Below are 144,179 nucleotides of genomic sequence, written 5' to 3'. Positions count from 1 at the left end.
CAAGCAGCAACCATAATAATTGTCAGGGTAAAGTCACAAGCAAACCCCAGATTAATCTCGGCTGAACCTTTGGTAGCTTGGCACAGAGCAGTCAGGTTAACATAGAAACAATGATATAAGTATTTATGAAGCACTTCAAACAGTAATAAAGTGAAACACAACACAAGAAAAATCGGGCGCCAATTTTGAAAAATGGAATCAAATTTATTAAATAACTAAAAACCAAAATGACAAAAATCCTATCAGTGCAACCAGAGATATGCAATTTTAACGATTTAAGTGAAAACAGTGCCAAAAAGCACAAATCACCAATTGTGGTTAGCTGGTTGTGCTAGGACGGCACAAAGTCACAATTTGGTTGGTTTGGCCTGTATCTTGGGTCACTTGACTAGGCGTAGCTGGCAGTTGGCCTTTGTGTATCACTCCCAGACAGTAAGACAAAGGGGGAAAACAGTGTTGGCAGGATGGGCCATCAATATCTTGATAGGGGGAAAGTGCTGTCACCTATCACGCTTGCCCATCACAAAGACTCTGCCTCAGCACACTCACAAAGGGTTTTACACCAGTCTTTTGTACCCCCAGACAAGCTGGGGCAAGGGTAGGGAGGCAGGAATTTCCAGAGCTTCTGTAGGAAGAGGGCTCTGGAAGCTTATCCTACTTCAAAGTGGGAACCAGGTATAAATAGTGGACCCTCAGTCCAAACTCTTCAGTACATTTCTGGAACTATGGAAGACTCAGAAGAATGCCTGCTGTGCCGCTTTGGTGTAAGAAGGACCAATTTTATCCTCTACTACTCTGCTGCCTTGATGCCTTGCTGCTTCAGTGAGAAAGTCTGGATCTGCAGCTCGAACTTAGGACCACCAGAGTGACTCCAAGGGCTAGTTGGCTTGTCCACTGCTCAGAGCCTCAGGGACAGAAAAGGCTCAAACCATCTTGAACCCTGTATCTGGACTCTGCCTCATGTAAGACCTAACCTCCAAGTGGTGCCCTTTCAGTCCTGGACACTTAGAAATAGGCCTAAAGGTGCTGTGCTAGCCCAGCGGTGGTCTCATCAAAACTGACTTAGCGCAACGCAAACCTGACACAGCTATTTGCAGCAGCACAGAGCAACGCAGCTTGATGCAAACCCCCATCACCTCCTACCTAGCCCATCGGAACCACTGACGTGCGATGCATCCTCGACACAGAACCTTTCGTCAGATCTAATGCTGTGTGACGCAGTCTTAATGCAAGCCCACATCACAGCTTATCGGAACTGCTACAGTGCTAAGCAAACTTGATGCAAGCCCACAACACAGCCCTCACAGCTCATCGGAACCACTCTTGCATAATGCATCTTCAATGGGAACCTGGCATCACTTTACAGGAGGGCCTCTGTGCAGCACAATATTTCACAACCAGGATTTAAAGTACATTTCTCAGAAGGACTAACTTTGCCTCTGTATTTTTCGTATGCTCCATTGCAATCGGCCTGAACTTGTGACTTTGCCCCAGTCTGGCACTACCAGATAACTGCAGTTGACACTTTGTGCTTTTAGGCACTATTTTTACCTAAATCTTTAAAATGCATTCCTCCAGTTCTACTAACTGAATTGTTATCATTTTGGTGTCAAATAATCTAGTAAAATTTTTTATGTCCTCATTTGCCTTGTATACTTCCATGATGATCTCCAAGATCTTTTACTGTTGGTGTAAGGACGACCCCAAGAAGATCAAGGTTCTCAAAATAGGAAGCCCAGAAGGAAGCAAGATGAAAAAAACAGGAGGTCTCACCCGTCACCATGTCTTGATCCCATATGGCTCTAATTATCGTACAGTTAGCCTCACTGCAACTGTGTTAGAGACGTCTCCCGCCTTTCTCTCCAATCACTTTATACAGGGGGTCCACATCATCCTGACCTTTTTTGCATCGTTTAGGTTAGAGTCCATCTTGCGTACGTAGGCTACTGCATTCAACCATTCGGTCTTGATGGGGGCCTTTAAGAATGTCCATTGCTTAGAGATTTCCCTTCTACCCAGTAGCATCAGTTTTAGTTTATATCCATATAAGCTGCCTAATTTAGGTGGCCACCCAAAAATAACCAACTCCGGTCCTACATCTGTCTGCAAGTGAAAAATCTCCTTTACCACACTACTGACCTCTAGCGAAAAACCTGGATATGGGGGACACAGAAAGAACAAATGCAAGTCTTCGGCTGTACTTAAATCAGATTTTCTGCAGCCCGAACTTTCTGCTTTTCTTAATTTTTCTAGTTTCTTGAGAGTACAGTAGGCCCTATAGAGGGTAAAGAGGTGGTTTCTTCTTAGGTGCGCTGGTTTTGCCACTTGACCTAGAAGACACCATGATGTCAGCCATAATTGGGTAATGTCTTCGTTTGGGAAAACATCCCCCCAAATAGAAACTGAAAAGTGATGGTCCTGGTCTAGAGCGTCTAAAAAAAAGCTGTAATAGACCGCCACTTATTTCTTACGAGTTGGACCTTTAACCAACGCCTCCTCCAGTTTATTTGTATCCATTCACTCCTCTCGTAAGGATCAGGCCCAGCTCTGCAGTTGGTAGTATTTACATTTTGATAGGGCCCCATGGGCTTTAACCGCAGGTTCCTCCCAAGAGGGGATTTTCCCATTTTGCAGCAGCTGCCCCCACTCTCCAATGCCTGATTCCCTCAAGGTGAGTGGTAGGCTATCTTTAAGACACTCTTGTGTTCTTGGGGAATGCTACACAGAGGCATACTTACTACAGTATGTTCAGTTTGTTTCTTTCCGTATCTGGGCCCATAGCTGAGCGGCTGCTTGCAGAATTTTTAATCTCACTCTTTTATAGAATCTGGGGTGACTGAATTTATACATTAGTTTCGATCCACCTTCAGCATAGTTTCCCTTAACAGATTTCCACCTGTCCCAGATAGCAAATACTCTGTGTTCTTCAACTGAAGGGCCCAGGCGTATAGTTGAATATCTGGATATGCAATTCCCCCCTTATCATATTTCTTTCTCAGCTTCCTACTTGTAATTCTAACTCCGTTAGATGCCCAAATAAAGGAGTCTATTTTCCCTTGCAACTTTTGTATCCAAGCCTTCTTGAAGTGCAAGGGAATGATGTTGAAGAGAAAAGTGAGTTTAGGAAGAATGGACATTTTTATTAGATTGGTTCTTCTGTACAAAGATAGCAGAAGATGGGCCCAACTTAGAAGTATCCTGTTACCCTCTTTCGTGACGCTATTGAAATTTGCCTCAGTGGTGTCTTCCAGGGTTTTGCAGATACTAATGCCCAGATATATTAATTCTTTTTTAATTAAATTATGCACTTCCTCAATATTCCAGGTCATGATCTCCGTTTTATACATATTGACTGCATATCCCGAGACCTTCCCAAAAAGCGCTCTAAACTTTCCAAAGTGGGACGCAGGTTACTTATATAAACCATGATGTCATCAGCATATAATTATATTTTCTTTTCCCAACCTGCATGGAAAAAAGGCGTAATAGACAGGACCCTCCTGATTTTCTCTGCAAGCGTCTTGTTATAAAGATTAAACAATAATGGGGAAAGTGGGCAGCCCTGTCTGGTCTCCCTGGTGATCTTGAAAGCAGTAGTTAAATTCCAATTTAACAGTATTCTAGCCAAAGGGATTTTTATAAATGTCCTTAAGGACCCTAAAAAAGTTTTCACCCAAGTTGTAGTGCTTCAAGATACAATTTAAGTAATCACAGTTAACACTGTCAAAGGCCTTAGTGGCATCCAGAGTGATTATAGCAAGAGGGATTTTATTAGCAGTTGCCAGGTCTATAGATCCGATTAGTTCATGAGATAGGTTGTGCGTGTATCTCCCATTTAGAAAAACCTTCTGATCTTCCACAATCTGTTTCCTTGCCACACTGCTCAACCTTTTTGACAGGATATGTGAGAATAGCTTGTAATCATTGTTTAACAGAGAGATTGGCCTGTACAATTCGCACATCAATGGATCTTTATCTGGTTTTAATATCAAGGTAATCACAGCCTCATCCCATGATTTTGGAAGAGGGATATCTCCTCTGAAAATACCATTGAATAATTGTGTTAGAACAGGCTTAATTACATCTTAAACACATTGATACAACTAATTTGGCAACAAGTCTGGTCCTGCCGCCTTGCCCTTTTTGACCTAGCTAATAGCCTGCAATACCTCTTCCAATGTTATTATGTCCTCTAGCTCTTCCTTCTCCCACTCTGTGAGTTTTTAACCTGCAACCCTTTCACCATTCAGATCCTTGAGGTTCTGTTATTGCTTGGTCTTCAGAGTATAATGACCCAAACAAATCTAGGAAGGCCTGCTGTACCTCTGTGGTCTCCTTCAATTTTTTACCAGTAGTGTTACATCTCACATCCCTTACCTCATTTCTAATCAGGTCTGTCTTGATTTTCCATGCCAAGAGTTTCCCTGCACTTTCACTATACTCAAAGGGGGTCATTCTGACCCTGGCGGCCGGTGACCGGCAGGGTCACCGACCACGGGAGCACCGCCAACAGGCTGGCGGTGCTCCCGAGGGCATTCTGACCGCGGCGGTTCAGCCGCGGTCAGAAAGGGTAAACCGGCGGTCTCCCGCCGGTTTACCGCTGCCCCATTGAATCCTCCATGGCGGCGGAGCGCGCTCCGCCGCCATGGGGATTCAGACACCCCCTACCGCCATCCTGTTCATGGCGGGGATACCCGCCATGAACAGGATGGCGGTAGGGGGTGCCGCGGGGCCCCTGGGGGCCCCTGCAGTGCCCATGCCAATGGCATGGGCACTGCAGGGGCCCCCGTAAGAGGGCCCCGCAAAGTATTTCAGTGTCTGCCTTGCAGACACTGAAATACGCGACGGGTGCAACTGCACCCGTCGCACCCCTGCAACTACGCCGGCTCAATTCTGAGCCGGCGTCCTCGTTGCAGGGGCATTTCTGCTGGGCCGGCGGGCGCTCTTTTGGAGAGCGCCCGCCGGCCCAGCGGAAATGTCTGAATGGCCGCCGCGGTCTTTTGACCGCGGTGCGGTCATTCGGCGGCGGAACCTTGGCGGACGGCCTCCGCCGTCCGCCAAGGTCTGAATCAGGCCCAAAGTGTTCTAATTTGGTTGCCTCCCATCTGGCCTTGACCCTTGCTTCTACACCGGCAGCTAAAGTGACTTTTTGCGCTGTGATCTCTTCCAGCAGGGCTTGTCTCTCCTGAGTTTGTAATTCTGCTAACTTCCTCCCTAAAGAGGAGATGGCTTGATCTAAGGGCCAGATGTAGCAAAATAACATTTTGCGACTTGCAAATAGCGAGTCATTGCGACTCGCTGTTTGCAAGTCGCAAAATGTTATGCAGAACGGTGTCTCAGACACCGTCTGCAAGTCGGTATGGGGTCGCAATGACCCACCTCATGAATATTCATGAGGTGGGTCGCAAATTGTGGCCCCATACCGACTATGGGCACTCGCAAACATGGAGGCCTGCTGTAGTCAGCAGACCTCCGTGTTCGTGACTGCTTTAAATAAAGCAGTTTTTCTTTTTTTTAAGTGTAGCCCGTTTTCCTTAAAGGAAAACGAGCTGCACTTAAAAAGAAAACCGAAACCTTTAGTTTCGGTATTTTTTCAGGGCAGGGAGTGGTCCCTTGGACCACTCCCTGCCCTGAAAAAATGTTTTTGGGTCCAGTCACAAACTGGAAGGGGTCCCATGGGGACCCCTTCCAATTTGCGAGTGGGTTACCATCCACTTGAAGTGGATGGTAACTGCAACACCATTTGCGACCGCATATGCGGTCGCAAATGGTATTGCATACCACTAGGAATCGCAAATAGGAAGGGAACACCCCTTCCTATTTGCGATTCTGAAATGCATTTTGCGAGTCGGTCCGACTCGCAGAATGCATTTCTGCATAGGAAAATGTGATTTGCAACTCGCAAACGGCAGTTTTTGCCGTTTGCGAGTTGCAATTCCTTTCCTACATCTGGCCCTAATTTCTGTAACGTCTTCCTGTACTCTCTGTTCTTTTGAGCTGAAAGATTAATCAGAATGTCCCTTATAAAGGTTTGAAAGAATCCCAGACCACATGGGGTGCCGCAGAATTGATCTTAATCTCAAAGAACTCACTAGTCTTCGCCTTTAACGCTTCTATCACTTCTTCATCTTTCAGGAGTGAATGATCTAAAGTCCACTTCCTTGTTTGGTTACCAGGGTTACATTTCAACTTCAGGACAACTGCTGCATGGTCAGATAGATGGGCGGCTATGTGCCGAATGCCTATTACTTCTGCTTTTAGTGACCTACTTAGCAAAAGTAATCTATTCTTGATTGATGTTTATACTTTTTGTTATGAAACGTGCAACCTTGAACTAGGCCATAACTCTCTCTCCAAATATCCAAAACCGCAAAATGTTTCATTATAGATCTATCATATGTCTGTGATTTTGGGCAGCTTTCAGCTCTACTTTTGTTTGATTTATCCAGAGATTTGTCTAGAAGTACATTGAAATCGCCTACAATTATTATTGTGTGTGGGGTATCCAGTAATTCACGACACATGTCTTGCAGGGGCTGTGTATCATCTACGTTGGAGCCACAGTATCCCGCTAGTGTATAAACCCTCTTGTAAATTTTAATGTTTGCTATGACCCACCTGCCTTTCTTGTCTGATTTATAGTTCACTATGGTGGCGTTTAGCTCATTTTTAATCAAGATCAGAACCCCCTTGAGTGGCTGGTGTGATCAATGCAGGCCATCTGCTTCACCCATCTCTGGGATTTAAAAATATCAGAATATTCCTTACTTGTGAGGTGTGTCTCGTGTAGTACTATTATCTGGGCTGAGATATCACTTAGATATTGAAGGATGTTATCTCTCCTGGGCCTTACTTGAAGACCATTCGTGTTCCAGGATAGGACCTAAAACTGTCTCCTAATATGCATCATTTTTATTTCCCTGGTTTTCTGTAAATTTTGCATATTGTTTCCTACACCAAATACAACTATAGTTTCCTGTGGATCCCAAAATATTCCAAGGCACACCATTTTCCCCCCTTTTTCTCCTAATGCTCCTCACCCAGTGCTCCCCTCCACCCCCCTTTACCCAAAAATCCCACTTTCCCTGGAGAACTCTACCCTGCTCCAGCTTGACTTTAATAACCATTTGGGTGCTATTGGGCTTTCTAAACACGAAAAAGAAGACAAGTGAGAAATAACATGAAATGCTTGGTCACATGTTATTTCCTATAGGCTGGAGAGCCTAAGCCGCACTTCCATGCTGAAAACTACTGATGGCTTTTTCTTAATGTCTCTAGCAAGTTGTCAGCCTCCTCTCTGTCCTTTATGTTATACATTTTGTTATTTATCATTACTTTTAAAGTAGCTGGGAATTTCAGTTGTGCTATGCCGCCTAGTTTCCAGAACTCATCCAGCCTCTTTCCTAACTCCCACTGTTTGGTTAGGGTGATATGGGAGATATCCGACCTTACTTCAAAGGTACATTCTATCCCACTTAGCGATCCCTGCTTTAAAACCTTAGTCTGTATCTTCTCTTTGATGGAATATGTGACAAAGTTCACTAGAATCCTTCAGGGTTTATTCTTGTTTACAGACTTTTGAAATGGGTCTTGTTGCACTCTCTGAATGTCTTTAACCAACATGTCCTCCTGTCTTAATGTGCTCTCCTTATTCCCTTCCGGAACATTCATCAATCTGATGTTATTTTTTTTCACATTCATTAGGGATTCAAGCCTGTCCAGGTTCTTTTTGTATGTTGCCTTCAATTTGTCTACCTCCTGCCTGTCCATGGAGGTGGTTTCTTTTAGTTCTTCGTCTGAGACCTTCAGGGCCCATGTTATTTGAGGCAACACATCTAGCGTGTCCCCTAGCCTTTTAAACACTTCCTGTATCTCTTTCTGATCAGTCTGGGATACGGTGAAGCCTTTTTTGACCTCCTTTGCTAGGGACTGCAATAACTGTTCCAGAAAATAGGCCTGTGGGCCCCATGGACCATCATCCCCATGTGCATACATTGAGAATTTGAGGATTTCTGGGGGTTCCAGTCTCCTTTTCCTTCTCCACATGGAGGCTTCTAAAAGCATGCTGCCCCATAGGCATGGAACACCTGTGCCCCTGTCATGCTTGTCCTAGTTGAATTCTCATCATCACATTCCCCTCCTCCTATTTCCACCAGACGTTGATGTGGATTTGGGGCTAGTAGCATTGGGCCCATTTTCAACTTGCTATTATCATCCTCCATGATCCTGACTGGGATCTTCCTGAGATGTAAGACGGGTGGAGGAGTGATAGAGCTCTTGGATAGGCCCCCATGTGCTTTAAAAAAAGACCTAGGGGATAGGGTAATTTTCAGTTGTTTCTTGCCGTGTGCCAAGGTTACTTTTTTTCCCTTGTGCCACTACCTGTTCTCGGGGTCATTTTTGATTAGGGTCAGCTCTCACTTTTTTAGTGATTTCCCCTACCTGGTCACCCTGGCAAACTTGCCCCCAAGGTTTTTCAAGACATCCTCTTGCCCTGAATGAATCCCTTAATGAGTACTTTTCCAGCCTCCCCACCTTTATTCTCTGAGAGTCCGCCACACCCCATCCTCCCGAGCCTTTGTACCACTTCTCATCCTCAGTTGCCATCTTTGTCTCCTCCAGGGCCTTCTTTTGACCCTTCGGGGGCACCACCGCCAAGCCAAGAACAGGCTGTTCGCGAGGAGACACCAATGTTTCCTCGCTGATGTTGCCTCTACCTTCACTGCTCCCACTATTCCCCTTCAGAGTGACCCTGGAATTGAGCCTATGCACCTTCCTCACTTTCAGGGCGGCCCAGCTCTGTCGCGTAGGTTCTCATTAGGATAATGAGGCTACTGGATTTGGGTGGTAGGATTGCCTAGGTTGTGGGTACTGAGTACAATTCCACACCAGGTCACACCTGTTGGCCTAATCCGGGGTATCCGGCTAACTAGCAGCACCCCATCACTGACCGAGATGACTGTGGCAACCAAGCTCATTGTAACAAAAACTCCCCAGAGAATCGTGGTATATCAGATTGTATCCTGTTCTCTCAGTTACGAAGATCTCACTCAAGCAAAGACAACAGAGGCAGAATATATTTAAATAAGCATTTGTTAGAATATCTGCATCTTAGATAAAAGCATATGCATAGCAATGCTGAGAATAATGAAAGACAATAGGAGCAGCCATGTGACTAAAAATGTAAAACACAAAAAAAGTCCTACCATGCTGTCTAAACAGGGGAGTGGGTCTATAGCCCCTCACCTACGCTAAGTATGAGCACAGCATACTAAGCCTAACCTGCCCTTCGGGTTTCCCCCTTGGAGAACATCATCCCTCATACCTGGAGGAAAGGCCTGAGGTCTAAAGAGACACCGTCCCCATCTGGATCAGGGCTTGGTTGTCTAGGTGAGTAGCTGTAGTGAAGCTTGCAGCAATCAGCATACAGTTGTGGTCATCTGACTGGAATCTCCCTCTAATGTGTCTGGGACTAAGGGGTGTTTTATAATAAAACAGCTGACATTCTAAGAAATGGTCCCCACATATGAGTGTGAGGTTTTCTGTGAATGCTGAAGACACAGCATACCATGTTTGTCGCCAAGCCCTATCTGACCGTGGCCTTGGAGAAAGCACAAAGTGAACTATGGGGGTTATTCTAACTTTGGAGGAGGTGTTAATCCGTCCCAAAAGTGACGGAAAAGTGACGGATTTAACACCAGCCGTATTACGAGTCCATTATATCCTATGGAACTCGTAATACGGCTGGTGGTATATCTGTCACTTTACCGTCACTTTTGGGACGGATTAACACTCCTCCAAAGTTAGAATAACCCCCTATATGTCCTACTAAGAACACAATGCTGCCCTAGGTAAAAGGACAATAATATAGAGGGAAATAAAACAGCACCGAAAATGAAGCTATTGCTAGAAAAAACAAGCAATGCTGAATATAAAATGTAAACCAGTTAAAGTGCACAGCTACAGGCCTAGTTAGCTAAAACAACGAGCTCAGAACATGCCTAAAACAGCTACACAACAGCTCCAGCGTGCTCCCCGTCTCGTGCTCCTCCCTCTGGCGTTGCCACGTGGTGGTCTCCCGCAGCACGGCTTACCCATGGCCCGCTGCAACTAATGTGGGGGGAAAATCGATCCGGTAAGGAGGAGTTTCCATCCCTTTGCTGCCCTACCCTGCACTGAACCACTATTCTGCATTAGTGTCCTTCCCTTATTTGAGCCGCTCTTCTGCCATATGAAAAGAAAACAAAGTCTCGGCTCGCCCGAGCCGTGCCGCGATCAGTCACTAACTGACTGTCATATTCTACCTCTGTTGAGTATGATTTTAATCCAATCTAGTACATTTTACTCTATTATTCTAAATTGGTGTTATGTTTTCACTTTATTGCTGTTTGTGTGCTGTATAAATACTTTACACATGCCTGTAAGTTAAACTTCCCAGCTTGTTCAATTTCCTGTTACAACTTACACTTTCGCCCAAACCTCTAACCCGATTTCTCACTCTAGCTCTCCAGTTGTGGTAAGCATTTATCAAACACCATTTTACCTGTTATTACTTGTTACTAAACAATTATAAAACACCCATAGATTGTGCAATCATGACAGTATTATGTTTATGCCAACATTTAATGATGTGGAAGAAGACCTACTCTCATTTTTATTTGAATATGTGGCAAACCCTTCTGTCATATCTTGGCTAATTAGTAAATATAATTACTAATTGGTATTTTCAGTAATTCTAGGTTAAACTTTGACATGAAATTACTGATAACTATAAAATTACACCTACATTAATGAGTAATCTGGGGGGAACCTTGCACAGAAAACCACACATTTAGCTGTTGGTCAATCTGTTTTGCATTTAGCATTAATTTCATACATCCTCTCGTCCAGTTTAGACTCGAGAGTGCATTTGGCTCTCAGAAATTAGTGCTAAATGCCAGGAGTAATTTGAGGGAAAATCCTACCCCAAGAGCACATTTAGTGAGAGTGAGTGTTGTCTGCTTGTATTGTGATTCATGCTCTGTTGTATTTAGTGCTCTTTCTTAGCGCAAAATGCACCCCATGTCAATTTTGGACACAAGGGGGCATTTTGTGATAAGGAAATAGCACTTAATGCAAAATCACTTCTCTTGCATAACTCTGCATAATCTTGCCGAATTTTCAGGCAATTGCGCTCCACAAAATGGAATAATGTGAGTTCTTCCAACTCCTATTCATATGTACGAGACACATCAGATCTCTTATTAAAGATCCCTTATTAACAGCTCAAGGAAGGGTAGATATATATATTATGTATATATTATGGCTACTCTTCATGTAGTTTCCTTGTGCACATCCATTCAACATGAGGAAGGGATTGAGCCATTAAAACATTTCCTAAGAGCCACAAATATCAGCTATTTGCAGCACAAAAATTTGGTTTTTATAATGCGGGAATATTGTTTAACACCCAATGCCCTCATTATGTAATTGGCGGTAAGTGCCGCTTTCCGGCATGCTGTCTGCCGCCAACATCCCGTTACCGCGGCAGTATACTGCTACAAGTATTATGACCAACACATAGAAATCTGACACTATACAGACACAAACACAAGTCCGCCACACCAAACGTCAGTGATAAACTGGCGGTACCAAAACCCACACCGTAATGCCAACAGAAATACGGCCACAGCATTATGACCCACAAATCACCACGGCAGACATTCAACCGTGGTAAACCATTGGCGGAACATACCGCCACGCTCAAAATACACACACACTGACAAAACAACACCACATTGGACAATTCAAACTATACACACCTGACATACATACACACACCACACTCACACACCACTATAAAACACACACACACATTACCCACAACCCTTTACCACTACAATTTACAACTGAGAGAGAGACATGCCAGGATCACCCACAGAACCAGAGCCACAGAACTCCATCACCCATACACCATCCACACACCTCACAGCACACACCCCAACACATCACCCCACACACACTCACACACACCACTCACACTACACCCATGGCACCACAAGGGCACCCCAGGTTCTCAGAGGAGGAGCTAAGGGTCATGGTGGAGGAAATCATCCGGGTAGAGCCACAGCTATTCGGATCACAGGTGCAGCAGACATCCATTGCAAGGAAGATGGAGCTATGGTGTGGAGTCCTGGACAGGGTCAACGCCGTGGGACAGCACCCCGAACAAGGTATGACATCAGGAAGAGGTGGAACGACCTATGGGGGAAGGTGCGTTCCGTAGTTGCAAGACACTTGATAGCTGTACAGAGGACTGGCGGTGGACCCCCACCTCCTCCCCCACAACTAACAACATGGGAAGAGCAAGTCTTGGCAATCATGTATCCTGAGGGCCTGGCCGGAGTAGGAGGAGGACTGGACTCTGGAAAGTCAACTCTTTCCTACTATCACCCCCCTACCTGCATGCCATCACCTACCCATACCCCTACCCTCACCCCATCACCCAGCCACCTCACATACAGCCCACCATCACAACCCACCCATCCCAGTAATCAGCACTGCATGCACCACCAATGCATGGACACCACCCACAGCCCTGCATGGACACCCATCACCACAGCATGCGCACTAGTGATGATCAATTAGCCAACCAAATCATAACTCACACAAGCCAAAGCTGCCTTGGTAATAACAACCATAGGGGGAAACATACCCATGCACACGATGTCACACGCAGTAACAATAACACTGCATTGACATCCCAACAGGACCTCCACACAACGTCACAGGAGAGGAGGTGCCAGCAACATCCAGTCCCCGCCGAAGAGGCCAACAGTGATGACAGCAGCTCTGCACACCTGGATCAGGATGACCAACCTGGCCCATCAGGGACCTCTGGACAGTCAGTGACCCAGGCACAGTCCCATACCACCACAGAGCCTCCCCCCTCAGAAATCACCAGCACAGCACCCACCCAGCGGGCCCATCCATCTGTCCCCAGGACACGTCAGTCAGCAGTGTATCCACCACTACAGGGACCCCAGGCAACCCCACAACCACAGGATGATCAGGGACCTGGGGTCAGTGGCAGTGGGCACTCGGTTCAGGGGACAGAGACCCAGGACAACAGGGAAGCTGGGAGGACGGCTGTGTGACAGGGAGAGGAGAGGTCCAGGGAACCGACTCTCCACGAGGCACTCACCAACATCCTGGGAGCATACCACCATTCCCACCATTCCCAGGAGACGATGGGCCAGATACTGGCTGAGTTGCAGGAGACTCAGCGGCTGCAGGAGGAACAGTACCTGGGGATCAGGGAGGACCTGCGGGACATCCACACCACTCTGGCCACCATTGCAGGGGTGCTGGCAGACATGGCCAACACCATGAGGGAGGCAGTAGCACACCAATGGGCCCCTGACACAGCCACACCGATGAACAGCCCTCCACCACCGCTGACGCTAGTGGACAGGAGGCACCCTCCAAAGGAACAACAGGCCACCAGCACCCCTCCCCCTGCATAAGGAGAACCACCACGCAAAAGGTCCCTGCGATCCAGGCAGAAGCCAGAGAACATTGCCAAGACCCCCACCAGGAAATAAGACTCCCCTGAATGTCACCCTTGTGTCCCACTCTGTCACCCTGTCCACCTTGAACTACCACTGCCCCACTCCCTATGCCCCCTTTGACAATGCACCTGTGATACCAATAGACTGGACTCTATCCTGGACTTTCCTCAATCATCAACACAGCCCATTGCAATACCCCATACACTTATTATCACATAAATAAACACCCTTGGAACTAATACAAGTATGGAGTCTGTCAATTGATTGAAATATGTATTAGTTTAACAAGCTGTAAACATTACAATTCAAATGTACAGTTATATATACATAGATATTATCTGTAGTGGGCAGCAGTAAACACACCAAGAGCCAGAGTGGGGCACAGATATCTGAAAATAGAGATGCCAAAGGGTACAGTAAGTGGCCATAGAATTTGGAAAATCAGGCTGCCATGTACAATGTCCAACACAAAACAGCAATGGAAGGTGAAGTTACAGTGTCTTACCTGTGTGTCACTGGAAGTACTGTTGAATTATAGTTGTTCTGTTGTCCACATCCTCTTCCTCTGCCTCCTCTTCGTCACTGTCCACAGGCTTCACCGCTGTCACATGACCATCTCCAGCCTCATCTGCCTGAAGAAAAGGCACCTGGCGTCTCAAGGTCAGGTTGCAACATGCAACGATGATCTGGCACACCTTCTTGGGTGAGGATCCACCTGTCAGATGGAGGCACCAGAATCTGGCCATCAGGAGGCCAAAGGTGCGCTCAATGATCCTCCTTGTTCGCCCATGTGCCTCATTGTAACGTTCCTCTGCCCTTGTCCTGGCATTCCTCACTGGGGTCAGTAGCAATGAGTGGTTGGGGTAACCAGAGTCACCTGTAAATATCGAGGGATACCTGTTAGCCAGACACTCACCCTTAGGGCCAAACCCATACCTATACACCAACATATACTGGGTGGGGACCATGGGCTCACCTATTAGCCACACCCTGTGCCTCTGGAGTTGAGACATCACATATGGAATGCTACTATTCCTCAAACTAAAGGCATCATGCACAGACCCAGGATACTTTGCATTGACATAGGAGATGTGCTGGTCCGCCAGGCACACTATCTGCACATTCAGAGAGTGAAAGCTCTTTCGATTTCTTAACACCTGTTCATTTCTCTGGGGTGGGGCAAAGGCAATAAGTGTACCATCAATAGCACCAATGATGTTGGGGATATGTCCCATTGCATAGAAGTCAGCCTTCACTGTGGCCAAATCCTCCACCTGGGGGAATACGATGTAGATGCGCAAGTGTTTTATCAGGGCAGACAACACTCTGGTCAGCACGTTTGAGAACATAGGCTGTGACATCCCTGCTGCCATGGCCACTGTTGCTTGGAAGGACCCACTTACCAAGAAATTGAGCACTGACAGGACCTGCACAAGAGGGGGGATACCAGTGGGGTGGCGGATTGCTGGGATCAGGTCTGGCTCCAATTGTGCTCACAGCTCATAGATTGTGGCCCTATCAAGTATGTAGGTTAGGAAAATGTGCCTGTCATCCATTGTCGCCAGGTCCAACAGGGGTCTGTACACAGGGGTATGTCTCCATCTCCTGTTCATCCGTACTGGTTGAACTCTAGGGTGATAAACGGTAAGCAGATGGTCCTATTCAAAGATATCCTCAGATGAATATGTCTTGCATTTTTTTACAGAAACAGTATGGGAACGTGTAGGTCAGTTGATGTGCATCGGTCTGCTGTGACGCAGTTAGGTGCCATGGCCTGTTCCCCCCCTGAAATGGCGGTCGCCTGACCTGTGAGGAGGGACAAGTGGAAATGAGGTAATTCCGCTGACGTTGTGTGCCGTTGCGGGAGGCGGTCGACAACCGCCGCGCAACACATCATTGGTTATCATTGGGGCCTAAGGGTTCCAGGAGCCAATGGTGATGTACGCCGGCGGTGACGGTACGCACCACCGCAGACGTGACCGCCATTTTCTATCTGTTCACTCACTTGCTACCTGACCTTCAACAGAAGAGGACCTACACTGCAAGTGCTTCTGTGACCTGTGTCTGGAACCGACCATGGCTCGAGTGTCTGGGGTAAGGGCCCCTGCCTTCACTTCGAAGGAGTTGGAGAGACCAGTGGATGGTGTCCTACCCCAGGACCCTTTACTTTATGGCCCTCCAGACAAACAGGTGAATACACTGTGAGCACGATGCGTGGGGCATGAATGTATGGAGTGCTGTGTGTGTAAGCCTCGTGTGGGGGGCTGAGGGGTCCTGGGCAGAGTGCTACATGTTTGGTGGGGAATGTCTGTGCGTAAGGGGATGGCAGGGATATGGTGGGCCATGAGTGTAACAGTCCGGACAGTATGACTAATACATTTTCTTATGTATCTTTTTCTGCAGGTCAGCACCCATCAAAAAAAGGGTGTTTGGCATGCCATCGCCAAGCAGGTGCGGACCCTGGGGGTCTTTGACAGGCGGAGCACCCACTGTCACAAACGGGTAGAGGACCTGCACTGCTGGGCAAGGAAGACGGTGGAGTCCCAGCTGGGGGAGGCCTCCCAACGAGGAAGGGGTGCCCATCGTACCCTGACCCCCCTGATGTTCCGCATCCTGGCGGTGGCCTGTCCAGAGTTGGATGGGTGCTTGAAGGCATCACAGCAGCCACAAGGCGGTGAGTACAGTTTCAGAATCATGAAGCTGCGCGCGTTGAGGTGTTACCTGGGTGGGGAATGTGGGTTTGTGGGTGCCCCTAGGCCAGGACAAACATGGCAGGGTAGGTTCCATGATGGGCAGGCTCAGATGCACTCCAACCCCAATAATGCTAGTGGGCATCTACTACTGGACAGGGTCCTGTGGGTTTCAGGTGTGCTGGTAATGGCGTTAGGCATTGTACCCCATGGCCTGGTGACTAGCATTGTAAGTGGTATTGCATGGCTTAGTGCATAGGGCTGCTCCCTGTGAGTTGTGTACGCCAACGGTGGTGTTGTTGCTGGCATTGACCAAGTATATCCTCTGTCTCTTCCCCTCCTTTTTTTTGTTACCCTGTACTTGTGTGCATTAGCATCATCTGGCGAAGGAGCAGAGGCACCGGCGACGGAGGGAGCTGCATCCCACATGGGCCTGAAGGCGGAATCCACCAACGGTGAGGGCACCAGTGGGATGGAGGGTGAGGGGAGCAACGTGGCGGAGACTGGAGGGGACAGTTCTGACAGCTACACCTCCTCCGATGGAAGCTCCCTGGCGGTGGAGGACACCTCTGAGGCCACCCCAACTACAGGTACAGCTGCCACCCCCGTACCAGCACTGCCCTCCCAGCAGCCCCTCAGCGAGTTCCCCGTGCCCGCTCACCCAGGAGGGTGGGCATCTCCTTCGCCCCAGGCACCTCAGGCCCTGCCCCAGTCAGCCCTGCTGCCCTCAGTGAGGAAGCTATTACCTCCTGAGATCCCTCTCTGTTGGGCAGTCAACTATACTGAATGCCATCCAGGGTCTAGCAGGGCATTTGAAACAAACAAATGCATTCCTGGAGGGCATTCACTCTGGCGTGGCGGCCAAACAGAGAACATTCCAGGCTCTGGCCAACTCACTGATGGCAGCCATTGTCCCTGTCTCTAGCCTTCCACCTCCAACTTCCTCTACCCAGTCCCATTCCCTTCAAACCCAGCCTACCCCAAGCACACCTTCAGACCAGCATCCAACCAAATCAACACACAGACGTGGCTCAGTCAAACACAAGCACCACACTTCATCCCACAGGCACTAACACAAGCACCATCCAGATGCAGACACACCAACATCCACTGCCTACACGGTGTCCCCCTCCTCCTTGTCCTCCACCTACCTCCAAATAGCGTCTCCACTCACACCTGCATGCACTACATCCTCATCCACTACCTCCATCACTAGCACACCTATCACTACATCCCCCTCACTGGCAGTCACCACCCCCACATCCATGCACACGTCCCCTTTGTCCTCTCCCACTCTGTCTGTGCCCCCTCCTCCCAAAGTACACACACGCAAGCACTCAGACACCCAACAGCCATCCACCTCACAACAGCACCCAGCCCATTCACCTGCACCCAAACACAGCAGACAGACACCTCCTACAGCCACTCCCTTTTCCTCCACTCCCAAACCTTCCCCCTCTTCCAGCCCCAGTGTCCCTAAAAAGCTTTTCCTCTCCACCCTTGACCTATTCCCTGCCCCTCCCCCGTCCTTCACTTTGGGCCTGGGTGGGCAGAACCCAGGCCAGCACCTCAGCCACGCAGTCCACGGCCACTGTAGTTTCTGCAGCTTCGGCATGTGTGAGAGGCTCCAAGGAGGCACCCGTCAGTGCTGCCAGTGTGCCTGCACCAGCTGCCAAGGGCAAGAAGGGGCCGCCAGCTAACAAGGGCAGGAAGGGAACACCAGCCAGCAAGGGCAAGGAGGCACCACCAGCTAGCAAGGGCGAGGAGGCACCACCAGCTAGCAAAGGCAAGGAGACACCAACAGCTAGCAAGAGCAAGGAGACACCACCAGCTAGCAAGGGCAAGGAGGCACCACCAGCTGACAGAAGCAAGGAGGCACCACCAGCTGCCAAGGGCAGGAAGGGAGCAACAGCTGCCAAGGCCAATGTAAAAGGAACAGACGCCTCAGGCAGGATGGATCTGGTGCCTGGGACTGGAGAAGCTTCTGGGCAAACAACACCAGCCATGGCACTTCAGCCCTCCGAGGCTGCAGGGGAAGGGCTGGAGCCTCCCCCACCACTGGCAGCACCGCCACCTGCACCGCCTCCTGCACCACTGCCAGCTGCAGCAGCCCCAGTGGACAGCCGCCTGAGGCTGCAGGGGAAGGGCTGGAGCCTCCCCCACCACTGACAGCACTGCCACCAGCCCCGCAACTGCCACCACTGAGCAGCCGTCACCGCTGGCGAGCAGTGTATAGTTGTGACTACATGGGCTGTAGTGCGTCCTGGCCCCTGCAAGAACTGTAGGCCTGACACCCAGGTGAGAGACTGTGACCTTGCACCATTCAGGATCTGCATCACAGGGCACAAAGCCCCCTCCAGAACCAGTGGAAGAAGGAATCCACTCATCCCCTCCTTGCCAGGATGAAGCACACTGGGCACAAGGCCCCCTCCAGAACCAGTGGAAGAAAGAATTCACTCACACCCTTCTTGCCAGGATAAAGCACACTGGGCACAAGGCCCCCTCTAGAACCAGTAGAAGAAGGCATCCACTTGAGAGACTGTGGCTTTGCACTCCCCAGGATTGAACAGTGGGCAAACCACCCACTGGAGAGACTTGTGAGACTGTGGCTTTGCTGGATAACAGTCTCCACTGGTTCTGGAGGGGGCATTGTGCCCAGAGTGCTTCATCCTGCTAAGGACAGAGGCAGTGGATGGATCTCTCCACTGGTTCTGGAGGGGGCATGGTGCCCAGAGTGCTTCATTCTGCCCGTGACTGACTCAGTAGCGTCAGTGCCCTTGGCGCTCATGGGCCAGCGGTGCTTGAGACGGCGGTGCCCTGTTCAGCGGTGCTTGAGACAGCGGTGCCTTGTTCAGCGGTGCTTGAGACGGCGGTGCCCTGCTCAGCGGTGCATGACACGGCGGTGCCCTGTTCAGCGGTGCTTGAGCCGGCGGTGCCCTGTTCAGCAGTGCGTGAGACGGCGGTGCCCTGTTCAGCGGTGCTTGAGACGGCGGTGCCCTGTTCAGCATTGCTTGAGACGGCGGTGCCCTGTTCAGCGGTACATGAGATGGCGGTGCCCTGTTCAGCGGTGCTTGAGATGGCGGTGCCCTGTTCAGCGGTGCTTGGAGCGGCGGGCTCCTTTGCAGTGACTCAGCTGCTGGTGGTCCTTTATGGCCCAGCAGGGCTTGTGCTGGCGGTCCTCTCTGTCCCCGCGGGGCTTGTGCTGGCGGTCCTCTCTTGCCCAGTGGGGCTTGTGCTGGCGGTCCTCTCTAGCGCAGTGGGGCTTGTGCTAGCGGTCCTCTCTAGCCCAGTGGGGCTTGTGCTGGCGGTCCTCTCTGTCCCAGCGGGGCTTGTGCTGGAGGTCCTCTCTAGCCCAGCGGGGCTTGTGCTGGCGGTCCTCTCTGTGTCAGCGGGGATGACGGCTGTGGCCTCCTGGTCAGCGGGGATGACGGCTGTGGCCTCCTGGTCAGCGGGGATGACGGCTATGGCCCCCTGGGCAGCGGGGATGACGGCAGTGGCCTCTTGGGTAGCAGGATGATGGCTGTGGCCTCCTGGGCAGCTGGGATGATGGTGGTCTCCTCCGCCGTGCTGCTCTTCCCAGACTTTCCTGGTTTCTTGTGGCCCTTCCCCACCTTGGAAGGTGTCACAGCTGACTCCACACTCCCACCGGGACCCCTGGGAACGGCTTTGGTGGCTGGAGTCTTCCCCCTCTCCCGCTGGCCACTGGACAACTTCTGATGCTTCACAGGTGGGGGACTGTCTGTGCTGTGGCTCCGTGCCACACTGGCTCCCCTGGTGGCCGGTGCACTCCAGATTCCGGTGACTACAGGCACCACTGGTCCCGGAGATGTTGTGGCTGAGGTGCTAGTTCGGGACCTAGGAGACGGACGGGGTGGGGGAGGTGTGGGAAAGAGGTCAAGGTTGGACAGGAAAAGTTTTTTGGAGACACTGGGACGGGCAGCTGGAGGGGGTTTGGGAGTGGAGGAAGAGATTGTGGTTGTAGGAGGTGTTCGTTTGTTGACTTTGGGTGAAGGTGCATGCGCTGGAGGCTGTTGTGAGGTGGATGGCTGTTGGGTGGGTGTGTGCCTGCGTTTGTGTATCTTGGGAGGGGGCGTCACAGACACACTGGGAGAGGACACAGGGGACGTGTGAATGGTAGTGGGGGTGGTGACTGCACGTGAGCGGGGTGTGGTGGTGGGTGTGCTGGTGATGGTAGTAGTGGCTGTAGAGGTAGTGCATGCAGGTGTGAGTGTAGAAGAGACTGGGAGGGAGGAGGGAGACGAGGAGGAGGGGGACACAATGGAGGCAGTTGATGTTGGTGTGTCTGCATGTGTCTGATGCTTGCGTGAGTGCCTGTGGGATGTGTGGTGCTTATGTTTGCCTGAGCTTCCCTTGTGTGTTGACGTGTGTGCATGCTTGTTTAGAGGTGTGCTTGCGAGAGGCTGGGGTACAGGGGATTGGGTCTGGGTGGAGGAAGTTGGAGGGGGGAGGCTGGACACAGGGACAATGGGTGCCATCAGTGCTGAGGCCAGAGTCTGAAAAGCTTGCTGAAGGGCCGTCTGACCAGAATGAATGCCCTCCAGGAATGCATTTGTTTGTTGCAACTGCCTTTCTACACCCTGGATGGCATTCAAAATGGTAGACTGCCCAACAGTGAGGGACCTGAGGAGGTCAATGGCCTCCTCACTGAGGGCAGCAGGGGTGACAGGGGCAGGGCCTGAGGTGCCTGGGGCAAGGTGATGCCCACCCTCCCGGGTGAGCGGGCACGGGGCAAAGGCTGAGGGGCTGCTGGGAGGGTGGTCCTGGAAGGGGGGTAGCGGCTGTACCTGTAGATGGGGGGGGCACAGATGTTGCCGCCACCACAAGGGAGCTCCCATCAGAGGACGAGTCCGTGTCGCTGGGCTCAGCTCCTGTCCCCGCCGTGGAGTCCCCTCGCCCTCCGTCCCACTGGTGAAGTTCGATTCTGTAGTGTGGCCCTCCATGGCCATGTGGGATGCAGGCCCCCTCGTGCTCCGGTGCCACTGCGCCTCCGCCTGATGATGCTAATGCACACAAGAACAGGGAGACCACAAAAAGGGGGGGGGGACAACAGAAGAAAGACATGTTGAGTGCATGCATTACCGCTACCGTTGGCGGACACGACAGACGCACAAGCCCCCTGCACTACGCCGCGCTCTTGTGCTCCACTGTTCAATTCCTGGGAAATGGCCTCCTATGCTATGGACGACATCTGCACACATGGATGACACAGGGGCATGACTCACTCTACAGAGGTGCGGTGGGGTGCCACATGGCCTGCCTTACGGAGGGACCTTGCCTACGGAACTCGCCCTGGCCTAGGGAAACCCACAGCCCACCTCCCCCACCAACACACCTCCACTGCGCGCACAATCAGCAGAATGAGAGTGTACTCACCCCCTTGTGGCTGCTGTGATGCCCTCAAGCGCCCATCCAACTCCCGGTACGCCACCTCCATGATCCTGAACATCAGGGGGGCCATGGTGCGACGGGCACCCCTCCCACGTTGGGACGCCATCCCCAGCTGAGCCTCCTCCATCTTCTTGCTCCAGCGGCGAATGTCCTCCCATCTTTTCTGGCAGTGGGTGTCCGTCTGTGGTAGACCCCCCAGGGTCCTGACATCCTTGGCGATGGCACGCCAAATATATTTTTTCTGGTGGGCGCTGACCTACATGATTTGTACAGGGGGAAGAGAAACTTATTACCAACTACACCGTCACAGTCATTGGCCCCCATCCCTACCCTTGTCATGTGGCACATGCACTCACCGTCGTTTCATGCATTCCGCACTCTCCCCCCTTCCTTCTTTCATCCACACAGGCATAGCCCATACAGTATGCTCCCAGTGTACTTACCTGTTTGTCTGGAGGACCGTAGAGTAGCGTGTACTGGGGGAGGACCCCATCCACGAGTTTCTCCAACTCCTCCGATGTAAAGGCAGGGGCCCTTTCCCCAGACACTCGAGCCATTGTCTCTTCCAGACCGAGGTCACAGCAGCACTTACAGTGTAGGTCCTCTCCTGTCGAAGATCAGGTATCGAGTGACTGAACAGATAGAAAATGGCGGTCACGTCCGCGGCGGTCCGTACCGTCACCGCCGGCGTACATCATCATTGGCTCCTGGGACCCATAGGGTCCAATGTTAACCAATGCAGCATTGCGCTGCGGTCTTCGACCGCCTACCGCGACGGTGTACAACGCCAGCGCAGTTACCTCACATCCCATTGTCCCACTTTAGAGGTCAGGCATCCGCCATTTCAGGGGCCCACATGGCTTCATTTTCAACTGCGTCACACATACCTAGGCCTAGACTCAACACACATACAGGCCACTTTTTAGATTATGATTTGTGTTCTCGCTGTTGTCCTTCATAGGCACCGTCCGCTGGGACATGTGAGGAGATGGCGGCATCCTCCGGTGTACTGACCGTTGGTGGACCTGTCCACAATGGAGGAAAGACATGTGATCATCACATACAGGCTTGACCGTGCCACAATCCAGGAACTGTGTACCCAATTGGAGCCAGACCTGATGTCAGCTTTCCGCCATCCCACAGGAATCCCCCCTCAAGTGCAGGTGCTGTCAGTGCTCCATTTCCTAGCAAGTGGGTCATTTCAAACAACAGTGGCCATAGCATCAGGGATGTCCCAGCCTATGTTTTCCAACGTGTTGTCCAGAGTGTTGTCTGCCCTGCTGAAACACATGCGGAGCTACATCGTTTTCCCTCAGGTGGAGGATTTGCCTACAGTGAAAGGTGATTTCTATGCCCTGGGACATATCCCCAACATCATAGGTGCCATTGATGGGACACATGTGGCTTTGGTTCCCCCCCCACAGGAGTGAACAGGTGTACTGAAACCGGAAGAGTTATAATTCTATGAATGTACAGATGGTATGCTTGGTAAACCAGTACATCTCCCATGTGAATGCCAAGTTCCCTGGCTCAGTGCATGACGCCTACATCCTGCGCAATAGCAGCATCCCTTATGTGATGGGTCAACTCCAGAGGCACTGTGTGTGGCTATTAGGTGAGCACCTGGAAGCAAGTCAGTGGGAATGGTTGTGTGGGTCTGGGGATATCCCTACAGGTTAGTGTGTGTCTAACAGTTGTCCCTCGCCATTTGCAGGTGACTCTGGTTACCCCAACCTGTCATGGCTACTGACCTGAGTGAGAAATCCCAGGACAAGGGCAGAGGAAAGCTACAATGAGGCCCATGGGTGAACTAGGAGGGTGATCGAGTGGACCTTCGGCCTCCTGAAGGCCAGGTTCAGGTGCCTCCATATGACAGGTGGATCCCTATTCTACTCACCAAAGAAGGTGTGCCAGATCATCATGGCCTGCTGTATGCTTCACAACTTGGCTTTGCGACGACAGGTGCATTTTCTGCAGGAGGATGGTCCAGATGGCGGTGTTGTTGCAGCTGTGGAGCCTGTGGACAGTGAAGACGAGGAAGCAGAAAAAGACATGGACAACAGGGACTCAGTGATCCAGCAATATTTCCAGTGAAACACAGGTAAGGATACAAACCTGCCTACTACATGTACTTAAACAATACTACCTCTCTACTGTCTGTCGTTTTCACCCAGTGTATGGTCACTAAGTTGTCACTTTCCCTTACGATTTCACAGATGTGGGTCCCACAGTGTGACATTTGCTTTGATTCCTCATGGACTAGAGCTGTGTGACATAGGTATGTTGACATTACAAATGAAAGAGCTTTTTGCCACAGTGACTGCTAATACAGTATTCCGAAATCACAGACTGACTCCAGATTGTTTTGTGCTTTAAGGGTGTTTATTTAAGTGCTCAACATTGGAGAGGGTTGCAAAATGGTGAGGGTTGATGGTGGAGAAATGTCCATGGCAGAGTCCAGTCTATTAGTCACACAGGTGCATTGCCCTAATGGGCATAGGAAGTGGAGCTGGGGCAGTGTAAGGATGGACAGGGTGACAAAGTGGGACAGTAGGATGACAAATCAGGGTGGTCTCATTTCTTGGCGGGGGTCTTGGCATTGTTCTCTGTCTTTGTTCTGGATCTCAGGGACCATTTGTGAGGTGGTTCTCCCTCTGCAGGGGGTGGGGTGCTGGTGTGGTGGTCCTGTGGCGATGCCTCCTGTCCACTAGCGCCGTTGGAAGTGGTGGGCAGTTCATCGTCCATGCTAGTGTCAGGGGCCCCTTTTAGTGCCACAGTGTCCCTCCTGGTGTTGAGTACTTCCTTCAGCACCCCTACGATGGTGCCCAGGGTGGAACTGATGGCTCTGAGTTCCTCCCTGAAGCCCGAATACTGTTCCTCCTTCAGGCGCTAGGTCTCCTGAAACTTGGCCAGTACTGTTGCCATCGTCTCCTGGGAGTGGTGGTAGGCTCCCATGATGTTGGAGAGGGCCTCGTGGAGAGTGGGTTCCCTGGGCCTGTCCGCCCCCTATCGCACAGCAGCCCTCCCAGTTCCCCTGTGTTCCTGGGCCTCCCTCCCCTGGACCGTGTGCCCACTACCACTGCCCCCAGGTCCCTGTTGTTGTTGGGGTGGTGGGTTAGCCTGGGTTCACTGTAGTGGTGGACACACAGCTGATTGATATGTCCTGGGGACGGAGGTATGGGCCAGCTGGGTGGGTGCTGTGCTGGTATTTCCAGAGGGGGGAAGGTCTGTTGTGGCCTGTGACTGGGTGAGGGGAACCGACTGTCCAGAGGTCCCCGATGGGCCGGGCTGGTCATCTAGATCCAGTTGGACAGAGGTGCTGTCATCACTGTGGGTCTCTTCTGTTGATGGTGTGGACATGTGTGGACCCTCCGGTCCGGTGACGTTGGGTAGGGGTCCTGCAGGGGTATAAAAGGATGTTTATTACATCTGTGTGTGACATGGTGTGCAATGGGTGGGTGACCGGTACCCCAGTGCTTGCATTCCTGTGTGGGACCTTGTGTGATGGTGGTTTAGGGGGGTGTATGGGTATCTGTAGTGGACATGCTTTGGTGATGGGTGTCCATGCTTTGTTGTTGCATGCAGGGCTTGGTGTTAGGATGTGTGGTTTGTGATGTTGGGACATTTGTGAGGAGTTAGAGTGATGGGGTGAGGGTGAGGGTGGGGGTATGTGCTGGCATGCAGGTAGGGTGGGGGATGTAATAGTTAAGATTTGACTTACCAGAGTCCATTCCTCCACCTACTCCTGCGAGGCCCTCAGGATGCAGAATCGCCAAGACCTGCTAACCCCATGTTGTTAATTGTGGGGGAGGAGGTGGGGGTCCGCCACCAGTCCGCTGAACCGCCAGGTGGTGTCTTGAGACCACGGAACGCACCTTCCCCCGTAGGTCATTCCACCTCTTCCTGATGTCCTCCCGATTTCTTGGGTGCTGTCCCACTGCGTTCACCCTGTCCACTATTCTTCGCCATAGCTCCACCTTCCTAGCTATGGAGGTGTGCTGCATCTGTGCTCCGAATAGCTGTGGCTCTACCAGGACGATATTCTCCACCATGACCCTGAGCTCGTCCTCCGAGAACCTGGGGTGTCTTTGCCATGCCATGGGGTGGTGTAGGTGTTGTGTGGGGTGTGGGGTGATAAGTGTGCTGATATGTAGTGGTGTGTAGTGTGAGGTGCGTAGAAGTTATGTGGGTGATGGTGTTGTGTGCCTGTAGATGCTAGTATTGTTGATGGTGGTGTCTCTCTCTGGCCTTCTCTCAGTAATTGTTGTCGTAGGGGTTTGTGGGTGATGTGGGTGTGTTTTATATTGTATTGAGTGTGTGGGAGTGATGTGTGTATGTGTATCAGGTGTGTGTGTTTCAAATTGTCCAATGTGGTAGGTTTTTGTATATGTGTGTGTATTTTGAGCGCGGCGGTGTGTACCACCAATGGAATACCGCAGTTGAAAGCCCGCCGCGTGGTTTCGTGGGTCGTGATAGTGTGGGCGTATTCCTGTTGGTGTGACGGTGTCCGTTTTGTTTTCGTCAGTTTATCACTGACCTTTGGTTTGGCGGACTTCTGTGGGTGTCTAGATTTTGGCGGATTCCGAGCTGTGGGTCGTAATAGCTGTGGCAGAATTCCGCGTCGGTGTGTTGGCGCTCTTCTGCACGGCGGAAAGCGGCATTTACCTCCAGTGTTGTAATGACCCCCTTAGTCTCTAACGGTAACTGGCATTTGAACCCAGTTTGAATCTCAAAACTTTCAACTAGGTGCCAGGGTGTGGAGAATTACAATCATCAAGAAGAGAAACCCCCTTCATTCTCACAGTCCAAGCCCATTGTAAGTACCGGGAGACTGCGAGCACTAACTTTTCACTTGTATCACTTCACACTGGTGAATTGGTTCCATGACCAAAAGATACTTATGCTGATGGACAATGTGCGTGGTATGTTTATTTTTGTGACATGAGTTCACTTTTTAAAAATAACCAATCTGTACCAAATTATTTAAAATGAAATGGGACTAATGATGGTAATTTACAAAGCTAGGAGCAAATGGGTCCATAATATGTTCCCTAAAGGCAAAGGGGTAATGTTAAAATATACCTGCGTTTTCGAGTTGTGAAGCAGGTGAACATTTGAAATTAGGAAATGTTTTGTTCTAGTTCCCAAAAGCCATTGATGATTGCATTCAGGCAGAGATCCCTAGCAAAAATAGCCTCTGTACTGACCACAGCCCCCCCAACTAGCCCAACCTTGTGCCCATTCGCTGGCCCCTTCCTCATCCCAAATCCCACTCCCACCCTAATCTCAAGCACACTCACTTCCTTGCATGCACTCACTCCAACAGACAAAAGCAGCACTCCTACATCCACACATAAACATAAACAGACCAAGTAAGAAAAAACATCCACTCATCCAAAAGACACACACTACTGATACTACACCCACTACCACACTCACAAGCAGCACTACCACAACCACATGTACTACAACCACCACAACCACATTCACAACCACCATCACACCCACAAGCACCTCAACCACAACATCCACCTCAACTACACACTCATCCACACATGCACAGTCACACACACACCCCTACAGCAAAACAACACACGCTCATAATCACCATAGTACAAAACACCTACAAAACCATACACATCCAAACATGCACCAGACCCACATGCATCTATAGCATATACAGACACACCCACCACAACCACACCAACCACCTCAACAGCACACTCATCTATACAAAAACACTCACAGAAAAGCACACACACACCAACATCCACCAAATGCAAACGCACACACTCACACGAACACTGCACACCTTAAAAGAAACATACACCCAAACGTACACCACATACACCAGACCCACATGCACCTGCAAAAAAGACACACACAACACTCACTCCAGCTACCTCTACCTTCCAAACCCCACTCTCTCACACACATTCTTCCCCTTCTCCACCACCCACTTTTACTGCCTACCTGCCCCTGACCTCTAAGAAACCTAAACCCACCCCACCCAAAAAAGATCATTGAGGTGCCTGCTCTGCCCACTAGATGGCCCTTACTGAGGAGGTTGTCCTTGGCAGTTTCATTAGCAGGCAAGTTCTGGGCCAGAAGCCCAAATTGTGTACCCTCATTTTTGATGGACACGGACAATACTAATAATTATTTTTTGTTACTTCAGTGATTATGAGAGACGTATCTCATTTATTGAATAAATTATCATTTATTTTCACAAACTTTATCCTGATATTTTTTTTAGATTAATAGTAATTGATTGATGATAATAATATTAATACGAATGTGAGTAACAAACTTAATTTCATTTGTGACAGACACAGATTTATTTTTGACATATTTTTATAGTGCATACATTAGCAATGGCATGTTCATTTTGGTGCAAGCATTCATCATGATAATGGACACTTACACTAAAATTAAACATATTTATATTTTTGTAACTTGTGAATACATGTATGTTTATTTGAAAATGATAAGTGTTAATAATAAACATATGCATTACACATGAAAAAACGCTTGAGATCAATGAAATCTAATGATTAAGGAAAAATGCACTACACACGTGGAAATGTGCGTTATTACATGTTAGAAATGGGTTATTTGGTTGGCAGTCAGGTTACCGCTGTCCAAGCAAGGGCCCTCAATCTAGTCAGGATAAGTCACACACAATCCAAATTATCCTGTGCCCACCCTCTGGTAGCTTTGCACTGAGCAGTCAGGCTTAATTTAGAAGGCAATATGTAAAGTATTTGTGCTATAAATCATGTAATAACACAGTATTGCACTACAAAAAATACACCACACAGAGTTTAGATAAATATATATTATTTATCTGATAAGATGCAAGTCAAATCGATTAAAATGCAATAAGTATATGTTGAGATATCACTGCAAAAGTTCAAAATCTCTGCAAGGGACCGCAGAGGAGGCGATGCGTGGAAAACAGAGAGGTGTGCATCGTTTTCGCCCCTTCGCATACAGACTTGAGTCATTATTTATCATGCAGGGGAAGACTTAGGCCCTCATTACGAGCCTGGCGGTCTGTGACCGCCAGGCTCGCGGTTGGCGGGAGCACCGCCGACAGCCTGGCGGTGCCCCTTAGGGCATTCTGACCGCGGCGCTTTGGCCGCGGTCAGTGCAGGAAAACTGGCGGTCTCCCGCCGGTTTTCCGCTGCCCGTCAGAATCCTCCAAGGCGGCGCAGCATGCTGCGCCGCCTTGGGGATTCTGACACCCCCTACCGCCATCCTGTTCCTGGCGGTTCGCCCGCCAGGAACAGGATGGCGGTAGGGGGTGTCGCGGGGCCCCTGGGGGCCCCTGCAGTGCCCATGCCAATGGCATGGGCACTGCAGGGGCCCCCGAAGAGGGCCCCGCTTGTATTTCACTGTCTGCATAGCAGACAGTGAAATACGCGACGGGTGCAGTAGCACCCGTCGCACCTTCCCACTCCGCCGGCTCGATTCCGAGCCGGCGTCCTCGTGGGAAGGTTGTTTCCCGCTGGGCTGGCGGGCGGCCTTAAGGCGGCCGCCCGCCTGCCCAGCGGGAAACTCAGAATGCCGGCCGCGGTCTTCAGACCGCGGTGCGGTATTCCTGCGGCGCAACTTTGGCGGGCGGCCTCCGCCGCCCGTCAAAGTTGTAATGAGGGCCTTAGTGTCGATTTCTGCTGCTTGGTTGTGGATTCTCTTCGGGTTGCAGGGTTTTTGGACACCCCGGGGACGATGCATGTAATCCTGGGCTTGCGGAGCGAAGTCACAGGCGCTGTGTCGATTCGGTGGCCGTTCAGTGGAAATTTCTCCCGCACGGCAGGCGCTGCGTCGATTCCTAGTCGGGCTGCTTTGTTCCGGGTCAGCTGTGTGTCGATCCAGTGGGCTGTGCGTCGAAGTTCTGGTCGCTACACTGTCTCTGCATTTATCTTCTTGTTGCGAAGTCGGGCTGTGTCGTTCCGGTTTGGCGTGCGGTGACTTTTTCACTGCGATGCAGGCTGTGTGTCATTTTTAGCAGGCTGTGCGTCTAATTTTCACCGCACAAACAGTCCAGTTGCAGGAGTGAAGTTCGTTTTAGTCCTGAAACTTCAGGGAACAGGAGGCAATCTCTATCCAAGCCCTTGGAGGGCACTTCTCAGCACAGCCAGAGTGCAGCAGGGCAGTAGGGCAACAGCAAGGCAGAAGTCTTTCCCAGAAAGCAGTCAGGTGAGTCCTTTGGGCAGCCAGGCAGCTCTTCTTGGCAGGTTGCAGGTTCTGGCTCAGGTTCTCTTCTCCAGGAAGTGTCTGTGAGGTAGAGTGTCTACCTCAAGAAGTGTCTAAAGTCTGTGATTTTGGGTGCTCTTCTTATACCCATTTTGGCCTTTGAAGTAGGCTTACTTGTTTGTGAAATCCTGCCTTTCCCAGGTAGGGCCTCAGACACACACCAGGAGGTTGGAGACAGCATTGTGTGAGGGCAGACACAGCCCTTTCAGGTGTGAGTCCCCACTCCTCCTCTCCCTCCTAGCACAGATGGCTCATCAGGATATGCAGGCTACACCCCAGCCCCTGTTGTGTCACTGTCTAGAGAGAGGTGGCAATAGCCCAACTGTCAAACTAATCCAGACAGGGAATCCACAAACAGGCAGAGTCACAGAATGGTTTAAACAAGAAAATGCCCACCTTCTAAAAGTGGCATTTTCAAACACACAATCTTAAAACCAACTTTGCTAAAAGATGTATTTTAACATTGTGAGTTTAGAGATCCCAAACTCCACATGTCTATCTGCTCCCAAAGGGAATCTACGCTTTAATTATGTTTAAAGGCAGCCCCCCTCTTACCCTATGAGAGAGATAGGCCTTGCAACAGTGAAAACTGAATTTGGCAGTATTTCACTGTCAGGACATATGAAACACATTAGTATATGTCCTACCTTAACCATACACTGTACCCTGCCCATGGGGCTACCTAGGGCCTACCTAGGGGTGTCTTACATGTAGGAAAAGGAAAGGGTTAGGCCTGGAAAGTGGGTACACTTGCCAAGTCGAATTTACAGTTTAGAACTGCACACAAAGACACTGCAGTGGCAGGTCTGTGACATGATTACAGGGCTACTTATGTGGGTGGCACAACCAGTGCTGCACGCCCACTAGTAGCATTTGATTTACAGGCCCTGGGTACCTGTAGTGCACTTTACTAGGGACTTACTAGTAAATCAAATATGCCATCCATGGATAAACCAATTAGTAGTACGATTTACAGAGAGAACATATGCACTTTAGCATTGGTTAGCGGTGGTAAAGTACCAGAGTCCTAAAGCCAACAAAAAGAAATCTGGAAAAATAGGAGGAAGGAGGCAAAAAGTTTGGGGATGACCCTGCAAAAAGGGCCAGGTCCAACATAACCCCCCACCAGCCTAAAGCCAGGGGAGAACAATCAATACCTTGATGTACTTCCCTGATTGGGGCGATAGAACAAGGACCCAGGCCCACAACAGCAGGGGCATGTTCCAGTCCTACGCCTTCCTGACTCCAGTTGGATCCCTCTGGCCATACTCTCAGGGCCCACTAAGCTAACCCATGGGGAACCATTCTCCTCTCCTGCAGATACCATCTGTGCAGCACCAAACCTAACTTTGCTCACAGATGTATCCCAGGGGCCAGATAGTACCACCAGGGACAATACAGTGGTGTTGCCCATTCCACACACGGCGTGTGACTCTTGTCCCCCCCCCAGGGGCAACTCTGTCCACCAGGACAGCAAGCCACAGTGGCCACTGACAGCTATCAGGGATGAGAGCCAGGCCCTAGGCCTCTTAAGGCCCTAAAACCACTGTGACTATGGAGAGTGTGGGCACTCTTTGACCATTCCCCCTTCCTCCAGGTCAGGGATGATAGCCTGACCCTGGTCATCCCCTCTGGGGCTCTGTACCCTCCCTCTAGGAGCGGCACCCCCAGAGTCCAGAACTGTCAGGGTGCTTGTAGAAGCAATCCTGCACAATTCTCCCATCAGTGCAGGGATTTTAACCTGCAACTGATCTTCCAACCTGGGGTCTGTACCTTCAGGTTGGACCAGGGCCAGGAGCGAGGCTTCCCTCTCCCTGCCCTTTCTTCTGGGGTCCTGCACCCCACAATTAGGAGGGCCCCCCTCAGAATACAACATGGTAGGGGCACTGTTAGCAGTAGCCCCTCCTTCCAGGTCAGAGGAGACACCCCAAACCTGGCCTTCCAATCCTGGGTCTGTACTCTCGGACTGGACCACTGCCTGGCAACCCAGGACTTCCCGGGGGCACACCTACCACCCACCAGGTCAGAGTTTAACCCCTGAACCTGGTCATCCAACCCAGAGTCACCACCCTGCAGTTGAACCATTGCCTGGCCCACCAGGACTTCCTGGGGGGCACTCTTACCCCCCCCCCCACAAGGGACACACCATCCCCAAGGGCCACACAAGAGTCTGGCTGGTGCAGGACTCCTGACCCCTGCCCATCTGGCAGAGTCTGGATTCCCCCCAACCCAGAAATGGTCTCACCAAGGTCATTCCTGGGGGCCTATGCTCTTTCAGAGCTGACCCTCCAGGTTCTCCACTGGGGTCTATAACGCCCTCTCAACCCTGTGTCTGGACTTCTGCACCCCCTCACTAGGAGTGTTACTGACAGACACCAGAATTTGTGGGACGCTGGCTACAGCCACCCCTCCCCAAGTTCTCCTGACACTATGGGGTAACCCTCAGGAGATGGCCCTATGGTGCAGGCTAGGCTCCCCTCCTGGTGTTCCCTCATGGAACTCTCCAGGACCTGGGACTGGATCTTGGGCACTTTGGGCTTCAGCCCATCCCCATTCCTTCTCTTCTGAAACTGGACATGGGGTCCCCCAGCCATCCCACTACACTTGGACCTACCTGGGACACTGCAATCCTTTGTTACCTCACCTGGGTGGGAAATACCTAGACCACTTCCCTCAGGAGCACCCCCAAGTGCCTCTTCAGACTCTCTGGTACTCACCCAGAGGTCTGCCTCCAGTGTAAGTTCTCTGGGGTCAGAGAACTCACACTCCACCTGGTGTTGGCGTAGCTCTGGAAAATAAGGACTAGACATATGCTCGCCAACAATTACATCACTCAGCCCCTCACGTGAATTAACCAAACTACCCTTCACCCAACCATTGAGTGACTCAGCCTTGAAAAAGTACCCCACATCACCCTCCTGAGACTGGTGAGACAGTACCTGACTGTCCCTGACACTCAACCCACACTCTTCTGGGATGACTTCGCACTCCATAATCAGGACTTCTACCTGGGGGAACCCCTCTCCCTGTCACTGTCACTTAGAGTCAGTAGAGAGTCCCTCCCACCAGTAGGAATATGACTCCCCATGTCAGTTCCCCAATCCACCTCAGGGACCCTGTGCATCACGGGAGCTACCTCATACCCCTGAACCTCCTGGTGTCTGTTCACTCCCCCCTTCAAGTTGGGCACAACATCTCTGGGCATCTGCACTTCTTCAGCAGTACTGGATACAAGATTTTTGCTGCCACCTTCTGAACTGGACTCAGCCCTCATGGCTTCCAACGTCAGCTCCTCATAGCTCCGCTCTTGAGTTGCAATCCTTTCTTTTTCTCGGGCTAAGGCTCTCTCCTCCTTAGCCCTCTCAATCTCTGCATCTAGCTCTTCCAGCCTCTGGATTTGAGCTAGGAGCCATTCATCTCTTTCTCTTCTCCTCTCAGGGCCACTGCCTTCCTACTCAGAATATTCCTCCTCCTCAGAGTAGTCCTCCTTCTCAGACTCATCTGGTGGTGTTGCCTGATAGCGTTTCAACTCCCACTGAAACAGGGCTGACTCAAGATCCTCCCTTCTGGACTTCTTATTTACAGCCAGTCCCCTTTCCTTGTAGAATGCTTTTAGCTCCTTCTTTTTCATAGATGAATAGGTGCCAGAAGTTGACTTCCATTCTGCGAAGGCCTCACAGGTGCAACCCAAAACCAGAGTCCAAAAATATCAACAATATATCCAGGAAGACACCAGAGAACAAAAAAAAAAAAGATGAAAAATCAAGTTGATCTTCAACTGTGGATAGGTAGTGAACACTTATCTATTGTATGTCACTGCACAAATAAAAGTCCTATCCTCACCGCTGATCACCAATGGTAGAAATGGGGTCTTTGGTTGGCAGTCAGGTTACCCCCTCTCCAAGCAAGGACCCTCACTCTAGTCAGGGTAAGTCACACACAATCCAAATTATCCTGTGCCCACCCTCTGGTAGCTTGGCACTGAGCAGTCAGGCTTAACGTAGAAGGCAATGTGTAAAGTATTTGTGCAATAAATTATGCAATAACACAGTATAGCACCACAAAAAATACATCACACAGTGTTTAGAAAAATATATAATATTTATCTGATAAGATGCAGGTCAAAACGATTAAAATGCAATAAGTATATATTGAGATATCACTTTAAAAGTGATATAAAGTGTCTTTAGTCTTTAAAAAGCAATAAATGTCTCTTTCAAGCACAAAGTACCTGGTTCGCGTTCTAAAACTCCACAAGGGACCGCAGAGGAGATGATGTGTGGAAAACGAAGGAGGTGTGTGTCGGTTTCGCCCCTTCGCACACAGACTTGCATTGTTATTTTTCACGAAGGGGAAGACTTTCCATCGTTTTCTGGCGCTCGGTCGTGGATCCTCTTCGGGTTGTGGGTTTTCGAACGCCCCGGGGATGATGCGTGGAATCCTGGGCTTGCGGAGTGAAGTCACAGGCACTGCATCGATTCAGTGGGCGTTGCGTGGAAATTTCTCCCGCAAGGCAGGCGCTGCACCGATTCCTCTCTGGAAGTCGGGCTGCATCGTTCTGGGAAGTCTTTTTGGTCCTGAGACTTCAGGGAACAGGAGGCAATCTCTATCCAAGCCCTTCGAGAGAACTTCTCAGCACAGCCAGAGAGCAGCAAGCAGCAGGGCAACAGCAAGGCAGCAGTCCTTCACAGAAAGCAGTCAGGTGAGTCCTTTGGGCAGCCAGGAAGCTTTTCTTGGCAGGTTGCAGCTTCTGGTTCAGGTTCTCTTCTCCAGGAAGTGTCTGTGAGGTAGAGTGTGTACCCCAAGAAGTGTCTAAAGTCTGTGGTTTTGGGTGCTCTTCTTATACCCATTTTGGCCTTTGAAGTAGGCTTACTTCAATGGAAAGTCTCACTTGTTTGTAAAATCTGCCTTGCCCAGGCAAGGCCTCAGACACACCCCAAGGGGTTGGAGACTGCATTGTGTGAGGGAAGACACGGCCCTTTCAGGTGTGAGTGACCACTCCTACCCTCCCTCCTAGCAAAGATGGCTCATCAGGATATGCAGGCTACACCCCAGCCCCCTTTGTATCACTGTCTAGAATGAGGTGCCAACAACCCACGGGTCAAACTAACCCAGACAGGGAATCTACAAACAGGCAGAGTCACAGAATGGTTTAAGCAAGAACATGCTCACTTTCTAAAAGTGGCATTTTCAAACACACAGGGGCTCATTCCGACCCCCGGCGGTCCTTGGGATGCGGGAGCACCGCCAACAGGCTGGCAGTGCCCCGCAGGGCATTCTGACCGCGGCGGTTTGGCCGCGGTCAGACCAGGAAAACCGGCGGTCTCCCGCCGGTTTTCCGCTGCCCTGGGAATCCCCCATGGCGGCGCAGCTTGCTGCGCCGCCATGGGGGATTCCGACCCCCTCACCGCCATCCTGTTCCTGGCGGTTCCGACCACCAGGAACAGGATGGCGGTGAGGGGTGTCGTGGGGCCCCTGGGGACCCTGCAGTGCCCATGCCAATGGCATGGGCACTGCAGGGGCCCCCGTAAGAGGGCCCCACTTTGAATTCCAGTGTCTGCTCAGCAGACACTGGAATTCGCGACGGGTGCAACTGCACCCGTCGCACCTTCCCACTCCGCCGGCTCCATTCGGAGCCGGCTTCCTCGTGGGAAGGGGTTTCCCGCTGGGCTGGCGGGCGGCCTGCTGGCGGTCACCCGCCAGCCCAGCGGGAAAGCCAGAATGGCCTCCGCATGGCGGTTCCCTCCAGGCGGGCGGCTCCCGCGGCCCGCCGGGGTCTGAATGACCCCCACAATCTTAAAACCAACTTTACTAAAAGATGTATTTTTAAATTGTGAGTTTAGAGATCCCAAACTCCACATGTCTATCTGCTCCCAAAGGGAATCTACACTTTAATTATGTTTAAAGGCAGCCCCCATCTTAACCTATGAGAGAGATATGCCTTGCAACAGTGAAAACCGAATTTGGCAGCATTTCACTGTCAGGACATATAAAACACATTAGTATATGTCCTACCTTAAACATACACTGCACCCTGTCCATGGGGCTACCTAGGGCCTACCTTAGGGGTGTCTTACATGTAGGAAAAGGGAAGGGTTAGGCCTGGCGAGTGGGTACACTTGCCAAGTCGAATTTACAGTTTAAAACTGCTCACACAGACACTGCAGTGGCAGGTCTGAGACATGATTACAGGGATACTTATGTGGTTGGCACAACCAGTGCTGCAGGCCAACTAGTAGCAATTGATTTACAGCCCCTGGGCACTTCTAGTGCACTTTACTAGGGACTTACTAGTAAATCAAATATGCCAATCATGGATAAACCAATCAACAGTACAATTTACACAAAGAACATATGCACTGTAGCACTGATTAGTAGTGATAAGGTGCCCAGAGTCCTAAAGCCAACAACAACAGGTTATGAACAATAGGAGGAAGGAGGCAAAAAGTTTGGGGATGACCCTGCATAAAGGGCCAGGTCCAACAATACTTATGTTAAATGTTTTAAGTTTAGAGGTGACAGAACATGCATTTCTTGATAACCCACTTGTTGCTTTGTGTAGTGCAATTACAACATTTCATTAGATTTATGCCGTTACAATAATGTGTAATGCATATGTATCTTATTTAGTAGTTTAAGGAAAATTATTAAACACACCTGTATGGACACATTTTGAATTTGGGAATAATTTGACTTTGTGTGTAGGTGTCCGTTAGCATGAAGGCAGTTTGGGCCAAAGTGGTAAATGTAAAATAAAATATAGAGATGTGTTTCTTTAAATGTCTTAAACTACCACACCACACACATATGCATTGGCCATTATTGTACTATTGCTTGCAAGTATTTTTTTTAAATGCAAGCATCCGGAGCTAATGTACACAGACAATTTTGATGCTAACAGGTAAAACATCACCTACCTTTGGTTTGGGAGATGATGGGGTTGATTTTCATTGTGGTCCAATAGCAGCAGCAAAGGTAGGACTTGTACGATCAGGTTCATGGTGGCAAGGAAAGTGAAAAGTCAAAAAAAGGTAAGATTATCCAAAGCAAACCAGGATTTGTATGGGAGTTGCGCTATATGTTATTTTGCACTACTTTGCTTCAAGGGGGCATTTCCATGCTATCACCGATAGGTTTTGACACAAATCCCTACCTACTAACATTTATGGACAAGGATTTCAACCAAAATTTTATGATTCTAAAGGCAGGCATAAAGAGGAGAAATGTTTTCATTTTCTTATTATTTTTCCAACTCGCTTGAGTGCTGAGGGTGTTTGGGCAAAATATTTGGTCCAAAATGTCATATGTACAAAATATTGGCCCTCATTACAACCCTGGCAGGAAATCCCGCTTACAGCCGTGCTGGAGACCGCCGACATACCGTTGCAGCAGCGGAATTCCGCTTCAGGTATTACGACCCACATCTCAGAATCCGCCACAATACAGATACCCACACAAGTCAGCCACACCAAAGGTCAGTGATAAACTGGCGATACATAACCTACACCGTCACACCAACAAAAATACATCCACACTATCACGCCCCACGAATCAACGCAGCGGTCTTTCAATCGCGGTAATCCATGGCGGTACACACAGCTGTGCTCAAAATACACACACATTTACAAAACACAACCACATTGGACAATTCAAAATACACACACCTGATACACATACACACCACACACCCACAACACTATAAAACACACACCCACATTACCCACAAACCCTTACAACAAACAAATTTGGAAGAAGCCCAAAAAGAGAGATTAGCAAACACAACACCAGCATCCACAGACACACAACACCATCACCCATACAACATCCACGCACCTCTAACAACACACACAAACACATCCCCCCACTCATCACAACAGACAGCCCCTCACACATCACCCACACCATATCATGGCACCTCAAAGAGACACCAGGTTTTCTGAGGAGGAGCTCAGGGTCATGGTGGAGGAAATCATCCGGGTAGAGCCACAGCTTTTTGGATCACAGGCGCAGCACACCTCCACTGCGAGGAATATGGATCTATGGCAGAGAATTGTTAACAGGGTCAACGCAGTGGGACAGCATCCAAGAACACGGGATGACATCAGGAAGAGGTGGAACGACCTACGGGGTAAGGTGCGTTCTGTGGTTTCAAGACACCAGATTACTGTACAGAGGACTGGCGGTGGACCCCGACCTCCTCCCCCACAACTAACATCATGGGAGGAGCAAGTCTTGGCAATACTGCATCCTGAGGGCCTCACAGGAGTAGCAGGAGGACTGGACTCTGGTAAGTCATATCTTTACTACCATATCCCCCACATACCACCACCCTTACCCTCACTCCCATCACTCCATCATCTCACATATGTCCCACTATCACAATCCACACATCTCAATACCAAGGCCCTGCATGCAACACCTATGCATGGACCACCGTCACCAAAGCATGTCCAGTACAGATTCCCACGCAGACCCCAAACCAACTACCACAAAAGGGCAAACACAATTATGTAAGCACAGGAGAAGAGGGCACCTCACCCAATGCACAAGATGGCACACACAGATATTAACACTATGCATTTACACCCCAACAGGACCCCTACCCAACGTCACTGGACAGGAGTTGCCAGACATATCCAGTCCCCCCCAGAAGAGGCCCACGGTGATGACAGCAGCTCTGCACGCCTGGATCAAGATGACCAGCCCGACCCATCAGGGACCTCTGGACAGTCGGTTCCCCTGCCACTGTCACTAGCCACCACAGAGCCTCCCCCCTCAGGAAACACCAGCACAGCACCCACCCAGCGGGTCCATTCCTCCGTCCCCAGGACACGTCAATCAGCAGTGTGTCCACCACTACAGGGAACCCAGGCAAACCCACCAACCCAAGAAAATCAGGGACCTGGGGTCAGTGGCAGTGGGCATACGGTTCAGGGGACAGAGGTACAGGATAACAGGGAAGCTGGGAGGACTGCTGTGCGACAGGGGGAGGACAGGCCCAGGGAACAGACACTCCATGAGGCACTCTCCAACATCATGGGAGCTAACCACCATTCCCAGGAGACCATGAGCACGTTACTGGCCAAGTTTCAGGAGACCCAGCGGCTGCAGGAGGAACACTACCTGGGGATCAGGGAGGACTTGAAGTCCATTAACACCACCCTGGTCACCATTGCAGGGGTGCTGGCAGACCTTGTCAGCACCATGAGGGACACAGTGACGGGACCCTGACACTACCCTGGATGATGAACAGCCTCCACCTCCGACGGCGCTGGTGGACAGGAGGCACCGCCACAGGACCAACAGGCCACCAGCACCCCACCCACTGCAGAAGGAGAACCACCACAAAACGGTCCCTGAGATCCAGGAGCAACACAGAGAACATTGCCAAGACCCCGCCAGGAAATGAGACCCTCCTGAATGTCACCCTTCCGTCCCACTTTGTCACCCTGTCCACCTTAAACTGCCATTGCTCGGCTCCCTCTGCCCCATTGGACAATGCACCTGTGAGACCAAGAGACTGGACTCTGCCATGGACATTCCTCCACCATCACCCCAGCCCATTGCACATCCCCCTCCACTTATTAGCACAGAAATAATCACCCTTGAAATCAATCTGGAGTCAGTCTGTGCTTTCACAAATGTGTAATTGCAAAATCTATGAAATATAGCAATGTCAATGTATTTGTTCACATACCAATATTACACAGCTGTAGGCCAGGAGTAAACATAGCAGAGGGCACAAATTGGGACCCAGATCTGTGAAATGGAAAGCCAAAGTGACAAGTCAGGGTCCATACACAGAGTTAAAAAGGCAGACTTATGGTAGGTCCTGCAATAGTATGAGATGTGGGAAGCAGTTCCATCCTCTTACCTGTGTCTCACTGGAAGTATTGCATGATGATGTTGTTTCACTTGTCTACATCTTCTTCTTCTGCCTCCTCTTCTTCACTGTCCACATGCTCCACAGCTGCCACAAGACCAACATCAGGCTCATCCTCCTGCAGAAAAGGCACCTGCCGTCGCAAAGCCAGGTTGTGCAACATAGAGCAGGCCACAATGTTATGGCACACCTTCTTTGGTGAGTAGTATAGGGATCAACCTGTCATATGGAGGCACTGGAATCTAGCCTTCAGGAGGACGAAGGTGTGCTCTATTATGCTCCTAGTTCGCCCATGTGCCTCATTGTAGCGTTCCTCTGCTCTTGTCCTGGGTTTCCTCACTGGGGTCAGTAACCATGACAGGTTGGGGTAACCAGAGTCACCTGAAAATATTGAGGGACAACTGTTAGACATCCTCCAAACATTAGGGAATCTCCCATACCCAGACAGCAAATGAAACTGTGTGGGGACTTTAGGCTCACCTATTAGCCACACACGGTGCCTCTGGAGTTGCCCCATTACATAAGAGATGCTGCTATTCCTTAAAATGTAAGCGTCATGCACTGAGCCAGGATGCTTGGGATTCACATGGGAGATGTACTGGTCTGCCAAACACACCATCTGCACATTCATAGAATGATAGCTTTTCCGGTTTCTGTACACCTGTTCATTCCTGCGGGGGGGGACAAATGCCTCATGTGTAACATCAATGGCACCAATGATGTTGGGGCTATGTCCCAGTGCATAAAAGTCACCTTTCACTGTGGGCAAATCCTCCACCTGAGGGAAAACGATGTAGCAGCGCATGTGTTTCAGCAGGGCAGATTACACTCTGGACAACACATTAGAGAACATTGGCTGGGACATCCCTAATGCCATGGCAACTGTTGTTTGAAAAGACCCACTGGCCAGAAAATGGAGTACAGACAGGACCTGCACTAGAGGGGGATTCCTGTGGGATGGAGGATAGATGACATCAGGTCAGGCTCTAACTGGGCACACAGTTCCTGGATTGTTGCACGATCAAGTCTGTAAGTGATAATAATGTGTCTCTCTTCAATTTTTGACAGGTCCACCAGGGGTCTGTACACTGCTGGAGGATGCCGCCATCTCATCACCTGCCCCAGCGGACGTGCCCTATGGAGGAGAACGGTGAGCAGAGGGTCATACAACACTTAGGTTTCACAAGGCTGTTTAGCACAAACTTTAAATTGTCTCTATGTGCCTTTGTCTGTCCGTATTCCTGGCCTAAATAGGTGTGAAGCAGTTATTTGGCCTACCATGTGACCCCCTGAAATGGCGGCTACCTGACCTGTAAGGTGGGACAAGGGGAAATGAGGTAACTGCGCTGATGTTGTACACTGTCGCGGTAGGCGGTCGAAGACCGTGGTGCAATTCAGCATTGGTTATCATTGGGCCCTATTTGTTCCAGGAGCCAATGACGATGTACGCCGGCAGTGACGGTACACACCGCCACGGATGTGACCGCCATTTTCTATCAGTTCCCTCACTTAATACCTGACCTTCTACAGGAGAGGACCTACACTGCAAGTGCTGCTGTGACCTGTGTCTGGAAGCGACAATTGCTACAGTGTCTGGGGAAAGGGCCCCTGCCTTCACAGCAGAGGAGTTGGAGAAACTGGCGGATGGAGTCCTCCCCCAGTACACGCAACTGTATGGTCCTCCAGACAAACAGGTGAGTCAACTGTGTGCATTGTGGATGGCACATGATTGTATGGAGTGTCGTGGATGGAAGTGAGAGGGAGGACAGGCCAGCATGTAAGGATGGTGTGTGTATGTATGTCTGGGCCAGGGTGGGGGTTTGTGGGCAATGTGTGAGAAGAACTGTACGGGAGAGTAACATCCATTATAACTTCACTTTTCCTCTGGGTCAGCGCCCACCAGAAGAAGGGTATTTGGCGAGCCATCGCCAAGGGAGTGCGGACTCTCGGGGGGTATACCATAGACGGAGCACCCACTGCCGTAAAAGATGGGAGGACCTGCGCTGCAGGAGCAAGAAGACGGGGGAGGCCCAGCTGGGGATGTCCTCCCAACGTGGAAGGGGTGCCCGTCGCACCATGACTCCCCTGATGTACCGGATCCTGGCGGTGGCATATCCTGAGTTGGATGGGCGCATGAGGGCATCACAGCAGCCACAAGTGGGTAAGTATACTCTCATTTAGCTGACTCTGCACGCTTGACGAGGTGTCTTAGTGGGGGAGGTTGGCTGTGGGTTCCCCTAGGCCAGGGCAGATGCGCAAAGGTAGATCAATTGATTTGCAGGCTCATTCCCACTCCAACCCCAAAGGTGGTATTTGCCCTCTACACCTAGTCAGGCTCCTATGGGTTCTTGCTGTGCATGAAATGGGTCTAGACAGAGTCCCCCTTGGGCATGTGCTTTTCACCTGCCCTGTCAGTGCATGGCTTAGTGCATAGGGCTGCTCTCTGTGTGTTGTGTCAATCAACGGTAGTGGGGTTGCATGCATTGACCATGTCTTCCCTCTGTCCTCCCCCCCTTTTGTTTTGTCACCCTGTCCTTGCATGCATTAGCATCATCTGGCAGAGGAGCAGTGGCACCAGAGCAGGAGGGACCTGCATCCCACATGGCCCTGGAGGGTTCAGTAACTGAGTCAGAAGGCACCAGTGGGACGGAGGGTGAGGGGAGCTCAACGACGGGGACAGGAGCAGACACCAGCGACAGCGCCTCCTCCTCTGATGGGAGCTCCCTTGCGGCCTCTCTGTGCCCACTGCATCAACAGGCACAGCCGCCACCCCCGAACAGCACCGCCCTCCCAGCAGCCCCTCATCGAGTTTCCCGTGCCCGCTCACCTAGGAGGGTGGGCGTCTCCTTCGCCCCAGGCACCTCAGGCCCTGCCCAAGTCAGCCCCACTGCCCTCAGTGAGGAGGCTATTGACCTCCTGAGATCCCTGACTGTTGGGCAATCTACCATTTTCAATGCCATCCAGGGTGTTGAGAGGCATTTGCAGCAAACAAATGCATACCTGGGGGGCATTCATTCTGGCCAGGCGGCCCAACAGAGAGCATTATCAGGCTCTGGCCTCAGCACTGATGGCAGCCAAGGTCCCTGTGTCCAGCCTGACCCCTCCAACTTCCACTACCCAGACCCAATCCCCTGTACCTCAGCCTATCCCAAGCACATCATCAGACCAGCATGCACTCATCAACACACAAGAGTGGACATGGCAAACATAAGCACCACACATCCAACCGGCACTCACACAAGCACCATCCCCATGCAGACACTCCAGAATCCACTGCCTCCACTGTGTCCCCCTCCTTCACGTCCTCCTCCTCCATCCCTGTCTCGTCTCCACTCAGACCTGCATGCACTACATACTCAGCCACTACCTCCATCACCAGCACTCCCATCACCACACACTGCTCATGTGCAATCACCACCACCACTACCATTCACACATCGCCTGTGTCCCCTCCCAGTGTGTCTGTGAGCACTCCTCCCAAACTACATAAACGCAGGCACACACCCACCCAACAGCCATCCACCTCACAACAGCCTCCGGCCCATGCACCTTCCCCCAAATTCAGCAAACGTACACCTCTTACAACCACTACCTCTTCATCCACTCCCAAACCCCCTCCTTCTTCTCGTCCAGTTTGTCTAAGAAACTCTTCCTTGCTAACTTTGACCTCTTCCCTACACCTCCCCCACATCCTTCCCCTAGGGCCAGGCTGTCCAGGTCCCAGCCCAGCACCTCAGCCACCAAATCCTCCAGCACAGTGGTCCCAGCAACTCCGGTCTCAACGCGGGAGCCACCCATCAAGGCTGCCAGTGTGCCACCTAGCGAGGCCAAGGAGCAGGCCATTCCGCCACTTGCCAAGGTGAAGAAGGTGCCCAGATGCCGGAGGGAGAAGCCACACCTGCCAGCAAGCAAGGGCTCCTCCAAGCCAAAAGGGGACAGTGCCAAGGCACCAGCAGCAACATCAAAGGTGGGGAAGGCACACAAGTCGAAGAGCAGGTCAGGACAGGGCACGGGGGCTCCAGATGAGGGACCAGAGTCACCCCTTCTGTCAACCACAACATCAACCTGTACGGCAGTGGACACCGCCATCTGTACCGCCACCTGCACCACCACCAGCACCAGCACCACCACCAGCACCGCCACCTGCACGTCTGCTGCCTCAGCAACAGTCCCCAGCATCATCCCCAGTGGGCAGCCGCCCGAGGCTGCAGGAGACGTCCTGCTGTGTCCCTCAACAGGTGCAGACACATGCACCACCGCCAGCACCTCCGCCACAGACACCGCCGCAAGCCCTGCCACCAGCCCCGCGACGAGCTCACACAGGGCCACCACAGCTGACATGGCAATCATCCCCAGTGGGCAGCAGTCCGAGGCTGCAGGAGACGTCCTGGACCCTGCCCAGCGTACATTAGGCGTGACTCCCAGCACTGTTTGTACCTGCAGGTGGCAGGCGAAGTCGCAGCAGGGTGGAGTGTGTCTCTGCCTCCATGGAGTATCATGCTACCTGTTCCCAGGCAATCTCGTGGCACAGACACCCAGGTGAGGGAATGGGACCTGCCACACTGCATGTGAAGCACTCTGGGCACAAAGCCCCCTCCAGAACGAGTGGAGAATCACATCCACTACCTCAGTCCTTGGCAGGATGAAGCACTCTGGGCACAAAGCCCCCTCCAGGACGAGTGGAGAATCACATCCACTACCTCAGTCCTTGGCAGGATGAAGCACTCTGGGCACAATGCCCCCTCCAGAACCAGTGGAGACTGTTATCCACTTGAGAGACTGCGGCTTTGCACTCCCCAGGATACAGCAGTTGGCAAACCACCCACTGGAAATACTTGTGAGACTGTGGCTTTGCACTCCCCAAGATACAGCAGCGGGCAAACCACCCACTGGAGAGACTTGTGAGACTGTGGCTTTGCACTCCCCAGGATACAGCAGTGGGCAAACCACCCACTGGAGAGACTTGTGAGACTGTGGCTTTGCACTCCCCAGGATACAGCAGTGGGCATGGAGCCCCCTCGTCGAGCAGTGGCGTCGTCCGTTCATCCGGCTGAGGTGCCCCCCTCTCACTGCCCCTGAGGTGTCTGTTTATTTTCCATTTGATGCCCCTGCAGTGTTCTCTCTGTTTTGAGTCCGGTATCTTGTGTGGGCTTCGCCCATATATTTTGGGACACTGATCTAAGGACACTGATTTAATTTATATACGTACTTGTGCAGTTGGTGTACATATTTGTATATATACTAATTTTTGTTTCTACTGCCGTGGCGGTCTGAGTGTTAAAGTGGGTATTTATGTTGGCGGTTTCCGCCATGGTCGTGATTCCATTTTTTTATCCGCCGGCCTGTTGGCGGTATTACCGCTGCTTTAACACCGACCGCCTGGGTTGTAATGAGGGCCATTGTGTCAAGAATATCAAGGCACAAGAATATCGTGAAGGTCGGTTTCTATGAGAAAGCAATGTTTTTCTTTTTTTATTTCCACATATATGTACCTTGACAAAATATATAAAAAAAGCTTCAAAGTATTTAGTTGTGGAGCTAAGAATAGAAAATCTATACTTACCTATTTTCCCTTGCCCTCTCGATATTTAGATCCTCAATATTTTTGGCACTATATTCTGTCAACACAATATGTGTTCCCTCAATATTCTCTCAGTGATTCAGTGCTGCATTATCCAGCACAAACACAGAGTAGGGAAAGTCTCAAAGCATAGTTTTTCTACAGGAAACGTCCCCTTACAGTACAACACATATGCTTTATTGACCACACAGATGCTTGCACTTTGGCACAAGGGTCTGTGCATTGGTGCATGGCAGCCTAAAGTGTGCACAGTGAAAGAAAAAATGTGCCATATCTTAGTAGATAGGGTACATTTGTTCTCATTTATTATGACTCAAAGCAGGTCAGCAACACTGATTGCTGCACAGATTTGGTCAAATATAAGTAAATCCGTGCCAAAACCGTCAGCAGCAGGAGAGAGGCACAGGTTTAGGCTGTCTGTGCCACTGCATGGTGGTCGGGCAGGTTCAGCTGACAACCATACGTCCAGAGCCTAATGCTCGCTACAGAACTCCCCTGATTCGATTGAAAGCAACAGCTCAGCGCACTCAGATTGAAAGAGTGGTACAGGGCTCTAAGGGCCAGATTTACAAGGCCCTAGCACCTCTTAGTGCCACACTAGCGTCTTTTTTTACTCTAACGTGGCATTAAGCAGGCCATTCTCCTTTGCCATGTTTCCAAAGTGGGGTAATGCAAGCATTGCGCCCCTTCGGCACCGTTGTGCCACATTTTGCCTTTGTCAGGCATAATGTATGCAAGGGGGGGGGGGGCACTCCTCCTCTGTGAGGCCCGTAAAAATGGTGCAGTGAAATTTACAACATTTCACTGTGCAATTTTTAGTGCCATTTTTAATGCCTGCTCAAGCAGGCGTTACAATGACATGCCTATTACTTGCATTGGGCCTCCCATTACTTTGCAGGATTGGTGCCACAATTTCTGGTGCTAATCCTGAAAAGTACCACAATAGCGTCATAAATTTTGACACTATGGTCCTAATGTGCGGCATGGTGCATTGCATTGTAAATACAGGGGGCGGAAGAAAAGTGGCGCATCAGAGCTGATGTGCCACTTTCTTGTAAATCTAGCTCTAAGTCATTGTTTGCCTTGTCTTGATCCACTTTCATACACACAGTGCTCCACCAAAATGATGCTCAGCACCATATTTATTTTCCTTACATCAATGGAATTCGAATCAATGTATATACAAGGGCGCCTCTTGTCTTATCTGACCTCTCCTTAAACGTTGTGCGAGTCTTATTCCTTCCTCCCGTGACATCATAGCCCAGTTCTGCTGCTGATTCGAGGGTATTATCCATGGGTATCAAGTACAACATAAATATGAGTATATAACAAACCCAGCATCAGCATGCCCTCGGCTAGATCCAGTCTGGTGGCCCACCGAAGCAGTGACCATGGCAAGGAATAAAAGCATAAAGCCCAGCCAAGTCACAACACCATCAATCTCCAGAGCATTTCTGGGAAAGGGAGAGGACTTTCAGGCAGTATTTTTTGCAACTGGTTGATTCAGAGATTTAGACATTTGCCCAACCTTATCTAGTTGACCCTTGGCCTACTTTTGTACTGATGCAAGTAAGCCCGGCAACAGACAAGAAGTAAAAGCACCATCCATGGGTCACTTCACTGCAGTGCCAGCAGAACACAGTGGAACATAACAGAGAACAACAGTGCAAACCCTGAAGAGTTTTCATTGGCTGCACGCTGGAGGCTCGACCGAAAGGTGTTTGTTCACCTTGGCAGGTTCCACGTACATGGGATAAAGTACAGTTTGCAGGCGGGCAGGACCAAAAGAAAAGAGAAAGGTGGTCGCTCAGCAAAAGCGCTACCCAGCAGTCATCAAATTGATGAAGATTGGCAATTGGGTCATGACAGTGCATTTCGAAAGAATTGTCCTATATTTAAGCAGCATGGTACTAGGCAAGTGAATGAAGTGTAGATCCATATGTATAACATTAATCCACTTTGTTTGTTCAAATACACTGAGATATGTTTAATTAACGTCCTGGGCGGAAAACACTCATATAACTGAAAATATATAACTCATATAGTTTCAATAGGTTTTTATTCGGCTTTTACTACATAAAGATGAGCATTATCAACAGCTAAGTAATGGAGAACACACAAACTTAAATAAACCAACTTTAACTCCCTTCTCCACCGGCCAATTCCAGTAAGAATTTAACAAACGACGTTTGGACTTGTTATTAACTGTAACTCAAAAATGAACACCCTCTATAGTGTAATTATGGCAGTATTATGCTCCTTCCAACCTTTAACAATATGGACGAAGACTTGCTTGAGGAACGACGTGACCATACCATACAATGCTCCAACAAACTGAAAAGAAAAATGGACATACCAACCGAATAAAAGAAGTCTTTAATGAATTGGAAATATTAAAGGATCAAGAAGATGTGAAAAAAGCATTACAGTAAATTAAGTTAAACCTCTAGAGACATGGGGAGGAAACCCGAGAAATTAAAGCATGTCAATTTGACAAAAATAAGCTGGATTATTAATGTGAGGCGTATATACTTTTCGAAGTAGGAATGAAACTCTGAGAGCAGATTGATAAAATATTCCTAAAGAATAAAAGAGGAGCTGAGCTATAAGAAAGCTGAGAGGCTGATTATTCAGTGGATGAGATTCCAGGCAATAAGCTTAAGTTTTTTAAAAAGAAATTAGACTCTTCCGTATGACAACGAGACAGCGATCTAAAAGGAACCCCACAGGCAGAGGTAGAGGAAATGCAAAACAAGGTCGAGAAATAGAAAACAAAGAGCCAGTGTGCATACAGAACACAACAAAGCGTATTCTCCAACAGATATGTAAGGAAAAGATAAGTCCCAAAACCAACAGTGATAAATGTAACTAAACAAATTATCTTAGACACACAGGAGAAAGTGTTAGAAAAGAGACTCACATGTTGCCAACATGCTAAACCAGACTGTGCCACTCTTAGAATTGTCCTTTACAGATTCACAAGAAAACTGCAATCCCTCAAAGTTTATGCCATACAAACCAGAAAGTTAGAACATTACAAGAAGCAAACCATCTCCAGTTTCAAAGGTACCGGTCTTGCTATTTTACTGACAGTGGAAGCTATAATGGGAGAAAATGAGGGAACATTAAAATAAATCTTTGACAGTTAAAAAATCCAGATATGTGAAAGGATAGGTCTAACGTGCCTGTGCAAGTGATTGAAAGCCTAAAAGCAGATTTTTCAACAATTGCCACCGAGAACTAAGGTAGAAATATTACATGAGATAATGGTGGTAGGAACCACAGATCTGAAGAGCGAATCCAAGACCAAAGCCTCATGTAGGCTGATTGGAGAGAGCTCAAATCATTGGAAATAGGAAATCCTTATTTCTCAAGGCCTCAGACAAATGAGGGAATGTTGTCATAATGGAGTGAGTGGCATACATAAAGGAGGCTAACAGACAATTTTAAATTAAAGACCACTATCTGAAATGTGCAAAGATCCCACAGGTGGCATCTGGCAGAATTCCACTCCATGATACAAAATTTGAGAACTGCAACAGCAAGGTGATGGATGGTATGCTTGAATTAATCTCAGCCACTGGCAGTCGCTTGGGCATTGTCCCAATCCAATGTTTTTTGCCATCCTGCCACTTCCATTTGGACCCAGCCATATGCAAATCAGTTTTCACTCTGCTCCATTGGAAACAATCCAGCCTAAATTACCAGCCAGGCCCTCCCTGAACAAAAATACATGAAACCTAGGAGTGGTTTCACCCTCATAAGGGCTCATCAACCTCGTATAGCTTGATTCCAGTCATTTCCAAATCAGTTTTTGCCTGGCTCCAGCAGGAACAGTCCAGCTTGAACTGTCAAGCAGGGTCCTCCCTGGACCAGAATTCAAGTGTGGGAGCCAGGCCACAATACTCTCCTGAATACCAATATCGAATAACCCCCCAAATTTACACTGGACCTTCTCATTGATTGAGTGGCAAGATACTATCCTTCTCATTAATACCCAAACTTATCAGAGTAAAATCATATTGAGTAACTCCGACCACTCAAAAACTGAGTTCTAGATAAAAATTAAGTACAAAAAGAAAAGGTTAAAACAGAATCATCAAAACAAGCACTACAAAGAAATTTGCATATTCTACCTTGATGGCTCAGATACAGAACCATGAATCATAACAGAAGCCCTAGTTGGTAAATCTAAATTTTAAGTGCTTAACTTGTAAGGTGTACTGACAGCATCCTAAGTAAAGAACTTCTGAAAATAATCTGACAGAGTTTCAGGAGGAAAAATGAAAGTCACCCTCGATTCTTCAAAACTAGGGTTTTTTATACACACTGTATGCATATAAATAATACAACTGAATACTCAGGATGGCATTAGCAAATCAAAAACATTTTTGTAAGTTTGTAAAAATCTTAACACTAACCCATTTCTGAAGGTAGGAGAAATCTTCCACTTGTTTCCTCAGCAATTTCTCTCTGGAGGTGCACACCTCAATATGAAACATTTTATTAACAATAGCTCATAGAATTAGGTTCCTCATACATGCCTACAATGTAACTAACAGCGGAAATCTTTGAAATGATAAATTAGATACACAAAGAAAAGTTTAATTTACCATACATGCCAACACTACAGTACACTGATGCCATTGCTTCTAATATTCTGCTGAAACTGTAGGGAAAGGAAACTTGTAGCAGGTAACTGTTTGGCCGGGGGGAATAAGCAGGAGCAAGAGGAGCAAAACACCACAAGCTGCATCCATTTTGAAAATGCTGTTATTTCCTGAGTAAATATGGCACAAGTTATTACATAACTAGCAGGGCCACTGGAATTATGAGATTGTGTTGCTGCAGCATTTTTTGCATATTTATGGATCTAACACATTTGTTACATAATCCATTGTCTCCTGCATAATCTGCAATTTTCAACAATAAAATATTTGTTTCTAGCTCAATGGTTCAAAAATTACTAAAATCACAGCAATACATGTTGCTGCGCAGTGGAAGGACCTTTTGCAAGGTTGACTGGTCAGCTTTCTGTTGCTTATTGCTGTGTCTGAGCGTTAAACTGAGAGGCAACCTATACCCAGATAGTTAGCACGTGTAGATATGACAAAATAATGAAGTAATAACAATCAGAAAATGTGACTCATTATACTGCATAGTTTGCATTTTCTTGCTGCATAATTTAGTCAACCCTGGGGTATCTACAGGAAGTCTGAATACCACTGTAGACAAATGCCTAATTTTTGATCATTAATGGTTACATTGGAGAAAATGAGCCTAAAATATCAAAAATCATTTGCCCAAAACTTAGTTTGACTCTTTTCGTGCCTTGTTTTTTCGTTAACTCCAATACATGATAATTTCTTTGAAAAACTAAAGCCAAATGACATGCCCCTTCCCATTTCCTGACATGTTAAAATAATCAGTCTTACGACACAGAAAATAGATTTCTCTCATAATAGGTGCCCTTACAAAAAAACAAAAGAATCTACTGACCTCATAACATGTGAAACAGACTTCTACCTAAGAATTCTACTTTCTCCTTTTTCATAGAACCACACCTTATCATGCACATCTCACCTGTTCTTTTCTGATCCACTTTTAACCTAGGATGCAAATATGAACATCTAAATTCTTCTTCTTCTTGTATTCCATCCAAGGCAATCCTCTGCTCTTCAAAAGGTCTTACTAAATTATTCCTCTCTCATTATATTCTTTAACACAATTATGCTCTTAATTACTCAATGAACATAAATAATCTCTAATCAGATTAGTATCATGTTGGACTTGGCTCTTCCTGCTGGGTCATCCACAAACAGAAGAGAGAAGAGCTGGTGCAGAAAAAGCCTTAGCAGAGGAGAAAAAGGCAGAGGTGGAGAGAGTCTTGGAGGAGAAAAAAATTTTGTTGGCTTGTGAACTCAGTCTAAAGGAGCTGGACTTGAAGGCCAAACAGCTGTAAAGGTGAAATGGTTTCAGAGATAGCGCAGTGTCCAAACAGAGATTAGGGAGACAACCTAGTGCCCAGGTTTGAGGTGGGGGAGGATATTGATAGGTGGTTTGCAGTCTATGAGGTAGACCTTAGAATGCACAGCGTCCCAAAAGAGTTTCTTGGGGGGGGGGGCAGTCTTTGGGGGACATGGCGCTGCAGGGAGGGATACCCTGTTTGCTTTAGAGGTGGCTGACCAGATGTTCTACACCACCATGAAAGCAACTCTTATCACTAAGTTTAGTCTCATCTCAGAGGGCAACCGTTTATGGTTCAGGGACAGTCACAGAATGACTGGCCAGTCTTAGGTAAATTTTCTGGACGTCTTCAGTAGTGAGTAGTTATGAAGACTGTATGATCTAATTTTGAGAGAACACATGCTCAGTAATTATCCTATAGAATCGCACCAACATTAGGTTGACTGAAAGCTTACTGACCCCAGGGATCCCGCAAAGGCTGCATATCTATGAGTTAGTACCAGAGTATGTGGGAATGTATCTGGAAGTGATCCTGAGGACGGTGGTCTAGGTACCCCCAAAGAAAGTGAGGGGGAGATACACAGTGACCCAGACAGGTCCCAGTACAGTGTGGGATGAAAGGATTGAATACCCCTTCTAAGAATAGGAGGGGAAGTTCTGGTGGGTGGAGGCCTAGTGATCTCCATTTCCAACCCTGGCCCTTTGATTTCTCCCAGTTGGGGCACAAGCAGGGGGACCTTATCTGTATCAAGGGACCATCCACAGGTGGGAGCTACACAGTGTCAGGAAAGCTGGCAGGGCTGACTGCACAAGCACCCTTAAAGGTCTGGTTTCTGGGGGTACTGCGCTCACTAGGAGAGTAGAGAGGCCCAGATGGAGGGGCAAGAGGTGGAGACAGTCAACAGTGGGAGGACCAGTAGATCGGGGTTGCCAGCGCTGAGACCAGAGAACCCCAGGATTGACCCTGGTGAGGCCACTTCTGACTTTGAGAAGCTCCTTGCACTGTCACAGAAACAGAGGGCTGTAGAACTGGACTAGGCAGACTGCTGAATGACATTGACAGAGTGTCACTCGTATTTGAAGCCTGCCCAATGTCCCTGCTTAGAGCTTCCACCTGGCAGTGGATGGTTCCGGTCTCTAGGTCATGATACTGACAGCTGTCTGTAGCCTCTGTTGGTTGCAGTCCTTATGGGCAGAGTTTTCCTTGGGTTGGAGACAGAAGCCTAATCCAAGGGGTGGAATGGGCCCCATCACGTTTTTGGCCATGGTGGTATTGTCTGCCTAATGAGATGCATCTGTGAGCAAGTTAAGGGAAGGTGCGACACAGGTAGGGTCCACAAGTGGGGAGAATGATCCCCATGGGTCATTCCAGTGGCTCAAAAGAGTGCAGACAGGGGGATCCAACATACTTCAGTAGGGAAAAGAACTGAGAAGTGTCCCAGCATAACAGGATCATTGTCCCTGTTCTATTGCCTAAGCAGTGAGGCACATCAAGGTATTGATTAGTCTACCCAGCTTTTGGCTGGAGGAAAGTTGTGTTGGACTTGGTCCTTTCTGCAGGGTCATCCACAAACATTTTGTCTTAACCCTCCTGTTTTTTAACCCGATTGTGTTGGCTTTTAGGACATTGAGCACTTTACCACTGCTAACTAGCGCTAAAGTGCTTGTAATCAGTCCCTAAGAGCATGGTAACATTGGCTCTTCAGAATTTGCACATTTAATATACATGGCCGTAACTAGGAAAGTGATACTACATGTACCCAAGGCCTGTAAATTGAATGCTTCTGGTGTACTTGCAGCACTGATTGTGCCACTCACTTAAGTAGGCATTTCAAATATGTCTCAGGTCTGCCATTGTAGCTTGTGTGTGCAGTATTAAACTGCAGTTTCACCCTGGCAAAATAAGCCTTTTTGCCAGGCCTAAACCTTCCTTTTTAATACATATAAGCCACACCTACGGTAGACCCTAAACAGCCTATAGGGCAGAGTGCAGTTTTTTAAAAACGTTGGACATGTATTTTTAACTTTTATATGTCCTGGAAGGGAAACTCTTAAATCCTTTTTGCACTACTGCAAGGCCTCCCTCTCCCATCAGATAATATTGGGCAACCTTACTACATTGGGAGCAGGTAGGAATGTCGAGTCTGTGTCTAAGGAAGTGTAATTAAAAAACCTTTTAATTGTAAAGTCTTATTTTAAGTCATGATTTTGAAAATGCCACTTTTAGAAAGTTGGCCTTTTCTTTTCCCAACCATTTGGTGCCTGCAGCCTGTATCCTGAGTCACATGACTAGGTATACCTGGAATTTTAGCTTAGTGTATTGCTCAGAGAGACAATGGGGGAATAGGTGTTGGCAGGATGGGCCATGTCTGACTTGATAGAGGAGGAAGCTGTTACCTACCATACTTGCACGTCACAAGCATTCTCAGAAAGTGTTTGACACTAGTCTTTTGTGCCCCAAGAGAAGCTGTGGCCAGGGCAGGTAGGCAAGACTATTCCAAACACCTATGGGGTTGGAAGCCTCCATAATCTTCTACTTCTTCAAAGCTGGCACCAAGTATAAATATTGGACCATCAGTCCCAACTCTTCAGTACACCTCTGATCCTCTGGAGGACTCAGAATGACTGTTGTGCTGCTCTGCTGGAAAAAAACAACTTCTCTGCTGTCTTGCTACTCTGCTGCCCTGCTGCCTGAGTGAAAAGGACTTACCTGCATCTTGAACCCAGAACCACCAGAGTGGCTGTAAGGGCTACGTGGCCTTTCTGATCAAAGCCTCAGAGACAAAAAAAGACTCCAACCACCTTGAACCCAGCACCTGGACTCTGTTTGCCGTGAGACCTACCCCGTAAGTGGTGCCACCCCAACCCTGGACCCTTGGAAGTGGGCCTGAAAGTACTCAGCCAGCCCAGCTGTGGTCCAAGCAGAATCAATTCAATGTGGTGCATTGCCTCGCAGCTCAACAATGGAACCGCTGCTGTGCGATACATCCCTGATGCAGAATCCCACAGCTTTTCCAAACCACTGCTGTGGGACGCATCCTTGATGCAGGACCTTGCATTACAGCCCCACAACTCCTCGGAACTGCTGCTGTGTTACACATCATAAATGCAGGACCTCGCAGCCCATCAGAAGTGCCATCCTCCATTGGGGATCTTGCAACACTCCTCAACCCGGTTTTAAGTTACTTTGCTCAGTGGGCCTAACTTGGTCCCTGTATCTGGCCCACGCTCCTTTGTGGTTGTCCTGAACTTGTGACTTTGTCATGGTCTGGTGGGACCAGATAAGCACTGTTGGTTCTTTGTGTTTCTAGGCACTATTTTTTACCTAAACATTTAAAATTGTATATCTTTACTAATTCGATTTTTGTTGTTTTGGTGTCAAGTAATTTATTAAAATTTACACTATTTGTCTAAATTAGTGTGGGATTTTTCATGTCTTGTGTTTTCACTTTATTACTATTTGTGTGCTACATACATGCTTTACACATTACCTCTAACTTCACCCTGACTGCCTTTGAGCCAAGCTACAAGAGGTTAAGTAAAGGCTGATTAAGTGACGTTTCTGTTTCACAATGACGGGGATTGTAGCTATTGCTTGAGCATGACTAACATCCCTCTCAACCAACAACCCAATTTCTCACATATCATTTCTGCTTTGTGCAATCATCCGCAAATACTTACCATATTTTAATACTTTGTCATTCTCGTTAATGAACATAATATCCAAGGACTCATTAAAATCAGTTAAGTAATGAGATAGGAACTCCCAGTGATGAAAAATAGCTAGAAAAATGTTGGAAGACATCGAATAAAACATCTCTAAATGTACATATATTGAGTCTTCCCCAACTGATGTGAGAAGATAGGGGCAAAGTTTACACCTGCTAATATTCATTACGTTAGTGTATTCCTCAATCTTTTTACCATGCACATTATCTTAAAACCACTAGCTAAATGAATTTCATTAGTTGGTAATATTAGTTCAAATTCTTCATGATTAGTTTCAATTTCATCATTACTATTCATACACCTTGAAACATTTCCCACAGTAATCAGTAAGCACACCAACAAGACAACTAATACTAATAAAGTTACAAATAACAGAATTATCGCAACAGCATCTGCTGTTTCCCATATTCTCATTTGAGCCCAGAAAAAACTAAATTTTCTGCGGCAAAAATCAAAATTTAAACCACAATATTCTTTAAAAACAAAAACAACATTTTCTGTGGCAAAAATTCAACCAAAATTTTCTTTAAAACAATAATGTGCTTCTTGTTTCTCTTCTAATTTCTTTAATCCTTTGGGTGGGTCAGATGGCCGGGAGCCATCCAACGCTACAGTGCTCATGTGCGTTGGTAGCTCCCAGCCGTCTGAGCAAATGGCACTTGCAATTCCTCTGGTATGGGCACCAGAGAGATTTCTTTTACAAAGAAACAGCCTCTGGAGCTTCCCCGTCTCTGGAGGCTGTTTCGTTGTTTTCATCGAAATGATGATCAGTGCGCACAGTGCACTGATGTCATTTCAATGAAAATGAAAGTGAAATGAGCCGATTAGCTCATTTCACTTTCCCTGTCTTGGTGCTCAGCAGGCTATCCCAGTCCCCTCAAGCACCGAGACAGGCAGGAGAGGTATCATTAGAAAGGGGAGAATCTCCTCCTTCCAATAGTACCTTTTGCAAGTGGATCCCTGCTTGGGAACCGACCAAGGAGGGTGATCCTGAAGCAGGGATCCACCCACTAGACACTAGGGAGAGGTAGCAGCCCCTTGGGCAAGGCCTCTTTCCCCCCCAATATTTTTGGGGAATAATTCAGTCTTTTTGCCCCCTGGTGTCAGATAGGGTCAAAAGCCCTTGATCTACACCCCCCAGGGACAGAAAGTACACTAGGCAGCAGGGACTATATTTATTTACAGTGTATGGGGGGACTTCCCAAAATGGGCATGAAATGCCCCGCACCCCCCAAGATACGTAAACAGTCTTTCTGTCCTCTCTGGTGGCAAATGTGGCAGAAAGCCCACGAGGCACCAAGGAGTATTTTTTTCCAAACTTTAGAGTGGGGGGGCTGCCCAAAATGGGTTAGCCAATGTCGCCACCAACCCCAAACAAAGCCCACCAGACACCAGCGAATATTTTGTTTTAGCCCTCCTGGCTAAAGGGAATTACAAAACAATAGTGGAGTGGGGCTGCCCACCTCCATGGGCATGGTTATGCCCCCTCCCCACTGAAGGGGTAACAGTCTTTTTGCCCTCCAATCCCTACATAGACTAAAGCATCTCATCCCAATGGCAAGCAAGAGGACACTTGACTCTTTTGGGTTTTCATTTTACATATGGGCCAAGAGAGCTTGGCTGACTCCCAATATTGTCTCACTTGCAATGGTGGGCGGCTGCCGTTTTTGGACTTGGGTGCAAAGCCACATGGAAAAACCTACCAGACCCAGACACTTCTGGAAACTAAACATCTGGGGGAAGTCCAGGGTGATGTGCACATGCATGCCACACCATTTTCCTATCCACAGAATCACTAATTTTCTGGACATTTCTGTGATGGAATCTTCTGGAATCCGCAGGAAACAACAATATTCCTACCACCCAGCATTGTCCCATTTGTACCAATACAGAATTCTGCTTCACTTGTGTGGGGGCCCAAAGTAGAGTCACCTTAAAATTGTATGAAAAAACCTGCCCTTTTTTACCTGCTTTGGTTACCCCTCAATTTCTACATGTTTTTGACCCTTCCTTGTCACAGGTACTTCGCCCACCTACACAAGTGAGGTATAATTTTTTCGGGAGAGCGAGGGAAATGCTGGTTGATAGAAATTTTGTGCTGGTGTGGTGATACCACACAGAAATGTGATTTTTTTTTAGCTAAACTTGAGGTTTGCAGGGGATTCTGGGTAAGAAAACACTGGGGGATCAACGCACACCACACCTGCCTGGACTCCCACAGGTGTTTAGTTTTCAGATATGTCTGGGTTTAGTAGGTTTCCCTAGATGGCTGCCGGGCCCAGGACCAAAAACCCAGGTGCCCCTCTTGCAAAAACAGGCCATTTTATGATAAATAATTTTGGTGTCATCACAATACGTTTTGAGTCCTTTCCTGTTGCTAGCACTAGGCCTATCCACACAAGTGAGATATCAGTTTTATTAGGAGACTTGGAGGAATGCTGGGTGGTTTGGAAGTATGTGGCTCCCCTCAGATTCTAGAACTTTCTATCACAAACAAATTTGAAGAAAATGTGTTTTTAGACAAATTTGGAGGTTTGCAAGTGATTCTGGGTAACAGAACCTGGTGAGAGCCACACAGATACCCCCATCTGGGATTCCCCTGGGTGTCTAATTTTCAAAAATGTAAAGGTTTGCTAAGTTTCTCCTAGGTGCCGGCTGAGCTAGAGCCCAAAATCCACAACTAGGCACATGGCAAAAAAAGGTTCATATTTGGATGGAAAAAATGTGAGGGAGCCATGTTGTGTTTTTGGCCATTGTGGGTCCCGGGCATTAAACCTACCCACACGAGTGAGGTTACATTTTTATCGGAAGACTTGGGGAGTGCTGGGTGGAAGAACGTTTGTCACTCCCCTCAGATTCTAGAACTTTCCATCACAGAACTGTGAGGAAAATGTCGTTTTTTAGACAAATGTTGACGATTGCAGGAGTTTCTGGATAACAGAACCTGGTGAAAGGCACACAAGTCAATCCATCCTGTTTTCCCCTGGGTGTCTAGTTTTAAAAAATGTACGGGTTTGCTATGTTTTCCTAGGTGCCAGCTGAGCTAGGGCCCAAAATCCACAGCTAGGCACAGCGCAAAAAAGGGTCAGTTTTAGATAAAAAAAAATTGATGGGTCCACATTGCATTTTTAGTTGTTTCATGTCATGGGCATTAGGCCTCCCCACACAAGTGAGGTACTGTTTTTATTGGGAGACTTGGAGGAACGCAGAAAAGAAGAACTAGAAGAACAAGTGTTATTGCCAATTATCTTTCTCTGTATTTGCGCCTTCTACATGTAAGACAGTATGCTAGAAAGAAGTACTTCCTAGTATGGGTACCCCCAAATTCAGATATGTACAAATAACCACTGCTTCTAAATTGCATATCTTGTGCCCATATCCGAAATACATAGGTTTCCTTAAAACCTATTTTCATTCTTGATATTATAGCAAATTAATTGCTGTTTACCCGGTACACAATGAAAACAAAGTACAAGATGCAGCTCAATTATTGGCTCTGGGTATCTTGTCTTCTTGGAGAACATACAAGCGCTATATATCCCTGCAACCAGAAGGGTCCAGTGGATATAAGAGTATATTGATTTTGAACATCTGCCATCATTTGGAAAAAAGTTACAGATCAAAACTTGGACACAAATGGCTGTTTTTTCAGCTAAATTTTCATATTTTTCATTTGCTATAGGTAACCTTGAAGGAGCCACACAAATTACCCCTTGCTGAATTCAGTATTGTGTGTACTTTTCAGAAATGTATAGCTTTCTAGGATCCACCATAGGTTTTACACCCATTTCTGTCACTAAGTGGAAGGAGGTTGGAAGCACAAAAAGAAGGAAAAATGGAGTGTGTCCAAGTAAAATGCCAAACCTGTGTTGAAAATTTAGATTTTCTTATTCTAGTCTGTCTGTTCCTGAAAGCTGGGAAGATGGGGACCTTAGCATTGCAAACTATTTGTTGATGACTCATATTTTGCCCCTAAACACACCTATAACACACCTCTCGGGTCAGGGTACCTTCATCCTGACACCTTATGCCACTTTCAATTAGAATTTTCACCCCCGGGGACTCTGTCCCATGAAATAAATTGGCTGCCACAAATTGCTAGTCAGGTTGAAATCAGCCAATTACAGCTCTTCTTTTTGCCAAAATTTGAAAATGTTCACGATATATTCGCGAACCCAGAGATACAAATTTGGATTTTCTTAAATTTTTTGTAAACTAATGAAGGGATTTACACCAAATAAGCAAAAGCGTAATCTGCATACCAAAAGCTAGCTTTCTGCCAAATTTGGTGTAATTCCGTCCAATGGTTTGGGCAGTAGTGTCTAAAGGTCCTATGGGAATTAACATGGGAAAATCAACTTTTTTGACCCTTCCGTTTTCTTGGCCCCTGCTTGATGGGTCACCCCGAAATTTCCTGTGCACAACAAGAATCCCCAAGGCACTTCTTTTAGGAAAATTTCATGAAGATTCATCAAACTGCGCCAAAGATATAGGCAAGTCAAAAAATGCTTTTTTAATGGAAATATGGTCCTAACTATAGCTACCTAGTGGTGACGGCCACTAGATAATATGTATATCTATATCTATATCTATCTATCTATCTATCTATCTATCTATCTATCTATATATATATATATATATATATATATTTATATCATGGCTACGCTTGATATAGTTTCCTTATACGTCTATTGAACATGAGCAATGGATAGAGGCATTTAAACGTTTCTTAAGGTCAAAATCTGTCACCTATTTGAGGCGCAAAATATGTTTTTAACTGTCGCCAACCACTGACCTGATTCCCCAGGTTGTTCCTATGGGGTGAGTAATGCCCCAACTCCCTCTAGGGCCTGGTCGCAATTGCAGTGATTCTTTTAGCTAAGCACTGCACCTGGCGAGGCCCCAAAGGGGATGGAGGTTTGGAGAACAAAGGAGAGAAAAACTGAACCACTCAGGTCTCAGCACTCCTTCTTATTGAGGCAGGGATGGGTGGACAGGATGAGTGTAACGGACATTGGATCCCCTTGGTTAGCAGGACTCCAACTTAGGAGCAAGTCTGTAAAAAGAGGCACAATTAGTTTACTAGCATATAGGATCTTCTGAACAAAGCTTTGATTTAATGCCCCAAAACATAACATGTCAAAGGACAAACAGGTTAGAGTACCTATCATCTTAGCAGGGGCTTTTATTGCATAAAATGACCTTTGTCCCATATAGAACATAGAGCGAACAAGACAAGGTTCTCAAAGACAAAATACTTTAGTCTGTCACCACATCTGGGCTCCTGTTTCTTCACAGCAGCCAAGAAGGTCTTGGTTAACAATAGTGATCAATTATTTTTTTTAACATATCAAATCAGGAACTGTTCAAAAGTCAATTGTTTGCACACAACACAAAAACGTAAATTGAAGCAATCTAGGTTTCTGGTACTACTCAGGCTTTCTTGCCAGAACTTCTCCAAAAGATTTTTGTCTGTCACACAGTCAATAGTTTTTTTCTAGAAAGGCTCAAATAAGCTATACCTTGCACAATGTGAGTCCATGCATTTTGTTACAACCAAGTTGTTGTCCCCTTTCCTTTTTCCTGCAGATCATGAGGAGTAGAGTTGAGGCTGCATGGGGGATGGTTTCTGGGAGACGCATCGCCCAGGGAGCTGATGCTGAAGAGGAACACTGGTCGAGTAAGAATCTGTTGCCAGGGTACAGGAGGTTGGAGATTCAGGTGAGGAGTAGAGAGGAGGCCAAGCACAGGCACAATGAAACGCTTAGCTTAAATAGTCTGGTTGGGGGTGTGAGTCACCGTTTGTTGTTTTCCTTGTATCATGGCTTAATTGCTTGTGTACCAAGGGGTGAGTCATTCTTTTGTTGCAATATGTGCATAACAGGTGGTGGTGATTAGTCAAGCATGAGTCCTCATGATTTTGAAATATGTACATAACACGTGGTGGTTTTTTAATCAAAGATGAGTCATGTCACTTGGTCTACCAAGGGATGAGTCATCATGCCATATGCTCATATTACTTGGTGACTAATTAGAAAACAAAATAATGTTCTTTCACATAATTTGGTTACTCCAGAAAAAAGAGACTTCCTTGATGTGACAATATACCTAAATAATGGAGAGCAATGCAGCACAATACACAGGAAACCAACTGCCAGCAACATCATCCTGCCTGCAAATAGTGGTCTACAGAAAGAACTCAAAAGGAGCATGTCATATGGAGAACTGTTGAGAGCATGTAGGTTTTGCTCCACAGACCAGGATTTCTTCCAGGAAGCCACATGCATGGAGAAGAGGTTTCAAGAAAGAGCAAACCAAAAACAGTGCTTCAAGATGTGTTGAGCCAAGTAAAATAAAAAAGAGAGACAACAAAGACACTACCCTGAACATATAAATGAATGTAGATTCATCATGGATTTCAGTGTAGAACACTAACAAATAATGAAGATGATGCAAAAGAAAATATGGAGCTTATTACACATGGATGAACACCTTAAACAATACATATCTATCAGATGTTGATTTTTTGAGTGGAATACATATGCTCTTCTTTGTTCTTATATCAGGGTAGGGCTTGCGGCTCTTTTAGTTAGAAGATTGCCTAGAATCCAGAGATACACAATTAGACTTAGTTCAGTTTAGGGAGAGAAGACAGGAAAAATCTAATTCTCCAAGGAAAAACAGTACAGAGCAGTAAAGATGAACAAAAATCTCTGAAGGCAGACAATAAACATGCAAGGTAAAGAGAAAGGATAACTGGGTGAAAATAACAGCTCAGACAGATCCGGAACAAGCAGCAAACAAATACTGTTGTGAGCCCTGAGCCTATGTTAGAGTCTGCTGATAGAGCTAGCTTTCCCCTTTGACCTAGAATTCCCTTGAGGCCATCTTGGATTGGAATGTTACTTAAAAACATTTAAGATACCAAAGACAAAAAAGTATGCAATGTAACAATAACCAAATGAAAATGAAAGAAATGATCCAGACTTAATGCCAGCAATTGAATTCCAGCAGGGCATTAAAAACTGTTCTGTCAGAAAGCTCCAAACATAGGTATTGCTGACAATTCTCAAGGAGAAAAATACTGCAACTAGGACTCATTTAACCATGGTGGGTGGTGGTAAGAAGTAAGGCAGATGTCAGCACCAAAGCACAGAAACTCCCCAATGGTGCAATACAAATCAAGATGTTTGCAATCTCAAAAGTAACAAAAATATGTTTGCGCTTAGTATTGATTTAAAGCTACTTGGAACTGGACAAGAAAAACTGACAGCAATCTAGATTCTAGTGTCCCTTAGGAGAAGGCGGAGTAAAGATTCTGTCTTTCCAAAAATTCCCTCAGGCATGCGGTAAGGGGTGTTTTGGAGTGCATATAGTATCCTGAGCACTGTCATCATCTTGAATAATGCCACCCTGCCCAGCAGGGAGAGCAGCAATTTTATCCAATGTTGTACCTCTGATGCAAAGCGATCTAGCGTAGGGTTTTTTTAGTAGAAGAGGTGTGGGTGACATAAATCCTCAGATATTTAAAGCCCTCACTGGACATGGGCATCAAGGTATCTTTGGGCAGGGTGGGTGCAGGACCTGTAACCAGATGCAGGAGGGGCTTTTCCCAGTTGATAGTGTAACCTGAGTGTTGCCCTAATATCCAGAAAAACGGTGTCAGCCTGGAGACTGTAATGGGGAAATCACTAACATAAAATAGGATGTAATCTGCTCATAGAGAAATAGGCTCTTTCCAGGACTCCACCCATTGTATTCCCAGTACCAAGGGAACCTGCAATACCTGCCATATCCAGGCAACCAGGGGCTTCAAGGCCAAGGCAAATATTAATGGGGAAAGCGGGTATCCCTGCCTCATTCCCCTGTACAGAATAAAATTGTGGAGTAGCGTCCCATTCACCTTAACCTGTGTCACAGGATCACCATACAAAAGACACAGCAAGCGCAAGAAGTTAGGTCCAAATCCCATATTTTTAAGCACCCCAAACAGATAGTTCCACTTTAAGGTGTCAAAAGCCATAGAGGTATCCGTGGACAGCATTATTGGGGATACTGTCTCGTCCCTGATCCCCACCAGAACCCCAAACTGTCATCAGAGATTAAGCCTTGTCCCTCTGTTTGACATGAAGCTGGAATGGTCCATGAGGTACAAGGGAGGTTATCACCAGACAGAGGCGATTGGCTAGTGGCTTGGCTAGGACTTTTATCTCTACGCTAAGGAAGGAGATAAGCTGGTATGAATGACATTTATCTGGGGGCTTCCTGCGTTATGGAGCACCATTATTGTGGCTAGTGATTGGCCCCTGGGACGTTGCCCTCAGATTTAGCTTCCAGCCGCATTTTAGTATACTGGGTTCTAACATGCTGGTGAGAAGCTTGTAAAGCTGGATGAGGAGGCTGTTCGGGCCAATCACCTTACGGGAGTCGAGGATGTGCTATGCTAGGCCTATCTTGTGTGGGTGTATGTCGGTTTCGAGGAGCTGTTGATGTTCCTTTATGAGGGGGGAGAGTGTTATGTCATTGAGAAAGGTGTCAACTTCAGAGGGAGTACAGTGTTTTAATGGATTATACGTTTTTCCTAATAATCAGCAAATGTCTCGGCTTTCCATCTGGGTGTGATATTGTCTCCCACCTCTCGTGATGAGTTGCGAGACCCAACTATGGGCTCTGTCTTATTTTTTCCCCACCAAGCCAACAGTTTGCCTGCTTTATTACCTATCATCATGTAGGCGTCTTTGAGTCAGCATGTGCTACGCTTTAACACTGTCTTCGGCTAAGTCTCTGTATTTTTTCTTCTTGAGCATGAGGAGTGTGATCTCTCTTCACCCTCCCGCTTCTGGGGCCATGCTCTCCACCCCTAGTGCCTCGAGCTGCTCTGGTTGCTCCCCCCCCACAATCAAGGAGTATGCTTGACTCCTGAACACTGTTTTGTAGGCTTCACAAAGTCTTAGTTGCGTGGTGACTGATCCCTCATTTGTCTCAAAATAGGACATAGCTGCCTATTCAAGTTTGCTCATGAGTGTTTTGTCTGTGAGGTGCCAGGCACTAATGGGTCTTGGTCCACTATGTTTGATGGATTGTCCTGATGGCTCTAGCCACACTGGCGACTGGTCCAAAATTCCCCTAGCTAAGTGGCAGACATCTGAAACTCAAGTCATGTTGATGGTTTGGGTGAAAATTAGGCCTGGGCGGAGTTCGCGGAGTTCTGCTACGTGGAACTCTGCGAAGTGACGAAAAAACTCTGCTGCGCTATGCGGAGTTCCGCAAGCGGTGGAGTTTGAGTAAGGTGTGCTGTCCGCACTGATTGGCAGTGCGGGAGTTTCTCCCACGCTGTAAAATCAGCACAAATGGCATCATGCGGAGTGCCAGAGTGCACTAACTTCTTTTTGATGCTCAAGTAGATTTTTTATTTGAGTGGCAGCTTCCTCAATGCACGTGGCAGCTTTCTCATTGCGAGCGGCCACTGCCTATGGCATTCTAGCATGTGGCAGAGTCATCAAATGTGAGCCAGTCCCAGTGCAGCGATAAAGGAGGCCAGAGTGGGATCCCAAAGGGCGGATTGAGCCAGAGAATGCTTGTCCATGTCTTCTGACATCATGACATTGAAGTCCCCACCCATGAGTAAGATGCTGTCAGGTAATCTTAGTAAGAGGTCACCCAAACCCAGGAAATTAAGGCGCTGGTGGGAAGGTGGGACATAGAATGAGCACAGGTTGATGGGGAGCATCTCCCACATACCTGACTGAGTCTCGTATTTACTCTGGGGGTCGATCAAAGTGTCTTGTGGGATAAATGAGACTGTGCTTTTGAGTAGGATTCCCACACCTCTAGAGTTGTAGTGTAGCCAGTGTATGCAGTCATCATGTATCCACATCTTGAAATGGTATTGAGGCACCAATCCCCGCTTGATTCTATCGTCCAGCCCACTTACATTCTATGACAGACCTTTAAGTCAGGTATGAGGATCATGTGTCATGGTGGTGTTATGCATGTTGATTCCTGACATATGTCTTTTGAAATGGGTCTCTGATTCCATGAATCATAGCTGTCATAGAAGCTGTCACTGTTCTGTAACTTGAAATTAAACATCCCAACATCAATAACAAATCTCCCCTCCCTGCCACCCTGCCTGGCAGGTTTCAAACTACCCACCTGCCCCTAAATAGCCAGGCACTTGTCACTCCTGAAAACATTGTAGCAAACTTAGAACTGGGAGTGAAACTTGGCAACTAGGCCCCGTGCCTAGTCCCATCCTATACAGGTTGAATGTCTTGTCACCACTGCTTTAGGCGTGTAATTACGGTGTAGTTTAGGAGAGCCAGGCTGCAAAGTGACCCTGTCATGGAGGTGTCTCTCTGACCATGGGATTAGATCTAGAAGCAGAAAGAAGGAGAAAGACAGAAGGAAGACGGGACGGGAGAAAAGAAAGGTCAGGTTTCAGTCGATTGCGTCAATTGTACGCTGCATTTGCTCAGTTTAGGTGAACCTCCACTTTTGGTTGACACTGGTTTGTCCTTGGCTGCCTCGCTGCCTGCGTTCCCTCCTGTCTGACAAGGGGCACCCCTCCGCCTGCCAATGGGCACCAGGTGCCACCCCCTCCAGCCATTCCCAGGATGCCTGGGGGGTTTCGAGTTGCCAGGTGTTCCCTTTGGCAAGCACTGGCAGTTTGACCAGGAAGAGTATCATGTACTTGAGCTCTTTGTTCTGCAGTGCCTTTTAAACTTCAGTGTAGCTGTGCCACTGTTGCTGGAATCTGAGGGTGAAGTCCAAATACATGCTGACTGAGGTGTTCTTAAATTTCAGGTCGGGTTTGCGTTGTGTCGCAAGTATGGCACCCCGGGCCCAATGATTGACTATTCTCGCTATGATAGCGGGAAGTGTTGCTCCCGTCTTGGGAGCTCTCACAGCCAACTTGTGGGCCCATTCCACAGAGAAAAAATGTAAGAGCCTTTTACAGTACATTTAGAATAAAGTCTTCGACAAAGAGGTCTGCGCTCGGTTCCTCCCCATGTCCTGGGCACCCCTAACAAGCAGTGTTTGTTGTGCCTGGACCTTCCCCTCATGTCCTCCAGTCTTGCTTGTATGGCAGCATTATCTTTGTGTAGGCAGTCCATTTGCTTTTGGAGCAGGCCACCTACTTTCCTGTGTCTTGGAGGTGGTCCTTCACTTTATTGATGTTAGCCCGCAGGAAGGACATTTCTACCACCACAGAGTCAATTTTTGGTTCTAGGGTACCCATTACACTGTGAATTGTGGCCTTTCTCTCTCATAGAGTAGGTTCTGGTGCTTCTTCACATAGGCTGGACTAGGGATCAGGCGTCGGAGATTCACCCTCTGTGCATTCGTGGGGATCGTGTATTTATCCATCTTGTTTTGTTGTGTGCTTTTTATGCCTTTTCCGCACACCATTGTGAGATGTTGCCTCAGGGTTACCAACCTGACTTCCTGGTGACCCCTTCCACATAAAGAGAGACAGAATGCCACTTGCGGATGCCTCTCAGGGTATGAGGAGAGGGGACACTGACGCAAGCCCCCAAGGAATAGGTCCCAAGCCTGCGGCCTTGCGAGTCGCAGATGGTGTCAGGAACACCATCCTGCATACTGAATTGCGACTCGCAAATTGCGAATCTCTCTGACTCGCAATTTGCGAGTCGCAATTCAGTTATTACGTACATCTGGCCCTTAGTCTATTTAAGGCATGTGTGTCTCCCTCCTGTCAAGGTCCATTGTCAATGCCACCCCGCAAACTGGGAACAAATCAGGTAGGTAAGCAGGCTTTGTTTTGGCCACTAGGTCTCCTTGTTCGCAGTCGCTGGCAGTTTCGGATCAACTGAGCCCCCTGCCCATGCGCTCAGGATCTCCTCGGGTGCAGTAGGGCTAGAGGCCACAAAGTCTGTCTCAAAGCACCCCATTGAGTTTTAAAGATGAGGGAGGGCAGCGAAGGCCAACTGCATCAAAGACCGACGTGAACCTCTCCTTCTGGTCCATATTCAGTCCGGTTCTGCCCTCTCCCGTGGCTTGCACCAGGGTCAATCCTCTTGGTAGTGGGGATTGCTACGAGTCTCTCACTTGCCTGAGGTGGGCGTGCGGGCAATGCAGTCAGGTTTACCACCACCTGGCCATTTACCTTGGGAAATGGTGCTCCCCAGCCTCAGGAAACTGATGGGGACAAACTACTCACAGCTGCCCTGCCCAGTCAGGGGGTGTTGAAGCTCACAGGCCCTTAATCGGTGGCAGGGAAGCTGAGTGAAGGAGGAGCTCCTACGTTGACTTGTGGCAGTAGCAAGCCCCCTCTCACAGGACTATCTCTAAGCCGGGACCCATCACCTGTCAGTGTGCTCAATATGGCAGTCTCTTCAGGCCATTCGCTCTGCAGTTGGATCTCTGGCACCTCCCCCCGCCTATTCACCGCCTGTCATAGTCCCTGTCCTCTGGACTGCTGATTTCAGTGCCACCTGCCCGTTCCGGTGTCAGTGCTGCTTTCGGCAGCGGGCACCGTAGGACCTTGCGGTGCAGCCCAGCTCCAACGCTCCAACGAGATCTGGCTGTTGTCTTCGGTGCCCCACACTCAATCGATGCCATGCTCCCTGCTCTGTCTATGGGGAAGAAGGGTAAGTGGGGGCTTGGGAGGGTACTGGACGGATGAGAGGAGGAGGTGGTGCTTTTCCAGGAGCCGCGCTAAACTGTGACAGCCATGTTGGGCTGCTGGCCATGCCCTGCTTCTCATAATTTCATGCAGCATATTTCATTCAAAAGTATGAACCATGATTATTTGAGGACATTTGTTCTTGAAATTTGGAGGCCCAAGCAATATGTCAATATGTTTATGGGTATGGCAGTGTACTGTCACAGTTTTTTCCTAAGATGTTGATATGTTCCATTGTTAACAGTAATATTTTCCAAGTTCATGATTTTAAGAGTATGCAGGTAATTATCATTCCTTTCCTTCATACATACAATAAAAATTGGGCTTAGGACATTAAGCAGAATAAATACAAATAAGAAGTATGTTCATTTTGACTATACTGCAGTGATCCACAAAGTAAACAGGTAATCATTTCCAATTATGCATTTTGATAAGGCTTTAAATGAGAAGGGGTTAACATTTGAAGTTGATGATTTTTTCAACAATGCTACACATCTTTATCAGTAAATAAGTCATCTTGGAACAATATGGCTATCAGACTCATTCTTTTTATTGTTTAAAATTATTTGTGTTTTAGCTGAATTAAATTGATAGTGCAGTACATTCTCACAACACTCAGAGGCAGATTTATCAAGATTTCATGGTACACAGCAAAGCACCATGCTGCGTGGCATGACACAGAGAGGGCGGGAAAGTGCCATATTGAGCATTCCTGTCTTCTTCTTGTGCGGGTGCACATTTGGTTGCCTAGAGCCAAAGGAGGTACCGTTGTGTCAAGATGCATGGGTGCCTGTATTGCAAATAGGACTGTTTTGTGCAGGAAGGAGTACCTTCATGCACAAAAACAATAATTAGAGGCTTTTTTCTGTTTCTCCGTGTGCCACTGAATACAGCACACATACAAAGAGAACAAAAATTAGAAGAAATAAAGGTATTTCTCCTTATTACACCTCCCCTGGGAAGGAGTAGCATTTTAACGCATTCTCAGGTCTACCACTCATGATAAATCAGGGAAGGAGTCAAAACCCATGGATGGATGTGTAGGAACGCCCACTTTTGGTATATAAAGCCTGCACCCATCGAAGGAACAGTTCCCTAAGCCCATCTTTTCCATAGCACTCCAAAGAAATCGTCAAGACTCCCTATCAAAGGCCGTTCTCATTATTGAGAAGGATAATCTTGTTTATTCAGCTTTCTGGTAAAATCTATTAGTGAGATGGCAGTGTATAAATAAGCTCTACAAGAAACTGATGCATTTGCCCTGATGCGTCAGATTTCTTGCGCTGCCTTATTATTCCCCAATGACCCAAGTGATGCGCTGTATTTGCTATACAGAGCTCCGTGGTGCACGTTTCCACAGACGCATCATAAATTCTGATGAATCTGTGGCATGTCATTGCTGGACATGCATAAAAAAAATAACGCTACTCCAGCAATGAGTGGAAGGCTCCCATAGGAAAAAGCCCTGCATCAGTTTAACGTCTGCTCTGAGCAGGCGTTAAATGTTTGACGCAGTGAAGTCGCAGAATGACGCAATGAAATGTTGTAAACTTCACTGCCTCAGTTCTACATGACTTTTTGCCTCGGAACATCCTCTTTTCATACATTATACCTGGCGCAGGTATAATGTGACGCAAGGCTTTACAAACTGACACATTGGGCCCAATGCGTCAGTTTGTAAATATTGAGAAATGTAAAGCACTGTTTGGCGCCACACCTGCGTCAAAAATAATTATGCAATGGTGGAGCAAAGGCCTTGTAAATGAGGCCCATAATGTACAGGCCATACTGCTGTGAGCATACCAGGAATTAAATTATCTTGAACAGTGGCAGGGGTAACATTTTACAGTATATTTTGACACTGTCTCAAAGAACTAGGCTACTTTCATTGGTTTAGTACCTAGTTTAGGCACATTAACTTGGACAAGGTAAGAATATTTCTAGTGAAGAGGAATATGTGTCTTCAGTGTATAATTGCAGATAAGCTTCTATTGTCTTAGAATTTCCCCCAAATGAGTGATAGGATTACAGTTATCGTCCTTTATATTTATATTCATGACAGCATTTTGTCTTTTTCTGAACTGTAGACCAATGTTTGCCCAAGGGCTCCTCCATATTCATAGACCTCTCCGTCCTGGGACATAGATGCAGTTACAAACTCTTCTCCTCTAAGCTACTTACTTAGCTGAGCGTGACAAGTTAACATTTGGAGATATATTTCACCCTCATTTTGCTTAGTGAGGTGAATAGAAATGGCAAGTTCTATTTCAAGCGATTGAAATACTTTATGTTCTTCTACATCGGTTATCCTGCGCTTCTTATTTCTTTCAGCCACATCGGTATAGCCCGTATATAAACTTCTTTATACTTTAAAAGCACCCCATAGAATATTAATTGGTGTTGTTCCCAAGTTACATAAAAATAACTCATTAAGAGGTGGCTCCATATTGTTACAAAACTCCAAGTCGTTACGTAGGAAATGCTCAAATGGCCACATCTTGACCAGACCTGATTGGGTTGTTAATAATAAGATGTCACGACCGGAAACAACCTGGACATACTTCCATACATATTTGCTGCAGGCTTGTGTGTGAAACAAAGGCGATATCAATATAGGAGCAGTGTCCATGCACAGGAGAAGAATAGCTACATACTGGCCTATTGCTTTTCAGTAGCCTCTATGCACTACTAAGCCAATGTAGTAAAATTCACTTAAGTATAGCACTTATGACATGCTGCATAATTGGGGTTGGCCAGTGATGTATGGAACCTAGATTGTAATCCATAACAGAATGGAAATCACCAACCAAAAAAGACATCAACTTAGTCAACGGTTTAACTCAAAGGGCAGAATTTCAGATGTCCACGCATCACGAGTATTGGGGTCATACATGGCACATGAAACTTGGAACTTGTGCTTTAGAAGAATCCCAGCAATTGTTCATCTCCCTTGGCCCTAGGCAGTTTATTTAAGCACTATACGGACCATTTGTTGGCCAAGATGGAGACATCTCTAATTGATGCTTGCTGTGAGATTCACATAATCAGATCAAACCCCAATAGTCCAAATAATGCACATTCTTCAAAAGCATTATGAGTTTGTAATATTCAGATAATGCTATCTTTAATTATTGAAAGCACAACCTTACCCAATCCTCCCTTACTGGGGTGTTGAAGCCACTGACACTTCAGCTAACAAAATTTCATTAGTGATCAAAACTTTGATTAGTTGTACTTGAGCCCTGTTGACAACAATCATTTGATCATCATCAATCATCATATTTAGCCATCATCATATTTTAGCCATATAATGTTTCTTCATCTTTTTTTCTTCTTCCTACTTTTGATACAAAGCACAAACCCTCAAACCTCTGAAATGCTCTGAAGCACAGGTATCCTACGAATTTTGCCCCATCCCCACTTGGGCAACCCCATCCCCTCTCAGGCAACATGCAAGCTGCTGAATGGAGTGACAGTAATGGAGGACCATCATAGACACTCTCTACCACTTCTAAAGAAAGACTGAGTGTAAAGGAAAAACATGGGGCCCGATTCACGAAGGTAAACTTAGACCAAAATACTAAGGACCTGATTACGACTTTGGTGGAGGGCAGTACTCTGTCCCAAATGTGACGGATATCCTGCCCGCCGATATTACGAGTTCCATAGGATATAGTGGACTTGTAATTCGGCAGGTGGAATATCCGTCACATTTGGGACAGAGTAATCCCCTCTGCCGAAGTCGTAATCAGGCAGACCTAAAGTCTAACTTTCCTCGTAGTAAAGTTAGACTTTTGGTCTAAGTTTAGACCAAACATCTAAACTTAGATCAAAAGTCTAACTTTACTATGAGTAGACTAAGTTTAGACTGTGTTACTGTAATTAAGAGTTGCACATATACTTCACTCATTGCCTCAAGTCAAGCATGACTGCTCTGTGCCGAGTACCAGAGGTTGAGCTCAGGTTAATTTAGGGTGTTTTTCTGATTTACCCTGTCTAAGATTGTGTGCCCTGCTTGGGCAGGGTGCATATCCCTGCCAATTAGAGAGCCCATTTCTAACAGAAATTAAGGCCCTCATTATGAACACGGCGGTAAACACCGTACCGCCAAATAATGAACCAACTAAAACACATGCATCCTGAAAACCACACACCGCCAGCAGAGGAGTGCTGACAACGACGACCAAGCCCACCCACAGGCCAACGGAAAGGCCCTACCCGCCCATCAATTAATGAAGCACTAGACGGCCATCAGTTGCTGGGCAGGAACCACCACCACGCAAAGCCAGGCGGAAACGAACCAAAAATAAGGAAACACTCACCGGAGGCTCACGCAACACGCCGAAGCAGACACGGATAGAGAACTGCAGATCATGCTCCTTGCCATATACCTCCACGACCGAGACCGCCGACGAAGACGACGACGGAAAGTACCGCAACCTACTAAACAAGGGAAGAAAGGGCACAGTTACATACCCACCCACTCCACCCACCCTGCAACGCTCCCACACCCTTCACAGCAGCACAAGCCATACATCCCACAGCAAGTGGTACTTACCTGACACAAGGCAAATCCAACCTGCCCAAAGTACCTACATGTGCCCCGCACCCACAAACAATGAAACGAGAGACCACGGCTCCAAAGTGTGCCTCCAGCAACACAGGCCACACATTAACCTTTATTATGCTCACTGAGCAACCGAAGTGCATTTAAGGCCAATGGCCAGTCCTTCTGAAAACAAGTCCGATGGGCCACAATGGCCCCAACTTGACTCCCACAAGTGCTCCGGTACTCCACCTCATAGGGGCAACAATGGGGCATCCAGGCACCTCAGGGAACACGGGCAAGGGGTAGTGGGGATTTATGACAGGGTGGGGCTTAGATTTTCGTTTGGAAGGTGGTGGGGGTTTGGATTTGACCTTGGAAGGTGGGGGAGTGTGCTTGGACCAGGTGGTGGCAGATGGAACAGGTTCAGCACAGGGCTTCTTCCTCTCTGGGGAAGGGGCATGGGAATGGGAAGGACGGACAGGGGTGGGCTGTGTGACGTGGAAGGAGTGGACAGGGCAAGGAGGTAAGCACGTTTAGGGATGGGCCAGTGGGTTGGAATAGGTCAACACGGGAGAGGACAAGTTTCTTATGTGCCATTGGGGTGGACCTGGAGGAAGGTGTGGGAGTGGAGGTAGAGGGAATGTTCGTAAGTGGTGTAGGTGTGCGTGATGTGGGTGCAGATGACTGGACAGTATGCTGAGGTGTGGTGGATGTGTGATGGGTGTGTGTTTTGGTGAGGTTGAGTGTCTTGGGAGGAGGGGGGTGGACGCAGTGGGACAAGACAGGCTGTCAGTGTAAACGGATGTTGTCTGGGTGTCTGCAAGTCTGGTGAGTGTGCTGCATGTGTCAACTAAAGTAGTTGTTGTGAGTGCAGGTGTGGTGTCTGGGGTGCATGAATGGATGTGTGCTATTGTGGTGACTGCAGGAATAGGGTCAGCAACAGTGAATGAGGGTGCAGTGGCTGGGGGTGTGCATGTACTGGGGACAGACAGGGAGGTGGAAGAGGTGGACATACCGGGGTAAGTGGAAGTTGTTGTGCGTGCATGTGTATGTTGGCTGTGTGTATGCTTGTGGTGGGAGGTGTGGTGCTTGTGTTTTGAAGTGTGCTTCTTGTGTGTTGAGGTGTGTGCCTGCGTGTCAGAATGTGTGCTTTGGATGGGTGAAGGGAGCGGGGTATTGGAAGGGGTAGAGGAGGTTGGAGGGGGGACGGAATGACCAGAGACACTGGCTGCTGTCCAAGAGGAGGCCAGAGACTGTAAAGATCTCTGTAGGCCAGACACAGCACTGTGAATGCCATCCAGATAGGCAATGATCTCCTGCCTCTCTGTTGCTAGCCCCTGGATGGCATTGACGATGGTTGTCTGCCCTACAGAGATGGTTCTCAGAAGGTCATTAGCCTCCTCCGTGAGGGCAGCAGGGCTGACTGAGGCAGGGGAAGAGGTGCCTGGGGCAAAGGAGATGCCCACCCTTCTGGGTGAGCGGGCATGGGCAACTCGGTGGGGAGCAACGGGGAGGGTGGTGATGGTATGGGGGTGGTGGAAGATGACACAGTAGGGGTGGGCCCACTAGGGTCCGCCACCACCAGGGTGCTCCCATCGGAGGAGGTATTGGATTCACTACCTCCAGTGGTAGTTGCCTCCCCCGTGGTACTCCCCTCGCCCTCCAACCCACTGGTCCCCTTGGCATTGGACGACTCTGCCTCCGAGGATCCGTGGGCTGCTGCATCCCCACTCGCCGGTGCCTCAGCTCCCTCGCAAGATGGTGCTGATGTGCCCAGACAACAGGGATGGGGGACAAAACAGTAGAGAATTTGTAAATAGCTGAATGGAGGTACAATAGTGGTTCACACATACGCCCACCCAGAAAACCCTCAAACAGGCAGCACCTACAGCTATACCCATGGCTATGCCACTGACTAGTGGGCAGAACCCTGCTCTACAGCCATTCCCCAAATAACGTAAGGACCTGACATGTAGTAGACCTGACCAAAACACTCCTACTCCCCACAGGGGCCATAATGTAAATGGACATCAGTCATAGTCCCTGCAACTAGGCAGCATGAAACCGAATGTACACACACACATCCATCAAGGGTAAAAAATATAGTATGTGTACTCACCCCCTTGTGACTGCTGTGCAGCCTTCAAGTGCCATCCAGGTCCTGGTATGCCACTGCCAGGATGCGTTGCATAAGGGGGGTCAGTGCCCAACTGGCACCACTTCCCCGTTGGGAGGACTTCCCCAGCTGGGCCTCGCAGATCTTTCGCACCCAGCGCCGCAGGTCCTCCCACCTCTTCCTGCGGTGGGTGCTCTGCCGGTTGTACACCCAGAGGGTCCGCACCTCCTTGGTGATGGCATGCAAAAGTCCCCTCTTCTGGTGGGCGCTTACCTATAAGGGACACACAGAAATGTAACACAGAGGTCAGACACTGGGGAATCACGTACAGCTGGCTATACATCCACTATGGGACAGACAGTTCAAACCGACCAACAGCACACACACACACACACACACACACAGTATGTCAGGAACCCTGGACCATACAGTATCAGAGGTGCACACATGTATGCAGCCAACACCAACTACTACACACATCCAGGACCCCCAATCCTCCTACTCATCTGTAGAGCTTGGCTTACAGGTGCATGACCCCCTCCTCCACAAGCCTCTCCAATTCCTCTTGGGTGAAGGCCGGGGCCCTTTCCCGTGCAACACGTGCCATTTCGATGACCAGAGGCAGGACACAGCAGTACACTCAGTGGAGTACCTGCTTGCACAAGATCAGGGAGTCAAGTGAAGCTGGGGTGACGAGTTTGCGTACGCACCGCCGCTGTGTGCACCGTCACCGCCGGCGGCGATCATGATAAGCTGGGATTCCCCATTAACATCCAGGTTAACCAATGAATTTGCGCACGCCGGTAAACACCGCCTTACTCTGTTCAACCACTAGCGGTATGAGGTTACTTCCAGAACGACAGTTCTGGATTACAGGGGGCAGACATTTTGACCAAAACTACGCAGTTGCAAAACTCTCCTCTGCACAACGCAGGCACTATTGTTCCCCAAAAACCCATAGGCATGTGACAATTAACATTACCTCACCTGACCAGCCCTGATCTATTATTGTGGTCATGTTGCTGTTATGTCACACACACTATGCATTAGTGTCAACGACAATCATGCCAGCAGTGCTGAATGAATAACAATGTGTGCAGATGTATGTGTATTCCTCACATGTGTTTTTAACTCCTCCTAGATACAGACCCCTGTGACAAGGAAGGGGCCCATCGGTGTACAGACCACTTGTTGATTTGCGGACCGTGGTGGAGCGTCACCAATCAATCCAGACTCACTCGTGCAACTATTCTTAAACTTTGTGCATTACTGGATCCTGCACTGATACTGGAAAATTGTAATCAGCATGCCATCCCTACAGAAGGGCAGGTGCTCTCTGCACTCAATTTCCTGGCCACGGGCTCATTTCAAGTGGCAGTGGGCATGGGTGCAGGTTTTTCACAGCCAATGTTTAGCATTATACTGTCAAGATTCCTGAATGCATTTGTACGACACTGCAGTCCTATGTGAGGTTTCCCCAAAGTGCTGAACTCCCTGCCATCAAGTTGGACTTCTATGCCTTTGTCAACATACCCCATGTGATAGGTGCCATCGATGGCACCCACATAGCTGTCATCCCCCCAAGAGTCAGTGAACAGGTGTACAGAAACAGGAAGAACTTTAATTCCATGAACATTCAATTGGTGTTTACTGCAGACCAGTACATCACACATGTGAATGCCATGTTCCCTGGTTCAGTCCACGATTCCTTTGTGCTGAGGAACAGTAGTGTGTCACACAAGATGGAACAACTACAAGAGGACAGAGGATGGATCATAGGTAGGTGTTTCTGTCACTTATTGACACATAGCAGACAGCCAGGCTGTCTGCCTCTGAGGCTTGTCAATGAAAGTTCTGTTTTGCACCTTTTTGTAAGTGATTCTGGCTATCCCAATTTGCATTGGCTCCTGACACCAGTGAGGAATCCTGAAACAGATGCAGAGAGGAATTACAATGAGGCCCATGGACGTACTAGGAGGGTGATAAAGCACACAATAGGTCTCCTGAAGGCTAGATTTCGTTGTCTACATATCTCTGGTGGTTCCCTGGCCTATGGGCCTGAAAAGGTGTGTAGAATAGTGGTGGCCTGCTGCATGCTGCACAACGTGGCTGTGAGAAATTCTATCCCTCTCTTGGAGGAGGAGGGTGCTGTATATCCAGGCCAGCTTCCTCAGAGAGGGGATGAGAGTGATGGTGATGATGAGGAAGGGGAAGATGTCAATTCCAGGACCCAACTGATACAACTCTACTTCCAGTATCTATGTGAGAAAATTGGATGAGATTTGTGTTGGTGCATCATATTGTCAGTGTGCCTTGTCATCTAGGAGGGTGTTGGGTCATTACTAATTGCCACTGTGACCAGGTCTGCATAGGACAGATTATAATTTGGTCTAATATTTCAACACATATGTAGACACAACAACATGTAAGGCGTGTGGTGCTTTTCATGCTACTCAGATACCAATGAAGGAGTTATCAACCAGTTGCATCCATACTTCACTTTGTTCAAACTTAATGACAGGGGACATTGTAACAGGTGAAAAGGTGTTTTATTTGGTGCACAGATTAAATCGTGCAGATTACAGTGATGGGAATGGGTTAATGGCGGTAGTCCAATATGGCAACATGGTTGCAGCTTTGTTGGCAGTAGTGGTAGGTCCATCCATGCTTACATGAGTTTGTAGTATTTGTAGCACTGTTTGGTGGTTGATCAAGTGGGATACTTGGAGGACAGTTTTTGGCAGTCTCACTTCTTAGAAGGGGCCTTGTTCTTGGCAGGTGTTCCTGTGCCATATCTTGGCCTGAGGGTCCGTTTGGGCGCCTGTTGTTGACCTGTAGGGGTTGAGATGGATGTTCCCTGTGTGTCCTCAGAGAGTGGGACATGTGAAGTTGCTGCTGATGCTCTTGTTGTCCGATCTGTATCCTGTGGTGTAGTAGGGGCTTCCTGTTCTGTGTGGGCCTCAGGCTGTGTTGGGACAAGGCGCAGCAGCGTTCCTACTATGCTGGCCATTGTGCTGTTTTCACTGCTCCATGGCCTCTTAGTGGTGTGCTTGCTGCATCCTCTGACTCTGCTCCAGGGTGGATACTATCTGGGCCAATCTGTCCTGGGTATGGTGATATGCTCCCAGGACCTCCGAAATCACATCATGGGATGCAGCACCCATCCTGTGGCCTCCCCCCTGGACCACTGATGCCCTCCCACTGGGACTAGCCCCCTGTGCCTGTGTCCCCTGCACAGGTCTGGCGGTACCACTTGTAGGGGGCCATCGTCTTCCTGCCTGTTAATAGGGGTGACTGTGGCCTCTGTACTTGTGTTCCACCAGTCTGTGGCCTGGATACACAGGTGTGTGGATGGTTGCCCTGGACAGATGTTATTGGCTGGGTGGTAGGGGTGTCAGTGGTATCCTGGGTGGGGCTGCTGGATGGTGACAGTCCAGGACTTTGTGAAGGGCCAGACTGATCGTCCGTGTCCAGGGTTCCATCCCCAGTGTCCTGGGAGGTGCTTCTGTCTCCCTGTGGGGCACAGCCACTTCTTGTCCTGTCTGTCAGGGTGGCATGAATGGTGGTGCCTGTTGGGAGGAATGGACATGTCTGTTACATTAGCATGGTCGGATGGGGTGCACAGGCCTGGGCGGGTTTGTGCAGGTTACACACTCTGGGGCCATGCAGGATGCTTTGGTGAGGTTAGCATTGCTTTTAGCTTAGGATGTGGAGGTGCATTGTGGGTGCTGTAGGCCATTGTGTTTCCTTGCAGGGGTGGATGGCTGTGCACAGGGGGAGGGATGTGGGCCTATTAGTAGGTTTGTGGGCATGCAGGGGGACTGTATTAAGTGCTTGTGGGCTGGGTGGGGTAGTGGTCCTGGTGGCTTTTGGAGGGGTGGGGTGGTGCATGCATTACAGATGTGATGCCCTATGGGTGCAGGATGGTCAGAACCTTTTCCTCCCAGTCAGTGTAGTCGGGTGGTGTTGGTGGAGGTCCTCCCCCAGTCTTCTGGACTGCAATGTGGTGCCTAGATGCCATGGACCTGACCTTCCCCTGCAGGTCGTTCCACCTCTAGCGGATGTCGTCCCTGGTGCATGGATGGTGTCCCACTGCATTGACCTTGTTGACTATTGTCTGCCATAGCTCCATCTTCCAGGCGACCTGTGCCCCGAATAGTTGTGACTCGACCTTCAGGATCTCGTCCACCATGGTCCTTAGCTCCCTTTCTGTGAAGCGTGGGTGTTTGGGGGGTGCCATGGTGAGTGTTGTGAATGGTGTTTTGTGTGGATCTAGGTGAGGGTGGTCTTGTGTGGTTGGGTGTAAGTATTGTAGATTGTGGCGTTCGGTGTCTGCTTCTGGTGTCCTCTGTCTTAGTAGGCCTACTTTCGTTGCAAAGGATTGTGGGGTGTGTCTGTGAGTGTTTTATAGTGTTGTGGTTGTATGTCAGGTGTATGAGTTTCTAACTTATCCAATGTGTGCACTTCTTAATGTTGGGTCCAATTGCCGCCCATGGCGGTCTGCACTGCCAATGGTCGTTCGGCTTCCACTGACCACCGCAGTGATTTGTGCTTCATTATTTGATGGGTGGGGTGTTGGTGTGTTCGGCAGCGGCGGGGTGGGAGGTCCAGCATTTCCGCTGACAAGGTCCTGGCGGTGACTGGTGGCAGGGTGATTTTTGTCGGATTCAGATTTTTGACTCATTCTATGGCGGCTGTCTGTTCACCGCCAACGGCGGTCTTCTGTTCGCCGTCACCACAGCGGTCAGCGGTGTTTACCGCCAAGTTCAGAATGAGGGCCTGAGTCTTGATCCTCATCAGCTGTAGTTGTTTAACCCCTCGGGTGCCTGGTACGAGCTGGTGTCGTCCTCGGCCCGATTGCTGTGTGCTAAGGAAGAGACCAGCTCGTCCTGCACCCAGCCACCTTTCCCCAACAGGTCCACGCCTGGTCCCCTCCCCGTCAATCTGACGACATCAGTTATTATATTTGTGTTTCGGCTGCCCTGAGAGCTAAATTGGCTTTTTTTTGGCCGATCTGCCACCCCGGGGGGGGGTGTCCAAATCCACTGGTAACCAGGGATTATGTTTACTATAATGTTTTAGGGCAGCGACCCCTTAGGTAAGGGTCTCTGCTCTGGGGGCAAGTCTTTTGTATGTTTCGGCCCCCCGGGGCTAGATCGGCCATTCTCGAACCCGGGGGGTCCAAACCCACTAGGCCCCAGGGATTGCGTTGTGTGTTTTTTATGTCTTGAGGGCACTCCTTGGGCAAAGGTCACCCCCCCAAAGGGGGCACATTAGTGATGCCCATTTCTGCCCCCGTTGGGGCAGATCACCCTACTTTTTAGGCCAATCTGCCCAGCCACCTAGATGCCCGGGATTGTTTTTTTCATTTGTTTTTTTGTGTTGGGGGCGCCCCCTTTGGCAAGGGTCACCCCTCCCAAAGGGTCACATTACTGATGGCCATTTCTTCCCCCCTTGGTGGCAGATCGGCCTATTTGTTTCAGACTCATCTTTTTATATTTTTTCCTTTGTTTTTTGTGTTGGGGTGCCCCCTTTGGCAAAGGGGGGTCGTCCATCGATGGAAGCACAGAACTGTTGGCCATTTCTGTCCCCTTTTGGGGCAGAGTGGCCTATTTTTTGTAGGCCTATCTTCCCCCAAGGGGGCAGAATCCACTTAGGCACCACGGAAATTTTTTAAGTGCTAGGTGGCGGGTGTTTGTCAACTGGCGAAGTATTTGCATTTGTGATTGTAACAGTTTATTTCTCTTTTTTATTCTAATTCAAAGCTTTTGCTTCCTTTGCTGTGGTTCCTTGCGGTTTTGACAGTGGTTGACCTGCGGTTTGAGTAGTTGCATGTTTTTAGGTAAGTAAAAACAATTTACTCCAAAGGAGTATTGTTGCCTTGCATGAATGACATGTTTGTAGGTGGTGTACTAAATGCAGGATTGAGTGTGAAATTGTCTTCAGATTTGTGCACTATTATATTTGTGTTGTCTTATGTCTAATTTGCTTTTCTTTTTAGTGGGATATCATTGGTGATCGCTGTGTCAATGCAGAGTAGCTGCTGGTGAGTCTAGCTTTTTCAGGCAAGTGAGTGGTATAGTTTTTGAATACATAACTCTTTGTGATAAAGCCACACTTTGTTTAATATTTTAGACAGTGCTCATTGTTGTTGGCACATTTCTAAAGTTCAGCAGGTTGTTAGCATACTTTTGAGCCATTTTCTGACCATGATTATGAGACTAACTCTGCATCTGAGGCAAAGGAGGAAGTGAAAGATTCTAGCAGTGAGTTTTCTGTCTGGGAGGAATCTTCTGATGGGGAAGCCACTCTCAGTGCAAATGAAGGGCTTGTTTTAGAGGAGGATACTGATATGCCAATAGTGCAGCATCCTGGGGCTGAAAGGTTTCCCATTGGAAGACCCAATGCCTGTGTTTCCCCTAACATACAGTAGCCACAGTTGCCTATCTATTGGTCTCCCAGGGTGTAGAGTGAATACGGAAAACTTTTTGCCTGTCAATTTCTTTGAGTTGTTTATGGACGATGTATTTTTGGAAGAGATTGTTGAGCAGTCTAATTTGTATGCGGAGCAGTATTTGTGGGACAACGCTGCCAGACTTAGGCCTCGGTCTAGAGGTACCCAGTGGATTCCCACAAATCTGGAGGAGTTGACAAAGTTCCTGGGTTTGACCTTTTTGATGGGGTTGATAAGGAAGCCATCACTGGCTTCTTATTGTTCTACTAGTCCCTTGATGGCAATGGCTATATTTCCTGCAACCATGACTCGTAATCAGTATTTGCTTCTTCCTTGGATGCCGCATTTTGTTGATAATGCTTTAGCCTTGCCACAAGATCACCTTGATTGTGACCGTCTTTTTAAAATTAGGCCTGTCCTTGATAATTTTGTAGAAATATCTGTGGATGTGTCTTTGGTCCTGTTCAAGGGGCATTTGCTTTTTAAGCAGTACATTGCTAGCAAGAGGGCACGGTATGGAACTAAGATGCATATGCTGTCTGAAAGTAGTACAGGATATGTGTATAATTTCCGGGTCCACACTGGTAGGGATTCTAGAATTTGCCCCCTTGCTTGTCCTCCCACCTTTGGAGTTAGTGAAAGAATTGTGTGGGAACTTGGTACACAACTGTTTAACAAAGGTCACTATTTGTACGTAGATAACTTCTACACTAAGGTGCAGTTGTTTAAGGAATTGTTCAGAGTGGACGCTGTTGTTTGTGGCACAATCCGTTCTAACCGCAAAGGCCATCTAAGGGAGCTTGTCTGTAAAAAAAACTTGAGAGTGGACAGTGCAGTGCCTTACGTAATAATGAGCTGCTAGCTCGGAAATTTGCAGACAGGAGGGATGTGTACATGCTAACTACCATCCATGATGAGAGTACTTCCCCTGTGACTGTTTGGGGTCAGGTTGTGGAAGTGCGCAAACCTACGTGCATTTGTCAAGTCTTACGTGTGGTATAAAAAGTTGGCCATCCATTTGCTTAATTTAGTAACTTTTAATGCTTTTATTGTGTTCAAAGATTGTTCCCCTAAGTCAAGGGTGAAATTTGTTAAATTTAATGAGTCAGGGCTAGAGAGCCTTATTGTGGTGGAACAGGCAAGAATTCCTGAAGTAGTAGTGGTGGAGGATGTGGCTAGATTGAAAGATCGCCACTTTCCTGATCACATTCCTCCCACTCCCAAAAAAGACTGGCCCACTAAGAAATGTAGTGACTGTGGCCGAAGAGGTATCCGGAGGGAGAGCCGGATGTACTGCCCAGACTGTCCTTCAAAGCTTGGGCTGTGTGTGGCTGGCTGTTTCAGAAGTTACCACACCCAGAAGAATTACTGGGAACTACCATGAGCGTAAACTGCTTGTGTTATATTTTCATATGTTCAGTTTCACGGTTGGCATTGCTGTCATGTATTCAGTTATAGCTTTTGTGTTTGTAGTTTTGTACTTATTTATAATTAGTGGTTTCTTTGTTGTTTAAAAAAAGTGATGGCAGTATGCATGGAGTGGCACTTAGCTTGTGGTGTGCGTGGAGTGGCCCATGGCTGGCGGTGTGCTTGGAGTGGCTCTTGGCTGGCAGTGTGCGTGGAGTGGTGCATGGCTGGCGGTGTGCTTGGAGTGGCGCTTGGCTGGCAGTGTGCGTGGAGTGGCGCTTGGCTGGTGGTGTGCGTGGAGTGGCGCTTGGCTGGCGGTGTAAATAGTGACTTGCAGTTGGCCACTGCAACACACTGGCAGACAGACGCCAGTCCACACACTCCCATCAGCTGGTGTGATTGCTGTATCAGGCATGTGGGCATATGAAAGTGATGGGCCCTTGAATGGCGCTGTCTGTTGATGCGAGTGTTGTAATGTGTTGGAGCCACGGCTGGCAGCGTGAATGGTCTTGTGCATTTCATCTAGAAAGGTGTGTGAATGGACTGTAAAGTGGTTGGTGGCTTGACACGGCTTTACAGCTCACAAGCTGTGAGTCATTGGTCCAATTTTTGGGGCTTTTCAGTTATTAACAGTGCATTTCATTTTTGTGAAATCTCTTGTTAATAAAATTTGATCTACTGAACCATCACTCACCCTCATGCTAAATCCAACCAGTATGTGTGGTAAAAATGACAAATCCTGCTCCGCTGTAATCAGGCGTCGCAGCACCCCCGTGACATGCTAAGTGTCTTGGGTGGGAACCCAATGATGAAGCATGCCACCAACTTGCTTGGTGGGTGAGGGGTCTTTTTAACGTAACCTAAGTGTATTTATTTTCACACTTTTAGTGTTTGGAACTTCACAGAAGGATGTGGATACATCTAAATTATCTATTACAAAACTACCTCTTTTTCTGGGGGGGAGGGGTTACCTGCGATTTTGGTCCTGGGTGCGGCCTTTATTGAGGGAAACCTATCAAACCCAGACATTTCTAAAAACTAGACACCCGGAGGAGTCCAGGGAAGTGTGGCTTGCGTATATCCCCGAACATTTTCTTACCCAGACTCCTCTGCAAACCTCAAAATGTGCTTAAAAAGCATATTTTCCTCACTTTTCTTTGTAGTATCACTGCGCTGACACAAATTTACTACTACCCAGTGTTTCCCTCAGTCTTACAAGTAAAATGATACCTCACTTGTGTGGGTCACCAAAGCAGAGTCAGCCTAAAAATGTATAAAAGAAAAAATTGTGCTTATCAACTCGCTGTGCTATTCCCTCAATCTCTACACGTTTTTGGCATTTCCCTGTTGTAAGCACCTGGGCCACCCACACATGAGGTATCATTTTTATCGGCAGACCAAGGGTAACATTGGGTGGTAGGAAATTTGTACCAGCACAGAGATCCTACAAAGGAAAGTGTGGAAAATGTGATATATTTGAGGTTTGCAGATAAGTCTGGGTAAGAAAATGTTGGGGGATCCGCGCAAGCCACACCTCCCTGGACTCCTCTTTAAAAAATGCCTGGGTCTGGTAGGTTTCCCTAGATGACCACTGCACCTGGGACCAAAAACGCAGATGCCGTCCCCCCTCGGAAAAACAGGTAGTTTGTCATAGGTTATTTTGATGTGTCCACGTTGTGATTTGGGGCGTTTCCTGTCTCGGGTACTAGGCCTACCAAGTGAGGTACCATTTTTATCGGGAGACCTGGGGGAACGCTGGGTAGAAGGAAGTTTGTGGCTCCCTTCAGATTCCAGAACTTTTCATCACCGAAATGTGAGGAAAAAGTGATTTTTGCCACATTTTCAGGTTTGCAAAGGATTTTGGGTAACAGAACCTGGTGAGAGCCCCACAAGTCACTCCACTCTGGATTCCCCTAGGTGTCTAGTTTTCAGAAATGTCCAGGTTTTGTAGGTTTTCCTCAGTGCCGGCTGAGTTAGCGGCCAAAATCCACTGAAAGGCACTTTGTAAAAAAGAGGTCAGTTTTCTTTTGGAAAATGAGATGTGTCCATGTTGTGTTTTATGGCATTTCCTGTTGCAACCACTAGGCCTACCCACACAAGTGATGTACCATTTTTATCAGGAGACTTGGGGGAATGCTGGGTGGAAGGAAACTTCTGTCTCCTCTCAGATTCCAGAACTTTCTATCACCGAAATGTGAACAAAAAGTGTTTTTTGCCAAATTTAGAGGTTTGCAAAAGATTCTGGGTTACAGAAACTGGCAAGAGTCCCACAAGTCACCCCATTATGAATTCCCATTGGTGTCTAGTTGCACAAAATATATAGTTTTCCTAGTTTCCCTAGGTGCCAGCTGAGCTAGAGGCCAAAATCCACAGCTAGGCACTTTGCGAAAAATAAGTCTGTTTTCTTTAGGAAAATGTGATGTGTCCATGTTGTGTTTTGGGGCATTTCCACTAGGCCTACCCACACAAGTGAGGTACTATTTTTATCTGGAGACTTGGCAAAATGCCGGGTGGAAGGAAATTTGGGGCTCCTCTTAGATTCCAGAAGTTTCCATCACTGAAATGTGCGGAAAGTGGTTTTTTTTACACATTTTGTGGTTTGCAAAGGATTCTGGGTAATAGAACCTGGTGTAAACCCCACAAGTCACCCTATTCTGGATTACCCGAGGTGTCTAGTTTTTAAAAATGTATAGGTTTGGTAGGTTTCACTAGATGCCAGCTGAGCTAGAGACCAAAATCCACAGGTAGGCACTTTGCAAAAAAACAGGTCAGTTTTCTTTGGGAAAATCTGATGTGTCCATGTTGTGTTTTGGGGCATTTCCTGTTGTGGGCACTAGGCCTACCCACACAAGTGAGGTACCATTTTTATCGGGAGACCTGGGGGAATGCTGGGTAGAAGGAAGTTTGTGGCTCCCCTCAGATTCCAGAACTTTCCATCACTGAAATGTGAGGAAAAAGTGTTTTTTTGCCAAATTTTGAGGTTTGCAAAAGATTCTAGGTAACAGAAGCTGGCAAGAGGCCCACAAAATACCCCATTATGAAGTCTCCTAGGTGTCTAGTTTTCAGAAATGTCCAGGTTTTGTAGGTTTTCCAAGGTGCCGGCTGAGCTAGAGGCCTAAATCCACAACTAAGCACTTTGCAAAAAACAGGTCAGTTTTCTTTGGGAAAACGTGATGTGTCCACGTTGTGTTTTGCGGCATTTCGGTTGCGGGCACTAGGTCTACCCACACAAGTGAGGTACCATTTTTATCGAGAGACTTGGGGAAATGCTGTGTGGAAGGAAATTTGTGGCTCCTCTCAGGTTCCTGAACTTTCTGTCACCAAAATGTGAGGAAAAAGTGTTTTGTGCAAAATGTTGAGGTTTGCAAAAGGATTCTTGGTAACAGAACCTGGTGAGAGCCCCACAAGGCACCCCATCCTGGATTCCCCTTGGTATCTAGTTTTCACAAATGCACAGGTTTGGTAGGTTTCCCTATGTGCCGGCTGCGCTAGAGGCCAAAATCCACAGCTAGGGACTTTGCAAAAAATACGTCATATTTCAATGTAAAAATGTGATGTGTCCATGTTGCATTTCCTGTCGCAGGCTTTAGGCCTACCCACACAAGTGAGGTACAATTTTTATAGGGAGACTTGGGAGAACACAGACTAGAAGAACAAGTGTTATTGCCCCTTGTGTTTCTCTACATTTTTCCATCCAAATGTACAGACAGTGTGTAAAAAAAACGTTTGTTTGCGAAATGCCCTGTAATTAACATGTTTGTATGGGAACCCCGGAATTCACTGCTTCTCAACACCTTATCTTGTGCCCATTTTGGAAATACAGAGGTTTCCTTTATACATATTTTTGACTCTTTATATTTAACCAAATAAATTGCTGTATACCCATTACACAATGAAAACCCATTGCAAGGTGCAGCTCATTTATTGGCTCTAGGTACCTAGGGTTCTTGATAAACCTCCAAGCCCTATATGTCCACGCAACCTGAAGAGTCCAGCAGATGTAACAGTATATTGCTTTTGCAAATCTGACATGGCAGGAAAAAATGTTACAGAGTAAAACGTGGAGAAAAATGGCTGTTTTTTTCACCTCAATTTCAATATTTTTTTATTTCAGCTGTTATTTTCTGAAGAAAAACCTTGTAGGAGCTATACCATTGACCCCTTGCTGAATTCAGAATTTTGCCTACTTTTCAGAAATGTTTAGCTGTCTGTGATCCAACAGTGGTTTCACACCCATTTCTGTCACTAACTGGAAGGTGGCTAAAAGCAAAATAAATAGTAAAAATGGTGTATATCCCAGTAAAATGTCAAAATTGTGTCGAAAAATGTGGTTTTCTGATTCAAGGCTGCCTGTTCCTGAAAGTTGGGAAGATGATTATTTTAGCACCATAAACCCTTTGTTAATGCCATCTTCAGGGGAAAAAACACAAGCTTTCTTCTGCAGCCCTTTTTTCCCCTTTAGTTTTGTAAAACAACATTTCTGCTGTATTCTGCTGTATTTTGGCTATTTTATTGGTCTCCTTCAGGGGAACCCACAAACACTGGGTACCTCTAAAATCCCTAGGATGTTGTAAAAAAGGACGCAAATTTGGAGTGGGTAGCTTATGTGGACAAAAAGTTATGAGGGCCTAAGCGTGAACTGCCCCAAATAGCCAAAAAAAGGCCTGCCACCTGAGGGGGAAAAGGCCTGGCAGCGAAAGGGTTAAAGGTGCCCCAGATGAGAAAAGGACTCATTCCTACTATTAATACACTTTACTTGTACACTTCACTTGTGTTGTTCCGGTGACTGTCAAACTTGACAGTACTCTTTCCCCTTCAAGGCAGAGCAGTCCAAGGCCTACTCAAGGGAGGTGGTGTGGGCGAGTAATCACCCTTCACTGGCATGCAGTAATAACTCTCAATGGACAAAATCAGGGCATTATGGGGCACTCCTGGGAGCACAAGCATATTTTATTAGTGGCTCTCTCACTGTGCTGGGGAGAACAACTGCACTTTTCAGTGCAGCATGGCTTCATACAATGCAGCAATGTCTGTTGGAATAGGGGGTGCCTGGTCCCTCATGGGCAACCTTATGCTTCCCAAACATTGGGAGCAGTACAGAAAGCCCACCCTTCACTGCCCTGCCAGCTCCCATGTGGTGCATACCTCCAGGTTCCTCTGTGGGCACCAGCAGCTTCTTTCTCAGGGTGTGACCTTGGGCGGTGGTTGTCCTGCTCCCCCAGACATGGGCACGTAGAGTAGGGCCACTGGGGTGAGCAACAGCACTCCCCCTCCAGCATTCTTTTACTGGCATGCAGAGGTCAGGGGTGGGGTCCCAGCCCCTGGAAGATGAGCGCATCTGGAGGTAGGATGCAGAGTGGAGAGAAGAGACAGAGGAGGGGGCCCACGCTGTATGCTCCCTGAAGGTAATGTTGGGAATGCCTTGTGCTGACCCCTGGCCCATCCAGGTGGGATTTACCGCAGGAAGCACTGGAGCCCCACACGCTCCCTCTGAAGAGAGGCCAAAGGTCATCAAACCTAAAAAATACCATAACATGGGTATTGTTGGGCCAATTTTGACAATCTTGGGCTCATTATACTCCTTTGCAGCAACTCTTCTTACCTCCAAAGCAGGGCAATCCACAATGAACCAGTTCTCCTGGCTCCCTGCACCAGCTCTCCTCTTGATCTTGGTTTCTGCACACTAAAGTCAGGGGCTTTCCTCCAACGGGTCTTCAGGGGGTGTAAGGGGGACAGCCTCACTGGCCCTTCGGGAGACCCACTGGTCCTGGGTAAACTGGGCAGAATCCTTTGTCCTTCATGGGGATCAGGGTGTTCTTCCAGTTGTCCATGGTAGTCACATGGTGCAGCAATGAAGAGCAGCAAACTCACCAGGCAAGAGAGTGTCACTGCCATTTGCTAGAGTTTTTAAAGTGGGGAGGAAGATTCTAGAAGTCAGGCATCCCTGACCAATCCTAAGGTGCCACTTCACCTCGCCACTCATCCTAACCCTGCTGTACAACATGCGTGCGCAGTTCAAAATGCCATCATCCATGAGTCGCTGATCACATCTGCTCTTGAGGTCTCAGCCTTGCCCCTCACTGATATCACTGCCAGGGCCTTGCACAGCAAACGTTCTACGAGAGCCCCCTCCTGGGTTGGACCCAGTTGTCTGGGTTCTCTCCTTAGTTCAGTGGACTTGGACAGGCCGATCTCTAGGACAGTGTGACAGCTGAGTGATTGATGTAGATCATTCCGCCCCACCCTTTTCCTCCTCAGGAGCTGGGTGAAGTACTGCTAATTGCTCCTTTTGTGTGGTTGTGCCAGGTTACACCCCAGTTCAAGACGTCAATGGTCCTGTTAGGGCAAAGGGAAGCAAAACTCAACTCTAAGGCAGATCTCACCCTATGTGTATAGTACAGTGTCACTTTAAACAAAGCAGTAAATCACACTGACATTCCCCATTAGTGTACACTAACATAATAAGGTCTATCCCAGGTCCAAATCTAATCTTGCAGAGTCCCCAATGCACCAGGCTACTTGTGTGCAGTTACCAGGTTGTGCAGAACAGTTGTCTCCCACATGCAGCCCGCACACATGTGCACACTTGTGCACCTGTGTTTATGTGTAACCAGCCAAGTACCCCTTACTTTGGCTGTGTGGCAGTGGCCTTATCTTAAATGGCAGACACTGATGGTAAACATGTGCAGGCCGTTTACCATGTGATTACGGTAGGTTAGACACACGTAGTGAGAGTCACCCACAGTAAAAAGTCGAAGACCAGGTGATCCAAAAAGCAAAAAATCTGGGCATATGGAATGGGCCAGAAGCAAATGCAACAATATAAATAAGTAGAGCTTTTTCAGGGTGGAAAACTATCTGCCCGCTGAACTTGGGTAAGCTTCGAAGTACCACTAGGAAAAATCAGTAAATGTCTTTTGTAATGGGGTGTCAATTAATTGACAGAGGTCATTACTCTCCATTATTTCCTTGACCCCCAAAACCCTTAAGTTATCTCCACGTTCATGACTCTCTATATCTTCTCAATTCTTGTATACTGTGTTCTGCTCAGCCAGTTGACTCGTCACTTGCACTGTTGACTCTTCAGTTTCAGCAGTTCATTTTCGAATTCCAACAAACATTCGGAAATGGCAAAAATTGATCTGCTGAGTTTTATGGTCACCTGCCTGGACCTCTTCGTAATGAGAATATTTCTCTGCCCCATAAATCTGTGTCAGTTGAAAGATGGCTCCAAGTGAAGACATGGAGTGGAAAGCTGTTTACGTTTTAAAAATTAACACAAAAGTTGGTTCTATAGGCTCCACCTCCACTAATAAGACCTGTGTTCCCTGGGTTTTTCCAAAATAGTACAAAAGAAACATTGAAATGTTTCTTTAAAATGTTTTTAATATTTATCACAGAACGGTCATGGAAAAAAATAAATTGGGCAAGTATGATATAGCTAGGCATAGCATATGCATGGTACATACACTTTTTTGTACTAAAACTTAGCAGTCTAAAGGGAAATTGCTATGAAATATATGGATAAATATACCTATATAGGTAGACATTCTAAATATATAGATAGACATAGGCCTATAGCTTCCTCTCATACTTCGTTGCTCACTCATCTACTAGCCAGCCTGAAGACCCATGGATAGATTGAATAGTTGTATCGAGTCTTTTGGAGACATTTAGGGGGTGATTCTAACCCTGGCGGTCGGTGATAAAGCGGCGGCCAACCCGCCAACAGGCTGGCGGTCCAAAAATTGGAATTCTGACCCTGGCGGGAACCGCCAACACAGCCCGCCACATTAACACTCCGACCGCCACGGCGGGACCGACAAACAGCGCGGCGGTCACCGCCAACAGCCAGGCGGCAGACAATGTACCGCCCACACTATCATGACCCACCAATCCGCCACCTTTTCCCGGGCGGGAGCCCCGCCGATAAAAACACGGCGGAAACAGACTACGAATGTGAAAACGCTCACCTCTACGCACTCCACGAGTACGGAGGACAGCATGGAACCCGAATTGAACATCATACCTGCTCTCGTCTACCTGCTCATCTACCACGAGTACGAACTCCGGCGCAGACGTCAACGGTGAGTACAGCACCTACGACACACGGGAGGGGGGAGGACGAAAGGTTACGGGCACACACATATGCAACCCCCCCTCCCCCCCGCAATATGTACACACCAATGCAGAGCAACAAGTCACAGTGACACCAACCAAACCCCCGTAAAAAATGCAATGACATTTCAAAATTGACAATAAATATTTATGTCCAAAATAGCCTCCGATAAGTATTGGTCAACTAGCCAGAATATTTACATTTAAAAAGTCTATATACACAGCAGTGGACAACTGAAGAAATCAGTCCTGCACATTTTACGTAGTAATGATTTGTCCGTGGGCCAAAGTGTAGCAACACAAGGGCAAAGCCCACACATGAGACCTGAGTCCTTTGGAGAGAACACTGCAGGGGCATCTGATGACAAGACTACAGGCACCTCAGGGGGAAGGGAAGGGGGGGCACCTCAGCCACATGAGTCCACGACGCCAGACCCACGAAGGGGCCACCATGCCCACTGCCATATCCTGGCGAGTGCAAAGCCACAGTCTCTCAATGTCTCTACAGTGGTTGGATTGCCCACTGCCATATCCTGGGGAGTGCAAAGCCACAGTCTCTCAATGTCTCTACAGTGGTTGGATTGCCCACTGCCATATCCTGGGGAGTGCTTGACAGGAAGGGCCCAGCGGGGCGGTGCTTGAGACGGCGGGGCCCAGCGGAGCGGTGCTTGAGACGGCGGGGCCCAGCGGAGCGGTGCTTGACAGGAAGGGCCCAGCGGAGCGGTGCTTGAGACGGCGGGGCCCAGCGGAGCGGTGCTTGACAGGAAGGGCCCAGCGGAGCAGTGCTTGACAGGAAGGGCCCAGCGGAGCGGTGCTTGAGACGGCGGGGCCCAGCGGAGCGGTGCTTGACAGGAAGGGCCCAGCGGAGCGGTGCATGAGACGGCGGGGCCCTCTTCAGCGGTGCCTGTCTTCACGGCGGGGCCCTCTTCAGCGGTGCTCTTCTGCACGGCGGGGCCCTGTTCAGCGGTGCCTGTCTTCACGGCGGGGCCCTCTTCAGCGGTGCTCTTCTGCACGGCGGGGCCCTCTTCAGCGGTGCTCTTCTGCACGGCGGGCCCTCTTCAGCGGTGCTCTTCTGCACGGCGGGGCCCTGTTCAGCGGTGCCTGTCTTCACGGCGGGGCCCTGTTCAGCGGTGCCTGTCTTCACAGCGGGGCCCTGTTCAGCGGTGCCTGTCTTCACGGCGGGGCCCTCTTCAACGGTGCTCTTCTGCACGGCGGGGCCCTCTTCAGCGGTGCTCTTCTGCACGGCGGGGCCCTGTTCAGCGGTGCCTGTCTTCACGGCGGGGCCCTGTTCAGCGGTGCCTGTCTTCACGGCGGGGCCCTCTTCAGCGGTGCTCTTCCAGGAAGTCTAGGGAGCCAGACCTGGGCTGGACATCCTGCTCACTCGCCCTCCGACTGTGCAGTGGCAGGCCCCTTCGGGGACGGAGTCCTGGGCCCTTTGCTGTCGTCCCTTGCAGGCGGGATGGGGCTTGCGGGGCCCTCCAGCTCCGTGCTCCTGATGGATGACCTCTCCGCCCTGCTGCCCTTTCGCTCCTTAGATGGGGCTCTCGGGCCCTTGCCTCCCCTGGCTGTTGTGGCAGGTGAAGTGGCCGTTGTTGGCTCCTTGGGGGCAGCCGTCTCAGTCCTCTCACGGCGGCCCTTCAGTTTACGTGTCTTCTTGCCTGGGGGTGGGCTGGATGTCCCCTTGCTGCTCAGTGAAGTGTCACTGCCGCCAAAGGGTGGACTCCAGAAGCCATGCACCACTTGGACACTCGAAGCTGGGCTGGTGGTGGCTGAGGTGCTCTTGGGACTCTTAACTGATGGAGGGGGTGGGTCAGGGGAGGGAAAGAGGTTAAGATTAGAGAGGTAATATTTCTTAGGACCAAGGTAAAGGGTAGGAGTAGTGGTGATGGAAGTGGAGGAAGAGGATGTGGTTGTAGGAGAGTCAGGTGTGCTGTCTTTGGGTGCAGGTGACTGAGGCGTAGGCTGTCGTGAGGTGGTTGGCTGTTGTTTGGGTGTCTGCCTGCGTTTATGTGTCTTGGAAGAGGGGGTGACAGACACAGTGGGAGAGGACACAGGGGACGTGTAGATGGCAGTGGGGGTGGTGACTGCACGTGTGAGGACTGTAGTGGAGGGTGTGCTGGTGATGGAAGCACTGGCTGATGGTGGTGTGCATGCAGGTGTGAGTGTAGACGTCACAGGGAGGGAGGAGGGAGACGAGGAGGAGGGGGACACAGAGGTGGTAGTGACTGTTGGAATGTCTGCATCTGGGTGTTGCTGGGGTGAATGCTTGTGTGTCCTGTGGTGCTTGTGTCTGGATGATCTGGCCTTGGGTGTTGAGGTGTGTGCAGGCTGGTCTGATGGTGTGGATGGGATAGGCTGAGGGACAGGAGACAGAGAAAGGGTGGAGGCAGTTAGAAGAGGGAGGCTGGAGACAGGGACAATGGCTGCCGTCAGTGCTGAGGCCAGAGCAGTGAACGATCGTTGAAGGGCAGCCTGACCCGAATGAATGCGCTCCAGGTAGGCATTGCTCCGATGCACCTCCCTTTCCACCCCCTGGATGGCATTCAAAAGGGTAGTCTGCCCAACAATGAGCGTCCTCACGAGGTCAATGAGCTCCGCACTGAGGGCAGCAGGGGAAACTGGGGCAGGGGCTGAGGTGCCTGGGGCGAAGGAGACGCCCGCCTTCCTGGGCGAGCGGGCACGGAGCGAAGGCTGAGGGGCTGCTGGGAGGGCGGAGCTGGAGCGCTGGGTGGCGGCTGTACCTGTGGAGGCGGGGGGCCCGGATGATGCCGCCCCCGCTAGGGAGCTCCCAAACGAGGACGTGTCCGTGTCGCTGGTGTCTTCACCGGTCCCCGTTGTGGTGCTCCCCTCGCCCTCCGGATCACTGGTGCCCTCGGTGTCTGTTCCAGTGCCCACCGGGGCATTGTGACTTGCAGCTCCCTCGTGCTCCGACGCCAATTCTCCTCCGCCTGATGATGCTAATGCACAAGAAGACAAAGAATAAGGGTGGGGGAGAAATAAAACAAAGTTGAGTGTATGCCTTGTCAATACCGTTGGCGGAGAGGACAGACACAGGTGCCTCATGCACTAAGCCGCGAAACTGGGGTACACTACTCAGTACTTCTGACTAGGCCAACAGGTCTAGGGACAACAGACGCGCACATGGGTGATGCAGGACCATGAATAGCTGTACTTGGCACCCTACAGAGGTGGGGGGCGGGGGTACAGGGCCATGTCTAAGGGAGGGGACTACACTACAGAAAGCGCCCTGGCCTAGTGTCACCCACGGCCCTCCTCCCCCACCCAGACGCCTCAACTGCGCTTAAGGATAGCAGAATGTGCAGGTACTCACCCCCTTGTGTCTGCTGTGATGTCCTCAAGCGCCCATCCAAATCAGGGTAGGCCACCGCCAGGATCCGGGACATCAGGGGGGTCAGGGTACGACTGGCACCCCTCCTAGGTCGGGAGGCCATCCCCAGCAGTGACTCAGCGGTCTTTCGGGTTCCGCAGCGGATGTCCTCCCACCTCTTGCGGCAGTGGGTGCCCCGTCTGGTGTAGACCCCCAGAGCCCGGACTTCCGTGGCGATGGCACGCCAAATGTCGATTTTCTGATGGGCGCTCACCTGTTAGACATGTACAGGGTGGGAAAGAGAAAACGTGAAATTTCGGCATGTTTGGAGTACATGCCCACCCCTCCCCAACCTTGCCATGTGGCCCATTCTCTCATCTGTCGTGCGTTGCAGTCCTCATTTTCTCCCCACCCCAACAACTTACATCCACCCCACTCCACACAGGCATAACCCATTCAATGTGCACTCAGTGTACTCACCTGTTGGTCTGGAGGACCGTAGAGTAGCGCATACTGGGGGAGGACCCCGTCCACTAGTTTCTCCAACTCTTCAGACGTGAAGGCAGGGGCCCTTTCCCCAGTCGCAGCAGCCATTGTCACTTCCAGACCGAGGTCACAGCAGCACTTGCAGTATAGGTCCTCTCCTGTGGATGATCAGGTATCGAGTGATTAGGCAGATAGAAAATGGCAGTCACGGCCGCGGCGGTGCGTACCGCGGCGGTGCGTACCGCGACCGCCGGCGCACATCGTCATTGTCTCCTGAATCCCATAGGGTTCAATGTTAACCAATGCGGGTTCGTATAGCGGTCTTCGACCGCCTACCGCCACGGTGTGCCACACCAGCGCATTGACCTCACATCCCATTGTCCCACTTCACCGGTCAGGCAGCCGCCATTTCAAGGGCCCACATGGCTTAATTTCAACTGCGTCACACAGGCCTAGGCCTTGCATTGCCACAAATCCAAACATAGCCATCCATACCTTTTCGTGTACTGTGCATGCAGTGGTGAACGTACCTGTGACTTGCTTGACTCTGTGCTCCATGTTGTCCTTCCTAGGCACCGTCCGCTGGGACTTGCGAGGAGAAGGATGAATCCTCGCGTGTACCGCCCGCTGGTGGACCTGTCGACAATGGAAGAACGCCACATCATACTACGATACCGACTTGACCGAGCCACTATACATGAACTGTGTGCCCAGCTGGAGCCAGCCCTGATGTCCCCCATCCGCCAACCCACAGGAATTCCCCCTCTAGTGCAGGTTCTGTCAGTCCTCCATTTTCTGGCAAGTGGCTCATTCCAGACAACAGTGGCCATGTCTTCTGGAATGTCTCAGCCTATGTTTTCAAAGATCTTGTCTAGAGTGTTGTCTGCCCTGACGAAACACATGCGGCGCTACATTGTATTCCCTGAGGAGGTCGATTTGGCCACTGTGAAGGGTGATTTTTATGCCCTTGGACATATTCCCAACATAATTGGTGCCATTGATGGGACCCATGTGGCTTTAGTACCCCCAAAAGACGATGAGCAGGTGTACAGAAACAGGAAAAGTTACCATTCGATGAACGTTCCGGTGGTCTGTTTGGCTGACCAGTACATCTCCCATGTGAATGCCATGTTCCCTGGGTCAGTGCATGACGCGTATGTGATGCGAAATAGCAGCATCCCTTATGTGATGGAACAGCTACAGAGACAACGTGTGTGGCTAATTGGTGACTCTGGTTACCCCAACCTGCCTTGGCTATTGACCCCAGTGAGGAATCCCCGGACCAGGGCAGAGGAACGGTACAATGAGGCCCATGGGTGAACTAGGAGGGTCATTGAAAGAACCTTTGGCCTCCTGAAGGCCAGGTTTAGGTGCCTACATATGACAGCGGGATCCCTGATATACTCACCAAAGAAGGTGTGCCAGATCATCGTGGCCTGCTGCATGCTTCACAATCTGGCATTGCGACGTCAGGTGCCCTTCCTGCAGGAGGATGGTCCAGATGGTGGTGTTGAAGCAGCTGTGGAGCCGGCGGAGAGTGAAGAGGAGGAAGACGAAGAGGACGACCCAGACAACAGGGACAGAGTTATCCATCAGTATTTTCAGTAGCACCCAGGTAGGAATCACCCACGCCATTTACCATTTACTGAATGCCCCCTGCATCTTTACTTTGTGTATTTCCCCCCAGTTCTTTTAAACTGAAGTTTACTTTTCCCTTCCCTTTTCAGTGCTGTATGACCCACTGCGTGACTTCTGCTTGGTTAGCCCATGGACTAATGCTTATTGACATCGGTATGTTGTCCACACATAAATAACAGATCATTTTTGATAAGTAATGTGTTATACATTTGTCAATAATACAGGCTGACTCCAGAATGATTTCTGTGCAATGAGTGATTTATTTTTAGTGCTATATTTTGGTACATGAGATTAAAACGGTGAAGGGTGAGGGTGGAGTTATGTCCATGGCAGAGTCCAGTTCTCGGTCGCACAGGTGCATTGTTCATATGGCTGTGGAAGGATGGAGCAGGGGCAGTTCAAGGTTGGACAGGGTGACACTGTGGGACAGTGGAATGACATCCGGGGGGATATTAGACTGGCGGGGGTCTTGGCATCCTACTCTGTCTTCCTTTGAGATCTCAGGTTCCTCTTGCGGGGTGGTTGTTCTTCAGCAGGAGGTGGGGTTCTGGTGGCCCGTCGTTCTGTGGGGGCCTCCTGACCACTAGCGCCGGCGGAGGTGGTAGGCTGTTCCTGGCTAGTGACAGGGGCCCTTTGCGGTGCCACATGCTCCCGCAATGTGGTTTCTATCCGGTTGAGGGCCTGGACTATGGTCCCCATTGCGGTAGCGATGTCCCGGAGTTCATTGCTGAACCCCATGTACCGTTCCTCCTGCTGTGCCTGGATCTCGGTGAACCTGGCCAGTACTGTCGCCATCGTCTCCTGGAAGTGATGGTATGCTCCCATGATGGTGGTGAGGGCCTCTTGGAGAGTCGGTTCCCTGGGCCTGTCCTCCCCCCCCTGTCGCACAGCAGCCCTCCCAGTTGCCCTGTTTCCCCGGGCCTCTGTCCCCTGGACGGTGTGCCCACTACCACTGCCCCCAGGTCCCTGTTGTTGTTGGGGTGTTGGGTCAGCCTGGGTGCCCTGTAGTGGCGGACACACCGCTGATTGACGCGTCCGCGGGACAGAGGCATGGGCCCGCTGGGTGGGAGTTGTGCTGGTGTTCCCAGAGGGGTTTGGGTCTGCTGTGGCCTGTGTGTGGGGAACCGACTGTCCAGAGGTCCCCGATGGTCCGGGCTGGTCGTCAGGTTCGAGGTCGACAGAGCTGCTGTCCTCGCTGGGGGCCTGTTCTGGGGGTGGGATGGACATCTCTGGACCCTCCGTGGCGGTGTGTTGGCGTTCGGGCCCTGCAGGGGTGAAGGAGTATGGTTATTGTTTCTGTGTGTGCCATGGCGTGCATTTTGGGTGCCCTTGTCCCCCAGTGCTGGCATTCCCTTGTGGGAGGTGTTGTGAGGGTTTGGGGGGGGGTGTATGGGTATGTGCTATGGTCATGCTTTGGTGGTGGCTGTCTATGGTTTGTGTTGGCATTCAGGGGTTGGTGTTGTTTAGGGTGGGTTGTGCTGGTGCGACATTGGCAGGGAGGTTATGTGCTGGGGGGTGATATTGGGGGGGGGTTGGCATGCTGGTGCTTGGGGGGGTGAAGTAGTTGAGATTCGACTTACCAGAGTCCATTCCTCCGTGTACTCCAGCGAGGCCATCAGGATGCAGGATGTTTACCACCTCTTGCTCCCATGCTGTGAATTGGGGTGGGGTGGGTGGGGGTCCGCCGCCAGTCTTCTGCACAGCGATGTTGTGCCTGGAGATCATCGAGCGCACCTTCCCCCGTAGGTCGCTCCATCGCTTTCTGATATCTTCCCGATTTCTGGGATGCTGTCCCACAGCGTTGACCCTGTCTACGATCCTTTGCCATAGCTCAGCCTTCCTTGCTATGGTGGTGTGCTGCACCTGTGTGCCGAAGAGCTGGGGCTCAACCCTCATGATTTCCTCCACCATGACCCGGAGTTCTTGGTCCGAAAACCGTGGGTGTCTTTGGGGTGCCATGGGGTGGTGTGGATGAGGTGTGGGGTGGTGTTTGTGGTGATGTGCGTGGTGATATGTGGTGAGGTGTGCGTAGATGTGGTGTGGGTGATGAAGTTGGGTTCCTGTGTGTGTTGGGGTTTTCTAATGCTGTGCTCGCTATCTCTATCTCTCTCGCTCTCGCCTTCGCTCCGATTTCCAACTAGTGGGGGTTTGTGGGTGATGTGGGTGTGTGTTTTATAGTTGATTGGATGTGTGGGAGCGTTGTTTGTATGTGTCTCAGGTGTGCGTATTTCAAAATGTCCAATGTGGCTGTGTTTTGTAGATGTGTGTGTATTTTGACCATTGCGGTGTGTACCGCCAATGGAATACCGCGGTTGAAAGACCGCCGCGTGGATTCGTGGGTCAGAATGGCATGGGCGTGTTTGTGTTGGCGTGACGGTGGAGGTTTGGTCATCTCTAGTTTTCCGCGGCCCGCTGATGTGGCGGCCTTCCTTGGATGTCGGATTTTTGGCGGTTTCACAGTTGGTGGTCAGAATGACCGTGGCGGTCTACTGCGGCCGCGGCAGTAGTATGGCGGACTTCTGACCGGCGGTAAGGGCCTTTTACCGCCGAGGTCAGAATGACCCCCTTAATCTTGATGTGACTTGCATAAATTCACTTGTTCATTCATGGTTTCATATTCTGGACTACAGTTATGGCTCCTAAATTCAAATTCAAGGGGAGATGTTGAAGTAATCTCACAGTGCTAATCTCCCTCTTTGTGGCTTTTCACCCTTTTCAGAACTCCCTGAGTTGAAATAGATTGTTTTTGGTAAATTGGTATTTTGACCTCAAGAGTGCCCCATTACTCCAACTGAACAGGAAAAGCTAGCATATGCTTAATGTGCAGATAAATGTAAAGAATTATTCTAAACATTGGAGGTTTAGCTTTAAAGTCCAAAACTCTACGTCTGAGTAGAGTTCCTGGAGTAAGCCAATGAAATGCCTGCACTATGCCCATCCAATAGAATGGACATTAAACCTGAACATTAAAACTGTACTCAGTGCTTTGAATGCCTTTCTATTATAAGCTTCTGTTTACAGAATGAAACACTTTTGACCAGCAGCTCAAAGGTGTTTATTTCTGTTTTCCAGCTCAAGAAGCTCCCTATTTCACATGGCGGGTCAGCGTTGACTTGCTTTTCAAAGTATTTCTTTATGTCTTCCACCTCCTTTTCCCAAAATTCTTTCCACAGGTGAAAAGTTCTGCCATGTTGACATTTTCCAGACCTTTTAAGTTTAAGTCTGTGGCAATGGGCATATAATAGATGGCCGTGCTCTCTGCACATGCCTCACCATTTATCCTTCGGAACATACACTGAGTTCTCACCATAGCACGGCCAGAGAAAATTACCCTGCTCGTCTTTGCAGAACAAATTAACATGGAATATCTTGGGCATTCTGACAGCGGGGAAGTGCTTCATAATCAACCAGTGGGTGAGGTAGTGGCCAAAGCTGTAGCCGAAGAAAGACCTCTGGGTGAAAGGGTAATGCATAATAACTTGACCTGAAAAAACAAGACTTATAAGACAACACGTCAATCAATATTTTTGTAGTATTAGGGAGATTCATGCTGCTGTTCATGAAGCTTTTTTTTTTTTTAACTTTGTTAAAAAGTATCTTCCCACAAGCTGAGAACTCTTTTTAAGGCACAGGTGCTTGACAGAGGTACACTGGCCTATTAATACATTTAAATATTTTTTCACTAGACCAGCATATTAAACCTTGAAAAGGATGGCACACACTTCACACAACTTGGAATCAATTTTCACAATGTCAGAGGAGAGAGGGGCTTAGAGAGGGTTGGGCCTGGAAATGAAGCTATAGCATTTTGGAAGTCTCAGCGTGAGCTGGTTTGGTGGCCATTGGAGAGGTGCGGGTTGAGGAGGAGTTAATGACTCCTTCCAGTTGTGCCAAACACAAAAAGTAACTGAAGCCACCTGTTTTCTGTAACTCATAGAGGTTGTGAAATCAGTATGGTACTGCAAAATGGTAGTATCACTTTGGGCAGGTGCTTCGAACTCACATGGTCCTCACCATGTGAAATTCAGTGGGTGATTGTGTGAAGAGAAACAATATTGTGTGACACATGGTGATACAATGTGAATTGATAGGTCTGCTTATCAGCCAATGAATTTGGAGAGTCATGCTCTTGTAGCTCACAGGCTACAAATATAATGGGGCTGTGATGATTTTGGAGGAGGCAGTGTGATACATTTTGTGTTCCTTTGTGACTCTCTAAAAAAACTAAATGTTCTGGTTACTCCTTCCTGACAAAACTATCTTGATGAAATTTACATAGTAAATGGCTTTCTCCCGGTTGAAAAAAATAACATAATAATGAATGCCTTTCATTACAGATAATCTTTATTTAGTATGTCTTTCTAGAGCGACGTTACTCAAAGTACGGGCCGCGGGCCGCTAGCGGCCCCACGGACCTATCCTGGCGGCCCACGGACACATCCAAGGAATGCCATATAATAATGGCCACAGTACATAACCATAGAAGAGGGCCGCGGGAGCATGCACAATAGTGGCTACTTCGCGCATGCTCCCGCGGCCCTCCTCTAGGTTTACCTACGGCGGCCATTAGTTATGGCGTTTCCATGACTTTCCTGGCTAGTGGTGGGAAGCCAAAGCCCTTTAAAGGTTAGCGCTTGCAACTAACTTTTACGGGGCTTTTTTGTCTGCTTCCTGTCACCATCTCAACGTCTGCCGCCCGCCCACCCGCCTGCTGTGCCGTTTTACATTTGTGGCATCTTTACAGTGCTTTATTAAGGCAGGTAAGGCTCTTTGGTTATTTATTTATTTGTTTTTAATGTAGTGTGTGTGTTACTGGGGTAGGGGTCAGAGCAGATGGCGCTGTGTGTGTGTTACTGGGGTAGGGGTGAGAGCAGATGGCGCTGTGTGTGTGCGCTGTGTGTGTTACTGGGGTAGGGGTGAGAGCAGATGGCACTGTGTGTGTGCGCTGTGTGTGTGTTACTGGGGTAGGGGTGAGAGCAGATGGCGCTGTGTGTGTGCGCTGTGTGTGTGTTACTTGGGTAGGGGTGAGAGCAGATGGCACAGTGTGTGTGCGCTGTGTGTGTGTTACTGGGGTAGGGTGAGAGCAGATGGCGCTGTGTGTGTGCGCTGTGTGTGTTACTGGGGTAGGGGTGAGAGCAGATGGCGCTGTGTGCAGATGGCGCTGTGTGTGTTACTGGGGTAGGGGTGAGAGCAGATGGCGCTGTGTGCAGACAGCACTGTGTGTGTTGCTGGGGTTGGGGTGAGAGCAGATGGCGCTGTGTGCAGACGGCGCTGTGTGTGTTACAGGGGTAGGGGTGAGAGCAGATGGCGCTGTGTGTGTACGCTGTGTGTGTTACTGGGGTAGGGGTGAGAGCAGATGGCGCTGTGTGCAGATGGCACTGTGTGTGTGTGTGCACTGTGTGTGTTACTGGGATAGGTTTGTAGTTGTACCTGGATTCAAAATGCAGCATTGTTTAGCAATGTTTTGAAAAAGGGGGCGGGGTGGTTGTGCCCCCTATAAGCCCCCCACCTCACCCCCGCTGTCACTTCAGTGCGGCCCTCGGCCGCAAACCATACTGCAATTTTGGCCCCGAGAAAAAGTTTGTGAGTACCCATGTTCTAGAGGCTCACTTCAACTCCTGGTCTAATTTGCCTTTATTGGGAGGTACTGCCGTATTTGTCTTCTATTTCTTTGCCCAACAGTGTCACTTATTCCGTTGACCCTATTTCTCCTTTCCTCCTTCCCCTGTTCTTTCTCCTCCTTCTCTAACATGTGTGTCTTGTCTAGAGGTGGCAGTGGAAGAAGGAGGACTGCTTTACAAATCGCCCTCAACCCTCACCTTCACCCAGCCTTACCTTTTCCCCCCTTCTGCCTTTTCATGGTTCTCACTTCAAGTGTTTTATTTAGTTTTTTTCTACACGTTCCTTCCCTTTCCTTTTAAACAATCTGAAAACAAAACAACCATACACTTGCTGCTCTTTTCACTGGCTTCCTTACTTTTGTTTCGTTCTGAACTCCCCAGCTCTATTTCCTCGTTTTTCATGCCAGTGTGCCACCAAATCCGGTAAACATAGAAAGAAGACTGCTTTGATCTTATTTCTCTGTTTTTATTCTTATAACTCACCCAAATTTAGTGTGTCCCGTGCTTGTATTGTTTATAGTAGTTTAATCTACATTTTTTTTTGGAATAGTAATTGTAGGTCTAGTTCGGATTGGTAGCGCAGGAGCAGCACTCATAGCTTCTTCTTCATATAAAAAGTGAAAAATGCAACCAACCAACCTGTAACAAGATGAGGTGTTGGAGGAAGAGGCAGACACCTTTGACATTTCCTTATTTCCATTTAGACCAATGATTCTGAGAGAGCGTAGCTTATATAATCTATATTAACATGAAATGTTTGTGAATCAATGTGTGATAATGCTGCATAGAAATTATAATGATAGTAATTTTGCTTAAACATGGACTTGAATTGTGACCACGGAGAGTGGCCACCAATGTATACGTAGACTAATAATAATGACCAAAATGTTTATATTATGTTTAAATAAGTTTATACTAATGTTTGCGTTATTGAATCTGTACTGAAATCCTCATAGGCCTTAAATTAGCATGAGCCGAAGCTTAGCTGCTTTGCTCTCATATTAAATGCATTTTTCTATTTTCCAGTGTGCTGACTCACAAAGGGACATGACCCTGCGTATTCTTTTTCTTCAAAATTAGAAGATGAATGTAACCATGTTAGATCCGTTCTCACAGTTTTCTCTTGTTTGCAGAATAAATGTTAAAAGTAAATTGAAACAGTGTAGATTAATGTTAAATACAAGGTCATTCAAACTGGTGAAGACAATGGAACTGCAGACCAAAAGATGTGCAAAGAATTACAGAAAGATGAAATCATACCGGACGTGCCACCTCTGAAGACGTCAATTACGAAGACCAATCAAAGACTTGTAAAATAATATGAGGTTGGGTTACCTAATGTATTTTCTGATAGGTTAAAGATAGTGGGATATAACAAATGTCCAATAGAATTTTGGGGGAATGTATAATGGAAAAGGGATAAAACCCCATGTCACGGGAAGTCATTTAGAATTAGGTAGGGAATGCTATTGATTTTATCCAGAAACTTTGTGACTCTGTTTGGTGACTTGGTGGTTTACTTAAAACCATCCTCGCCCTTAGATTTTTCCTCATAAGGAGACACCTCCTTATGAGGAAATTGCCCTTTGCCCCGGAGCTGAGTTCTGACTGATGGCGATTTGACTGATGTCCTGAAGACGAAGGCTGACTCTGTGCGCTGATCTAAACCTTGGAGGGTAATTATGACAATGCGATTGTGATTTGTCCGTTTGCTTTTCCTTTCTAGGTACCAACTGCTTACTTTTGACAGAGACCTTAGCTACATGTTTTCCAAATTGGTGTTCTAAATTGTTTTGCATGAAGCCCAACATGCTAATGCTAATCAGTGGGTAGGACAGGTATTCACTTAACTAACGCAAATAGACAAACGATCGAGACTATGCTTTGTTGAACTGACGCGTTATTGACACTCTGCTAAAATTGATCTATGTTCACGCCGTGTTATGTTCTGATGTTTGTGATTCTCGCATTAATGAAGTCTTATTACAGCTGTCTTATCGTGACTATGGTATTATGTTTCTTGGTGTTGAGATTAACGCATATGCTTCTAGATTGTAACTAATAGGGAATAAAACTTATAAACTTCTACTAAACTGGTGTGGTTATTCATGGCTGCAAGGTCATGGTAGAATCTTGAATTGATTAATGTCTTTGACTAAAGTGAAGTGTATTGTCGTGATAAATATTGATGACATTATTGACGTATTGATTGACATATTGATTAGCTATCTCGTCCTAAGGTGTCTCTCAACTGGGTCAAAAGATTAATTGGCCTAAAATGAGTCCTGATGTGTAACAAATTTTCATAAAAGGACGCGTTATCAACTCCAATCCACAAAGCTGTCTGGGAAAAGGTTCTGTCGCAGTTTAAGCATACCTGACTCACCTCAGCCCTATGGGTCTTTCACAGGTACGTGCCAGTATCGAAATCCATTGCTTTCCTTCTATGTCAGTGGGCCTCTGACAGGTTAGGGCAAAAATGATAACTCAACTCAAAATGGCCTGCAACACTCACAGCGCAGTAATGGTGGTGTAACATCACAGAAGAGATTGAGACAAATTTAACATCTCAATGAATGCAGCGCTCAGGTTCCCCAAAGATACATGTATAAGGAAAACCTACATTTATAAGCTTCTGATTTAGAGATGCTGGAAGATTTTTGTAAGCAACTGAGACCCTTCAAATTAAAGAAGTGCAGGTACTCAGAACCTGACAGTACCTGCACTTCTCAGCACTGTTGCAATGTATTACAATAGATGAGTAAAGCCACTTCTCAGGAGCAAACATATACTCTAAACGGAGAGTACTTCCATTTAAAGCACTGGTGATGCCACATGCGATGTCACACACTGTGAAATCATGGGCCATGTCACTTGTATACTGTATAACTTGGTTAGTTCCCCACTTCTTTGTTTAGGACTTGTGCCCTGGGAAAATGTGCTTTGCACTGAGGATCGTCAGCAGAAATGCCAATGAGGAGGGATAGCTGGAGGAACACATGCTGGTAGGAGATGGATGTCCCAGTATCACTTAGACAAAATGCCACTGGTCATCAGAGAAAGTTATATTACAACCCATAACCCCAAAGGAAGTGACATCACATCACAAGAAGTGACATCTGCTCTTAAGACCTCACACATATCTTTAGTAGGTGTTTTAGGAGTACATTTGCGCATTACCAGATTTTACAAATGAGATCTTTGGGGCTGTGTCGAAAATGTGACAAAACTCTTACGCAATATCTGGGCCTCAATTTCAACATTTATGTTTTTTTAAATCTCTGCCACAAAGAAATTGACACATGGAGAAACTTGTCAATAAATCTGTTCTGCTTATTTGGTTGCACAGACTGGGGAGCATATTTATACTCTGTTTGCGATGGATTTGCGTAATTTTTTTTTTTACGCAAATCCAGCACAAACTTAACTCAATATTTATATTTTGACGCTAGACCTGTCTAGCATCAAAATATTGGAGTTAACATCATTTTTTTACTGTGAAAACCTATCTTGCGTTAATGAGATGCAAGGTAGACCTTCCCGGGCAAAAAATGAATCTAAGGCCTTAGCGCCTTATTTATCCTCCCATGCAAAAATTATGCATGGGAGGAGGAGGGCCTTAAATAATGGCGCTAAGCCTGTTTAGTGCCATTATTTAACACCTGGGTCAGGGCAGGCGTTAGGGGACCTGTGGGGTCATTTACATGGTCAGAGACCATGGAAGCAGTCCACAGGTGCCCTTCCCTGACCCCAGGGACACCCCCAGCCACCCCCACCCACACCTGGAGGACACCTAAGTGCCATGGGGGGGCCTAACTTGGGCCCCACTACATGGCACTGTGCCCAGTGGCCATGCCCAAGGGACATAAGTCCCCTGGGCATGGCCATTGGGCAGAGGGGCATGACTCCTGTCTTTACTAAGTCAGGAGTCATGTCCATGGGGGTTGTGCATCAAAAAATTACGCTAGTCAGGTTAGAGTCATTTTCGTACTCTAACCTGACTAGCACCATTCTTTGACGCACAACCTCCTGTTTTCACTATGCCTCCCCACCTGGTTAGTGTCATTTATTTTGACGCTAACTGGGCCTTACCGCCGGCTAGCATCATTCCTTAAATATGATGCCCAGCTAGCGTCCAGGAATGGCGCTAGCCGGCAGTAAACTTTTTGACGCAAACCTGTGCTAATGCAGGTTTGCATCAAAAAGTATAAATCAGGGCCTCATTTTTAAAAATATTATGGGGTAAAGGCACCTGCTGTAAAGAGCTACCTATGCCCTGTAAATCTCAGAATAATAATAATGGTAAGATAACTCTGGTGATTAACACATTTGCTGGAAAGATGTGTGTTGTGTCTAGTCAGTTTTGAATCAAAGTAGCATAGCAGGTTAACGTATTTCCTGAAAAGCACATCATGACAGCTTTTTATTTGATGTAGATAAGTAAGTGGGCTACTGCTTTTAACACGGAGATCCTTTGGTTCTTTGCAGTTCACAAATTGTAATCCTTCTAATTTAGCACAGTGAGGTATGAAGGACATATGGCTCCTAACCTTGTACCCCTCACTATACTATGTAATACATCCCGCTACATAGGTTTATTCTTTTATGATATATTGTCAGTATATAATATGTACATATGATGCAAAGTGCTATGACACCCTGCACTGGGACAAGTAGCGCTCAAAAGAAATAAAACAAAACAGTGTTATTTAAAATGCTATTTGTGTAAATGTAGGAACAGACCAGCATATCTGACATTCTTACTATGCATGCATTTCTCAATTTCCAGGACTGACCAAAGTCAAAATCATGCCCCTCTTCATAACCTGTGGAGTGACCACAAACCATGTGCCTTTGTTTCCCCTCCATTGCAGCTAGGTGTGAGGCTCCAGCTAGCTTCAGCGGGAACAAAAGGGGGCCTGATGGCCACTTACCTTCTGCCTTTGTTTTTGCCCCAGGTCAAATTTAGAGTAAAAAAGCACCCTTGCCACCTGCACATTGCTGCTCAGAAGGAAATCAGACAACGTGCAGGCGCTGCTGAATGCGTTCCGGTGTTTAAACATTACACCGGGACGAGTTCAACATATTACAGTGTGGCACCACTACTTGGCAGGGTGGACGTTTTCCACCTTGTGAAAATAGTGGGTGGATGCCGTGTACCTGTGTGTCCCCCTGACTTGTGCCCTACTTTTCCCCAGCAAGGAGCTTCCACTGTAGCTGCGGCTAAAGGACATGATCTCCTTACGTTCCGGAATGTGTGCGATGAGAGTCAGATCCAGGTTAAAGGGCCAGTTGTTCACCAAGGGTTCTGTAGACACACAAGAAGATGCATTACTAATAAGCATGGAATCCCTGGCCGGATGGCAGCTTAGGGATGGGTGTAGTGTAATAGCAGAAGACCACGTCACTTACATATTTTTCAGTGGTAAGGGGCAGCCGACCAAATGGAGGCATCTCAAGAAGTCATTGTTACCCAGGGCTCTCAGGATGTCGCTCCCCATCTGGGTCATGATCCTCAGGACGGCCACGATGTAGGGCGAATCTGTCAGCTCATTTCCAATCTTAGATAGGGATGACCCAATGGGACCCATACTGAAAGGGATGACGTACATAGTGCGGTCTATGGAACAAAGTGGCTAAAAAAGAAGAAAGATTGTCATAAATTTAACACTGTATAACAAAAAACGGATTATCTCACTGCAGCACCCAGTAATCATCATGGTTACATTGGCAAGACTTATGACTGCAGGAATGGAGCACCTTTTCACCAGATCAAATGCACGTTTCTTATGAAACGCTGTGATTAATAAAAATGAGTGTTTTTTTTCAGCATTGATGTTGAGGAGTAGCAAAAGGCAATGCAGGGAGTAGGACTACTGTGCAAGAAGCCATAAATATGTGATGTTCATTTGTGGCTCATCGGCATGACAATCATAATTTGTGACCCACAATGTTCTACGCAACATCACAATGATGGACGGAGTGTTGAAACTTTTCAAACACTCACCCCCAGTCACAGATCTGGGTTTAATCCATCGTTATTTTGCTCGCCACGTCACCCCAGTTTGGACCCAACCATATGCAAATCAGTCTTGACCCTGTGCCCCATGGGAACAGTCCAGCCCGAACTGCTGGGCCAGGTCCTCCCTCGACAGGATCAAGCATCCTGGGACCATTTCAGGGTATCACCCTTCCTCAGACAGACTAGCTTGAATCCAGTGGCGCAGCGAGCAAGGGACCCACGTCTGGGTATACCCCTGCCACTTAGGGCGCACAGAGCAACATCACAAAACAAAATAAAATGATGGACGGGGTGTTGAAACTTTTCAAACACTCACCCCCAGTCACAGATCTGGGTTTAATCCATCGTTATTTTGCTCGCCACGTCACCCCAGTTTGGACCCAGCCATATGCAAATCAGTCTTGACCCTGTTTCCATGGGTCCTCCCTGGACAGGAAACAAGCATCCTGGGACCGGTTTCAGGGTATCACCCTTCATCAGCCAGGCTCACTGTGCCACTGGATGCAAGCTAGTCTGGCTGATGAAGGGTGATACACTGAAACCGGTCCCAGGGTGCTTGTTTCCGGTCCAGGAAGGACCTGGCTTGGCAGTTCGGGCTGGACTGTTCCCATGAGGAACAGGGTCAAGACTGATTTGCATATGGCCAGGTCGAAACTGGGGTGGCATAGTGAGCTAAGGAACAACGGATTAAACCCAGATCTGTGACTGGGGGTGAGTGTTTGCATTGTTTAACACTCCGTCCATCATCCTTTGTGTTGCCCGCAATGTTCTTCTGCAGCTGACCATCTGTCTGCTTTGGTGGAGCTCGTGAGTCATAACTCTAATGCAACAAACAATAATCTATAATGTTATCTATATATTTGTGGATCACCTATCAAGCAATCAATTTAATTAATACCCGTAATCCAACTCAGGCTGTTTTCTGGGCCATATTACTGCATCTTTATTGTTAAGCATCTAGACAGTGAAATCCATGTACTCATTACATCTCTGTTATTGCATGATAAGGGCCAAATTCACAAAGATTCCTTTATGAGCAGGGTGTGACTTACCGCTGCAGTACTCCCATCTTACTGACACCATTGGCTTCCCACAGTTCAAAGTGGTTAATGTGAGTCATTGATAAACAGTTAATAATAATATTCTTTAGAAGTTTAGAAACATTCCTAAATTTACTACTGCCTTACTACGGAATTCAGGTGACGACAGGGGTGAGCTACACTAAAATATTTATGAATAAGGCCCATTATATCTCACCTGTCGCCTTTTTAATCGATCAAAAGTCTTTCTGACATTTTAACCATGTTACGTACTGATTAGACAGATGTATTGATTAAGCCATTTCAGGAGACAACGTCTATCGCAAACCTTTACTTGAGCGCCACCTGAGTAAGTGAAATCTACAATACCAATGTATTTGAATTATAGTGGCCATCTCTCTGCAGGTCTTTAAGGACACGCTCTCCGGGCCTAAAGTTTACAGATTACCCAGTATCAACAGTTTCAATTCAAAGTACATCAAAGCATTAGGGATTGAAACCAAATAACCGATGCTCAATCAAAAATCTTCTCAGCTGAAAAGGTGACAAGGAAGATTTTACGAGAGGAAAAACCAGCGCAACCGAGAGACAGAAAGAGATAAAAAAAAGAGAGCACGCCTGGCGCCCTGTGTGCGCGCGCGCCTATGACATAGATAATATGTTGGCAGTCACCTTGTCCACTTTTCTATTTATTGATCTTTACTTTTCATACATCTTGCAAACCTGGCCTTAAACGCCTTAGGGAAGTCGTCCTCTGACATCAGCGCCCCAGCTGGATGGTTCCGGTTTTGGAGATGGGCACGGTGTCCCTCTGCTCTTGAGTAACTATGGTATCAGTACATGAAATAATCATAATAGGCATATTGCATCACTCTGAGAAAGTCATGGCCAGTGGAATGTACTTCCTAATCTTTCGATTGCGTTGCAATTCAAACACATTTCACAGAAATACCTGGCACGCTCTATTTAGAGTTTTCTCGAGTGAACCTTGCAGCACAGTGACGTTGAAAGCGGCCCAGAATTTGTCTAAGAGTCCTGATACAGTCCGTCATCTCTTTCTACAGCTGGCTGGCTCTCACTGATTCCGGGAACGTGGCCCTAGAGCAGGAGGATCATTGTGCCTGTGAGATACATCTTAACACCCAGTAGCCACTACTAAATTTTGACCACCTGAATTCAGTGAGTGGGCCACAGTGTGGTGTGGGGAGCCCTAATTCACAGACCTCCTCCCCTACGCCTGAATTGAAATGATATGGGATATAATGAGTTAGGATTCTACCCAACCAGCTGTCAAGGAGGGCATTTCCATTATTTATATATATATATATATATATATATACAGGGAGTGCAGAATTATTAGGCAAGTTGTATTGTTGAGGATTAATTTTATTAGTGAACAACAACCATGTTCTCAATGAACCCAAAAAACTCATTAATATCAAAACTGAATATTTTTGGAAGTAGTTTTTAGTTTGTTTTTAGTTTTAGCTATGTTAGGGGGATATCTGTGTGTGCAGGTGACTATCACTGTGCATAATTATTAGGCAACTTAACAAAAAAAAATATATACCCATTTCAATTATTTATCATTACCAGTGAAACCAATATAACATCTCAACATTCACAAATATACATTTCTGACATTCAAAAACAAAACAAAAACAAATCAGTGACCAATATAGCCACCTTTCTTTGCAAGGACACTCAAAAGCCTGCCATCCATGGATTCTGTCAGTGTTTTGATCTGTTCACCATCAACATTGCGTGCAGCAGCAACCACAGCCTCCCAGACACTGTTCAGAGAGGTGTACTGTTTTCCCTCCTTGTAAATCTCACATTTGATGATGGACCACAGGTTCTCAATGGGGTTCAGATCAGGTGAACAAGGAGGCCATGTCATTAGATTTCCTTCTTTTATACCCTTTCTTGCCAGCCACGCTGTGGAGTACTTGGACGCGTGTGATGGAGCATTGTCCTGCATGAAAATCATGTTTTTCTTGAAGGATGCAGACTTCTTCCTGTACCACTGCTTGAAGAAGGTGTCTTCCAGGAACTGGCAGTAGGACTGGGAGTTGAGCTTGACTCCATCCTCAACCCGAAAAGGCCCCACAAGCTCATCTTTGATGATACCAGCCCAAACCAGTACTCCACCTCCACCTTGCTGGCGTCTGAGTCGGACTGGAGCTCTCTGCCCTTTACCAATCCAGCCACGGGCCCATCCATCTGGCCCATCAAGACTCACTCTCATTTCATCAGTCCATAAAACCTTAGAAAAATCAGTCTTGAGATATTTCTTGGCCCAGTCTTGACGTTTCAGCTTGTGTGTCTTGTTCAGTGGTGGTCGTCTTTCAGCCTTTCTTACCTTGGCCATGTCTCTGAGTATTGCACACCTTGTGCTTTTGGGCACTCCAGTGATGTTGCAGCTCTGAAATATGGCCAAACTGGTGGCAAGTGGCATCGTGGCAGCTGCACGCTTGACTTTTCTCAGTTCATGGGCAGTTATTTTGCGCCTTGGTTTTTCCACACGCTTCTTGCGACCCTGTTGACTATTTTGAATGAAACGCTTGATTGTTCGATGATCACGCTTCAGAAGCTTTGCAATTTTAAGAGTGCTGCATCCCTCTGCAAGATATCTCACTATTTTTGACTTTTCTGAGCCTGTCAAGTCCTTCTTTTGACCCATTTTGCCAAAGGAAAGGAAGTTGCCTAATAATTATGCACACCTGATATAGGGTGTTGATGTCATTAGACCACACCCCTTCTCATTACAGAGATGCACATCACCTAATATGCTTAATTGGTAGTAGGCTTTCGAGCCTATACAGCTTGGAGTAAGACAACATGCATAAAGAGGATGATGTGGTCAAAATACTCATTTGCCTAATAATTCTGCACTCCCTGTATATATATATATAGAGAGAGAGAGAGAGAGATGTAAATATATATATATATTTATAAAACCTGTAAATTAGTGTACTTATTGCAAACATCTCGTCCACACAGCATCACTGGTTTGAATTCTCGTAGAAAAGACCCAGATTTTAATCCTTCTGAAGTTAATAAAATAAGCACTTTTTGTGTTAAGTACTAATTAATCAGTATGCTATGAAACTCTAAGTGCTAGCTAACATGAACTTTTATTATAACTTCAAATATTGCAAGTTGAACACTGTGACTTAGCCAAGAGGGTGATGAGTTATCCGCACTTCAAGAAATTGTTCCCACACCGTCTGCCACCTTCCACCTCTTGAATAACGAAAATGTTCACTATAGCTCTCAGACGACATTAATCAGGGGAGTTTCACCCCTTATTTTCTAAAAAGAAGTGAAAGACTTTATGCAAAATAGTCCAGTCATATTAATGGAAGCGTATAGGTTTCCCCAAATGTTTAAGGGTGAATGATTTGAGCGGGTGAGAAAATGAATGATTGAACATTCTTGTATTGCTGTTTATCGGACTAGGCACTGTCTAGGTGTGAGGAGTCTGACTGCGCGATTCAAAGCTTATGAAGGACTGGTTGGAAAATAGACGAGTTTGTACAACACAGACAACCTCAGCAGTGGGCGCCCTTCACTCACCAGTTCTCATACTTGGGCAGCCTCTTCACTATGCTGCTCTCCTCCCTGGGCGCCAGGATCCTCTTGTTCGCCTCCTCTGACCCGTGACAGATGTGGATGCTCTCGGGCTGGCACACCTTGGCGTTGCCCATCACAAACATCCTGAAGTCTAGGCTCAGGCTGTTTAGATCCTCCTGGACCATCTTGCTGGTGATCTTTAGCTCGGTCTGCAGCAGGGGCGCCATCTTAGGAGAATGAAGAGTGTCTCAGAGGATGGACCTTCTGAAGGCAAGCTTTGAGGAAGGAGTTCATATACTCGGCAAATTCTCTATAAATAACGTCTATTCCTTACTAACTGAGGAACGATGACCTATACTAACCTCCTATAATTACATGAAACAAATGGTTTTATGTGTCTAACACTATACCATTCAGTAATTTACCCAATTATGTAAATAGATGCTCATATCATCGAACCTGCATCAACGCTCGAGGCCTTTGGGTAATCGATTCTGAATTCAGTATGATCGGCAGATTTGTTGGGGATTTTACGTCTAGTACTCCTTAATTTAATCATATCCTCTAGACTCTTCTAGAATCATCTGCAGCTCATTAAATGGCAGTCAACAGAAGCACGGCTTGTATTGCATGAAAGACATATGTGAAAACGCAGATATAAGGGACCAGGAAGGGTAGGCCCTTTAGCTAACACATGACATCTGTAGACCATTTTACACACCATTTTCTGGATCACTCCTTCAATATTTTTTTGTGTGTAAGATGATGAAGACATATAGTCAACAAGCTTCACTTTCAATTAGTCGTTTAGAACAGTCTTTGAGAAAATCTTCATTATGAAAGAACACTTTCTGGATCGTGCTTACTTTTCCCTCAAAAGAGGCTGAAACCTTTAGCTCTGCTGTCTTTTTCTTGCTCTTTAAGTTCTCAGAGCTTTCTTGAGGTCTTTCTTGGTTCTTGGATTCTTTCTTTACCATTGGAGTTCTTCCTTTGCTCTTGAAGTCTGTTCTATGAAGATGCTCCCGGGAACCTAAAGTAGCTGGCTAGGGTAAGTACCCCTCACCGTTAGCGCAAGTGAACAGAGGATACCAGTCTCCTATGTCATAAAGTACCTGTCCTTTTCCTGGCCAACAAACAAGTGTCACCAGAAACCAGTTTGCGAAAAAAGCGAAGCCCTCAAGCAGGTAATGATTGATCAAATTATTGACTGTATTCCAGTATGTACTTTTTTTCTGCTGGCAGTAGTACAAATTGACACGTTGGAACAACCTGTTTGCATTTGACCTGCTCGAGTTCTGATGAACATAGGCTTGGCTATTTCTGAATGGCCGGTTTGTGTCCTGGTTTATTTTTCACATATAGGCTGTTATTGGCATTTAACATAATCGCAACATAGGTCAGCACGATGACAATAAAAAAAAACGTAGCAATATATGTTTAGCAACAAAGAAAAGATCCCCCCCCACAGAGCCCCACCACCTGTACCCTGTCACATTAATGGAGCGCTAGACATATCAGTTTTATAAAACCAAGCCCTTCCCCCGATTCCTGGGGGCCCAAGACCCCCCCTTCGCTCCCGGTATGGGTTAACCTGTGCATCTAGCTCAGCTCATAGAGGTCCAGTGTCTGGAAGCTCCACCAGCTCAGTAAGTATTGCAGCCCATGCCTGTAAGTCAGCTGAAAGTTTACCATCTCTGCTGGTTCTTCGCATATGATATTCTTCCGCATTCGCCCAATCAGCCATGTGTGTTTTCCACTCAGCAAATGTCCGGGACCTCGGGGACAACCACCTTATAGCTAAGCTTCTTCTGGCCAATATGAGTCCCAACACTAAGAAACACCAAACGCTAAAAAAGTATTACTTAATTTCCTTTTTGTCCTTCTTTTGGTCAATGTGAGTCCCAACACTAAAAACCTTCTACTTTATTCCTTTATTTTTTTTCTCTTAGTAATCGGGACCTGTCCTAAAATGCATTGTCCTATTTCCCTGGGGCTTGCCCATCCAGTGGCCCCACCCAGGGAAGCCAGTATTTCTTCTCAATACCCAAGTATAGCCGGGCAGCAACATATCATTTGGATGAAGCCCGCGTCCTCCTGATTACACCTGGGACAGGAGGAGTATCTCAAGGGGTAGATAGAGTGTAAGATAATGGCAGATAGATATGCCCTGTGTAGTACATTAAATTGAGTAATTTAAAACATGCATCAGACGACACCTCCCTGACCCCCTCATTAATTGCAATCCAGTCTTTTGGCGATAATGCAGAATCCAGTAAATTCTGCATTTTTTTGTACACAGGGAGCTCAGCATTCAGCAGGTCCTCCCTCAGTGCCGTGTAAAGGTGGGAAATCAGTCTACGTCCACCTCCCTAGCTCAGCAAGGACCCTAGGGTCCGGGATTCTTGAGGCGACTCTGGAAAGGACGGCCAGATATCCCAGGCTGTCACTGAAATTTCGGGATATTGAAGAAACTGCTCATTACTCAGGCCAAATGAGGACATAGCTTCAGGCAAGGTAATAAACCGGTTGTCTGGGTACAAGTGCCTCAGAATCTCACAAGCCCCCCCTCATGCCATCTCACCACAGACATTGACCTGTTGATTTGGAAGATGGGGCTGAGTACCCATATAGACATAGCATAAGCAAACAGCGCTTGATGCAGCACCCTCTTTAACTGCCCGTTCCCAAATCAAACACACCTGTTTAACTATGACTGGCACCCCAGGAGGGACCCTGATGCCCATCATCAAGAGCATGGGTAAGGATAGGTCCTTATATGTGTCGCTAAGCAGTCAGGTTTCCCAGTTCTCAGTATCGTCAAACCAATGAACTGCATGCTGCAGTTGTGCAGCAAAAGAGAAGAGTTCTAACGAGGGCAGCTCCAGGCCTCCCCCACCCCAGGTATGCTCAAGTGTAGAGGGGCCCATCCACTTCCTACCTGATGACCATAATAACTCAACAATTAGTTTATCCAGGTCTTTGAACACCTTTCTGGGAAACTCATAAAAGGTTACCTGAGAAATATTACAGACATCGGGGCAATAAAATCATCTTAACTAGGGCCACTTTTCCCATTAGAGATAGGTGTAACTTCTTCCTGAATCTTATTAAAGGTTTTAGCTTCTCCAGCACTCTCCCCATGTTGAGGTCCCCAAAGCTTGCTGCTCCATGGGCCAATTAGATTCCCAAGTATCTAATGTTATCAATTACCCAATGGGATGGTCGCCAGAGGCCAAACAGCTAGCCCCCATTGGGGAACAGCCTAAACTTGACATGATTACCAGTGAGGCCTGATAATTCGCTGGACGAGGCCAGAGGTGCCAGCAAGATGGAGACTGAATATTCAGGTTGTCTTAGATAGAGCAGGGCACCATCAGCATATATGGAGGTCACTTGGTGCACTCCCCAATCTGCCCTCCCTATCCCCATAAGGCTTCTCGCAATCGGCATGCACGGGCCCCATCGCTAGCGCTAACAGCATGGGGGACAATGGGCACCCCTGCCATGTACAGAGGTGCAAAGAGAATCGGTGGGACACTGTTCCCTGCACCCTCACCCGTGCCATACAGTTGTATGTAAGGCAACTGAACCCAACGCAGGAAAGTGTCTTCTATGCCTGCTCTGCACAAAATGTCCCACAAATAGTCCCATGATAAAGAATCAAAGGCCTGTTTGGTATTTAGGAGGGCCAATGCAAACAGGTCCTCCTCAGGGGTCAGGGCATGCCAGACCAGTGCGAGTCTCCTCAAATTACAAATAGTGTTTCTCCGCGTTATGAAACCACACTGACCTTCATGTATAAATGGAGGCAGGGAAGGAGTTGTGTAGCTAGGACTATATTCAGGATCTTTATGTCGACATTAAGCATGAAGAGGGGCAGTATGAAGCGACCACCTTTGCATCCCAATCTGGCTTGGGCAGCATAACCACAATGGCTTTTCTCATGGAGGCAGTGAGTATGCCTTTATCGAAAGCTTCAGTGTAGGCTTCTAAGAGCCTTATAGCCATCAAACCCCCGCCCCCAATTTATAAAATTCTGCTGGTAGACCATCACTATGAGGGGCCTTAGCTGTCCTCAACTCTCATATCGCAGCTACTATCTCCTCCTTAGTCCAGAGGGCCTTCAATCTGTCTCTCTTTTCCCGGGGCAGGGAAGGTAACTCCAAGCCCTCTAGATAAGGGAGCTTCATATGTGTTGAGCTAGAGGGAGTGCTGGCATAAAGTGTCTCTAAATGTGAGGTAAACACCCCCATTATGCTCCAATGCATGCAAACCCTGCTCCCTGCCTCGTCACAAATCCCTGTCAATGGTGGAATCTGTGTTTCTTTATGGAAGAGAGAGACAGTCACCTACTAGCCTTGTCACCTTCCATATGGAGCTGCTGTCAGTAGCTGGTGTGGACAAATTTGTCAGGGCAGTCCCAAGTTTCAAGTAACTCTCGATTACATTCCTGCCACTCAACTAGTACCTGTGCCCGCTCCACCATCTCTGTCTCCAGGGTTCCCAATCTATGTTCTAAAGAATCTAAGGACATGAATAGCTGTGGTTTCACCCCATAGCTTGCCTTTAAGTACTCAACAGCAGCACCACTTTCACAGGGTCCCATTTGTGCCCCCTTTTTCACGGACTACCCCAATTTTATGTAAAATAATTATCAATTGTATCTTGCACTCTCTTTAAACACCGGATCAATAAGGGCCTCTGCCCGCATTCACCACAGGGGTATACCCAGGGGCTCTTTAGACAATTGGAACATCACTAACAAAGGGGAGTGGTCAGAGATATAATGTGCCAGGTAGGTCACAGCCTCCACATATAGTAGTAGCTTCTATCAGCAAGTAATAGTTCAAGCGACTATAGGTCCCAGCAGCAGGCATATGGCAGTAATAAATCTTAGCAGTCAGATTTTGCACTCTCCATACATCCTGAAGGCCTGCGCCAACCATCAGTTCTTTAAGGGCGCCTGTCATAGAGGGCTTAGTATCCGAACGGGGGGGAGCAATCCATCTCCCCATCAATAAGACAATTTAGGTCCCCCAAAAAGAGGATTTCTGTACCCATATGCTCAGCCGCTGAACTCATCACTGTTCAAAAAAAGCTCCCATCGGCTTTAATGGGTGCATAAAACTTCACCAAACATACTTCTTTTGTATATAACGCTCCCAAGACAATCACATACCTCCCATGGGGATCAATCATGGTTTTCTGGGCCACAAAGGGGACCCCAGGGGCCACCCAAATAAGTACATCCCTGGCATAGCTGTAATAAGAAGTAGCAAAGAGTTGACCCCTCTACCTGCGTTTCAAATATGTCAAACAGTTTCCCGAAGTATGCGTCTCCTGCAAACATGCCACTGACATACCATATCGACGCAAATATGAGTACACACTTCTCCTTTCTTCTGGCTGTCCCAACCCCTTTACATTCTAGGTCAATACCTTCCAGACACTAGCCAATGGTTCATAAGTGCTCCAACTCCCCACAACGCACCACTGGGTCAGAGGATCGTGCCGACATACATATGGTATACACCAGTATGGGAGCTGCAGAGCATCATCATCGATCAACCAATACCTGTACAACAGTAGAACAAAAAGACCCATCAAATATAGGAACCCATACCTGCTCCCACAGCAAGGGCCTCAGAATGTCAGGCCAACTGCCCCAATCCTTCCAGTAAGGAACAAATCCCTACTTTTGGAATCGCTTCATGCTGTGAGCTTAGCATGGCCAAGGGCACTTCAACCACCAGTGGCGAGACCTCAGCCCACCCTAAACTCCCCTGCCAGCAAGTTAGAGTCAATCCCCCGCAGCAACAGTACTGTAGAAAAAATAATATAATTGATGCATCAGTCATAAGCCACCCCCCCTGCATTCTAGTAGTCAAATGTAGGATAAATACAGTAAGTTCTGCGCCTCTGATGAATACCACATAATCACATGCAGGTAAAGGAGAACACAACTCCCAAATATCAAAACAATTAAATTAGAGAGGATCCAGCCAGCCATATTGCTCTTTACCAATGAGCACCAGCCTTCAGACAGTGCCATTGCTGTGATAATGAGTACCCTCCCTGTGGCACCAAAAGGATTTATCAGTGCCCGGCACATAGTTAGAGTGTACCAGGGTTCCGTTGGGGCACACCAGTATGCACCCCAATTGTCAACCTCTTGCATTATGGGTGGATACCTAAGTGTCTGCGTAGCCTCAAGCTCCTCTGAGGATTCCCAGTGCCACCTGCTTAGACACAGACTGAGGCCCAGGGAGAGCATGGTCCAGGGATCCCAGCCACCCATGAGCCTCCTCTGGGGTAGTGAAAAACAGTACAAGGCCCTCGTATAGCACCCGCAGCTTTGCCGGAAACATGAGACTATATTGGAGATCACGATCTTGGAGTATGACCGCTCTGTCCCGAAAATTAAACAATCAATCGATGATGGCTCTAGGCGGTGGCCCTGGCCTGGGCATTGGTGCCAAAGCCCGATGGGCGCATTCAATAGTAAAGAACTTTGAGAGACGTTTAGGTTTTAAGCCTGTAGTTATTCACTCTTCTGAGAACAGTTTTGTCGATTGTCCTTCTGCTCTTTCAGGAATGCCGACAAATCGGAGATTGTTCCTTCTAGAACGGCCTTCCACGTCCTCAACCCAGCAATTCAATGTGGTCACAAGGGATTGCAGTTCAGTGACATTTTTCTTGTGAGTGTTTACTTCTAGCTGGAGTTCTGAAACCTGGCCCTCTGTGTTGGTCACCCACTCCATTACCGTCATAAGATCGACATGTAATAGGGCCACCTCTAAAGCCATTGAATCAATCTTTGCAATGTTAGCTCCCGGGATCCCTTGATTTCCACAGTGAGGTCCACCAGAGTAGGGGCTGAAGATTTCTTTGGGCTGCTTGTGTGGCTCCCGAGCCATGCTCTCCTATGGCAAGGCATAGTTATCAATTTTGTTGGCCTGCACCTCCTTCGTTGGTTTATCCTTCTCTATCTTGGCCCCCCAACCATTTGCTGTTCTACAGGCCCCTGGGTCAGCAATCCGCCAGTCCTGAGCAGTTCAACCACGACCATGACCCAATTTTCCAACATCAAAGGGGGAAATATAGATGCCCCGATTGGGAAAAGGCAAACTTATGCTGTCAATGTGTCTAAATTTAGGGCAAGGGAGCAGGTTCAAGGGGACAATCACAGGCTGAGCATCTCACTGCCAGGCCAACATTCAGCAGCAGCCCATTTTTGTGCCATAGGCAAGTGAGGCCTACATTTTAGCCAACACCCCTCAAGCCCCTTCACAGTGCTCTTGAAATAGGAGTGGGCCCAGAATCTCAATAGGGCTCAACATGCCCCACGGTGAATGTGAGACACAAAAGCAGAAATAAGGACCCCCCACTGGCTACTTATGTGTTGTGTGTTGCAGTAATTTCAATTGTGTATATATTTTATTTAATTCGAAATGTATATGGAATAATGTGTTGTTTGGATTGTAGAGGAATACAGTGGGAAGTTAAAAGTTAAAGAAATTGTAATAAATTTAGGCCCATATTTATACTTTTTGACGCAAAACTGCGTAAATGCAGTTTTGCATCCAAAAGTATAGCTCCGGCTTGCGTCATTCCAGAGCGCCAGCCAGGCACCAAATATATGGAACTCTGCAAGCTGGCGCAAAGGGTGGGCTAACGCCAAGGTATATGATGTTAGTCGGTGGGGGCGGCGGTATGGGGGAAGGGGGGTTTGGACAAAAAATTACGCTAGGCTGCTTAGAGGCAATAAAATGCCTTTAACCAGTGTAGCATCATTTCCTGACGCAAAACCATCTATACCACATGACTCCTGTCTTATAAAGACAGGAGTCATGCCCACCACACAATGGCCAGCACAGGGGACAAGGATCCCCTGGGCATGGCCATTTCACCCATGCCATGCATGGGGGCCTATTTCAGGGCCCCCAGTGGCACTTAAAATGTATTTAAAAAAGACTTACCTCTACTTATCCTATGTACCTGGGATGGGGTCACCCCATCCTCTGGTGTCCCTCTTGTGTGGGTTTTCCTGGGGCTTGGGTTGGGCACCTGTGTGCTCTTTCCATGGTGTTTGACCATGGAAATGGGTCCACAGATCCCGTAACAGGTCCCCTAAAGCCTGCCCTGACCCAGGGGTTAAATAATGGCGCTAAGCAGGCTTAGCACCATTATTTAGGCGCGCCTCCCACCCGTGCACCATTTTTGCACGGAGGATAAATAAGGCTCTAGGGGCTTTGAGTCATTTTTTGGAAGGGAACGCCTACCTTGCATCTCATTGATACAAGGTGATTTTATGGATCAAAAAAATGACTTTAACTCCACTATTTTGAAGCTAGACGGAGTTAAGTTTGGATTGAATTAGCGTTAAAAAAATTACGCTAATTCAGTGCAAAGAAAGTATAAATATGCCCCTTAGTTTATAAGTCATTGACATTGTTATTATGAATTTAAAAATTTAATTTCTTTAATTACTAAATTATTCATTGTTTATTTCAGTTTCATTTTTAAATCCTAAAGTATATTTTAATGTTTATACTTTTGGTACTGGTTTATATTTTGAAAGTGGATTGATGGATTGGAGTGGGATAAGGTGTGAAGTTATTACTTTATTTTTTTTTATTGTTTTAAAATTCAAATAGTTTTTTAAGATAAATGTGTAGATTTTTAAATGTTTATTTATTATTTAATTTATTGGTTTTATTTGGTGTATTTGTTAATTTGCTCTGATTTGTTTGAAATATTACAATTTATAAAGGGTTATAAAATCCATAAAATATCAGAATGTTATTTTTTAATTAATATTTTCAATCAAAATATGTTTTATTTTATGGGAGGGATCTGAATTCTTCTGCTATTTCTCTATAATACTTCTTAATTATTTTGTATGTTTTTAATATTGTTTTTAAGGTTATGTGGCGTGCTTATTTTCATATAACCTATGTTTCAAACATTTGTTTAGGTATTTCAATGTTTTCTATAACATAATTGTGTGTTGAAATGGGGTATCTAATGTATTTCCCTACTGTTGTATACATTGGAGTGTGAATAGTGAATCTAGCCCTCCAAAGTCCAACATTTTCCATACTTTTGCTGAGACTGGAGTGAGAATAGTAAATGTAACCCCTTCGAGGTCCAGAATTTTTCCAACTGGTGATGAGACTGGAGTGGGAATAGTAAATGTAATTTTGCTTTGACTGGAGTAGGAATAGTATATGTTCAAGATTTTATGTACTGTTGCTGAAACTGGAGTGGCAATAATAAATGTAACCTCTCTGAAGTCCAACACTTTCCATATTGTTGATTTGACTGGAGTGTGAATAGTATGGTAAGTGTAACCCCTCTGAAGTCTAACACTTTCCCTACTGTTGCTTTGACTGGAGAAGGAATAGTAACTGTAACCCTTCTGAAGTCCAACTTCTCCCTTTTGTTGCTTAGACTAAAGTGGGAATAGTAAATTTGACCCTCAGAAGTCCAAAACATTCCATACTGTTGCTTAAACTGGAATGAGAATAGTAAATGTAATTTTGCTTAGATTCGATTGAGAATGGGAAATGTAACCCCTCCAAAGTCCAACACTTTCCGTACTTTTGCATGGACTGGAGAAAGACTTGTAAATATAACCCATTGAAGTCCAACACTTTCTGTACTGTTTCTTAGACTGGAGTGGTAATAGTAACTCTAACCCCTCCAAAGTACAACACTTTCCCTACAGTTGCTTTGACATGAGGGGGGATAGTAAAAAAAAACCTCAGCAGTCCAGCGTTTTCTCTACTGTTGATTAGGCTGTAATGGGAATAGTAAATCTAATCACTCAGAAGTCCAATGCATCCTTTCTTGTTGCCTACAGTGGAGTGGGAATAATAAATGTAACTGTTCTGAAGTTCAATACTTTCTCCACTGTTGCTTAGGCTGGAGTGGGAACAAAAAATCTAACCCCTCCGAAGTCCAACGCTTTACCTGCTTTTGCTTAGACTTTAATGGGAATGGTAGATCTAACTCATCGGAAGACCAACAATTTTCCTAACGTTGGTTAGAGTGGATTTATAATATTTTTAATAATGTTTATTTTTTTATCATTTTGGGTTTATAAATGTTTGTATTATTTTTTACATTGTTTTTTCATTGCTTTTTTTGTTTCTGGTTTGATGGTGAAAAAATAGGAAGGTAATACTAATAATATATATGTTTTAATTAAGTGTACAGTAATAAATAAATCAATTTTTAACATGTTCATCGGATATTTTAATAATATTAAATAAATTATTTTGTTGGCTGTATATATGTTTGGCAATAATTACTTTACAGTTAATATTTAAAAATAAAACTGTAAAACATTATATTATACTTAAATAATAAACTATTTAAAACACATGACTTTAAAGTCATTGTTAATCAATCAATGTATTTACCTGTTTCTGGTGTCAATATTCTTTTCAACAATATTTTTACCACAATATTTTTGTAGCTTTCATTATAAGTATAGGACCATGATATTTTTGACAATGATATTTTTGACACAAGATTTTTGTCACTTGGTCATACTGATCATGATATTATGCTAGGGAACCCTAAAGACATTTATAAAATTCACATTGGCAGAGCACATCCTTAAAGCAAATGGGTTTTGGAATGACATATCATACTTGTATTATTGATTCTCCCTATCTCCATCAGTGTTTCAACAACTAATCAGGCATGTGACTTACAGTTCCATGGTACTACAAGCATTTAGGGGCGAGCCTGATATATGGTTCAGCCTACATCAATGCTGCTCTACTCTTAGTGATAAACATGGCATGTGAATATTGAACATGTTTACGTTACCCTTGTTATGTAGTGTTTTTTACCAATCAATCAAGGCAGGTACAGACAAAGATGGGGAAGATAGGGCCAGATGTAGCAAACTTTTGCGAGTCGCAAATGGCCCGAATCGCAATGTGCGACCCCGCAAAATCGGAAATGGGATGCAAAAATCCCATTTCCGAATCGCAAATTGCGACGCGAGCCATTACCGACTCGCAAAAATTGCGACCCCATTTTGCGACCCGCAAATAGGAAGTCGCAATTTGCGAGTCGCAAACCATATGAAATAGCCACTCGCAAATTGCGACTAGTCGCAAAAATCCCATTTTGCACTTCCGATTTATCACTAACTCAGAGCAGGTGGTAACCATAACCAAAGTATAAAATGGGACCCAGAAGGCACCTGGGTCAGTCAAGATGGCGGAGATATATGTGATAGCAAGGAGGAGGAGAGCCCACGCCGCACAGCAGATGAGGAGTAGGAGCCAGAGACAGGAGAAGATATACAGAACCAGACAGACACTTTTCCAACAAACTGAGGAGGAGATATATGATAAATACAGACTCAGCAGTGCAGCAATATTAGAATTAATGGATCTACTCAATCCGCAGCTTCAACGCCAGACTGTGCGCGGCAGCGCCATCCCCACACATGTGCAAGTGCTATGCTCACTGCACCTCTTGGCCTCGGGTAGCTATCACGGGGTCATTGCAGTGGCAGGTGGGGTATCTCAAAGTGCACTCTCACGGTTCTTCAGAGCATTCCTAGATGCCATACTCACACACATGTCCAGATACATATACCAACCCAGGAATGAGGCAGAAATCAACAGCACCAAGTTGGAATTCTACAGGATTGCCAACTTCCCGCATGTAATAGGGTGTGTAGACGGGACACATATAAAAATCTGCCCTCCTGCAAATCTGGAATATCTGTTCTGCAACCAGAAGTGTACCCACTCACTGAACATCCAGGTGGTATGTGACGCCCATTATGTTATAACTGACATAGTTGCCAAATTTCCAGGGAGTACACATGACTCCTACATTTTCAGGCACAGTGGGATACACCAACGCCTAGAATGTGGGGAGTTTGGAGACGGATACCTCCTAGGTATAGCTGAATACACCTTGCAGACATACACACATGTCAATGTGGAACCCATCTATGCCCAGATAACATTGTTCATTTTTTGCCAAACAGGTGACAGTGCATATGCACTACGACCATGGATACTTACCCCGTACTTAACACCCAGCAATGAGACAGAGAGGCGATACAACAGTGCACATAGGAGGACCCGAAATGTTATAGAGAGGACCTTTGGACTGTTGAAGGCAAGATTCAGATACCTCCACAGAAGTGGAGGTGCCCTCCAGTATGCCCCAATAACAGCATTCAAGATCGTTGGCGCATGCGCTATACTGCACAACATTGCCACCAGACGTGGGCTACATCTCACCCCTGCAGACCCAGATTCAGAGGATGACGAGCAAGAGCTACCACATCGCCATCATGGGGATAGAAGCATTGCAAATCAAGTCAGACAGAGACAGGACCACATTGCAAACCAATACTTTGGAAGGTACGTGGTAACTGTCACCACACACACGAATGTCACACACAAAGAGCCCAGGTGTGAAGTGGAACAAACAAGAACTTTAATGATGTGAACCAATAAACTATTTACAAAAACTATTGATCAGGGGCTGTAACAGTCCACCTGCTATGAGGACACATTAACCTTATGTGCTTCCATTGTATGTCAGTGCGTAGCTGGTCCCTGGAGCGTCTGCAGTTCCCTGCCGTGCACTTCCACTATGCAACACCCTGGTGTCTGTGGCAGATGCACTACTTATAGTAGAGTCCTCCTCACTGTCTTGCGGCGTGTCTGCCGCGCCCCTAGCCACCTGTCGTGTCTCCATCATGTCCACTGCGCGGCTTATGCGTCCCAGCCCACGAGTCACATCACTGGCAAAGTGGCCCATGTCCACCTGTAGGCTGACTGTGCGGCGTGACAGCCCTGTGGTATTTACAGCCAGGCGGACAATGGAAGCAGCCATGCGGTCTAGCCGGTGGATTAGCTGCCGGTCACGGCGCCTTGCACCCTCTCTCTCCGTGACAAGTTCAGCCACTAGTTGTCTGATTGTGAGCGCAAGGTCATCTACATTGCTGTTCAGGTGTTGTAGCTCTGTGTGGACCTGTTTCAGCCCTGTTGTTTGATTCCTTTCCATTCGCCGCATGGCCCCTGAAATCAGTCTCATTTGCCTTGTCTGCAGGCGCTGACCATGGATGAGTGCAGCCTCGGCGGCGGAAATGGAGGCGTCCCCTACTTCTCCCTCTGACACTGTAGGGACATTGACACGTCGCCTGCGACACGGTGGTGGATCTGTGTCCTGTACGCTGGCACTGTGGCTGGGACCGGGTGCTGCCTCCATCTCCAGTATGGCCACTGGTGCATCTGGAGGGGACTGTGGTTGGGTGGTGCAGGTAACTGTGATGGCTGCTCCTGGGTCTTGTGCTGCCTGGTGACTGACCTCTGGCCCCTGGACGGTGTGGCTGGAGGTGGTGTCTTGTGGGAGACCTGTGGGACATAGGGAACACACTGTCAGTATCTACCATCTGTTGTATGCTTCCTAATAAACTGTTGCCTATCAGCTGCCTACTTGACTACATTGCCCATAATGCACCATTCAGGTGGTTGCTACTCTGAAATGGAGCTATTTTGGTTGTGCATGCTGCTGTGGACTAGGTGGGTGGGGGTATGGCAGATATGGGTGTACATGCATGTTTCATGGTACTCACTGGTTGATGGTCCTGGCGCTGACGTGTCCAGCTCTCCTATTCCAGACACTGCCTTTGGCTCCAGGGTCTCTTCCACTCTTTCCTCCAAGGGTGTGGGTGGTGGTATGGTAGATGGTCCTCCTCCAGTGCCCCTCATCTCCCGGAGGCGCTCTGCCACCCTCTCCTTGGTCCGGGAGCGCAGGTCATACCACCTTTTTTTAAGTTCCTCAATGCTCCTGTGGCTCACACCCATTGAATTAACTTTGTCTTGGATTTCAGTCCAAATCCTCCTTTTCTCCAGCTCTGGCACACTGAGGGCTGCTCTTCCAAAGAGTTGATCATGGTGCTGGCAGCATTCATCTGTCAGCACCTCCAGTTCTTTTTCAGAAAACTTGACCTTTCTCTTTCTGGCTGATTCCTCAATTTTTGCTGCTGTTCCTCCTGTTGGCTGTTCAGCAGTTGGAAATGGGTGTGGTCCTCCCTCCTCCCAGGTGTATTTGTAAACTTCCTAGCTGTGATGTCATCATCAAGAGCCAGGAAGTGTTTTCCAGCGTGTTCTGCTGCACCTGCATGCAATTTGCGGCACAGTCGCAATTTGCGACACCCACTCGCAATTTGCGTGTTCGTTTTTAGCGAGGTCACAAAAAGCGACCTCGCAAACAGCGGACTCGCAATCTGCGGTGCGACTTCATTTGCGAGTCGCAAAATGAAGTCGCTTTTTCTTGTTGGATACCATTTTGCGAGTCGGAAATTGCGAGTCGCAACGACTCGCAATTTCCGACTCACAATTTTTTAGCTACCTACATCTGGCCCTTAGTACACAAGCTTAAAGCTTTGGGACTGATTTAGAGTTTTGCAGAGGGGGTTACTCCATCACAAACGTGACAGATAACCCGTCTGCTGTAATACGGTCCCATAATAGCCTATGGAGATTGTAATACAGTCGACGGGATATTGTCACATTTGTGACAAAGTAACCCTTCTACCATACTCTAAATCAGGTTCTTTGTCACTGTTTAAAGAATCTGCATGAAACTTTACAGACCATTAGGATGTTAATAACAGTGATGGTATCTCAGGTTTTGTATAGATACACCAAAGTGGCGAGAATATGAGGAACGATGAAGCAATAATTTGTTCTGTCAATTTTAATAATCTATATGGAATTTGAGATTCCAGAACTGCTCAAAACATGCTAACAATCTTCCACATTATATGCAGATTCAACAAATGATGCCCTGCACCCACATCTTATCTGGGCCTAAATCCAGAGGTCAAACTGCACTGCGGAAGGCTGAATATAGCCGGTTTCATGCATTGTGGATCATGTTCTTTGCACAGACATAAATTAAGCCCTAATCCCATTTTCCACTGTGAATTGCCAAAGTGTGCACAGTGTGCTAGGTCGAAGTGGAGCTCACCTATGTTCATAACCTGTTTTGAATGGCAAACAGAGGTGCACAGCATACATAATGATGCAGAGGCTGATGCACATCTCATGACCGGAGGCCATTATACAAGGCTGAAGTCTGTGCACAGCAAAATCACTGATGTTAACAAGATGTGGGGCTTGGACAAAGGCCAGGTCCTGCTCTCAGAGCCCATTGTACATGGCCAAAGGTCATACACAGATTGAATGATGGGGAGCTGGTGAAGGCCATGCATCCAAACACCAAAAAAGTAAGTGGCTGAAGGCTGTTGTCTGTTATAAACAATATTCACAGCTGAAGGTTGTATGAAATGGACAAGGTGGCATGCGATTGGCACAGGTCAAGGCTGCAGGCCATGTCCTGTGCCCACAGTGTGATGTGCATGCCTGAAAGCCAAATAGAGTGGGCCAGGTTGAGTGAGTGCTGAGCTGGGCCTTGCTACATACTGTACTCCACAGGCCCACATCCTGATGCTCACACATGTGGCCTCCATTAGTACAATATATCAGTGTGGGTGCTGAAGGCAGTATATCATAAAAGTTGTGGTTCCCCAGCAAAACCCAAAAGTCATTAAAATGTGCCACTTTTAGTATGCTCCACAAATTATAACGTGTGCCATAGATGCTTTGCTTTTTCCACTGATTTTGGGATATAAGTGATAATATGAGTGTCCAGTGGCTACACAGGCTTAGTTTCCCAATGGTAGCAATCATTGGGATGCAATCCACTTCTGAATAGCTGGCAAGCCTGTTGAACATTTAGGGAGTGATAAAACAAATGACTAAGGAATTTAGCCACCAACTATGGGACCTATAAGCATACCTCCCTAGAGCTTTGCACAATGGTAGGGGGAGTTTTTCTGTTCGCTCTCTGGCCTGCATAAGGGCCAGGAATAGGTAAATTCACCCCATAACCTGCACACGTGTCCAAGGTCAGAAGGGCGAATTATAACCCCCACTATATTTGCATTGTGTGAGGGGGCATACCATTGGCTTTACTAACCACTTTGCCCAAGAGTGGGTATATAATTTTGATGTGAGAAGGTGTCCATGGGAGCTTGGGGGACATTTATTTGTTTCTTCCATCTACATCCTTGCCTAAGAGCTATGGGCCTGATCAAATTGCCCCTACCTTATAGTCTGGCACAAGGACAGGAGTGGAATAAACCACCAATTGTAAAAAATCTGCGGTGGAAGTGAGACATTTCTGAGTCTTTACCCAACCTTACCCAAGGGTAGAGGGTGAGACTGTGCCAATATGGGGGAATGGTTCCACCCTAACAGCCCCCACCTATCGCTCTTAGTTCTTTCTCCTTATTATTAAATGTTGTTATGAGTCTAATCAGTGCTTTGGTGTCTTGCTGCCTTTTTTGGCGTAAAGAGTATAGATTCACTACTCCTTTGTTGTACTGATGCTACTGACTTGGCTAGTAACTCCCCAGAATAGCCTTGTTGTACATATATGCTTACTAACTGACCCCTACTTGTGATTTCATCTTGTATGGTGCTGATATTCCTTTTACATCTCAACAGTTCACTATAGGGGATGCTGGATTTGATGTGGGTTGGGTGGAAACTACTTGCATGAAGAATAGCATTACCCGCAGTAGGCTTTCGAAATACCTTAGTTTGCAGTTTACCTTGGGATACAAATACTTGCAGATCTAAACAATCCACGCATACATCACTGATATGACTTGTGAAATGCAAATTGAAATCATTTTCATTGATTTCATCCACACACAAATATGCTGACTGCTGAGTACCTTTCCATATCATCTATGAACCTCAGCCAAGAAATTATGTGATCCCCCCATCTACCACTGTGGTCCTTGATGAGCACCTTTTCCTTCCACCAGCCCATATGCAAACAAGCATAGCTGGGGGCAAAGCATGTGCCCATCACAATCCCACACACTTGCTTAAAGATCTCCTTATAGAAAAGGAAAAAAAATATTCTCTAAACGTCACAGAATCATAGTAAGTATCATTACTGTATGTTTGCAAAGATTGTGTGGTCTACCACTTAAAAGGTGTCTAACTGCCTGAAAGCCATCCTGATGATGAATACTCGTATACAAATAAGAGACATCTATGTCATTAGAAGATATTCATTGCTCCAAGGAATATCAGAAATTCTTTTTAGGAAATCTCCTGTATCTTTGATAAAAGAGGGAAGGATTTGCACACGCTCGTGCAAGAAATAGTCCACATATGTGGACATATTTTCCAATTAACTATCATTCAACAAGTTAATCGGTCTCCAGGTGGTTGCACACATTTTTTATGGATCTTTGGTATAATTTAAGGAACAAGCATTCTCCGTTGGTCATTTCTTGAATAGAGCTATTCAGCTTGAGTAAACCTGTATTTCTCCATTCAGTCAACTCAACATGGTAACAAATTTTAGTTTGATTCATATTCTCTCTATTGCTTTTACTGTAGCAATATGCGTCATTCAGATGGCTATAAGGCTCATTCAGATACATTCCTAGAGGCCATATAGCTATATTACACACCTCATCAGGGTTTCTTATAACTGCTTGCTTAATGGACTGTTTCTTTGGTGGGAATTGTGTTTTGTCCCCCGACCATTAGCTACATATATACTTAGTTTTTTTTTACATCTTCCACTAAGCATTCATTGAAGTCAATCGAGTCCATGGTTGTCTTCGGTATGAATGTAGAGAGTGGCATGAATAGAGTTGCTACTTCAGCTTAAACATCCAAACTACATTGCTCAAATCATTTGCTGTTCAGTAACATCTTCCATTATACCCAAAGTTTTATTTTCCAGTTTTTGTTTAGCTCTACCATTAATTGTAGATCTGATACCAAAAGACCAACCAAGGTCTTATTCTTGTCGTTTCTAGATGGTACTCTATGACCTCCTTGTTTTTGAAGATTATATTTGGCTAGTTTATGTTTCCTGATATATTTCAAAATGTCAGTCCTCATCTGGCAGTATTTAAGGGAGCTTTCAGGAAAGTATGTTAATCCCAAAGCAAGAATCTGTTCTTCTGCTTTAGTCAGTACAACCTCAATAAAAAAGGTTGACCACGGTTTTAACTTCATCCACCCTCACTTTCTCTTCCATTTAGTTTGTTTCCGTACTTTTGTTCTTTTGATGTCTTTTCCGGCACTCTCTTCATCTTTTGTTTCTCCTCTGTTGGACCTTGACTTCTGATCCCGCGTTTGAGGCGTTTGACATCTGTCCTTCTGTAAAAAATGTAGCTCATCTGCAAGTGTTGGTTTAACAATTACTGCAGATATGCCAGCTTGAATCCTTCCTTCTTCAGTGTCAGTTTCAAACTCAAAACTCAGCTCAGAGCCTGTTTCACTGAGCTTCATATCCTGAATGCCTCTGTTGCCTTCTGCCAGTCTTTGTCTACGTAAAGTATCAAACCTTTCACAAATGTAACAATTTGCCCCTGCTCATAATCGACTTTGTCACATTTGAATTTTTTATCTATTCTTGCTCAAAGTGTATCTTCCTGTTTTTTCAAATGTGTATTAATTTCATCCCTTAACTTCTGCACATCTTATTTTGTGTCTGAAGTTATTTCACCTTCTAGTTGCTCAATATTTTTCTGCAATTCATTCAATTCAATTTCAGCATATTTAACGATGATTTGCATCAAACGTCTTGAGGCTTCTGTATTGCTCTCTGCCCATTCCTTCATCATTAATGGATTTGGATTCTCATAGCTTGAAGCTGTGAGGATTTGCAGACTTTGAGTTATTTGGCCAACCTCCACATATTTAATTATGGATTTCCTTTCCCACCAGTTCAAATATTCACTCCTCATTAATTTCTCCAGTTTTTGTAATTTCTCTTTAATGTCACTGTTTCCCATTCCAGCATTAGAAGCGATATATATATACATATATATTCAGCTAAAAAAACAACGGTTCCAGGCAAATTATACTTAGGTTCTGAATTTACTTGCACAAAACCATAGAAATTCAGCAGTTATAGTTAGTTATTTCAAGTAACTATAACTCACGGCGTAAGGTAACTATAACTCACACCCCTCCATGTAAATTTTTTGTACAATAATTTGACTTCTAATGTTTCATTGATATATTTATTGTTGTTATAAAAGTTGTCATAAGTGCTGTAATATCTGGGATAATTAGCAGTGCATGGCAAGGGCGCAAGTTATAGTTACCTTCGGCCATGAGTTTAGCAATATAAAATCACCCCAAATCACTGGCTTTTTTACTAGTCATAAATCTGAAATTACCATTTGGTAGTTAATGCTTGGTGTAACCCCTTCATAGGTTTTAAGGACCAGAAAATTGCTGGTCCTACACTTCCTTGAAAGCAAAAATATAGGGGCATCCAGAAAGGCCAACTACTCCATGGATGTTTCCAGAACCTCATGAGGGAACAAGTAATTTATTAGTATTGTGGATACTACGTTAACCTCATATTTTGAACCAGGTGATAAGCTGACTCCTATACCAGTGCCTTTAAAGGTAAGGGTTCACAAAATTTGGAAGTAATAAAAATGGGCAAGATCATTACTCCAGGGGATTGTAATCATTAAGATATAACTTTTCATGTGCTGGATATCAATTGTGGGAACGCATCAGGAAAACTCCCTCATTCTTGGTTGACGTACAGAGAAGTCCAGCACTGGCGACTACAGTGGTTTCTACAGTTTTGCAATCTCATATTTACTGCTGTCTCAAAACACCTCCCCTTTATTCCCAAAACAGTGGATAGAAAACTGAATGAGATGTAAAAGCATTGATTGTCCTTTTTCTTTTTTCTTTCAAATGATCCTATCCTTACTTTTCATCTTGTGCATGCCTCGCCTCCGAGCTCAGCCTACTCTAAGTCACATGCATGTTTGCTTTAATCTCTGTTTTAGTTCTGCAAAATGCCCAGATCTCATTTCAAAGATCACAACCAATCTTTATTTGAGTCATACACTTACAACCTAACAGTACCTAGTCTCCTCTAGCCCATCTATCAATCTCCCCACACATTTGTATTAATAAACATGCCTCTGCCACCAATGATCACATATAACTCCTATTAACGTAATCTACTACAAAGAAACTGGAATAAATGCATGCAATGATCTCTGTGAAAGCAGAAGACTAATCCCAATAACTACTATGTTAAGCACTCACTTTGGGCTACGGAGCAGTGTGCTGCCCAGCTTAACGCACTTCAACGACTCTTTAAGGGTAGTAAGTGCTGTATAAATACAATCACAGTTCAATACAATATAATACACAAATGTAAAGGTTTTCACTAAGTTGTCATCAATTCTACCTGATTGACTTTCTTCTACCAAGAGATAGGGGGTCATTTTGACCCTGGCGGTACGAGACCGCCAGGGCTAAAATGACGGAAGCACCGCCAACAGGCTGGCGGTGCTTCCTGGGGTATTTTGACCGCGGCGGAAGCCACATTTGCCCTGGCGGTGATAATCCACCTAGGCAGCGCTGCCAGGGGATTACGAGTCCCCCTACCGCCAGGAAAAGGCTGGCGGTACGGGGAGTCGTGGGGCCCCTGGCATGGGCAGTGCAGGGGCCCCCTGACAGGGCCCCATGCGGCTTTTCACTGTCTGCTATGCAGACAGTGAAAAGCGCGATGCGCGCAACTGCACCCGTCGCACGGCCGCAACACGGCCGCAACACTGCCGGCTCCATTTGGAGCTGGCTCCTATGTTGCGGCCGAGATCCCCGCTGGGCCGGCGGGCGGAAACCAGGTTTCTGCCCGCCGGCCCAGCGGGGATCTCCTAATGACCGCGGCGGCAATGCAGCCGCACGGCGCACAGCCGCCCGCCAAGGTCATAATGAGGGCCATAAACCCTTATTTGGAGACCAGATCCTACAACACCTACAAGTAAACAATATGAAGTCGCTGACAAACAGTGGGGATACGTTTGTTGACTTTCAGTAAAATGTCCATGATAATAAACTTGTCATTGTACAAACAAACAACAATAAGATATAAATCAGTCATTTGTGAGGTTCAGTTATATATCTCTGAGTTAAGGGAGTATATGGATTTTAAATGCTGATCTGCCATGATAAAGTTCGAGAAAATGGAAGAGGAGAAACAGAGTCAAAAAGCACTCCAAGAATTGGAGTGAACATGGACCTGCTTCACTGGGTACAATTATTGCGAAATCACAAAAATCTCCTTTGTGTCCCGGAGATAGAAAAAGTACTATGGGTCAAGATGCAAGAAGGGATGGACAGCAGGAGGGGAACATGCAACAAATGAGTCGGTGGCAGATAATTCAGGGCTATGCCGCACTTACTAATTTACCTGAACATTTTGCAGCACTGGAGTTCCACATAGGTACATAGCTTGATTTTAGGGCTAGGCCAACAATTAATAAGAGAGTAACATAAAAAACATACATATACATGTGCACTGATGCTGAGACGCAGAAGACCATTTCCAATGGTTTTATGGATACATTTCAGTGGCTGATTGCTGTAGGCTGGTACTGAAGATGTAAAACGTTTGTACACCCAGTGTTAACATTTGTTACTATCAGAAAATAGCAAAATAATACTGCCACAGAATGTGCCCCATTTTGCCAAACAGTTTGCCTTTTCACTCTACATAATGAAGGGCCAGATGTAGGTAGGTTTTATATTGCGACTTGCAATTTGCGAGTCATAGCGACTCGCAAATTGCAACTCGCAATATGAAATGTAGAAAGGTGTCTCAGACACCTTCTGCGACTCGCTATGGGGTCGCAAAGACCCACCTCATGAATATTTATGAGGCGGGCCTGCTCTGAAAAAATATTTTTGTGGGCATTCACAAAGGGGAAGGGTCCCATGGGGACCCCTTCCCTTTTGCGAATGTGTTACCATCCACTTCAAGTGGATGGGAACTGCAAGTTGGTTTGCAACCGCTTTCGCGGTCCCAAAGCAACTCTGCATCGCAATGCGGTCGCAAATAGGAAGGGAACACCCCTTCCTATTTGCGAGTCAGAATCACATTTTGCGAGTCGGTACTGACTCGCAAAATGTGACTGCATCGCGGAAGGCCTTTTGCGCCTCGCAAACTGCGTTTTTTGCCGTTTGCGAGGCGCAAAAGGCCTCCTACATCTGGCCCTTAGTCTGTCCCACCACATAATTTGGTTCTCTGTTGCCACATAATTCCAGAGGCCCTGGCTTTAGTTATGATGCTTGTAAGTGATCTGACTGTGGATAAATAGAGACAGTCTGAGAGAAAAACACCTGCTCTAACAGGTCCATAATCACTGACAGAATATCGAAAGTGACCAATAAAACATTCTATGAAAGATCACTTTAGAAAACCCCATGCAGTTCCATTAGATCATTGCTTTAATTGGTATACATGTGTAGTGTTGATGTATTTTCACATGTAATTAATGTAAATAAAACATTGCTTTAGGGGTATATATTTAAAGGACTAATTGGACTCAAAAATAATATAAATTGAACAGTGGGTTTCTAGGGTAAGAAATAGAGACAGGGCACTTTTTTTGCTTCCTGTTAGTCAGGCTAGAGTTGTCTTTCTGTACCTTTGAAATCATTTGTCCCTTTCAGCATGGATGCACTAAAGGGTAAAGACTTAGGGGGTCATTCTAAGTCTGGCGGGCGGCGGAGGCCGCCCGCCAGACTTCCCCCTCCAAAATACCGCTCCGGGGTCGAAAGACCGCTGAGGGTATTTTGGGATTTGCCCTGGGCTGGCGGGCGACCGCCAAAAGGCCGCCCGCCAGCCCAGGGCAAATCATCCTTCCCACGAGGACGCCGGCTCAGAATTGAGCCGGCGGAGTGGGAAGGTGCGACGGGTGCAGTGGCACCCGTCGCGAATTTCGGTGTCTGCATAGCAGACACTGAAATACAAAGTGGGGCCCTCTTACGGGGGCCCCTGCAGTGCCCATGCCATTGGCATGGGCACTGCAGGGGCCCCCAGGGGCCCCGCGGCACCCCCTACCGCCATCCTGTTCCTGGCGGGAGACCCGCCAGGAACAGGATGGCGGTAGGGGGTGTCAGAATCCCCATGGCGGCGGAGCGCGCTCCGCTGCCATGGAGGATTCACAAGGGCAGCGGAAAACCGGCGGGAGACCGCCGGTTTTCCGCATCTGACCGCGGCCGAACCGCCACGGTCAGAATGCCCTGCGGGGCACCGCCGGCCTGTCGGCGGTGCTCTCGCTGACCCTGGCCCCGGCGGTCTCTGACCGCCGGGGTCAGAATGACCCCCTTAGTCAAATCAAACAGTGAGGTAAGCCAAGAGTCCAGGAAAGAGGGTCAAGAGAAGGAGGTGGCTCTCATCCCATGCAGTAGTAGAAGAGGTGGTTGAAAGTACTAGAACATTAGTTATGTTTCCAGGAGAAGAACAGAAGGGTGAGTAGTGGATGATGAGAGTGATGACCCCACACTTGGGTTCAGGAGGAACCCAGGACCGCAGTAGTTGGAAGAATTCTGCCTTTCCCTTAGTAATGTGCCCCAGTCCAATCAAATTATGGAGGAAATTAACACATTCCAGGAACTCTGGCTAGTAGCCTATTTCTCCTTCTTAAATTTACAAAGACTATGGCCCTCATTCTGACCCTGGCGGTCGGCGGAGAGACGGCGGTCGGACCGCGAACAGACCGGCGGTATTAAAAATGGCATTCTGACCGCGGCGGTCCCCGCCGCGACCGACCGCCACTTCTCCACTCCGACCGCCGCGGCGGTCATGACCGCGGGGCTGGAGTTTGCGCACTCCGGCCCGGCGGCCGTCCCAAGACCGCCAAGGGTATTATGACCCTGCCTACCGCCGCGGTTTCTTGCGGGCGGGAACCGCCGTGCGAACCATGGCGGTAAGCACTATCGGGGCCAGGGAATTCCTTCCCTGGCACTGATAGGGGTCTCCCCCACCCCCCACTACCCACCCGAGTCCTCCCCCCACACCCTCCACCCCCCTGCCACCCCCCAGAGGTGGTACGAACCCCCTCCCCACCCCCACCCCGACATGCACATACATGCACCCCGACATGCACACACCCCCAACATGCACATATACACACCCCCTACACACACATACACAACGGGGACACATACCCGCACACATACATGCCGACATGCACACCCGCCGAACTAAACACATTGCCCATAGGCACAGCAGCACTCCCCGCCCGCATGCACGCACTCACACACCCCCTCTACACACTCACACGCACACCCTCATGCACGCACACATCACACAACACCCCCCCACCCCCTCCCCTCACGGACGATCAACTTACCTTGTGCGTTGGTCCTCCGGGAGGCGACGGGAGCCATAGGGACGTGACCGCCAACAGAAGACCGCCAACAGAAGACCGCCACACAGAAATGTGGGTCGTAATTCTGGGGGCGGTGTTCTGCTGGCGTGGCGGTGGAGGTTGACCAGTCTCCACTTTCCCGCCGACCGCCAGTGTGGCTGCTGGCGGTATTCCGGCGGAACGCTCCCAGCGGTCGGAATACGCGCAGCGGCATACCGCCGCGGTCGGCGGTCTTTACCGCGGCGGTAACTCGGCGGTCTTGCGAAAAGACCGCCAAGGTCAGAATGAGGGCCTATGTTTCTACATAAAATTGATTACTACAAGGTCACCTAGATAGCCCAACTAAGACACACTGGGTTCTTGCAAAAAAATTCAAAAGAAGGGGAAAACATTTAAAGATTTGTTTAAAAATGTTTTAATCATTGCCACTGGGCAGTAGTGTAAAAATACTTAATTTAGACAGATATGACATGGACAATATTTTTAAATACACGTATGCATTGTGCATTCACTTTTCTTTAACTAAAACTTCGAAATGTCCATGAAATACATATATTAATATAAATACTTAAATGTTTTAAATACAAACATAGACATAAATCCATATATTTTCTTTGATCCATCACTGATGACCCATCTTCCATCTAGTCATGTGAATCATGGCTACATATAATAGTTACAGCAAATCTTTTGTAGACATTTGGCTATCCTGTTGTCATTTGCATAATTCACTTGTTTGCCGGTTTGTTTCATAATCCAGACTACAGTCACTGTGTCTAAATTCAATATCAATGGAAGATGTTGATAGGAGTTCATAAATCTAATGTTCCTCTTTGCGACTTTCACACACCTCTTATTCAGAAATCCCTGAGTTGAATCTGATTTACTGGTCAAATTGACCATTATAAGTGTTATTACATAACAGCTCAAGAATGCCCATTGATCCAAATGTTTAGAAAAATCTAACATATGCATAATATGTAGACAAATGTAAAGGATTATTCTAAACAGGATGATGCAACTTTAAAGCACAAAAATCTACCATTGTGCCACTTCTGGGCCTTGGCGCACTCGCTGAGTAATGCAATAAAATGCACACAGTATGCAGATCCCCATAAAATGGATATTAAGCCTGGGTATTAACATGCTACTCAGAGCGTTAAGTGTCTTTCTTATTGTAACATCTGTTTACGGAATGATTTATAAATCACTCTTTAACCAGCAGCTCACAGTTGTTTGATTCTGTTCTCAAGCTCGAGAAGCTCCCGCTCTATTTCATATGGAAGGTCAGCATTGACTTGTTCTTCAAAGTATTTCTTAATGTCTTCCACCTCTTCTTCCCAGAAGTCCCTGGACAAGTTGAAAAGCTGAGTCATATTAATATCTCCAAGACCTTTTAAGTTGAAGTCTGATGCAGTGGGCACATAACCGATGGCTGTGCGCTTGGCACACTCTTCGCCACTGATCCTTCTGAACATCCACTCCAGCACACGGGAGTTCTCACCATAGCCGGGCCAAAGGAAATTACCTTGTTCATCTTTGCGGAACCAGTTCACGTGGAAGATTTTGGGCAGTTTTGCTGAGGGGTAGTGCTCCATGCTCAACCAGTGGGCCAGGTAGCGTCCAAAGTTGTAACCAAAGAAAGGCCTCATGGCGAAAGGATCATGCATAATTACTTTGCCTGAAAGAACAAGGATTATTGGACATGTCAACTTTTGTCTAATAGTTAAAAGATTCACACTGAAGTTCAAAAAGGTCTTTTAAATAACATGTTCATTCAAAATGTGTTCATTCAAGCAGGGGGCTACTATAAGGGACAGGTGTCTGACCTATTAAGAAATTATAATATTTTTCTAAACAGTGGACTGCAATACTGCTGGAAAAGAATCAGGACAATCTCAGTATCTGAATTTAGAACATATGGGCTGATTATGAGCTCAGCGGTCTGACCGCCATAACTCCAATACATCGGGGGGAGGCAGCCATATTACAATGTTTCCGACGGGCTGAGCAGTAGAAAAAGTGCAGTCGCATTGTCCTTGGCTTCCTCAAGGAGCAGAGGCCAATGCCGTTGCACACATCACCCTCACAATGCGCTCTGTCTCCCAGATCAGATAGTGCGCATTGCGAGGGTACTGACATGGGGGCCCCTGCACTACCCCATGTGGCTCAACTCTGCATTTCCGCCACACTTTACATGGCGGGCACCCTGCCATGAGAAGGCTGGTGGAAAGAAAAGTGGTGACCAGCACGGCGCTGCCGAACTCAGAACCGCAGTGGCTGACCATGACTTTCACCATCTCCAACCCCTCTGGATCACTGATCCTGGCGATGACGGTGGTCAATTGGCGGACTGACTGTCAGGATCGTATTCTGGTGGTTTGACCGCCAGGACTGCAACAGTCGGACCTCCACCACGGGTTTGGTGGTCTTAGGACTAAAAAACTCATAATCAGGCCCAATATTCTTACTACGAACAGACTAGAAATGTAGCATGGCTGTCAGATCAGAGGGGTAGGGTGATATATTTTTTCCTATGTAATTCTCTCAAAAAAAGACAGAATTGAAAAATAATATTCTGGTGATTCTTGCCTGATGGAACAGCTTGATAAATGTACACAATGAATGACTTCCTCCCAGTTCTGAAAAGTACCATGGCGGATGCATTTCATAACGCAAATGATTTGCTGAGTTTGTTTTCTTAGAGTATCACTTAGATTTCTGGTCCCCTTTGCCTATACTGGAAAGTACAGCCCATATTCGATCTCAGTGGTTTTAACCAACCCTGTTCCATTTCCCTTATTTTATCCTCATTTTTCCTTTTCTTGTTCCTCCTCTTTTCCTCCCATGTGTGTTTCTTCTATGGAGGTTTAGGTAGAAAAACAGAGGCATCCCTCATAAATCCACCCACTTTCCATTATACCATGATTCATCTTCCCCTTTTCCACCTTTCTATGATTCTTACTCCTATTGCTTTTTCTGAATATTCTTCCCAGTTCCCTTCTTATTAACCTGTAAACAAAACATCCATATCTCTACCACGCTCTCTTATGATTTCCCTACGTTTATCCTTCATGAACTCCCTAGCCTCATTTCTGCGTTTCTCAAAACGGCAGTCCCGGTAGACATAGAAATCAGACTGCTTTGATTCTATTTATTTTCTTATCACTCATTCCTATTTAGCTTATCTCAGCTGTTAATGGTTTACCTAATTTAACTTACAATTCATTTATTTTTAGGAATGAAAATATGTATTTCTCAGTTACCTTTCTTTTGTTTCCCCCCTTGAGATCAGGGAACTGATAGCAGAATGTTTTGTTTCATTATTCATACGTTCTTTAGGTTGCACATTTACTTTTTGACAACTCTGCTTCTGGTCAATTTGATGCTCATCATATTGACACTACATGTTATGTGTTCGTCAGATTGACTTTCATTGACATTGACTTTCTCCAGATGCATGAATTTCCTTGTATTACAATGTGCAATAGAATTTTCAATTACCTTTGTGCTCTGCGGCTGCTGTGGACTCAGATCTCATGGCTGCCCCCACAAACACTCCGTGCTGCCAGTTCAGCGCTTCATAGACCAAAGGCACACCTGCAGATCAGAGGAGGCATATTCAGAAAGTTATATGAGCCCCACAATGTCACTCTTGCTTTGTATTTCGCACATACAGCACCGAGTCCATGCCTCTTGTTACGTCCAGAGGATCATTTTTAGGTTACTGCATCTTATTGAGATGGTCCCTATCTAGCATCGACATGCTCCTAATGTAGTTTCAGGGCACCGCAACAAGCCAAAAGGATTTAATTTAACAAGTGTAGGTCACACAGACATGGATTTGGGAGATACGTTAGGCCTCAACATTAGAAAAACAAGAAAGGTATTGTGTGGTATTGTGAAAGTGAGCTCATTTACTTCTGTTTACCCTAGAGGATAATGGGACATTTTCCTGCACGCAGGATAGAATCAACTTCTGCCTCCGCTCGATGTAGTTCTATGGCAAGGCAAGATGAGGCAATCACATAAAGGTCCACCAGTAGGAGACAGTTGGTGCCCAAGACAAGCCAAAAAGGTTGCATGGCAGCCAAAATCCATTTATGGGTCCTTACAATACCGAGAGTTCTGTATAAGCTGACCTAGGGGTGCCACATGAGGTTTATAATGGGTGATGGTGCTTTTCAGGGGCTTGGCATTAACAATTGGCTTGCATAGTTTAAGACACTTTGTTGAAAATAAAAGGAATGCGATTTGGAAATGGCTATCTCAGACTATTGATACAGAGGTCAGGTGTCTGTATGTGCGTTTTCTAAAAGCCCTACATGTAGAGTAACCAAGGTGGGTCTTTTAGAGACACTTGCTTATACTGAAATCCCTGGCTTACTGTTTGGGTCCGTCAGCCTCTGGTTGAAGAGGGCAACCTTGGCAAGAGAAATTAGAAAGGCCTACAGCAGTTTGAGGAGAGTAATCATAGTGCAGGATCAAAGACAGAGCTGGTGACAAACGTAGACTCTCAGTTAATATAGTCCTTGTATTCCCCCAAAGATACTTGTATAAGGAAACCCTACTTTTATATGCTGTAAATTGGGAGGTGTATAATGTTAACTATAAGCAGCAAATCATGTTCTACATGGTCTGCCACAGGGTTGTTTTACAACCCATTTCACCTGAAGATTTAATAGACTTACATTTGAATAAAGCTTTTTTTAAAGCCAAATGACAATAAAGTCTACTCTACAGTGTTAGTCCTGCATGATTGTTTCCCCATTTATTACCTTTGGGCCTTCGTCCTCCAAAAATGATGCCCTCTATGGGCACACCCTCAGGAGATTCCCATGCTGAATCAATGATTGGACACTGGCTGGCAGGAGTGCAGAAACGGGAATTGGGATGGGCACAAGGCTCATCTGGAAGGGAAGAGCAGATATGAGAAGATGTAAGAACTGCGGATCAAGTCTGAACAGATGGAATTGATTGAGAATATGTATGGAACAATCAATAACACTGGTATGCCCTTTCTTACCACTTTCCAGTGACCATTCTTTGTTCTTCCAAGATGTCAGAGTCACACCAGGTTCTAGGATATCTCCTATGCCCTCCCAGTAAATGCCTCCATCACTGGTCTCCCCAACATTGGTGAAGATTGTGTTTTTCTCAATAGTTTTCATTGCATTCGGGTTTGTCTTCACTGATGTTCCAGGAGCGACACCAAAAAATCCATTCTCTGGATTAATAGCCCTGAGGCGACCTGCAACACAATGAAATGAGTGATTAGAAAAGAAAGAAAGACTTGCACAATGTGGTGCATGACTCAAAGCACATCCCAAAAGGTTAACTTTAGATACAGGTACGTCACCTTGGTCATCAAACTTCATCCATGCAATGTCATCTCCTACACACTCAATTTTCCATCCAGGCAGTGTTGGATTCATCATGGCCAAGTTGGTTTTCCCACAGGCACTAGGGAAGGCGGCTGCAAAGTATTTCTTCTCACCTACTGGATTTGTAATGCCCAGTATCTGTGGAAGATAAGGGTGTGTTGGCTTACTGTAATGTTTGTAATGTATTGATGCACCTAATGGAGAACAGTTCATCAACACAGAAGGTTTTTGTCCATATTTCCCACTTATTGGACACAAAATGTAAACATTATAAATGTCCCTGAATGCTAAACCTGCTACACACACATAAAACTGAATGTCCATGTTTTTAGACACACATACCATTCATGTTTAGAGTGTTTAGACATTTTAAATGTCCCACCGAATTAAAAGGTGTTCAAAGATGGACAACGTGGTGGTACTTGTGTTTTTGGTGCTGCTCCACAATTTTCTGCTCTGTTTCTCTCTACTCCAAGCATATTCTATTTATATTGCCTCACCCGCATGTTCTTTTTTATGCCTTCAAAATTTCCTGTGCTTCCAATTTCCTGTTTGGGTTCTGCCCTCCTTGTATCTTATATTGCGCAACCGACAGCATGCCCTGCCCCACACTCAACATTTCTATTGCTTACTTCAGATTCTTTTTATCTTTATCACTTTGCATGCTTCGGTTATGCATTTATAAACATGCTATCACGTGTACGTATTTTACCAACAATACAAATAGACATATTCTTAGCCTATGCTTATTGTGCTTGTAGTTCCAACCATGAAGACTTTCGGTCATAATTTCTAAACATTGTTCGAGCCACCCTTATAATATGCATAGGACTATAATTGTTGGCATTGGATTTGTGATGTATTTTGTGACCTGATTTCTTTATGGATTTGTGTTACTTCACGAATTTCATAACAACTGGTGGAAAACAAAAAAAGGAATTATAGGAATAATTTCTTATTGGCAGTTTTAGTGTATTAGTGTTGATATAACCATCACTTACCAGCATGTGTTCGGCCAGCCATCCCTCCTCCTTGGCAATTCTGCTGGCGATCCTCAGTGCAAAGCACTTTTTCCCCAGCAAGGAGTTTCCGCCGTAGCCGCTGCCGAAGGACACGATCTCCCTACGTTCCGGAATGTGTGCGATGAGGGTCAGATCCGGGTTACAGGGCCAGTTGTTCACCAAGGGTTCTGTAGACACACAAGAAGATGCATTACTAATGAGCATGGAATCACGGGCCAGATGACAGCTTAGGGATGGATGGAAGGTAATGACCACAAGACCACGTCACCAACATACTTTTCAGTGGTAAGGGGCAGCCAACCGAATGGAGGCATTTCACGAACTCGCCGCTGCCCAGGGCTCTCAGGACGTCGGTGCCCATCCGGGTCATGATCCTCATGCTGGCCACGACGTAGGGCGAATCTGTCAACTCAATCCCAATCTTGGACAGGGGTGACCCAATGGGACCCATACTGAAAGGGATGACGTACATGGTGCGACCTATGAAAGAAAGCGGGTTCGGAATGAAAGAAGGTTGCCACAGGAGTAACATTGTGTAAAAAATATATTTCCGTACGGGAACATCTTCATGGCTGCATTGCAAAGACCTATGACCCCATGAGCAGAGCGCTTTTGCCCAAGATCAAATATACAATAATTGTGAAACACTGCAATTAATCAAAATGACTGTATTTTTTAAATTTGATGTCGAGAACTATCAAAAGGTAGAAAGATAGCTACACTATTGGGGAGGAGGAAATTCCTAGAATTATATTTCTTTAGTGACCATTTTCGTAATAATCCTGACTTTCGACCCTCAACCTTCCATCAAAGCAGACCAAATGCATGTTTGTTTGAGCGATATGGCTCATGTGTGATGATTCTCGTGCCAATTAACAATCATTTTTTAAATATAACGTTACCTCTATAATTTATTTTCCATATTCCACCGTATTTTTTCTGTGTCTTTTTATTGTGGCTTTATTGCAAACGTTATTTAGGGAGCAGAGTCGCGGTCAACATTACAGCACTAATATGGCGCACCAGTGGATGTGATTTACTGCTGAATTTCATGAGTAAGTTTGGAGTACACTTGGCATACTCACTCCTGCAAATCAGGTGTACAATAAGAGAAGGTCACCGTAAATTATCTATTAATCGTTCCCATTAACCCCATCTCCCGCCTTTAAGTTTCTCTGCTCTGCTCCTTTCCTCTGTGCCAGTTAATCGAGCAATACGATTTGCTCATACTTTAAACACGTTAATTGGTCAATAGACAGATGTATTGATCGAGCCATTTCTGTAGACAAAGACGATCAAAAGCATTACTTGTTTGCTCCCTGGGCAAACTGTAAGTGCAACCTATATTGCCAAAAAAGGAACCCCCCCCCCACCCCACACACACACTTTTTGTTGAGAAAGAACAT

General features: G+C 47.3%; 1 protein-coding gene and 1 pseudogene across 1 annotated transcript in view; both read right to left on the bottom strand.

The window, feature by feature from the left end:
- Positions 1-33,359: 33,359 nt before the first annotated feature.
- On the bottom strand, positions 33,360-112,299 carry LOC138246864 (phosphoenolpyruvate carboxykinase, cytosolic [GTP]-like; annotated as a pseudogene).
- A 24,474-nt stretch (positions 112,300-136,773) lies between these two features.
- The window catches only part of LOC138303977 (phosphoenolpyruvate carboxykinase, cytosolic [GTP]-like), a 12,053-nt gene continuing 4,647 nt past the window's right edge, over positions 136,774-144,179 (bottom strand). Inside the window, exons 4-10 of the mRNA XM_069243588.1 lie at positions 143,050-143,253; positions 142,753-142,940; positions 141,727-141,889; positions 141,394-141,618; positions 141,146-141,277; positions 139,872-139,967; positions 136,774-138,048 (exon numbers count right to left, since the gene is read on the bottom strand). Coding sequence (XP_069099689.1) covers positions 137,594-138,048; positions 139,872-139,967; positions 141,146-141,277; positions 141,394-141,618; positions 141,727-141,889; positions 142,753-142,940; positions 143,050-143,253 — 1,463 coding nt within the window. The 3' untranslated portion in view covers positions 136,774-137,593. The remainder of the gene's footprint in view (positions 138,049-139,871; positions 139,968-141,145; positions 141,278-141,393; positions 141,619-141,726; positions 141,890-142,752; positions 142,941-143,049; positions 143,254-144,179) is intronic.

This window comes from Pleurodeles waltl, chromosome 7 (assembly GCF_031143425.1).
Source record: "Pleurodeles waltl isolate 20211129_DDA chromosome 7, aPleWal1.hap1.20221129, whole genome shotgun sequence".
NCBI classification, from domain to species: Eukaryota; Metazoa; Chordata; class Amphibia; order Caudata; family Salamandridae; genus Pleurodeles; species Pleurodeles waltl.
Note: the sequence above shows the minus strand (reverse complement) of the source record. Positions and strands in the feature narration are given on the sequence as shown.